Consider the following 144,179-nt stretch of genomic DNA (forward strand, 5'->3'; position numbering starts at 1 on the left):
CATATCCCTTCCCCTCTTGGAGGAGGCCTGCTCTATGTCTGAGCTTATTTTCATCTCACTAAAAAAAACTCTTTATGTTTTTTCTAAGTGTGTCTCTTGACAAATCTTTGTTTCATAAAGACAGGAGTTGAGGAAAATCTCCATCTGGTAACAATATAAGGAAGAAGAGCTAACAATATTTGGTGTCTAAATGTCCCATAATACACAACTTTTAGTTGGCTAAGATTCGAAAAGGGAAGTAGAGGGGATGAAGGTATCAAGTTACAAAACCAAGAAAACTATAAATTAAATTGATTTATAGCACCTTATTAATATTATTGGTCTTGTAGCTACTGTGCAACTGCAGAAATTCTAAAGCATGGATATAAAACAACACTATTCTTAAAATAGCATAAACTGCCTTGCTTAATAGTTTTTCCACAAAGTAGTTAGTTTCCTATACATACTGAACAAATACCCAAAAGGCATGCGTGAATGGTCTTCCCCACCATTGCTAGCTAGAATTATAACTATCCTGTCCTTACTTAGGTGCCATGAGATCTAATAGCAATTGACAGCAAAGTTTAAGCAGAGTAGTGAGATATTAATCTTGTTATACAAGTTAACTCTGTGTTGCTGTAGATTCTACACTGCAAAAGATATTAAGTGGAAAATGAATGGAGCTGCTAAGCAAGATAAGCCAAACCCCAAAACCCAAAGGCCTGGAATGTTTTCTCTGGTAAGCAGATGTTAATCCATAATGGAAGGAGTAGGGAAGAATCAAGGAACTTTGGATTGTGCAGAGGGGAGTTCAGGGAGGGGAGGGGTTGCCTTGATGGGAAGGACAGTGAAATGAGACGGACATTATTAACATTATTATCCTATATACATGTATGATTATGCTATCAGTGTGATTCTGCACCATGTTCAGCCAGAGGAAGTAGAAATTGTGCTCCATTTGTGTACAATGTGTCAAAATGCATTCTACTGTCATTTATAAGTAACTAAAACAAATTAAAAATTAAATTTAAAAAAAGAAAAAGAGAGGCTGGGGTTGTGGCTCAGTGGTAGAGCACTTGCTTGGCATGTGTGAGGCACTGGTTTCAATTCTCAACACCATATGTAAATAAGTAAAGGTTCATCAACAACTAATAAAAATATTTTAAAAAGAAAAGAAAAAAAGAGATATCAAGTGGAGTAGAGAGACTTTTAGGAAAGATATGAGTCATAAGAGATTATAACAGTCAGATTTGTCCAGAGCCTCAACTGAAGTGAGAAAGGAATGGGGAAGCTCAATTTGAGATATTTTTCTGATTTGGTGATATTTTTAAAATTTTGGCATTTTTTGAATATAGGAACACAGAGGGTTAGCAGACTGCTATAATAATGAAGGTAAGAAAGAATGTGTGAAGGGAAAGCAAGAGATGGGCGAGCGAGAAATTAAAGATAATGAAAGACAGAGACCAGGCAGAGATACAAATAAAGATACAAATAAAGCTGACAAATAAAGGCCATCTCTCTATAGGAGAGAGAGGCCCCAAGATGTTCGGGTTTTCAGCTTTTGTGGAGTAGGGTTTTGGAGTTGGAGTTGTGGTGTTATGGGATAGGCTGGGGTACTTGCATCAGAGCTAGGCAGGTGGGGGTATAGCAAGGAATTTGCAATTTGCCTTAGGTGGATGATACAGTAGGGGCTTTCCAGAGCAAAGGGGTCCTGTCCTTTTGGGATTGGCTTAGGGTTATGGTACCATGGGGTAGGTCAATAATGGGGGTGGGGGTAGTTCGGTAAGCATAGGAAAAGGAAACATAAGATGCTGATTAACATTAAGATGGCTGCTTGAATGTTAAATCAATATCCTAAAATTGTTAGTGAATCTGAACAAAGTAATAATATTAGGAAGTGGGGGAAATGTTCAATCACACAGATATTAGGGAGGTAGAATTCTCAGGATATTGTGAATGACCAGATGTTTGGAGAGAGAAAAGAGAAAGGATGATCTTCAAGTTTTAAAAATTATCTACCACAGTGTAAAATTCACAAAGATGATCGATATAAAAACTCTACAACTTTTTCAACTTTCTTTTCTTAGTTATCTGTTGGAATTGTCACTAGGAGTATAGGAACACAGAGGGACTCTGATATAGAAGACCATTAAGTAGTGTTTGCCAGGGTATAAAATATGGAAATACATTTTATGCATGGTAATAAACTCATAAAATACCTTTCTTCATCTAGGAAGGAAAATAAAAGTATAAATGAATGACAGCTACTAGAATGGTAAAACTATGGTCCACACACCACATATGTACTGCTGCCTGGTTTGTTTGTTTGTTTCTTTTTTTTATGGCCTGTAACTAAGAATGTTTTTTACAGTTTCAAATAGTTAAAAGAACTTCAAAGAAGAATAATTTTAATGACACAAAAAATGAAATAAAATCCTAATGTTAGTGTTCATGAATAAAATTCTATTGTATAACAGCCATACTCACTTGTATATATCATCTATGGCTGCTTTGAGCCTACTATGGCAGAGTAGAGTAGTTGTGATAGGATATTTTACTAGGATAGTAGTGGTATTTTACTAGGCTAGCCCAGCGGTAGAGCACTTATGCAGCATGTGAGGTCCAAGATACTATCCTCCCCCCTGCCCCCCGCCCATTTAAAAAATTACTTGTTACTATATATTTACAAAATTAAAACATTTGCTGCCTGGCCATTTAAAGTTTATTACCTCCTGTACTGATATGAGACAGATCTTGTACTAGTGCTTTCACATCTTGTCTTCTAGATAATCCACAATAATAACATATTTTATTTATAAATATTCAAATTATTTATACACAGGTAATGAGTTCCTCTTAAAGGATTGTATCCTTTCCCCACTAAAATACTGCTATCAATTTCAATATGATTTTAGAATTAAATATAAATTGTCAGAATAAAAGATAATTTACAAATGCAACCTAGTCCCTACCAACCTTTCAGTCATATCTCTTCACTCTTTTCTCCACCCCTCCTCCACACAATTTCTCACTGTTCTCCATATGTTGACAAAAACTGAAAGTGACACGTTCAAGAAATATTTAGTGTTCACTGCATTTAGGTCCCTCATCCTCCTTTCCCTTCCTTGCTTTTAAGTCTACTTTCTTCATTACTGTCTACCATTAGGAAATATAAAAGGAATGAAGGGAAAGAGGGAGGGAAACAGCAAAACACAGTTTTCTTTTTTCTTTCATTCTTTCTTTCTTTCTTTCTTTTTTTTTTTTTTTGGTAGAGATGAACACCTCTTATCTCTGGTCTGGTCAGCCTGATTTGTCAAATCCTCGAGGGTTGGACCATTTTTTTTAACGCCATCCAATATCTATTAAAGGTTCAAGGAGTGGTCATTCTGTCATTGATTTTCCCCTCCCCACCCTCTTCATCTCCCTTGGGAAACGTGGAAAACGGAAAATCCTGCCACAGAAACTCCTCAGGGGCGCGCCAAGATCTGGGCTTGCGCATTTGGATTCGACCAGCGCTGCATCCCCCGCGGCAAGTCCGCGGGGTCTCCAAGCACAAACCAAGCGCGGGCTCTTCAATCTCCCGCGCGCGCGCCTGCGCGCGCTCCCTCCATGGCCCCCTACCCTGCAGCAAGGGTAGCGTGACGTAATGCAACCTCAGCATGTCAGCAGCAATATAAAGGAGAACAAGGCGACGCGCCTCCCAGTCGCAGAGTAGCTTGTGATTGGCTCAGGCTGCGGAACCTCGGAAACCTTAATGTAAGGACCTTACGGATCCACAGCTGTCGCCCCCCGCAGCAATCTACATCACGGTCCTAGTCCGACTGGCGGCGGCGGCGGCGGCGGCGTTGGCGGTGGCGGCAGCCGCAGGTAAGGAGACTACTGAGGAGAAACTAGAGGGACCCGGGTCCGCTGTGTTCAGTGCCTCTTGTGTGAGGGGAGGAGAAGCTCACACCCAGTATACAGTGTAGGGAGAAGGGAACAATGGAAGTGGCGTCTAGTCCCTAGGCTTTCCTCACCCTCAGGCGAACAGTCTTCTCAGCGGCAGGCAGGGGCTGGAGAATTTGAAGAAAGCAGGGGTCCCCCCCAACCCCACGACACACATATAAACACACAGCCAATCTCTTCTTACCCTAGGCCAGAGCCTCAGAGAACTAAAGCCGTCGTTGAGGCCGTCGGTGGTTTAAGGTGACGGGAAAATGGCGGAAAACAAAACGATGAAGTGAAGAATGCGGCGTCCCCTTGACATTTTTCTCTCAGCGACCCCCCACCATGTTCCTTTCAGTCGCCCCCCCCCCCAGTGTCGCTTCTGTCCCCTGCCCAGGCTGCTGGTGACCTTTGGAATGCGTGAGGGATAGCAGCATTTGAGAGGAAGTGGCACTCAATCGGGCATTTTAGGGAATAGGGAGTAGAGAGCCTTCACAGCCTGCGAGGGGGGTGCTGTGTGCGGCAACTGTCGCCTCCACTAAAACACCACCATTTTGGTTCCCAGCCGTCTCCCACGTAGCAGGGCAGAGGGAGCGGGAGGAGGCTGAGGAGCTGGGCAGCACGGCGTGGGTAGTGTCGGTGGCGACCGCTGCGCCAAGTGAGAAGAAGGAGGAGGGGAGGAAAAGATATTCTTGTCTCGTCGGTCTCTTCATTTCCAGTGCGAAGGTTCTCTCCTTCGGTTTAAGATCAAGACCGATGGGTAATATCCGAAAGGGCACGTGTATGCGTTCTGCTTGATATGATTGAAACTTGGCATGGTCGTGGGAAAGGGAGACTTATGCGGGAAGAGGGCTGCGTCCAAAGCTGCAATACTGCTACTTGCCAGGGTTCCTTTGTCTCCTATCTGCAAATACTACTTTCGCATTCTCTTGCTCTGACGCCTTATCATTTCTCTTCTGTGCTTCACCCTATTGACAACACTGAGAAGCTTGGTCCTGAATGAGCTATGTTTAGAGGAGACATATGGGAGTAAAATTCTATTTTCGTTCCTCATGCATTGATGGAAAGATATTTACTTGAAGCATACTTGGTGTTACCTCCATACTGTGAGAATTTTGAGATACACTCTAGAGAAGACTGAGAAATCTAGCTATCTACTAGTTATTGAATGCTTAACAAACTGCTGTTCTCTTGCTTCATTTATTATTGATCTAATTGAAACTTCCTATATGGGAAAAACGGTGCATTAATTTATTTAGTATTCATACAGTGTGATACTTCTCATAAGTAGTTGAATTATGTGTTGTGATTTTTACACTTCAATTGAGTACTAGGGTGGATATTTTTGTATGGATTTACAAGGATAAACCTTGCTCTTGGTTCTCTTTTTCAAAATAATGTGTTCCTAGTGGTTTTTAAAATACATTTTGGAGAAGATATTGGTTTAATCAAGTGTTTAATCAATTTAATCAAATTCTAAGTGTAATAACAATGCACATGTTGCAGTAGATAGTTATTTCTGTTGGCATCTCTTTGATTGCTTTTTAGATAAACACAGATTTAAGCATATGAGCTCTTCCCAACCTCATCCTGAAAGTTGAAGTGTAAAGAAAAACATTCCTAAGTTGTGTAAGGGTTTTGGTTTAAAATGTTTTAAAATATCTAATTTTAAATATATCTTTACAATAGGTAAAAAGAACATTTTCCCAAAGAAAATAACATAGTTCAGAAGGAAAAATAAAGAGAAATTGCTGCAGATTTTACTTTACAATGTGATAAGAAAATCTACAGTTTCTTCAAGGCAATCGTATAAAGGTGATTAACAAATTATTTAATATTTTATTTAACAATTAAACTAAAATTTAAGGCATTTATAATTGTTCTGTTAGTTACATATAAAGAGAGCAATTAATCAAATTAAAAACCAAATAGTACACTGTTTTAAGTGTTAAAAACAAGTCCTTATTGCATTTTAATTTATTTTATGAACGTACAGATAATTTACTCAGAACTCTCTTGGCCTCTTGACCTCATTTGCTTAGCAGAAAGGTTGAAAATGACTTGATGTTTGAAAAAGAATTTTAAAAAGCTAAGAATTTCTAAAATTAGGTAATTTTGTTCAGGTATAGACAAAGTAATTTTATCTGAATTCTTTGATAAATAGAAATGTCACTCATTGCTGTAGCATATTTATACATACATTGTATATAACTCAAATGTTGCTAAGGAGTTACCCAGAGAGGTTCTTCTACCTCTTTTGTATCTCTAGAGCCTTAACACAAAGGAAAAAAAAGACAATTTAGCAATCTCTGAGGATCTAAGAAAAGATTTTGTTTTACAGGACAACTTTGTAAAACTTTGATTTTCCGTAACCTCATCTTTTGTGAAGTATATCCCAAAGTAGTGAATACTTCTAAATGAAAATGTGATAAATTCCTTATGAAATTGATACTTTTTTGTTTGTTTTACTTAGGATCTTAGATTTGAAAGGGAAATTCACATAAGTAATTATAAGAAATAGGTTGAGTGATGGCATTTGGCTTTCTGTTTCTTACTATCTGATGTTCTTAAATATATGATAAATTATTTGAAATGAAATAAGTTGAGCCTTTGGTTTCAAAACCACCATGTGGCTAGCATTATTTTATTAATCATTACTGAAAAATATCAGTTGTATAATTACAAATGATATGCTGAAACACTTTGCTAAATGTTTGTATGTGATTGATCTTATGTTTACCATATTTAGGAAGCAGTCATGTTTCAGGAGTCCTCAAAACTGTGAGACAAGAGAATGTAGTAGAGTGAGGCCAGAAGTCCTTACTGGTTCAAAGAACTCCAGGGAAACTGGGATAAAACATTTACATTATAAGTAGAACCCCAGGAGCCAGAGGTGAATACAATCTGCAGAGCTCCGCTCCAGGGCTGATCTGGGTCTGGAAGAAATGGATGAGAGCTACTGGATGAAATTCACTAATACTAGACATCTGAGTCCTCTAGTAATGTATAAATATCCCAACTATTGTCCGTTTTCATCTTGTTCTTTTTCTTCTTTTATAACCTATATTTTAACCTTAATCTCAGTGCTGCAGTTTTGTTCTTTTGGTTGCTTCTATCACTTCTCTCTGCCTCATCACCTTTACTGTCCTAATTCTCCATAATCTTTGGTTTACTTCACTACCTACCCCTTCTTTTAATTATGGTCATCACGTAAACCATCTAATCAGGTTTTGAGGATTTTTGTTTGTTTTTGTTTGTTTTGTAATAAGCTTTGCACACCTGGTTGAGAAGCATATTTTCAATTGCCTTTTTTTTTGTCAGAACAACTGACTTGGACTAAATGTATTTAAACTATTTTTAAAACCATTTCTTTTACAGATATTTTTGAGTGAACTTTGCTAAGTATGGATTCAGGTGGTGGAAGTCTTGGATTGCATACATCAGACTCTAGAATGGCCCATACCATGATTATGCAGGATTTTGGTAAAGCATTTTCTTTGTTGTATTTTTATATTTTTAAAAAGTAAGAACATACTAAATACCAAAAAAGAAATTAAAGAAGGGAAGAATTAACAATGAAAAATTATTCTCTTACTAGGAAAATAAAATTATAGAGCTTATTAGCTTTAAATAAGCTATGTATCAGTGGTATATTTAAATCATTCTTGTAGTTTGTGGGAGGATTGAAGTAAGGAAACTTGGAATATAGAGATAATATGTTACTGGAAATGAAAAGCTTAGGTTGCACATTAGTAAGTACATAATTATGTCATATTATGAATATGTGTGTGTGTATGTGTGAATATAAAAATTCCCACATGTAGGAAATTTTAAATTGGTTTTCTAACATATTTTAAGTTTCATTGTTAATAAAGCTGGAAAAGGAAGCATTTTCTTCAATTCAAAGTAGTTAGATGCTTATAAAGTGATAGAGATAAAAATCATGGACTTGGTAATTATTTTTATTCTGATGCTTTTTCCTGAGAAAGTTGTTATTAATAGCATACATTTTTCTTTTTTTAAATATTTCTTAGTTGTAGATTGACACAATATCTTTATTTTATTTATTTATTTTTATGTGGTGCTGAGGATCAAACTCAGTACCTCACATGTGCCAGGCAAGCAACCTACCACTGAACCCCCACCTCAGCCCCACATTTTTCTTTTCTTTTTTTTTAGAGAGAGAGATGAGAGAGAGAGAGAATTTTAATATTTATTTTTTTAGTTTTTGGCGGACACAACATCTTTGTTTGTATGTGGTGCTGAGGATCGAACCCGGGCCGCATGCATGCCAGGCGAGCGCGCTACCGCTTGAGCCACATCCCCAGCCCCACATTTTTCTTTTTAAAGAAAAAAACTCCCTACTTTTGTGGTTAAGTGTTTTAGTAACCTCTAAAAAGTAGTCATTTTGATAGAGATGCTAAAACTCTATTGATAGTCAACAAAAAAATTGAATTCAGGCAGGGTTGGTCTGAATTACAGAGAAGATAGAAATATCTGAAATAAAAAAGCAGGAAAGTAATCATAAAAACTCAAGATCTGAGTAAAAGCAAAAAAGACAAATGGTAAATCAGGATAACAGGTAAACAGAAAACATGTGATAACAGAGTTTTTAAAACTGAAATTACTGATAGAGAACTGGAACCCATGATACTTCGCTTAATTAAGAAAATGATACTACTATTTTTGGAAAATGTCATTGAATATGTCATTTGGTTCCATATTGAAAAGCCCAGAGTAATAAGTGGATTCTGGACATGGAGGTTCTGTTTATTAGGTGTGTGAACTTGGCTAAATAACTGAATTCACTTTTAAGAGTGGGTTAGACTAAAGAACATTAAGATACTCTCTAGTTCTATGATTCTTTGACACTTCTGTAAGCCTGAGTAAACTTGGGTACATTAAGTTTGAATATGGTAAGGATTGGAATGCCTGTGTAGTTAATTGATGATATAGAAAGGAGTCATGAACTTATTCTCCTAAAAGATAAATGAATTGTGTTGAGTTAGAAATCATTTGGCATGGAAACATGTACAAAATAAATTCTACAAGAAATACAACATGGCTAAAAAATAAGAGATTATATGTGGCCTTATGAATTCTTGGCTCAAAAGGTGATAGTTTTCAGCACACTGGAAGACTTTAATTTCAATATAAGCAACTTTTGGTTGAAATGTCAACTCCACTTTTTTACTATTTAAAATGGATATTTTAAAAATGGAAGTTAATATAGTATTTTTCCTGTTTAATACAAAACATAACCTCATCTGTAACATTTGTTAAATTGCCATGACTCCCTTCACTCTTGAAGATGTTCCTTTTAGCAAGTAGAATGTGTTTCCTTCCAAAGAATGAAAATCATCTGATTGATGCTGGTGAATATTTACTTGGTGTTCCTCTTAATTTTCTATTCCATTGTTCATCCTCAGTGCCTTGAAATATAATTAATCCATTATTTCATTAATACTTTATTTTACTTTAGTTGCTGGGGAAGTAAAACATGCTATTTAATATTTTATACATGTTTTCCTTCTTTATTTTTATTGACATATGATTCATATACCATACTACTCACCTCTCAAGATTTGCAGTTCAGTGGTTTTTAGTATATTCAGAGAATTGTGCAACCATCACCTTGGAGTAATTTTAGAATATTGTGTTACCTAAAAAACAAATTAAAACCCCTCATACTCACCAGCAGTTATTCCCCATCTTCTCTCTCTTCACCACTACTAGGCATTCACTAATCTATGAATTTTCCTATTCTGAATATTTCATATAAATGAAATCATACAACATAGGGCCTTTTTGTCTGGCTTTCTTTTACTTAAAATAACTTCAAGTGTCATTCATGTTGTAACATGTTTTAGTACTTCATTCATTTGTATTCTCAAATTGTATTTCATAGTATAGGAAAACAACATTTTGTATATCCATTCATCTGTTGACAGAAATTTATGTTGTTGAAACACTTTTAGTTCATTAGAACAATGTTTTGTTAGACCTAAAGCTTTGCATCTTAGATGTGTGCCCTTGGAGGCATGTGGCAGTGTGCCAAGGCATACTTGAAACCACAGAGTGAACACATCTTTGTATCCCTTTCATTTGAACTGGGGTGAATACACATACAAAAATATATTTACACACAATCATAGTCACATAAATGTTATGGCCTAGAAAACAAAGTTTTCTTTTATGACCCCTTGTTACTTTAAGAGTAATAAAATGGAAAATTTCGAGAACTTAAGTTTTTAATTGGAAATTTCAAAGTATAATTTGAAGCCCCTTCTAAAATGAATTTAAAAGAGAAATTAAGCTTATTTATTGCAGAAAAAAGTATGAAGCTACTACTTTCTACTACTATTATACTCTGTTTGTGATTTAACTCTGTAATTGTATTTTTGGTTATTGGTTTTATGAAAGAATATGTTCTTTTAATTCCATTTTTTAATTCTTTTAATTCTTTTTTGATTCCATATTCATTAAATTTAGGTATAAAAATCAATGCCAACTAAATTGTTTTTACATTTTGTTATAATAATTATATAATAAATAATATAATATATAATTGTTTTATATTTTTTCTTAATTCCCAGTTAAATCAATAATAACTAATATTGGTAGAGCCCACTAATATATAGTTAGGGATGATATTGATCTAATATGAAAGCATACATATTTGCTTGAAAAATAGATTCTAAGCTCTTAGAAGGCAAGAACTCTTATGTTTTTGATATACAGTTGTGACCACAATTTCATACATAGGTGTATGTTATTTTATGAAATGGAAAGGTGTCAAATGAGTATACTCATAAAGAGAATTTTGTTAGGAAGAATTTTGGAAATTTTGATTCTATTATATATTTTTTTCTAAAGCAGCCCTCTGTGCTTTAGTTTACCAATCTGTTAAATTGTCTAAATTCTAACATTTTGTTTGGAATTAGACGTATTCACTTTGAATTTCTGTTAGGATCAAAACTTTGATATTTGCAACCCAGTGAATTTAGTGATATTTGTGAAACATTAAAATTGGCATATATAGGTAGAACTAGCCAAATAAATATACTACATGTCAAGAACTCTAAATTCTATAACGTTCTTGGTTGGGAGTATGGAATAACTACTATAGAGAAAATCTGAACCATTAATCTAGAATTGTTAGACCAATTTTTTGAAAGGTAGTTGAGGTTTAAAATTTTAGACATTGTGATATTTTTATGGTATGTCAGTTTAATAATTGTTTTAAGATTTTAAAAAATATTTACTTTTTAGTTGTAGTTGTCAATACCTTTATTTTTAAATTTATTTTTATGTGGTGGCTGAGGATATAACCCAGGGCCTCACATGTGCTAGGCAAGTGCTCTACCACTGAGCTACAACCCAGCCCCTGTTTTAACATTTTGATATTGCAAAATGTCTATATTGCTTTGGAAGTTAAAGAGAAAAATAGCCTTAGATAGTAGTATAAAACAGATCCAACAAGTAACAAATTTTATTCCATCATGCTGGTAAAACTCCAAATATTCACATTTATTTATTTTTTTAATATTTTTTTAGTTGCCAATGGATTTTTAATTTTGTTTATTCATATGTGGTGCTGAGGATCGAACCCAGGGCCTCACATATGCTAGGCAAGAGATCTACCACTGAGCCACAACCCCAGCCCCAGATATTCACATTTAAATTAAGTAACTTGAGTAAAATGGAAAATACTGTAAGTTAGATCTTTCTTGGTTATGGCATTCATTTCACACTTGTTTTTTCTTCTCATTTATATTTTCCTTACTAGTAAGGTAAATTCTTCATGTCAGTTAGTGCTATTACTGAGTGTTTTAAAATTTAAATTAGTTTTTAGGTGATAGGTCTTTTTTACTTTTTCCCTCAAACTATTCTTCAGTAGTGCCCAACTTGGTTAATCCTATACATTTCTTTTAAAACAGTTTCTACATTAAGTAAATAAGCTTTATCTTCCTAGTTAAGTAAAAAAAAAATAACTAGTCTGGAGTTACACAATAAGTTCAGTTACTACACTGAACCTTGGGCAAGCGTACTTAGCCTCTCTAAACTGTAGATTCTCCATATTTAATATGAGGATAATAATACCCACCTTATTCTCTTGTTCTGAGAATTAAATGAAAAAATATATAAACTATTATCTGGTTGCTTTGCTCATTGTCAATAATGAATATATCTAGTGTATAGCTTAATAAATGACTTTATTTAGGTATACAGTGAAATCTAACAGATAAACTGAAAAGAGGGAAGAGCAAAATTGAAGACATCTTTATCTGAGTAATATGCTAGAATCCTGTGATGGACTTATCAATTCTTGGTCTAAGATCCTTCAGATCATTTGGTTCAGGGTAAAAAAGCATATTTAGATTTAGTTTGGTTAAGATCTGATTTATTTTTACTTGTAAGTTCCCACTAGAAGCTTGATGAACTTAATCCCAGCCACTCCGAAGGCTGAGGCAGGAAAATCACAAGTTCAAAGCCAGCCTGAGCAATTTAGCAGTACCATGTCTCAAAAAATAAAAAGGGCTGGGGATGTAGCTAAGTGGTAAAGTGTCCTTGGGTTCAATCTAAAATAACAACAACAACAAGATTAAACAAAAGGCATTTATTATATCTCCTTAGAATCTACCCAGTGAAGTTAATCAGAACCCAGGTCAGCTTGAGCATTATTCTATGCTTCTTTGTATGTACTCTCAGGAACAAACTAATCTAGCAACGCTCTAAAATAAGTGACATTTCCTACATTTTAAATCTTTGGTTTGTAAAATGATTTTTATGAAATAGTAATTTTATTATCTATGTAAGAATTACAGTACTGTGAATTTTGTGTATATAATATTATTTTTTTCTTGCAAAAAGCCATCACATTTCCAGACCAAATGCTAAATTTGAAACTTCTCTCCCTCCCTGTATCTGAAACATGTAGTGGAATAATAAGTGAATAAAATTATTTGTTTTTTACAAACTCCCTTTGTCTACCAGATTTGCAGGATCATGGTGTGTTCTTCTGAGGTAATTTGGTGGTTTAGGTGAGAGTTTGAGAGTAGTGACATGTATTCAAGAGAATAAAAAGATGCTCCCAAGAACTCAACATTCCTTTCTTACTTTATTATTTGATGGGCTGAGTTATCCATGGTATCAACTGTTCTCCATTCTTGTTAACTAAATTCCATAGTGGATTGATTAAAAATAGTGAACATTGTACAGCAAATAGCATTCTCTCATAGTTTATACAAAGTGATCATTAGGTATTATAATCAGATATACATAATTTCATTATAACCAGATCAACAAACAATCTTGTGTACTGTACCACCTCTAAGGGGCAGAATGTAATGATTCCTCATGGGTAGAGTTTACATTTATACAATATTTACAAGGCAAGTGGAGTTGGTATTTACCCTGCTGCTCATGAAGAATATTTACGTTTTGATCCTGTTGTAGATTTACTATTATCAAGACAAAACTTAGTCTAAAATGCTTAGTTTTTTGATCCCCTAAATCAGGTGTTGAATAATGCCTCCCACTTCAGATATAGTTCAGGAACTATCATGTTTATAATACATATTTCGTAATGTTATTTGTTAACTTTTTTGAACATAGTAACATTTTTGTTCATGTCTTTTCATTTTCAGAAAACAAATATACACTCTCAGGAATTAGGGAAAAGTAGTACATATTATTTTTATTTTCCCTTTACTCATCTTTCTCCAATGTTGACATCTTATATAACCATAGTAGTATATCACAAGTAGAAAATTAACATTGGTACATTACTGTTAACTAGAACTTCAGACTTCATTCATTTTTCACCATTTTTACATGAATGTGTGTGTGTAGTATCTATGCAGTTTTAGTCCGTATATAGGATATTGTAAACACCACCATGGTGAATATGCAGAACTGTTCCATCACCATATATATACTATTCTTGTTCTATTCACACACATATACCACATTTGGCAACTATTAATCTGTTCTTCATCCCTAAAGTTTTATTAACTTGAGACAGTTATACCAATTATTCCAGTTATTTCATTTATACCTTATATATGGCAATTTTAATGATTTTTTAAAAAATTTAGTTGTAAATGAACACAATAACATTATTTATTTTTATGTGGTGCTGAAAATGGAGCCCAGTGCATCACATGTGCTAGGCAAGCACTGTACTGCAGAGCCACAACCCTAGCCCATGATGGCTTTTTTCACTCAGAATCATTTTCTGGAAAATCATTCAGGTTGTAGAATGTATTATAGTTTGCACCATTTTATTGTTGAGTAGCATTATGCAGAAAGGGTATGCCAGATTGGTTTAATCAGTCGTTTACCTGATGATTGGGTTATTTCCAGCTTTTTGTTACTATGAGTAATAGCTACTATAAGTTGTTAATTTTTATGTACAATTATTGAACAAGCATATGTTTTTTAAAATTTTCTGGGGAAAAATGCCCTAGAATGCAATTGTTGGTGTGTATGGTAAGTGCATGTTTACTTTTGTATGAAACTATACAACTATTTCCCAGAGTTGCTTTTACCATTTTACATTTCCACCAATAACATATGAGACATTGAGTTTCTCTACATCTTCACCAGCCTTTAGTTTTATCACTGTTTTTATCTGTTTCATTGAAGTATAATGGTGTGTCATTATGACTTTTATGTTTTACTTAAAAATAAGGTATTTTATTTTTAGATATTTATTTAGATTTTACTTTTTTTTACCTACTTCTACTCCAATTCCTAGTTAGTGATATTTTTATTATAATTAAATTGTCAGTGATTTTTTAAATGATATATTTAGCAAGGATATTAATAAGTAATATTTTATAGCATTTGATATATTAAATACAGTACTTTTAATTAATAAAATAACTTTACCTTTTTTTGGATAATTGTTTGTATTATAGTGGCTGGAATGGCTGGTACTGCACATATCGATGGAGACCATATTGTTGTTTCAGTTCCTGAAGCTGTATTAGTTTCTGATGTTGTCACAGATGATGGGATAACTCTTGATCATGGCCTTGCTGCTGAAGTTGTCCATGGGCCTGATATCATCACAGAGACTGATGTAGTAACAGAAGGTGTGATTGTTCCTGAAGCTGTACTTGAAGCTGATGTTGCCATTGAAGAAGATTTAGAGGAAGATGAAGGGGATCATATCTTGACTTCTGAACTAATTACAGAAACTGTTAGGGTACCTGAGCAAGTTTTTGTGGCTGACCTTGTTACTGGTCCTGATGGACACTTAGAACATGTGGTCCAAGATTGTGTTTCAGGAGTTGACTCTCCCACAATGGTATCAGAGGAGGTTCTTGTAACAAATTCAGATACAGAAACTGTGATTCAAGCAGCTGGTGGTGTTCCTGGTTCTACAGTTACTATAAAAACTGAAGATGATGATGATGATGATGATGAAGATGATGACGATGATGTCAAAAGTACTTCTGAAGACTACTTAATGATATCTTGTAAGTGAAACAAAGTCATCTTTCATTACTCAGGAGATTGATTTATATAACTTGGAAAGATTTTTCTGGGAAGGAGGATATTTTCAATAAAATTCATGGGGCAAACTTTTGAAAATTTAATTTTTTTCAAAGGTGTGTTCAGATTTTTTTTTAGTTTTTTTTAATGTTTTCAGTTTACTCAGTGAATTTTTATATCCAAAATAAAGTGCTATAGTGCATGTTTTAATATCAGAATAGGAACAGCTTGGGAAGGTACAGAAGGATACTGATACAAATTTTTAATGGTAAAAATGTATATTTCAAAATTGGAAGTAACTTTTTTTTCCACTATTGCTTTCTTTGTAACACAGCAAGCAGTGGACTTGTCAATGCGGTTTTGCATAGGAATTTATGCATATTATTTTAAGAACTGTTGTATATATTTTTTAAATACTTGAAAATTAAATCACTCAGATTGTGTTCTGTAGTTCTCTTTGTGTGTATTCCATTTGACTAAGTATGTGTGTGTATGATTTATGCAAAACTATTTAGCACATTTATTCAGACTTCTTTCTGAGATCCTTAAAACTTTCCATGTGAGGAAGGAGGATAGAAATATTTTGTTCTCATTTGAAGTGATAGGTTTGCCAGAAAAAAAATAGTGATAATAAAAATCTCATGATGTTATCTTTGAAGCTTGAAAAAACAGTGGATCTTTATAAAATTTGAAGAAATTATGCTACAAGTAGTAAAGATTAGATAAAGACTTTTTACTTTTCTGAGGAAGGTTTTTGTTCTATTTAAAAATGCCAAAAAGATTAACTGGGAAGAGAATTACCGTATACAATGTGTATCTATGAATATAGTAATTGCATGTTATATGTGTATCAGTGAATTCAAAACAAACTATATTTGTTTAATTTGTAATAAATATGATTTTAAAGTCTAGAATGTTAACATTCCTCTGTAAGCACTTTTGATGGTGAATATTTACATTGTTTTTAAGGGACTGATTTACATCATTAAAAATTGTGCAAATGTTATTATATATTCTTAAACAGATGTAGTTTACTATAGCAACTCCATATTTACATTTTAACATTATAATAACTATGGTTATCATTTATAAAAGAATATGGCAAAAGTTGGTAGTTTCTTATTCATTAAATTGGTCTTAAAGTGACATAAAATTTAGATATCATGTATTGTCAATAGTCATACCTTACATTATCTTCTGATTTGATTCTGCAAAAGTTTTTTTAAACATTTCTGAAATATGTTAGATTCAAATAGTTATCTTGACAATTACCACATATGTCAAATGCAAGGACTTCTGTGCTTCTAGTCTAATATAATTAGACTGAAAATTAAGGAGAACATTATATAGCTCTAATGCTACTGAAACAACTGCAGGATAATTTTAGAGGGAGTTTAGGCTGAGGATTAATTCTTTTTTTTTTTTTGAGAGATAGAGAGAGACTTATTTAGTATTTATTTTTTTAGTTTTTGGTGGACACAACATCTTTATTTTATTTTGATGTGGTGCTGAGGATCGAACCCAGCGCCCCGCGCATGCCAGGTGAGCGTGCTACCGCTTGAGCTACATCCCCAGCCCTGAGGATTAATTCTTAATCGGTAGAAAAGAAAAAAAAATATTTAAAATATTCATTTAAAACTAAATTCCTTTGTGTTGTAGAAAATGTATCTACAAACACACATACACTACATCACTCGTTATCCCTACATCCTACATCACTCATTATCCCTCCATTCTTATCCTTGATTTTTTTTTTATAATTCTTCCTCTACTTCACCATTTTCTTTTCTCTTAATCTTTTCCTTAATTTTTGATTACTTTTCACTACCACTCAGTTTCTGTTGGCTATGGTTATCTTTCAAAAATCAGAGATTAAATTACCTTCAAGTGTGGCTGGGATTGTGGCTCAGCGGTAGAGTGCTCACCTAGCACGGGCGAGACCCTTGTTCAATTCTCAGCACCAGGTTAAAAAAAAAAAGGCATTGTGTTAAAAAAAATTACCTTCAAGTACCTTAATCAAGAAGTCATTTTCTCTCTTTTTCTCTGAAATATAGATTTTCAAAATATCTTAAAGCTGAGGACTTAAGTTGGATCTTTGTCTTGTTCCAGAATCCCTCAGTATTCCTGTAAGGAAACCTAATCAATAGCTGTGTTTTAGCAGTAGGAAATTTATCTTCTCTTAATATCTTAGGTACATCTGAGTTTAATCTATGCTCAATCCAAACTTCACAAATTCTTTATCTTAGCAGATGGTTAGGATCTCCCACTTGTGCTAAGTAACTTTGAAATTAAGAGAATAACCATATCTTTCTAATAAGACATTTATGGGTGAATATTTTCTTCATGAAAGACTTCACTGGAACAGGGAGCCACTTTAATGCATTTCGATGGCTTTTTACTTAGAAGTGAATATAATTTTATATAAAACAAAAAGTTTGATCTCAAACTTCAGCAATTTCAGGGATAAAAGAAAAAAGTGATTTTAAAAGTAGAGAAAAGAAAAAAGTAATATTAAAAAGTAAAACCACTTTATTAAGATACTTAATTCACACACCATGCTATTCACCCATTTAATGTTTGTAAATTAATTGTTTTAGTATATTCAGAGTTGTAGAGCCATTGCCCAATCAATTTCCCAATGTTTTCATTACCCACAACTGAAGTTCTATACCCTTTAGAAGTTACTTGCCATGCCATTCACCCACAGGCAAACTGTAAATTCAATTTTTAGGTTTTTCTATTCAAAATATTTCATATGTGTGGGATCTCACAATGTGTGGCCTTTTATATCTGGCTTTTTTTCACTCTGCATAATGTTTTCAAGGCATTCATGTCATAGTATGTATGGGACTTCATTATTTTTTTATTACCAAGTAATATTCCATTGTATGGATATGCCGCATTTGGTTATCCATTCATCAGTTGATGGACATTTTGGATATTTCCATTTTTGGCTATTATGAATAATACTGCTATAAACATTTGCATATGAGATTTGTGTGACTATGTTTTCAGTTCTGTTGGATATCTATTTGAGAGTGGCACACGTTGGAAATTTAAATGTGACTATTTTTGTTTTTTCTCCATTGTGAAATATAGATCCTTTGCACATTGCTTAACCCCACCCCTGTAGTATATCAGTATGCATATCATATACAGATACAATTATATGTTCCATATAATTTTTGTAGAAGCAGCTTAAAAGTGGTAAAGTAAAAAGCTTACTTAGCTTTAAAAAACAGTGTTATATTACACAGTTTGCTAAAATACAATTTAATCAAATTGTGCCGATAGGTTATAGACAAACATTTAATATTACCAAACTTTGCAGTGTTGGCAAACAATGTGCTTTACTATTTTGTTTTATATTTAATGCTAGTAGAGTAGATTTCTGTGGTGTAAATACAATACCCCCTTATTGGTGATTTGAGAAATAACATTGTAGGACTTGAATATCATGTGCCTTACAATAAATAAAAATGTTAACCTTGAATTTTAGATATTTTAAGTTTTTTTTCCATGCTAGAAATTGAATCCAGGGGTTCTCTATAACAAGCTAAACCCCAACCTTTTTTTTTTTTTTTTTTTTTTTTTACTTTGAGACAAGGTCTGCTAATTGCAGAGCCTGGCCAATATCTTGAGATCCTCCTGCATTAGCCTCCAAGTATCTGGGATTACAGTCATAAATCACTGTCCCCTGCTGGTATTTTAAATTTTATCTTCATTAACATATTTTGTCCTACTGTCCCATATGTGGAACACATATAAAAACATAAATTAAGCAATAAATATAACACTTATGGTAACTTTGAAATAATTATTATGTTTTTAGAGTTCTATTATTTTGAGGAAAATTAATAGCCAAATGATTAGAGCACTTGAAAATATTTTAGAATTCATTGTGAAAATGGCATAAACTTTGTTTTAGAAGTTACTTGTACTAAATGTTCAACTCAACAAAATATTATGTGCATAATTGATATGTAATATAAGGAATGCATTCAAGAAAGTATTTTCTAGAACTAGGTTGTGATTTTTATTTTGAATAATGCACTGCATTTCAAATTATCAGATACTATATTTATCCAGTGTCCTATCAGTTGTCCGGTCTGTTTTCATTCTAATTAATAAATGATATATAAGCTCTAGAATATTTCCAACCTATTTTTATGCACTTATGTCATTTTTATTGAAATATTTGCAAAATTGAAAACTTGGAACTTAATGGTTTAATAAGAATCTTTGAGGATTTTTTTTTTAAATCAGTTCATTGCCTGGTAAGTCTATCAACATGTTACTTTTAGTGACAAATTGTAGAATAAATCTTGATTTACTTCAAACTGCACACCAACACCTTTAGTAGTTTTATCATCTATGGACTTAAAATAGAGAACAAATTCACTCAGTATATTTCAAAATTGTTCATTCTGAGGAATCTAAATAAGAAATGATAGATGCATTAAACTTAAATCATGAACTTTAAAAATAGAAATAGTAATCTGAGAGAATAGCAACAATAATTACAAAACTTAAAGCTAAAATTATCTTACACATTTTAAATTTTGCCAAAAATGTGTATTTAATTTCATGAGCTTTAATGTAGTGAATGGCAGCTTTAATTCAGATTTTCCAGAGAGAACTGTGGTCACTTTAAACTATTCATATATAATAGAGCAGTGTTTATAAATAACTATAAGTTAGTCCAACTTTAGAGATTCATGTTTTGGACACATTTTAAGATTTTAGTCCTCTCTTTTTAAGAAAGTACTTTTTTTCCTGAAAACTTAATTTGTCTATTTTAATTTTTCTTATAATATTGTTTTCTAGCATATTTTATGAGCTGTAAAACCAATAATATCTTGTACTTCATAATTTTTTCTTTCTTTTTAATTAGTTTTGTTGTCTCCTCAAAATTGCCAAAAATCTAGTAATATAATTAGTTGCTATGATAGAATAAAATATTTAGTACATTTGTTTTTATCATTTGGGTGCTTTCTTCCATAGAGAATGAAATATTCAAAATCCTAAGTGTGTGGAATCATGTGTATTTGGTCACAAAGTTAAAGTAGTTTTTGTAAAGAGAGTTTCTAAAATGTGATATTTTCCATTTTGAAAAGCAAAAATAATATTTTTAAAATTATATGAATCAAATTTGAAACTGAAGTAGGGAAAATGGAGAATTTGACCCATTTAGATCTTCCTGAAAAATTCTAAGAATACCAGGTTTATTGCTTTTTAGTGATAATTTATTGTTTCTCATAGTTCTGGAATTGTTATATATATTTAGAGCCTTCAGAATTTGATGTTTCATATGCAGTACTGTGATATGTGTATGCACATACATATATATGCATATATATCAGATTTTAAATTTAGCATACATTTTAGTTTTTATAGGAATAGTATCAAAATTAAAAATGGTAGGCATATAATAATTAGGGAAAACATATTGCTTGAATTCAATTACTTATGGCCATAGGAACAAATTATTAATATAATCTATTTATTGCATAGTTTATATATTCTATTCATATGAAAATAAATGTTATCCTTAAAAACTGTAGAGCAGAAAATAATATTTAGTATGTATACTTGAAATGTAAGTAGAAGTCTTAAATCTGTTGCTTTACCTTTGTATATTATTTATTTTATTCATATATACCGAATTATAAAGTTTTTAATAAGGAAAAGGAGGTGAAAGTACCCAATTTAGCTATTTCCTATGCATGTGGCTTTGAAAGCATACGTTGCTAAAATTAGACTTAACAAAAAAATTGTGGTTTGTATCCCATTGACTCAGTAGAAATTAGAGTATTTACTAAGAATTTATTGTTGTAAGGATTTATCAAAGCTTCTTTTATAAAATTTTTGATATGTTCTGTTTCTTCCCTTTTTTAAAAACCTAGAATTCATATGCTATTTTATTTTATAAACAACTGCTGTTTAATTTGGGAGTTGTTTATGGGCCTTATTTTATGACTTATATGTTTAATAAATTTTTATGTTACTGATTTTGGTGATAGAAGATTATTCAGTCTTTTCCACAAGCTATTTTAATTAAAGCTATATAGTTATGAAATATTTCCTTACATAAATTAATATCTGTGAATAGTTTTTTTTTAAATATAATTGTGATCATGTAGTGTATCCGATTTGTGTACTATTTTCCTGTGATAGAACACTTTGTGGCTGCATAATAGGTCATCAAATGAATATAGTAGATACATGGTTAAAATACATTATTTAATGTTGCGTTTAGGCTTAGCACACCCTAAATATCAGTAGTACTTTTTGACTGAAATAATTTCCTCTTTATATTTTACAGTGGATGATGTTGGGGAGAAATTAGAGCATATGGGAAACACACCATTAAAAATCGGCAGTGATGGTTCACAAGAAGATGTTAAAGAAGATGGGTTTGGTTCAGAAGTTATAAAAGTATATATATTTAAAGCAGAAGCTGAAGATGATGTTGAAATAGGTACAAAGACTAATTTTAGATTATTGCTATTATATGAATTAGATTTATTCTTACTTTTTATGTGGACTATTCTGAAATTGTCCTCAAAGGACAGATTTTAATAGTTTTCTTGGGTGGTGTATTTTAAAATAGTATATATGAATATAAAGCAAGAATACAAAATATGTTCTTAGAGTTTCAAACATGAGTATTATGAGCTGAAAATATCAAAATGAGTGATGAGAATTTAGAGTAAGAAATTAAAATGAGTATTTAATATCATGAATTCTATAGGCAGGATCTTTGGGATTTAATCTTAGTTCTGACATTTAGCTGAGCCACCTTGAGTTACATAACCTCCATCTGACTCTTGTTTCCTCATTAAAATGGCCATAATGATAGGAACTACCTAATTGGGCTATTGTAAGGAATAAATAGGCAAATATATGTAAAAAATAAATGATATTTGGAATATAAGTGTGATTTGTTAGTAATTGTTATTTCTCTGATAGCAGAAAATTAAAGTGTAATTTATGACAATTTTCTTCGCACTTTGAAGTTTATTTTGGAATTTAAAAAATGTATTTTTCTAAAGGTAAATAGTTCTTGTATATTCTCTTTATTAATTTAGGGAGTTATTCCCATGATACTTCTCTATTTGGATATGTGTTTTAATTTTTAAGGTGGAACAGAAATTGTCACAGAAAGTGAGTACACCAGTGGACATTCTGTAGCCGGAGTGCTTGACCAGAGCCGAATGCAGCGGGAGAAGATGGTTTACATGGCAGTTAAAGATTCTTCTCAGGAAGAAGATGATATCAGTAAGAAAAAAGGGCACTGTAGTAACACATAAGTAGGGATCATGGATTAAAAAAAAAAAAAAAACAAGCAATCTCAGAGATAGAAGCACTGTATAAGAACAAAATTTATTAAAATAAGCCTGACCCTTTGCTGAAAATGCATGTATACATGTATCGTTCACATCCACAAACATGAAATATAATATCTAAGTTAATATACTAGAAATACAGAGATAAGCAGTATACAGTTCCTGACTTAATGAAGCTCAAAAATATATAGAGTTGAATATCAATGTTATTGAATATGTTACATATACATTTTCTCATTTTATTCTCATAACTCATCTCTGAGGTAGATGGTGTTATCTTTATTTTATGCAAGGAAGAAAGACTGAGGGAAAATAATTTGCCCAAGACCATTCCAATAGTAAGTTTAGAAGGTAGGATTTGAACTCCTGTCTATTTAATTGTACTACCAGTGTTCTTTCCATATGGCCTTGAGCACTATTGGTTTGTCTCTGGATTTAGCAGGGGAAGGGCTAACTGGTTGTTCTCTTTCTGTCACTGAGAGGTTAGCTATGTAAGTATTCATCCAAGTTAATCTGCTAAGATCTTGATTTTTTAAATGATGTTGATGGTGTCTAAGAAGTTATTCCTTAAGATTTCTTGGGGCAAAGTACCACAGGATAAAAAAAAATCCTCAGGTTTCCTTTCCTGTCATGCTTTCTGAACACATTTTACTCTCTGCATACTTTATCCATACCTCAGTAAACAGCCCTTCTCTAAGGCTACTTCTGTCTCTTTGACATGTTAAGAAAAAAAAAAAAAACTATTGTTTTGTTCAGTAGGGCAAGATCCTTCATTTCACAGCATTACCCTGACAATGCTGGGTTTTTACCTAAGCTGCATTCTGATAGCTATTCCTTTCATTTCCTTCTCTAGAAGACATGAATTCTATCCTCTTACATGAATAGTATATCACAGCTGAAATATCAAAACAAATGAGTGGAGAAGATTTGTATAGAGATGAAAGAGTTCAATGAAATAATTTCCATATGGTTTCTGAATCCTTTATTATTGTATTATTAACAAAGGGGCACAGTAGGAGGTGGGAGACTAAGGTTGGCTGATACCAGAGTGCCAGGGGGATGTGGGAAACAAACCAGAGTCTCTTTTCTGGTAAATGGAGAGAAGAGAAACTTGGAGAAGGAAGGACACTTTTTCCTAAAGTTATTTTCACATCCTTCTATAGTAAATAGAAGATCCCAGTGTGTGAATCAAAGAAAAGCATAAATTCAAGTCAGCTTTCTATTTAACAGGTTACATGTAAACAGATGCTTTCACATAAAGTACATACAGTGGCTCTATATTTAAATATTTTTAACCACAATGTTTTTTTTTAAATGAGCCTCAATCATTTTCCTCTTCAGTACTCTCTTAAAACTCAGCTTCTTGAAGTGTGTCCACATGTCTTTGAGCAATAGCATTTAATAAATACATATGTATGCATTTACATATACATATATAACCATTTTTGTAGAAGTTTTCAATTATCAGTATTTTGATTATTTTTTATTACATGTAATATTGAACATAGTATATGAGATAGTGTAAATTACTTTCTAATGTTGATTCTATGGGAAACTTATTCTGAATTTGAAGTACTATCAGGTAAATTTATTGGATACAATTCTTTTGTAAATTTGTAATTCCCAATGGGCCATAAAATCAGTCAATATATTTCATGCACACATTTTATAAAATTAAAAAGCCATTTTCAGAAGACTTGGATCTGAGAGGAGAGTAAGAATTTTTATAAATTATTGTCTCCTAGTGGCATTAGCCTCCAAAAGTGCCTAATATAAACCTACACTAAATTTATAAAATTTTAGATTAACCAAACTGAAATCTTGAAAGTTGAAAGGTTTAAATTGTTTAGAATTTTTACCCATTTATTAAATATTTGGGGTTATAAACAAGGAATTATTTCTAAAATTTAGGTTGCGCTGAAATAGCAGATGAAGTTTACATGGAAGTCATTGTAGGGGAAGAGGAAGGAACTTCTCTCCCTGAGATTCAGCTTGAGGACTCTGATGTTAATAAAACAATTGTCCCTGTTGTCTGGGCTGCGGCATATGGTAGGACACTGGCATTTTTTCACCTGATAAGTACATAACATATGTATTTAATCAGCCGTTTGGCCATTAAATATGCTGTGCTAATGCCACTGTGAGTTGGCTAATATAATAAAGTGTTTTGTGTGGACTGATTCATCTCTAGTTACTTTTTGTAATGATTTTTTTTTTAGTTTTTTTAGGTGGACACAATATCTTTATTTTATTTTTATGTGGTGCTCGAATCCAGTGCCTCATGCATGCTAAGCGAGCACTCTACCACTGAGCCACAACCTCAGCCCCCTCTAGTTACTTTTTACATGTTTTTTCTATCACATATTTTGTACTATTTGAAGTGAACTTTGCTTAATACATTTTCAGTACCATCTATTTTAAATACTACCTGTATAAGTGCCATAAAACATTTTATTTTCCTAAAATAGGAGTACCCTTTGAAAAATTAATCTTTTCCCTTTTGGAAAAATTCATTTCAATTATTAACACCACAGATAAGATGTTGGGGTTCTGAAAAGCAACAAATTCAGGTGTGCTCTTTTAGAAGTATGTCATGGAAGGTAAATTTATCAAGTTATTTTCTTCCCCTTCTGTCTGTTTTATCTCATTCCTGTGTAATGTACAAGAAAGTCCAGGTATACTGTGTACTTTGAAAAATATCGGTGTTCAAATGCATTAATTTACCTAAACTTGGTTCACCCAAAGGTACATTCATTCTAGAGTCATTATTGAACATCTCCAGGGCTAGAAGTACTTTGAAGAAATAGTTACATAGTTTACATTTAAAAAGTAAAACTGTCCTAAGTATAAACAATTCCAAGAATGCTGACAGCAGCCTTTATTTTCAGTGTGCAAAATTACCTAATCCAAAAGAGTGGAAGAATTTAGTAAAATATTTTTTAATCCGAGGAATGATGGGCAAAGTAAGATTTTAATAGATTAAAATGTGATCTCTAGTAATTACTATAATCAGCATATTAGTTAGTAATTAGTCTTTTTCTTTTTCTTTTCTTTTTTTTTTTTTTTTAGGAGATGAAAGAAGAGTTTCCCGAAGGTATGAAGATTGTCAAGCATCAGGTGAGAGAACATTTTATATAAGATATAAGTTAAATATCTGGCTTTATATACTGCTTGGTAAGTAAAGAATAGTTTGAATCTGCAGAAACATTTGTTGGATTATTACTTGCCTGGTCATACCTAATATAGTTACATAGGAATTTGCTTCTTTGGGAAATTAATTTACATATGGATATAATGGGAGTTAATCAGTGAATGCATTTCATTCCCTCAAGATACAGAGTTTACCACACTGGTCATAAAAAGGCTGCTGTGGAAAAATTATAAAATACAAATTATTTGGGCAGAAAAGTAAAAGTGTTTTCATGATATCAGTCATTTGTTAATGTCTTTCTTGATTGGAACTGTTTTCTTAAGTTAGATGGCAAACAGAGAGAGCTAGAGAGATCAACTTATAAAGTTTTATAAAATCCATGTGTCAGCACAGTTTTTTTTCTTAGTTTTAATTCACTCTAAGTAGTATTTTGTGGTTCATTTTTTTTTCTTTCTCAAGGTGGCTTTTCCTCATGACAAACTATTTCATTGTTCTGTTTTTACCTTTGGGAAGAATTTGACTGACTAAAATGTAGATTTCACAGAAATTGATGAGATTTGTATATTGCAGTATACAAGCTAACCTGAGAGTTTTATAGATCTACAGTTTTAAATTAAATTGCATAGCACTACAATAGATTTGTGAGAACTGAAGTTGTATTAAGGATTTTATTCCCTATGCACTGATTCCACCGAAATTGTGGCAAATTGCCTGCCACAGTTATTTAAATCTCTAAAACCTACCTTAATACCTATCACATCAAGTATACAATTCTAAAGCACATATATAAGAGGTTTAATTTTTCATGCATTACATATAGTTACCATGATTATATTCCTTCATGGATATAAGTATATTTCTTGCTAAATCACTATGATTTTATTAGCTACCTTTGGTGGGAAATTGGTCTGATGACAAGATTTTTAACAGGGTCCTAAAATTCAGTTTCTTATGTTACATGTATCTCATCAGTTTCTTCTTTTAGGATGATTAAAGTGATATATTTTGACATTAATTTCATGTGATATCCTATTCAAAGTGTTTACATGTATACAACTGTGAGAGAGGAAAAAAAAGAGAATGAGAATGTGAAATTCACTACTGCAAAGGCAACTTGGTACCATGTCATTTGTAGAAATTAATCTAACAAAACCAAAAAAGTGTATGCTATGTGTTTTAACAGTGTATTGATTTTTTCCAGGAAATACTCTGGATTCAACATTAGAAAACAGAAGTAGTACAGCAGCACAGTACCTTCAAATTTGTGATAGCATTAATACAAACAAAGTACTTAAACAGAAATCCAAGAAGAGGAGAAAGGGAGAAACAAGGCAGTGGCAAACAGGTAAATACTCTGCTTTATGAATATCATAATAATTGGAGATGTGCAATTATTTTTTATAACCAAAGAAAAAAATCTGTTGCTTACAGGTAGTCATACTTCCCATGTACCTGTTTGTGTATTATATAGATAATTGTTTTTTACAGTGTGAGACTGATATGTAATAAAACTATGCTTGTCTGCTCCTTCTAAAGATAATTTTCAAGTTGATTTAATTAAAGTTTGTCAAATTCTGGTTTTCAAAATATATATATGATGATAACATTTTGACAGGTGAGTGGTCTATAGTAAAATGTGCCACTCATTTCTTTCCAGTGAACTACTTTACCATAAATTTCTTTTCATTTGCATTTTATCTTGTAGGATTTTATTCAACTAATAGAGTTTTCACATAGTGAATATTAGCTAGTTTTGTCACCTTTGTTGTAAAATCCTTTAAAACAGTCTGACTAAATGTCAAATTTCCTTTATTTTTTTTTTACCTAGCTGTTATAATAGGTCCTGATGGACAGCCCCTGACAGTATACCCTTGCCATATTTGCACAAAAAAGTTTAAATCCAGGGGATTCTTAAAAAGACACATGAAGAATCATCCTGATCATTTGATGAGAAAAAAATATCAGTGTACAGATTGTGACTTTACAACTAACAAGAAAGTAAGTTTCCATAACCACTTAGAAAGCCATAAGCTTATAAATAAAGTTGACAAAACACATGAATTTACAGAATACACGAGAAGATACAGAGAGGCTAGTCCACTGAGTTCAAATAAGCTTATTTTAAGAGACAAGGAGCCGAAGATGCACAAGTGCAAATACTGTGACTATGAAACTGCCGAACAAGGACTATTGAACAGACATTTGCTGGCTGTTCACAGCAAGAATTTTCCTCATGTTTGTGTTGAATGCGGGAAGGGTTTTCGCCATCCTTCTGAACTCAAGAAACATATGAGAACCCATACTGGTGAGAAGCCATATCAATGTCAGTATTGTGTCTTCAGGTGTGCAGATCAATCAAATCTGAAAACTCACATTAAGTCTAAACATGGAAACAATTTGCCATATAAATGTGAGCATTGTCCCCAAGCATTTGGTGATGAAAGGGAGCTTCAACGCCATCTGGATTTGTTTCAAGGACATAAGACACACCAGTGTCCTCATTGTGATCATAAGAGCACCAACTCAAGTGACCTTAAGCGGCACATCATATCTGTCCATACCAAGGATTTTCCTCACAAATGTGAGGTCTGTGATAAAGGTTTTCATCGTCCTTCTGAGCTCAAAAAGCATAGTGATATTCATAAGGGTAGGAAGATTCATCAGTGTAGGCACTGTGACTTTAAGACATCAGATCCATTCATTCTTAGTGGTCATATCCTTTCAGTTCATACTAAGGATCAGTCATTGAAATGTAAAAGGTGCAAGAGAGGGTTCAGACAGCAAAATGAGCTCAAAAAGCATATGAAGACCCATACTGGAAGGAAGATTTACCAATGTGAGTATTGTGAATACAGCACTACAGATGCATCTGGCTTTAAACGACATGTGATCTCAATTCATACAAAAGACTATCCACACAGGTGTGAATTCTGCAAGAAAGGATTTCGAAGACCATCAGAAAAAAATCAGCATATTATGAGGCACCACAAAGAGGCTCTTATATAATTATATCAATATAAAGAAAGAAGCTATTTACAAAATAAGATATGCCACTTTGGAGGAAAATCTGTTTTATCTGGTTTCAAAGCTTGATATTAAACCACAACTTTACATTCTTTGTATTAAAGATCTTAAAATATTTGAATTGACAGGGGAATCTCATAGCCCTTTGAAAATTACATAATGAATTTAGAATTGTTTTAGCAAAAACTTAAATGTCTATTTAATAGTATTATATGCATAATTAAATTACAAAGGGGAAAAGTAAAGACAAATGCCTTATTGGCTGATCATACTGAGACAAATATTTCTGAAAAGAGAATACATATTTGAGGAGTTTTAGCAATGCTTTGCTTTAGCAAGCAAGCCTCACTTTTATGCAATTTTAGAAATGGGGTAGGGAAATAAAATACAGTCATCCATCAGTCATTTAGTCATTGAGCCTTTTATATTGTACCTGGAAATTGAATTCCAGAAAAGGAAAAAGTTTTGTGTATTCATTCAAATAAATTTCACTGAAAAACAGGTTAGATTGATTCAGTACTATTAAAAGAATTTCAGAGCAGCTAATATTTTATCACAGGATAGGATGTTTAAAATACAGCATTCTGTGCTGAAATCTAGGGTAAAGTCTAAGGACTAAACTTCCCTTTTTTTCTGGTGTTCAAGTTTATTGTTCTGTATGGCATATATGACAAAAGTATATTTGAGTCAAATGTGGCTTTCTAAAATGGATGCAACTGTAGTGTTGCAAACAAAATCAGCACTATATTTCTTAATGATCTAAAGATTAAACTGAGAGAACACTTTTCTTAAATATAATGTTTAGAGGTTTTTTTAGGGCGTCTTAGCAAGTATGATTATTCTAGTCTTACTTGCTTTAATGTTTAAAGGTGCAATTTTATGCCATTATTGAAATTTTTGATTTAAAAAAACTATATACCATGTTATTAACATGCATTTTCAATATGAGGCAGTATTTGTGTGGTATTTAACAGAACAATATGCTGCCAATAGAGTTTGGAGGTGGATATTCAGTTTACAGTGTATAAATTTAAAATATGCATCCCTTTAACAACGCTTTGTGTTAGCATGCTGCAAATCAAAATGGCGCTTATATTAAAAGCTGGTTTAGGGAAATTTTAATGAAAACCCTGTTCATAAATGTAATGCATATGATGTGTACTTTTAAGTTTTAGTTGCTTCATGTTTACATTCAGCTCTTCAACATAATTAAAATGTAATTTTACTTCATGCTATATTGTGGCTTTGTGTTTCAAATAATGTTCACTTTTCTTTTTTTGTTTTTTTTTTTTTTTTTTGCACCAGATAAGAATCAGTTACTTGAGAATATTTTTGTTAATCTTTCTTAACTTCAGAATATTAAATTTGGAAAATCTAAAATTGTGTGTTATGTGGCTGTAAATGATGTACACGCTGTAAAATAAGATTGTCACTGTTATGTGGGATTATTATTTCTAAATGTTACTCATTGAAATGAGCATACAATAAAAAGCATTTATTGCACTTTTAGGTTTTTATGAGCTTATTTAAAATTGAGTTGTAATGTTCATTCCTTATTAAAAGCCTTTTAGCTTAATATTTATCTTAGGCAATTTGGACCTTTTAATCATTGAGTTTTGTGAATTAATAATAGTTTGAGCTAGTAATTTAAACAATTCTGGTGGCAGGTTTATTCCTGAAGAATGTATGTTATTTGTTAAAATCATAATGAAGTGCTATATAGTTGCCCATTTTAGAGTCTTGAGATTTAGTAGAAACTAAAGATTCTTAACCTGTTTACATGACATAGTTCTGAGATAAGAATATATCTATTTATATTCCTAATGTACATGGGAAAAAGAAAGTATTGATTCAAGTATTTGGGAATAATTTCTGAAAATGAGTACAAAATTACTTGCTGTGTTCTAACTATGCCAAAGTTAATAGAATGCTAATAATTCTAGATATATCACTCTTAGTTGTAACTGTCAATTGGATTATTATTCTTTAATAACCATTAACTGAAAGGAAGAAATCATTTACTTTTACATGTTACACCAGTGTTCTCAATTTTTATGTCTATTGATTCACCTAGGTAGCTTATTAAAATTCATATTGTAGTTTAATTGTGGGGCCTACAATTGTGAAATTCTAGAAAGCTCCTTTACGTTGCCACCAAATGAAAAATAAGGTATTAGAAAAGCATCCAATATAATTGATTACTATGGGTGAGTGGACAGAGGTATTCCTTACTGAGTACATGTCATTTGAGTAGCAAGAGGTAAGCTGTCACATGAAGATCTTATTGAAGAGCAAGGCAGAGATAAAAAAAATGCAAATCATGTGACAGCAAATTTGGTTAAATAATGATGAGTAAGAGGAAATGATAGGAGAAGGGACTTGTGAGGAGGTTGAAGTAGGAAGCCTTTTGGAGGTTTCAAGGAGGATGTAATAGATTTGATTTATATTTTGAATAATCACTCTGTAGGCTGTGTGAAAATATAGTGTTTCTGAAGGGAGCAGAGAGCCATGCTAAATTATTCCCATAGTTCATGGTTACAGTGGAGCTGGAGAAAGGTGGATTGGATTTAATTTTATTTATAAATCAGACCTAGAAAGCTTCAGCCCAAGAAAAATAAAACATACAAATTAAGTCAGTGTCACAAATTAAAGATTATATTAAATGTACAGGTTTTTACTGGCAAAAGGTTTTCCTATGTACCACGCAGATTCCATCTAAAAATATAGATCTTCAAATTAAAGTACCTTCACAAGAAAGAAAAGTGAAAATTACTGAAAAATCATTTTTCTAGAAGAGTTCATGGCATTATATATCGATGGGTTTATCCCATTGTCACATCTAAAGGGCCCAGGGCATGACAGAGAGGGTAGTTAGGAATAATTATTTAAGAAGGCCCTTTATATTCAGTTTCTTGTGTTTTATACAAGACAATTACCAGTTGGAACCTGGAACTGCCCTTAAAGACACAAATATGCAAACTTGTAGAAGAGTATAATTAGCCTCTATGTAGCCCTCTGCCAGTTCAATAATTATATAATTTCCTGACAAATCGTTTTTGATTTATATTTTCCTCCTTCTTCCAATTACCAATTGGTTGATTTGATGCCTTCTCCATTTGGTTTAATTTGGAGCAAATATTAAATATCTTTTAAATAATTTGTTGATATATAGCAGGCAGAGGAACAAAAGAATCTTCTTGTTCAGATCTTTGAGAACCAAAAAAAAAAAAAAAAGCTAGCTAGCTAGACTTAGAATCAAGTTCTTTAAAATCAGTAAGATTTCATTTACAAAAAATGAAGGACTAGATTGAAACCATAGACTATCATCAGAATTTTCCCAATTTCCTAACTTTGTATAACCCCACCTTACCCTTCAAAAAGAGGAAGCATGTGAATTTGGAACTCACTGAGAAGGGTATCTTAAAACCTTGGATCCTAGATAAGATCTGGATATTATGATCAGTAGGTTCAAGACTAGATAGTACAGTATCTCCTACTAAAAGTGTTTCACCTGCTTAACAGGTGAAAATTATTATGCCTTTCTCTTTGACCCATTACCCAAGTAACTATTGCAAAGAGAGCTCTCCACTTTTAAAACTGAACCAATTGACAATATGGACACTATCCCACTTAAACCCTAATATAAGTCTTAATCATTTCCTGTTTAATTCCCAAACCCTGTCATTCTAGATTCCAAAATCCCCCATTCTTAATAACATGACTAGCTCATCAGAAACTTTTAGAACATGACATTAAAAAGCTTATGTATGGGGTGGGTTTGTGGCTTAGTGGTAAATTGCTTTCCTAGCATGTGCCAGACACTGGGTTTGATCCTCAGAACCACATTAAATAAATAAATAAAATAAAAATATTGTGTCTATTTACAACTAAAAAAAATTTTTAAAAGCCTATGTATTTTCCCATTTTAAGAAGCTGGTGTGCTTTGTTGAATCTTGGCACATATAAACTAGGAACATTCAACATTGATTGTATTAGCAAACTAGCTATAAGATCAAAGTAAAATTTCCCCTTAACATAAAGTATCTCAGGAAGATATACTTCAATAAAAAAGTACTATTTTAATGTGGTGGGATGAGAAGCCAACAACATCTCATTGTCTACAAGGGATAGATACAAGTAGATTACTAAATCTATCATATAATGATGTTGGCTATCATAATTATGTCAGAGTAATTCTAGTTTTTCTTTGTGGACTAAAAGTGGTATCTCTTATTCTAGAGTAAATATTGCTAAATATTTTTATTAAGGAAGATGTGTTTAATATATTATTTATTTTTAGTTTTCCTGTTTACTCTTTATCTTCAGATGAACATTAAATACTTTGCATTTTTGATTACAAAAAATGTACAATGGAAATCCAATGAATTTAGTAATTACATGTGATGGGAAAGTTGTACTATTTGAGGAAATATTTTCAAAACATCATTTACTTTGAAAAGAAACATTTATCTTTGTAGATTGCAATAATGATAAAGAGGTGTGAGGATGGCTTAGGTAAGGATCTAAATTGTGTAGTGAGATACAATTTTTACAAAAGATTTTTTTGTTCATTTGGTACTGTCCACATTAAGAAAAAGTAATACGATTAAAACCTCATTATAAAGATGGGATGAATGCATTATGGAATTATGTTTGAAACAAGTACTTAGAAAATGCTATTTATATGGAAGAAAGTCTAATTTGAAACAGAAATCTGCATCAACTGGAGGTCAAATTATGTTGAAGTGCCATCATTACTAGTTCACATTAGGAAGTCATTTTGGTGTGTGTGTGTGTGTGTGTGTGTGTGTTAATTAGAGTGGTGCTTATTAGTTCCCACATAAGTATTCACATGAGAATAACTTCCTGACAAAAATATACAGCTAAGTTAAAAAGCCTTCCTACACATTTCCTACTTGAACTTTCACAAATACTTAACACATTTTAGATACAAACAAATTACTTTATATGTTATTGTACAGGTTCCATTTTATTTGATAAATCTAAAGTGAAAACATTCTGAAATAGATATTAGGTAAACAAACATTCCTCACCTGCCATCTTTGTAATTTTCATAAATAATTTGCTTAAAACCAGTGAGTAGAAAAGATATAACTACTCTTTCCATCGATAATAATCACAAATGAAAGATATATTTAATATATGTGCATATATTTATATATTTGAATATACATACATATATTTAAATATATAGAAGAACTCTCCATAGTATTAATTTTTCATTAGAGTTTTTTTAAAATAATTGAGTATAATAAGGACCTTAATATGATCCATATTCACTATTCATGGGTCAAGTGGGCCAAGAAACCGCTGACTTCTTAATTGCTTTCAAATTTTGAATACTGTTAGTTTTCAGTATTTTAGAAAAATCACACCTGTACTCATTTTCAAACAGCAATGGTGGCAGTTTTCTATCAGGCTTATAAAGTTTCTTCCCCTTATATCACTTATAGTGGGTGCCTAACTATATATCTTTATTATGGTTATATATATGAGCAGTTAGCAGAGGAGAAACTCCTCTGTTTCTACTACACCAAGCAAAAAATGTAAGACTAAGGTTATCTATTACAAAATATTGATAAAATAGGAATTGAATCAATTCAATGGAGCCTAACATTTTGGCAAAGCATTACATAATATAAATGAGTCTTTTTTACCTGCATAATAAGACCTATTTGTATATTTCTATAAAAGAATTTTGAAAACATTTTTCTCATTTATAGTTTCCATTAGCATATAGTGCATCATCTGTACTTATCGTAACAGTTTCTTAGTAATTATAAAGAATCACATGATTTTATATAGATATTTTCAGAGAGTTCAGTGCAAAAGTTCATTTACATGTAACTCAAATTATTTGTTGCCTTATTACAAACACAATGACTTTTAGTAACTCTTAACTTTAGCCAAACAAGTTGAAATTAAGACATTTCATTCTTACCTTGTAATGTATTTAAAAATTCTTTTGTTCACTTTGTAAGGAAGGTCATCAAGAGTACAATTAATTAAACAAACTTAAAGTACATTACTATAAAATATTTTCCCAAGAAGTATTCACCATCAAATATTTGCTGCTATATTATTCTATATGCTTTTGTATATATGCATTACTTCAATATAATATTTGTATACCACTATGAAAAACTACAACTTCTTTTGGACCACTAATACAATAGAGTATTACATATTTTAAGGAAGTGAGTGGGCCTCATTTGGGAAGGAAATGCTTTCAAAGAAAATTTTCAAGGCACAAAAGGATATGTATTAGGAACTGTGTAGCATAGTGTACAATTAAATGGATTTACTTATTTAAAAAGATATCATCCCACTTCCCTGCTAAATGAAATTAACTATCAACTTTGGTTTAGTTATGTTTCCAAGAGGTATAATAGTATGTAATAAAGCATCTCTTTTAGTCATAGGCTTCAAGTGAGAAAACCCAATGTACATTGTATGTATCATGCCCTATAGTCTTTTATTTTAAAAATTCAATTTTTTGCCTCTTGTTAAAAACAATGTTAACTCTTTTAACAAAATTGTATAATAAATATTGGAGAAAATATTCTAATGGAATAACTTATAAAATCTCTAACTCTACAAATTAGTTAACCACCTAAGATGTACCATATTTTTAAAAAATAGCTGGTTATGTTCTACAGTGTCTGCAATGGAAATTCAAACATACAAGTTCCCTCTTTTAGTTTGTATGCTGCTACATTGCAGCCACAAATAGAAAGGATTGATATTTCATAAATGGCTGGAGAAACTCATCTGTAGAATTAAGTCATTCCATTAGATTCATTGGTTAGTAGCATGGTTCAAAATTTTGATTGGCCTTTAGTGAAGGAAAAAGAAATTAAAAACTAATATAGACACAGAAAACTTCCTTTGAGATGTAATACTTTAAAGTTGTTTCCATTCATGGCTAGAAAAGAAAAAAAAAGTTATCTTACAGTGGGTCCATAATTAAAACATTATTATTATTGTATGCTTACAATTATGAAAATTATTTAAGTTGATATGTATAAAACCACTGGAAACACATTGTACAATTGTGGTTCTCTTTTATATGGTATTAATTGAAACAAAGACCTGTCTTTTGACTTTAGTGAACTTATAGTTTTCAAATGATTTTAATCAGGGAACAGGGAAGATTGAGTTGATTTCTTCCATAGTTCATATTTATAGTTTAGATATATGCTCAAAGGTTTCAGTTAATAAATATGGATCTATCGTCTGAACTTGAACTTCTTACCAGTCTCTAGAGCCTTTTCAGATATCGACTTTAATGTGTATTGCTTTATGTTTTAATGTAGAGGGATGAAATGGCTACTATGCTAAACTTTTTATTTGGCAAGTCCTCACACTGTTGTCACCTATGGGCACATGTGGTTATTAACAATTGTTTCCACTTTGAGCATGAAATTATGTGAGTGACAATTTTAAATCCTATTGTTGACATTTTTTGCTAATGATATATATGGTTCTTGGGTCATCAAGTATACTTTATCAGTTCATAATTAGCAATAAGTAATTCTCAACTAATTAATGCCTAAGTAAAATAACATTTCAAAGATTGGATTATTCAGGTATATTTATATGGGGTTATTAAATATTGGTTGTTTTCACTAATGATAGATAACCATATGTACAAGACTGATGACTTGATTATATAGTTAAAGGATGGTTTCAGAACTAAAAACTAAACTTTGAGTTACTCAAATAATTGAGCTTGGTCTGGGTTTGTAGCATGTGTGAGGCACTGGGTTCAATCCTCAGCACCAAGTAAAAATAAATAAAAAAAATAAAATAAAGACACTGTGTCCATCTGCAACTAAAATATTAAAAATATATTTGAGCCAGACACAGTGGTGCATGCCTGTAATCCCAGCAGCTCTGGAGGCTGAGACAGGAGGATTGTGAGTTCAAATCCAGCAAGGTGCTAAACAATTCAATGAGACTCTGTCTCTAAATAAAAAACAAAATAGGGCTGGGGATGTGGCTCAGTGGTTGAATGCCCCTGAGTTCAATCCCTAGTACCCCCCGAAAATTATATGTATATATACATTATTTGTTTAACCAAAAGATGTTTAACCAAAAGATGTTTGATGGTAAGGTTAGTTATTTGACAGATAATTTTATTAATAATACATCTGAAATATTTTGTTTTATTTTATTAATAATACATCTGAAATATAATTTTAATTTCTTCAAAAGGTTCTGCAGAATATGTATTTTTATGTTTATCTATTGCTTGTCACAGTGTATTTACTGACATATTGCAAACATGTAGAAAAGTACAACTAAATGAATTTTCCCAAACTGAACACACATATACCATCATCATACAACTCAAAAAACAGAACATTATTAGTAACTAGGTGTTCTCTTTATAGTCCTCTGCCTACTTCCCAATAATTATCACTTCCTGACTTTAATGACCTATGGATTAGCTCTTCCTGATTTTAGTACCTAAGCATTGGATAGCTGGGGAATTTTAACATAACAAGAATTTTTACAATGTTTTACAATGGATTATGTATAGTTTGAGAGCTGGCATTCTCAACCTTTTTCCTGTCCATTGTACCTACAGGATATCACACATTCCTATGCTCAGTGGATTATTATTAGAATTATTAGAGTGTAGGAGTATATAATTAGAGAAAAAAAAATGAAGAGTATTTTGTTGTATTAGCAGGGTTTCTCAACTTCATCTCTATGAATATTTTGGGTTGGATAATTCATTGTTGTGAGGAATGGTCCTGCACATTGTAGGGTTTAGAAGCACCTTTGGCCTTTGCAAACTTTATACCAATATATAGCCCTGCTTTAGCTGCCAAAATGTCTCTAAACATTGCTTAATGTGCCCTAGAGGGCAAAATTACCCCTGAATAGAACTACTGTGCTGGGAATATATATTTCCTCCTCTTTTTTTTTTTTTTTTTTGGTACTGGAGAGTGAATCCAGGGGCACTTAACCACTGAGCCAAATCCCCAACCCTTTTTTATGTTTTAATTAGATACAGGGTCTAGCTGAGTTGCTTAGAGCCTTCCTAAGTTGCTGAGGCTGGCCTTAAACTCATGATCCTCCTGCCTCAGCCTCCCAAGCTCCTGGGAGTACAGGCATGCACTACTATGCCTGACTATATTTCCTCTTTGATGATCACTAATTTAAAAGTCAACAAATCAATCAATAAAAGTTCTAGAGAAGTAGCTATCATTTATCATAAGAAGGTATTAATAATTAGCCCCTTAGCAATGAATTGAATGATTCGGAGGTTTGTGTTACCTAGTGATTTTGGATGATGTTTTAGAAAGTAGATATTAGACTACATGGCATTTAAATGACTGTTCAGCAGGCTCACTCTACACTGTAGGATGTAAAACTGGAACTGGAAGATCTTACAATCTAGTGATATATATATAATCTGTGTGTGTGTGTGTGTGTGTGTTATCTTTCAAAATTCTAATAAAATTCTAACAAAATTTACAGGAGTAAATACCATATTCAAATACACAAAACAGATTCTACTAAAACATGTCTTTACCCCATCCTTCACTCTCCTTCATAATTGTCTAGGATATTTGATATTTTGCCTCAAATGTAAAGGCTGTTAAGATATAGTCAAATTAGATATAGAAGCACTCATGTGAACTTACACAAGTCCATTTGTCTTCTGTTTTCTCAATCACAATAGTCTGTGTGTCACTACCTGGTGGTATGTATTCATAGTCATCATACAGGAGACCTAGGATTGGATATTGTGTCCTGTACCTATACACAGGAAAAAAGTTTACAGTGTATTAGAAAATAACTCATATTTAGTTGCTCCTAGTTTGATTCCCCTTAATAAACCACTTGGCTCTGAAGGACTTTTAAATGTTTCAAAGAAAGAATATAAATCACCTCTCAATAGGCAAAGATTTATTACAATTATTTTCCAAAAAACAAAGGGGAGAAACTTTTACCTCTGCCTGTCATGGATCATTGACAGCACAGGAAAATGATTCCAGACAAGGATACAAATGAAGTGTGTCCTATAAATGCCTAGCTCACTGCCTAGAGAGATTTACTTGGTTAAAGGATAGGGAAAACTAACCAAAACATACTTTAGAAATATCACCAAGCAGAGATGACAGAGAGTAGAGAACAGGTAGGTTAAGGCAGTCAATTTTTGTTGGCAGATTACCAGAAAATAGAAAGTTATACAGATGGGGAGAGAGGTCAGGAGAGGCTTCCCTATAATTTGTTTGGTGAAGGCCATTCAGTATATGTGTGTGAAGGCGTCATCAATGCCAGGGAAAGACCATTGAAAAGGAGCGGGCTGGAAATCCCTTGAACTTGCACAGGGATAGTCATTTTTGTGTTCCTCTAGCCAGAGAAGAAATAACTTATAATATATGGGACATCCCATAGACAACATAGAAAACTACTGTTTTGATAGGGATATGAATTAGCCTTAAGTGCAGATTGTTCTAACAGTTTAAAAACATGACTTGAAAGTATTAATCTGTTTCCAAGTAAATTTATCTCAGAATAAAACTTCCAAATATTTTAAGTAATACCAAAAAATCTAGAATGCAACAACATAAAACCTTAATATATGGCATCCCATAAAAAATCAGTAGTCAGCCAGGTGCGGGGGTTCATGCCTGTAATCCCAGCGGCTCAGGAGGCTGAGGTAGGAGGATTGTGAGTTCAACGCCAGCCTCAACAAAAGCAAGGCACTAAGCAACTCAATGAGACCCTGTCTGTAAATAAAATACAAAATAGGGTTGCGGGTGTGGCTCAGTGGTCAAGTGCCCCTGAGTTCAATTCCTGCTACCCCCCCAAAAATCAGTTGTCATACAATGAAACAGGAAGATATGACTAATAATGAAGAGAAAAATAAATTAGTAGAAACAAGCCAAGAAAAAATACTGACTAAAAATGAGTAGGAAAGATGCATCTATTAGAAATGCACAAAATATATTCAAGAAGTTAGAGGAATTTATGAACACAATGAGGAAAGTAATAGAGGATATTAAAAAGATCATATTGGAGTTGTAAAGATGAAAAATACATTGAATAGGGTTAAAAGCAGAGTGGACACTATGTAAGAAAAGACTAGTAAATTTGAAGGCATAGATAAATTGTCTAGAATAATACATGATGGAAAAAGACTGACATATACAACATGTAGAAAATGGTCATTGCCATTGTGTGTGTTTGTGTGCATTAAAGTTATGCAGAATGGCAGAAGATAAGAAGTAATTGAATAAATCACAACCAAATTATTTCCAAGTTTGATGAAAAATGAAATTACAGATCTAAGAAGTTGCTTAAACCTCAAGAAAAAGAAATATGAAGAAAACCACAGAGAGGCACATTTTTTAATTTATAAAAGCTAGTGATAAAGAATCTTAAAACAGCCAGAGAATAAAGAACACTACCCAGAGGAAAAAAATAATAATTTTAACATCAAACTTCTCATCAGTCACAATGAGAGTCAGAATACAAGGGAGTGACATCTTTTATGTACTTCATTTAAAAAAACCTATCAGCTTACTATTTTATACCCTATAAAAACATAGTAGTCCTCCCTTATAGTTTCAGTTATTCTCAGTCCAAATTATTAAATGGAAAATACTAGAAATAAATACTTTTTAAATTTCAAATTCTGCACTGACCTGATTAGGATAATGAAATATTTTATGCTGTCCTATACCACTTGGGATGCAAATCATCCATGTTTTTCAATATATCTATGATGAATATGTCTATAGCTTCTAATGAATTAGTAGCTTTCTCAATTATCAGATCAATCATCCTAAAAACTAGTGCTTGCATTCTTGTAATCATCTTACTTAATAATAATGTCCCCCATGCACAAGACTAGTGATGGTGGCAATGCATATATATCCAAGAGAAGATATAACATATTCCCTTCAAGGGAAAAGGTAAAAGCTCTCCATAAGAAAAAAAAAACAACTATGATGTTGTTGCCAAGATTTATGATAAAAACAAATAGGAAAAAAAGCATTAGTACATATAGGGTTCAGTACTATACCATGTTTCAGGTATCCACTGACAGTCTTGAAACATGTGCCTCTCAGATAAGGAACTATTACTGTATCTCTGGATAATGGGGGTAAGAAAAGACTATTTCAGATTTAAAAAGTCAAAAGAAGTCTTCACCAAAAGAGCAGCATAATAAAGGTTTAAGGAATGTATTCATTCAGACAAAGGGACAATCACAGAAATTTGGATCTAAGCAAAGGAATTAATAGCTCCAGAAAAGATAAATATGCAGGCAAACTTAAAACACTGCTTTTTACTCTTAATATGTCTTTAAAAGATAATTGGCTAGGGGCTGAGGTTGTGGCTTCGTGATAGAGCACTTGTCCAGCATGTGTGAAGCACTAGGTTCAATTCTCAGCACTGCATATAAATAAATAAAATGAAGGTCTGTTGACAAGTAAAAGAATATTTTTGAAAAAAGATAATTGACTTAAAAATAATCTATGCAGGGATTTTAATATATGTAAAAGAAAACATATAGGCCAAAATTAAAACATAATTATGTAAAGAAGTAATTTATCCAAAAGAAAGGAAAAGAGCAAAAGGGGAATAAATAAAACAATGAAACAAAACCAAAAACAAATAGTAAGACAGTAAATTTAAATCCAGCATTACATATAATCATATTAAGTATAGATGGTTTAAATACTCTAAGTTGAATCTCTGTAACATACAACTAAGAGTTCTCACTCATACAGTTGGTCAACCAACCAATTATTTTTATTTATTTACATGTTATGTAACATTATGAATATTAAAAAGGTGTGTTACAGGACTAAAGACAATAACAATGTCTTGTAAATATTAATCCTTCAATAGAATTATTAGCTAGTAAAAAACACCAAACTTTGTCTAGTGCTCAATTTTAATAACTTGTAATATATAATAACTAGTACAATAACTTGAAATGTATAATTACCAGTCATATTAAAACATCATACAAAAATACATTACTTTTTAGTAGTAATGGTAGTCCTTCCAGAACTGGAGGGTTGAGTATGTGATGAATATATTTCTTGTCTCAACTTTGATAGTTCCTTAAAAATGAAAAACAACATAATCCTTTTTTAAAAAGTAGAAACATGAGTAAGATGTATGCTTGATCATTAAACAAGTTTACTAGGATAATTACCACCCCTTTCCTTTTTAACCTCGAGGCAAAAATGTTCTAATCTCATTTGTTGATTATCATATAATATTGCTTAATGGTATTCAAAAAGTTATATACTTCTGTAGGAATCCACTAATGGAGGTAGGATATCTATATTTTGTGGAAAAGTTGAAATTAAATGGGCATAGTTCTTATAATAAGGATGTGGACGTTTTTGTCTTAAAAAGCCTGAAAAATATAGCCAAAGCATGAAAGTATCGATACTTCAATATGGAAACACATATAGGTTCCTAATAGTGAATGTTACTATAAACACCATTGTTCAATAACCACAATATGATATTAGCCACAATTTTGGTTGTTCCCTTTGTACCTATGGTATGCCAGATCCTGAGCTACATACTGAAGATACAGGGAGGAATATAACACAGTCACTTGATGAAGTAGCCCATAATTTAGTAAGAAGCTCACAGTCTTTGAGGGAGTTTCACTGCTAATGAAACATAAAATCAGTGTCTTAAAAATGTCCAATGTACAATACCAAGCACTTATTTTTGCTTCAGTTCTTTCACTTGAATTATATCTCCTGAAATATAACTCTGCTTTTTCCCATGCATTTCCACATAATAAAGCATGTCTTGGTAATGTATCCTTTTCTAATACCTGGGAAGTGTTTATCCTTTTGGACTGAGTTATATTATTATTCTTTCCTATCCCTTTCTTTCTTTACCTCTGACTGACGTTTTATAAGGGAATCCTTCTCTTCCAGCAAGCTGGTGAGTTCATGAAGCTTGAATTGGAAGTCACTACAACTTCCTTCTCTTCTTGAAACATCTTTTTGGTACTGGTTTAACTGGGACTAAAGATATAGAAAGAAGTAAATATTATTATAGCCCTTATTTATAAAGTGTATCACTGAGCTCCAGAATAGTTTTAGTTACACAGTCACACAGCTAGTCATGAATGAAAATACTAATAATTACAAACTTCCATAGAAATTTGTGAATATAAAAAAATGAAAGGAATTTTTCTTTTTTTCTTTCCTTTTTTTTTCTTTTGGTACTAGGGATTTAACCCAGGGGCACTTAACCGCTGAGCCACAACCCAAGCTCATATTTTTATATCTTTATTTAGAGACAGGGTCTTGCTGAGTTGCTTTGTCCCTTGCTAAGTTGCTGAGGCTGGCTTTGAACTCATGATCCTCCTGCCTTAGCCTCCCAAGATGATTGAAGTTACAGGCATGCATCACTGCCCTGGCTCATTTTCCACTTTATCACTTATGTGTACATAGGTGACTGTTTGGTTAAAGTTAGTAATGTTGAGAAGACAAGGAGAAAACCAGTGGAGGAAATCTAGTTATCAGTATACTTTTTAGAAAATTATGTTTTGTTTCATTTTGATTTTTGGTAAAGATCATAAGTGATATTTGAAAAGAAAAATCTTTCATCATTTTGTTCATTAAGAAATTTAAGTATATTTGAGAATATTTAGAAATCAATATATTATGAGATATATTAAGTCAATTCAACCTAGAATTAAAAGGTAAGTCACTATACATTTATTACAAATACTCTAATTTTATTATAATTATAGGCAAATAAAACTTAATATCATTTTTATCATTGTGCTGGACAAAGTCTTTGATATTTATCATCTCTCAATGTTCAGGGATGATTGTATAAATTCAGTTATGGCTTTGCTAGATAGTCTTGAATATTTCTCTTGCCTGCATAAGCAGATCATAGAGTGCTCCACCTATTCCCCCAAAACACATTAACAAATACCCAACACAATGAAATTAATATTTTCCTTTACTATGCTAGAATAGATGAAGCAGAATTAGAAAACAATTAAACAATGATATTTTATGCATGATGATGTAAACTTAAAAGGTTCTATGACATATTCATAAAACTTTACCTTCAGTTGATTTTTCCTTGTGAGCTTAAACTTGAAACTATCATTGTGATAGAAAATACATGTTGACCTGTGTATTATGAAATATAGGATCAACATACCCTTAGCTTGCAGATCTCTCTGTCTTTCTCTACTCGCAAGTTTTTAACCATCTCCATGTAATGGTTGCCAATCTCATCCATTTTAGCCTGCAGCATCGGGCCTGTGCAAGTCTCAGAAACCTACACAAGATGAAATAACTTTTCATAATTGGATTGTTGTGAAGGAAATACATATTATGTTTTAAAGATTACTATTACATGAAACCATATGATTAAATATGACATACAAATAATGATAGTGGTTTTCAGAAACTGTTTTAGAAAGCTCAAATATCACTTTGATAAGAACTATGGTTATCAGAAAGCAATCTACACACTTTCTCAAGATGAACAGGAAGGAAGGAAGGAAGGAAGTGTTGTGGTGTGAACTGAAAAACAAAATCAATAAGAGTGTAAGTTATAGGTTAGCAACAAATATAGATAATATATTTAAGGTTTTGATAAGTGAGACAAGATGATTATAAAGCAAGAACTGTCATAGATAGTCCTAAGACTCCATTTTGCTGCCTTCTATAGAAAATCTGTTACCAGAACTGTTTCTAAGAAAATGAAATGAAAGCTGTTTTCTTATAATATATTGATTTCTGTACTTTGTATCCCACAAAATGTACTCAACCCAGGATATGGTGGCCTTGGTGACCCAAGACTTTGAAGTAGATTCTCACCCTTGCTAACCACCTGCTCGAACTCAGGATATGGTTGTCTAACAAATGCTCAAACCCAAGACAGGATTGTTAAGTTGCTGTGCTACTTGCTGTCTTAGCTTCTATGATTGGCTTGCTTGGATGACACTAAGGAAAGTCCCTGAGCTGTGGTTTTCTGCCTTAAATTCCCAAGACAAGGGCTAGGAAATGGCTGTTCTCCCACGGAGCTTCAGTCTCTATGGCTGGGTGACAGTGCCTGGCCAGGTAAATAAAGCTCTCTTTGATTTGAATTTGGACTTAGAATGTTTTCTGAAGTGGCTCCTCATAACGGAAGGAAGGAAGGAAGGAAGGAAGGAAGGAAGGAAGGAAGGAAGGAAGGAAGGAAGGAAGGACAAGATAAATTTTACTATTGCCAATGCTAGAATTACACTGATATAACTAAGGCAATGTTCCAACTTTAAAACAAAAAATTAATACCTGCATTCTAAGGTTTTTATTCTCTTGCTCCAAATTACGTTTACAATATTCCAGTTCTTTTACTCTGTATTCCATGTCTGATAATGTATGTCGAAGAGAAAGATTATTTTCTTCCAATGCCTGACATTTTGAGCTTGAGTCTTGAAGTCCCTGCTATAAGGAAGATACAAGTACATAAGATAAATCTATTTGCAGTGAAATATTCTTTTAATCAGTTCATTCCATCAAATCAAGCAAATATTTCCCATCCTCATTTTATTATATTCTTTCCCTTAGATGATATGTTAAATCAGCCATGTAAAATATTAGTCTTGCTCCTATTCTCAATTACCTATTTTTAGTGAAAATGAGTCAAGGCTACATGAATTTTTGGTATCCCAAGTCAGTAATAAGATTTTTGGTACTCTTTGATAATATTTTATCTTGCCTTCTAGTAAGCATCAAAATGATGATGTACCTAATTATTTATGTGACAACTACCAACTGAGCAAGAATTTAGAACAGCCATGAGGGTGATTAGGAAGGAGTAAGCCTTAGAGACTCAAAATGGTCTCTTAGAAATTATCTTTACTCAGATATCAGGAGAAATCTTCTACAGTTCATTCATTCTCTTATTATTCATTGCACAAATACAAGGTAAGATCTACGAAAGCTTTTTTTCACATTAACACATTAGTAGATTAAATGAATGAGTGAACCTAGATTTTTAGTATTCATATAATTCTTGTCACTCAAAAATACAGATAATTTTGTACTATATATATTGTATGCCTAAAATATATAAGGTTGTTTTTTCTAAAACCACTCAATTCTCATATAAAAATTGTTTCATCATATATTAATTCTGTCTGAATTGTATCTCATAATTCTAATGTACTAGTCTTGTACATATAAAAAACTATCAATCTAGTTTATCACCAACAAAAATATAAACTTACTTGCTGCTGACGATTATTTGCTCTCACTGATGCCAAGAGTTCTTCATACTCTTTTATTTGAGTTTCTTTGAATGCCACATCCTTCTCAAGTCTTGTCTTGTCATTTTCCAGTGACTAGAACCATAAATTATTTATTATGATTCAGAATAACATAAGCTTGTCAACAACCACATAATACAAAGACTTGTCTACATTAGAAGATTTAAATAATCTCTTGTTTCATTTGTAGTTGCTTAATAAAGCAGAATTATTAAAAGTTAAGCAAAGTGTGGTATAAACAAGATTGAAACATTCAAAACCCATATTGAAAAGGATATTTTGATGGACTAACTCTAAGTGCAATGAAGCAGAACCTTCTGAATTATTCTAATGTTTTTATCCAAATTGCAAAGACTCCTTGTTAATCCCAGCAGGTGGTGAATTTTCAAATTAGAGACTAACTACATTCATTAGAATGAAGAAACAAAAGAAAAACCACTTCAAAGTCCTCAAGGAGTTATTCATTGTAAGGAAAGCATTCTGAATGTATCTAGTTGATGGCACCAAGAACACAGATTAAAATAGAAAATAAAACAGGTCAAATTCTTAGAGAAACAAGTTTTTAAACTGTTTAGTTTGAAGAGAAAATCAGAGTATGCTTTATTATTAAGAAACGGAGAAATTCCTATTAAATGAGTCAGATTATTCTAATACTGTGGGCTACTCCCTAGTTTTCACCATTAATTACCATTAGTAGTAAACTAAATAATAAATGCATATTCAACATTCTTTCAAACTGGACATTACATGTTATACCCTTTTTTCCTTTTCTAAAACTAACTATTTTGAGAAAACCTTAGCTATGTCCGGGTAAGCATAATATTGCTGTGTTGTACTGAATTTTAAAAAAGTGTACTGAATGTCTTCATTTCTATGGTAGGAAGTAAAGAATTAGAAGTGGCTTAGGAAAGAAAATTAAAAATAATTCTTACGGTCAAGTCATTTTGAAGATGTCCAAGCTCCTCACGTATATTGCTGAATGTGGACAGCACTAGCCTGAGTGACTTATCAGACATACCCCTCATCTGGAGGAAGAAAATAATTCATGGTTGATTTTTTATTAACATTCAAAAATAGGCAATATAAGTGAAAGTAATCTTATTTTTCTGTTCCTACCAGTAACCTTATTTATAATTTTATTTTGGACATGACTGTATTAGAATAGTGATACAAGATATATTTTTTTCAATAATGTACTTAAGCAGTCCCGGCAGTATTCCTTAAAAGATCATAGCCAGGTATTGTGAACAAGGGTTTTTTTTTTTTTTATGTCGTATATCACAAAGTATCACCTTTCTCACAAGGTAGAATTCTATCAATTTTTCTTTCTTTTTTAAAAAATTAGAAAACATAAGAGAATCAACCTTCAAGTAATGAAATTAAATTTCCTATGTGTGATTCCAAGAGCATATATTTTTCCTAAATTAAGAAGAATTTAATAATAATTAAGTTTGAATTTGAAGTGCAGGATCATTTTTAATTATAAAGAAGAAGAAGAAAAAAAGCCTTTCACTAAATTATTTTCATTTATTTAAAGAAAATATATATTTTTAAAAATAGAAAATTCTCCTTTATCTGGAAAGATAAAGGAGAAATACCTTTCCCTAGTCCTCTTACTAAGTACACTAGAAACCCTAGATATTATATATAAAACAAATATTTAAAAGCTCAGAATGGTGAAAAGAATGGTTAGTACATTTGTAACTGAGGGATGACACATTGAATTCTTGGATTTTATTTTGTTTTATATGTCATAGACTGGTGTTTGAAAAACAGGTAATCCAAATATACCAATGGATATGGGGAACAGATGTCCTAAGAAAAGCCTTTTTGCAATAGCCAAAGGTTCATGAAAGGACAGGAGGGCTAGGAAGACAGAAACTTTAAGTTGATAACCCTTGACTGCAGAAAAATACAACAGGAAAAAATTTTTAACACTACCCTCACCCAAACAAGAAAAGCTGAGAGTGAAACCTGGACTTCCTCCATCATCAGGCTCTAAAGAGGCATACCAACATAACTCATCAGGTTGGTATCAATAAAGGTAGGATAGAGAGATGAGTCTTTCATCTTAGATGGGGAAAAATGAAATTCCAAGCACTGTTGTATCAGTTGATATCATGAAGGGAGCTTAGGCTTTCATCCTATCATATCAAGAAAGGATGAGTAGAGAATCCTAGACATCTTCCTTTTCCATCTGGCTTTGACAGTGCCTTCACTTCCTCTGGGGTTTCAGTATCAGAGATATTCTAATAGAACAGAATATTTGAGTAATATCCAGTGTCATGGTACCAAAAGTGGACAGATTTCAACTGAAAATCTCTTACCATTTCAAGAACAAGGAATATCTCAATTCAATAAGATAAACAATCTATGCCTACATCAAGAGAACTGAAATGTTAGAAATGCCTGACAAGGTTTTTAGGCAAGCATTCTAAAATGCTTCAGCAGAAAACTACAAACAGACTGAAGCAAACAAATGTAACCATGTCTCAACAACAAACTAGAAAGTCTCAATAAAGAAATAAAAAAATATAAAGAATGAAAAAGGATCTGGGAATAGTAGGGCACATCTGTAATCTCAGCAATTTGGGAGACTGAGGCAGGATGACAATTTTAAAGCCAGCCTTAGCAACTTAGCAAGACCCTACACAATTTAGTGAGATGCTGCTTCAAAATAAAAAATTTTAAAAATGGACTGGGGCTATGTCTCAAGGGTTATGTGCCCCTGGATTCAATTCCCACTACAAAAAAAAAAAAAAAAAGATAAAAAAGGAAAATTTTAGAACTGAAAAGTTCAATAAGCAATGAAAACAAGCAAAAACAAAAAAAAGCCCTCAATGGATGGAATAAGAAGTAGAATGTGGAGGACAGAGAAAATAATGGGTAAATTAAAAGATAAAAGAAACTACATAAACTGAGTAGCAGAGAGAAAATAGAACAGTAACTGAATAGAGCCTAAGAAACTGGGGGAGTATAATACATATCTACTATTCATGTTACTAGTGTCCGCAATGAAAGAAGAAAAAGCATAGAGCTGAACAAATCTTCAAATAATACCTAATTTCCCCTAAATTAGTAAAACCAATTTATATATATATATTCCAGAACCTAAACAAATCCCAAACAGAATAAAACCAAAGAAATCCCTGCCAACACCAATCAAACTTCTTAAAACTTAAGACAAATAGTTTAAAAGCTGCACAAAAAAGCCTTAACTATTAGGAAAATTAATTAAAATAACAGTAGACTTTTCATCAGAAACCATGGAGGCCAGTAGGAATTGGCACACTATATTTGTAAATGCTAAAATTACAGAACTGTCAGCTGCAAATTCTGTATCCAATGAAATTATTTCACTTTAGAGATGAATAGAAAAATCACAGAATTTTCAAATGAAAAAAAATGAAAATAATTTGTCAGTAGGCAACCTACCCTGAAAAAAAAAAGCTAAAGGAATTTTTGTAAAGAGAAGAAAATAATAAAAAAGGGATTTTGACCGTTAATATAGGGGGAAAAAACCTTGAAAAGTAAAATAAATATAAATAGAACATGCTTTCCATTTGTTCAGTTTTCTAAATTATGTTTGGTAGTTGAAACAAAAAATTATAACAATAAATTTTTGATGTATAGAGGGACTATTTCAGACAATAATTTTATAAATGTGAAAAAGAAAGAAACATAAAGGAAGCAAAGTTTTCTTAGCACATATCTTGATCTCTGGTCCCTCATTTAATTATAGGGGAATTTATTGATCGGTTTCTCTAGTATTCCACAACTCAAGAAAAGCAAGGCACTGGCCTTTCAGCCTCTCAGTATCTGTGGTTGGGAAGACGATGGAATTGAGAAAAGGAAGGCAAATACACAGTGTAAGTCACATTTGTACTAAAACACTAAAGAGTGATTAAAGGCATTCTGTAGCAGAAAATATTATTTCTGGAATGATTACCTAAATGTTAATCATTCAATAATAGTTTCTGATGGTCTGACTGAACTATCATGTAACCCTAATTAAATACTTTTATCTTTTATGCTTTTTCTTTTTTATACCCATATCTAAAAAATAATCAACTCCTGTGGAATATGGTTTTATTTGGGATTTTCTTTTCTTAATTAAGGGAGGCATCCTAAGGTGTAGTTTATTAGTGCCTATCTCCAACTCCCACCCTGAACACATCTCACCTGCAGAATATAGCGAATTTGCTGTTTTGTAAACTCTGACAATCCTTTAGGAATCAATGATTCAATGTCTTCTGACTGTAAGAAAAGAGAAATTTATACATTGACCACAGTAGTTTTTTTAATCTTAGGGTCAGTAGTACACAGACCTTTGTGTAGTAAGGTACATTTTTAGGGACATTAAAAAGTAAATTCACTTTTTGATAAATAGTTTCCATAAACTGTATTTTTGTTCTTATCAATTCTTACTTTAAAAAATCAATTATAGGGCTGGGGATGTGGCTCAAGCGGTAGCGTGCTCGCCTGGCGTGCGTGTGGCGTGCGTGGCGTCCTCAGCACCACATACAAACAACGATGTTGTGTCTGCCGAGGACTAAAATAAATAAATATTTAAAAAATTCTCTCTCTCTCCTCTCTCCCTCTATCACTCTCTCTTTTTTAAAAAAAATCAATTATATAACTTAGGCATGGAAAGAACCCTGATTTCTAGGCATTTTTACCAAAAAGCTTTGGTCAACCAATAAAACATTCAATTTCTATTTTAAAAAGTAATTTAAGGATGGGGATGGAGCTCAATGGTAGAGTGCTTGCATAGGGAAAACAAGGCCCTGGGTTCAATTCTCACAACTGAGAAAAAAAATTAAAAACAAAATGGTCTAAGTACATGTATGAAGACATGAATGGTGTGAAAATACTTGGTGTACAGTGACTTGAAGAATTGTGCTCTATATATGTATTATGAAATGAATTGCATTCTGCCATCATGTATAACACATTAGAATAAATAAATAACTTTAAAAACAAAAATGGTCTGTTAAATTCCATTAAACATGTTATTTAGTATAGCTTTCTACAACTATAAGTTTTGTAGGGTGATATAACATTTTAGAAGCTGAATTTTTTAAAAATATTTTTGTAGTTGTAGATGGACACAATACTTTTATTTCATTTATTTATTTTTATGTGGTGCTGAGGATCAAACCCAGTGCCTCATACTTGCGAGGTAAGTGCTCCACCACTTTTTCACAATCCTAGACTCAAAGCTGAATTTTTAAATGATGAAACTTTGGAAAATAAAACTAAAGGTATTTCAGGGTTTATTGAGAAGTTACACAGAGCTACAGTGACTTTTGAGAGATTAAGGTGTTACCACAGCAACAGTGGGAAGCTTCAACTAATTTTAAGTGAGAAGTTGAAGTGCCTTTTTAAAGGCAATTTAGGATTTACTGAATTATTGTAATGAATTCAATATGCCAATGCATTGAAAATAAAAAAAAATAACACAAAAGAAGTGATTGGGCTTTTTATTGCACTGAAATCAGTTCTTTCTCTTATTTGATTATTTATTCCATTACAAGAAATTATTAACAAAATTGCATATGTAATAGAATTAATACTCAAATAATTTTTACTTTGAGTTGCTGGCCCATACAAGGTTTCCAAATATATTGAAATTAAATTTGCTATTTATTTAATTTTGTAGATTTCACTTTTCTAAAGGAGACAGTATAGGGTCAATGTAATTTTAAATGTTCTGATAAGCAAAGAAAAACCCTAACGTGACCGCTGACAGAACTTTTTTGTGAATTATGACTATTTTTATAGCCATTACAAAGGTATAAATGGCTACATCATTTGAAAGGAAAAATAATTATTTCTTTCAACACTTGTGTTTTCAGTCTAATTAAAGTTCTAAACTAAAAGAATATTAGTGCAAATATTGAAGCCTACTTTGTTATCTACGATGTTTTCTTTTTATCTATTTTTGTACTTACTTTATCTGTTGACTCGAAGTCCTGTTTGCTGCAAAAATAATATACCAAAGAGAATCTTTAGAAAATGCATTCACTGATAGATAATACATAAATGCTACTATTTCATTAGTTTATTTTTAATATATTGTAATAGTACTGATTCAATTTATAACCCAAATGAAAAATTTGAAACTGTCTAAAATGGCATTTTTAGTTTGACTAATAATTTCCCTTCAATTAGCTAATCTATTAAAAGCATCAACATCAGAATACAAAAAAAATAAATAAAATTTACAGAATTGGTTAGTACTCTATCCGTTAACACTAGTCCATTTGACACTAAATGTAGAAGTCTTCAGTGCTTGCCAATAAATACTATCTCAGTGAATAAAATAACCATAATAGGTTTTTTCTCTCTACCTCCACCTCCCTCTTCTTTTATTGCTCCTGATCAGTGATGATACAAGCTTCTCTCTGCAGTGTTTAAGTTCCTCATATCCTTTTTATCAAAATTAAATTTTGAAAGACAATACTAACTCATTCATTTTATATATATTTTATACAACAGTAATGAGCTTGAAAGTATTTGAATCTTTAAAACCTTCAACAAAGTGATCAAAATTTTGGTGGGATGATAGAATTTCTAGCATCAAAATGAGACTTTGGCCAGTGGATTTGAAAAACCCTTAGTAGGGCACAGTTAACTAGGCAAATGCTTCAGGAGAATTGTTAGTAGTTATACTAGACTGGTACTAGCTCCTTCGGGAATGGTGAAAACTGGAAATGATATAGTTCTAGTGTTGTCAGAGGCAACAGATAGACTTTTATTTTTATGTACTTGCTACCTCTGCACTTGATGGAAGAATTTGGCAAACATACATATGGTGAATATACTTCTCAAATAAAGGAACAGCAATGACAACAACAAAAAACAGTATATATGTTCTGACATGAAGACAGAATTTATTAAATACAATTTTATTATATTAATACCTGTATTTACCTTTTAAGTAATTGCTCATTTGTAACATACTGCTTACAGAGATAAGTAGGTTGCTCGCTCTGTAAAATCTCTTACATACATTTACAAAAATATACAAGCTAGTACAGAGAAAAAGACCTAAAGGTTCCATTTCCCAAGGTATGACAATATATGTGCAATTATCTGCACGTATGTATATGGTATTTCCTGTGTTGTCCAAAATAGAAATTGTGGGGAGGACGTAGCCAAAAAAAAATATCTATTTTTGAGTTGTTTCATTATACTAACTGCATGTATATATTTGAAGCTAAAGCAAGTCAAAATCATGAATCACAATTCAGTTTCAGGAGTCTTGAATTAATGTTAATGGGAATTATGATAATATGAATTTAAAAATAATAATTCTTTCTTCCTATTCCAATGACAATTTAGTATTCATGGTCCTAGTCACTCACTTCTATAAATAAGAAAACAAAACCAATGAACAAAACAAGGATCAATACATAGTATTTAATATTGGAAATTTAGAAAGTAATTAGAAAGCGTCCTTGAGACAACCTTCCTTAATTCTGAACTTGCAGACCATTCATTGCTGAACTCTATTTTGGAAAGAGAAAAAAAACTGGAAACAGAAGGAGGAGGGACACAAGGAGAAGGTGAGTTAAATTTGGGTTAATTAGTTATACATGATAGTGGAATGCACTTTAAAACATCATATATAATGGGGTATAATTTCTCATTGCAACTCTTTTTTTAGATGTTTTTATTTTAAAGACAGAGTCTTGCTTAGTTCCTTAGGTCCTTGCTAAATTGGTGAGGCTGGCATTCAAATTGTGATCCTCCTGCCTTGGCCTCCTGTGTCACTAGGATACAGGTACATGCCACCACTCTCAGCTTAAGTACCCTAATTCTAGATCCACAGTTCATATCCTAGGTTCATATTTCAGTTTTTATTACATACCAGATATTTAATATCCAGTAATTTGTCTAATCTCTATGTCTCAGTTTATTCAATTAAGTTTTATTCTAGTTAACTATATTCCAACTTTATTGTCTCATACTATTTATAAGTACAAAAAGTAATTAAGTAAGGGGAGTTAGATTATTTCATAATTAGTAAACACTCCAAGATAAATAAGGTCTTGTAAAATTTTGGTACCCAAGAGTTTCTGCTTGTCAGAGGTTATCAGTTTCTTTGTCTTCATTCCTCCTCCTCCTTCAATCTTTTGTTCCTCCCAACTTTTGTTTCTTTTTCATTAAATTCCTTCTTTCCAGAAGGTAAGATAGCATATAGTGAGTGCTGCTTTGTTTCTTTTTCAACCCAGTGTAATTCCAGCTACTATCCCTCAGTGCAGAAGGAGATATAATTCATAATGACATTTCTGTCTCCCTAATCTTCTCTTTGTTTCCACCTTCTCCTTGTGTCCCTCCTCCTGTATTCAATTTACTTCTCTTTCCAAGAGGATCACCTAGATCCAAATTAGGATCTAAGGAAGGGTTATCAGAAAAGCTAAGTCATAATTTATAGGTGAAAGATTACTCAAAAATTATTGAATCCATCTCAGGCCCTTAGTAGCTGCATGACCTTGGTTAAAAACTTACTGTCTTTGGGTTCTCATCTGAAATTTTATTGGGTTCAATAATATAAATAAAGCACTTTGTACAATGCCCCAGACATAATGGACACTCAATAAAATGATTGATTATAGAAACTTGGGGAAGATTTTTAAGGTAGTGAACTTGTGTGAAGTGATGAATTTATGAAATAGTTGTTTGCATAATAGGATAAAGGGATAATTGTTCAGGCAATGGGAGAAGGTATTAATCACGATAAAATGAAGAAGTAGCTAAAGATGAAATAATTCATTTATAATGGAACCAGTTCAAACAAATAGCTGTTTTTTTTTTCACTAAGAGTGATCAACTGTATGGTATGACAGTAAAGAATGCATTCATCTATTAAATAAATCATTTACTGAGCACCACAAGTTAAGGTTTAGATATTAGGTATTCCTAAAAGGTTATGAATAAGTCAACACAAGAATTGTAGGCAGGTGGGGAATAGATGGAGGAGGTAGGTGTATACTTTGTCCTGGATGAGTGATGCTCTCTGTTTCCTGATGGCTTTGTCCTGAACTACTTTCCCTCCTCCCCAACTTTCCTCCATGATGTTCTGCTTAAAATGGAGCAAAGGAGTCAATTGTCTATGAACTGAGATCTCTGAAACTAGGAGTCCCAAATAAAATTTTCCTCCTCTAAAATTGTACTTGTCAGTTCTTTTGGCAACAACAGTGAAAATGCTGACTAAAACAACATTAAACCAATTACTATGCTAAACAACAAGGACAATGAGGTAAATAAAACTGTTCTCATCAGGCTCTCTGAATTTTAGGGATAGTGAATGTTGGGTGTGGGCTGATGAAGGGAGTGGTAAACGAGACAACATATAAGGCAGAGTAAAATGGATCCAGAGTTACAATTTTTCTAAGTAGGAAGGCCACCTAAATAAGAAGGAAAAGATGAAGATAATGGTAAGGTTATAGTCACTATTCATGATAGATTAGGAAGAAGGGAGGCAAAAAATAGAAAATATATGGAAAAAAAGATTAAAAGAGGGGGCTGGGGATGTGGCTCAAGCGGTGGCGCGCTCGCCTTGCATGCGTGCGGCCTGGGTTCGATCCTCAGCACCACATACCAACAAGGATGTTGTGTCCGCCGAGAACTAAAAAATAAATATTAAAAAAAAATTCTCTCTCTCCTCTCTCACTCTCTCTAAAAAAAAAAAAAAAGATTAAAAGAGACTATATAGCAGGAAGAAAAATATTTTTGGCATGTACAAATAAATATTCATATGTATTTGTTAGTAAGAATGTATACAAAATGGCATATATGGTGTCATATGTGTTAATTTCATATAATGTGTACGATTATATATTGTAAAAATCATGTCTAAGAAGTAAAAGGATCTAGGTAATAAAAAGTCTGAATTGAAAAAAAAAGCTATTGCTTTTTTCTTATCTTCTGGATTATTCTGAATTTAAGGAGCTTTTATAGATTTTGCCTGACATTCGGTCATATACATGCTGTGATTAAAAAATAATAGGCAACTTTGGAGGTACAATCTATAGAATTCATATTATGACAATATGCTCTCATTTATACATGAATAGTTGATAAACTATTAATACATGTTTTAAATATATGTAATTACATATCATGATGTATAATACTTTATATATATTTATAAATAGGTATTTATAATTCACATTCATATGTAATATAGATAAAATGTAGAAAATTAGTATAATGTATACCATTTATATGTACTATATAATGTATTAAATATACATTGAGCACTGGCCTCCATTTATTCAGCACACATCATAGAAGATAAACAGTGGTGTGTTGGCAGTGGGACTATATCTTGTTTCATACATGTAATATCTTAAAACAAGTCATAGAATAACATTCATTTTATGTTAACATTTAAAATTATAAATATTTATGGGGTTCCACATAATGTTTCAATACATGTATACATTTCCTAACATTTAAATCAGGTTAAACTTATGCACCTTTTCTTCTTTTTAGTTGTCAATGGATCCTTATTTTATGTGATGCTGAGAATTGAACCTAGTGCCTCACACATGCTATGAAAGCACTCTACCAATGAGCCACCACCCCAGCCCAAAACTTACCTATCTTATCAAACATTTACCATTTCTTTATGGTGAACAAAAAAAAATAATTTTTTCTAGTTTTTTGAAAAGTACACTACATTATCATTATCTAATAGTCACCCTTCTGTGAAACAGCACAGCAGAACTTCTTATTTCTATTCATCTCTTACTTAGTACCAAATGATCAACCTTTCCCCATCCCACATCACTACTGTCCTCAACCTCTGGTAACCCCTATTATAATTTCCACTTCTATTGTGAGAAGTATTTCTTATATGAAATGGAGTCTCAGGGTAAAATTGAGTCTATTTGGTCATTGTCCATATAGCCTGGCCCATAACATTATGAGATCAACATATTTAGTTTCTACATATGAGTGAGACCATACAGTACTTGTGTTTCCATTCCTAGCTTATTTAACTTAATGATCTCCAATTCTATCCATATCATCAAAAATGATAGTATTTAGTTCTTTTATATAGCTAAATAATATTCCATTGTGTTCATGTACCACAATTTTTTAACTATTCATCAGTTGATAGAGACCTATGTTGCTTCTATTTCTTGACTATTTTGAGTAGTGCTACAATGAACATGGGAATGCAGATGTTTCTTCAACATACCAAATTCATTTTCTTTGGACATATACCTGTGAGTGGGATTGTTGGATCATATGTCAATTATGTTTTCAAATTCTGAAAGAATTTCCATGGTATTTTCCACCTTAGTTGTACTAATTTGCATTCCCACTACCCAGTATATAAATGTTCCCTTTTCTCCAGCACTTTTTATCTTTTTTTTCAACATATCATTTATATTTTTTAATTTTTTCCCCAAGAATTTGCTTTTGCTGTCAAAATATACTACAAAAGAAGACATTTGGTATTTGTTTTTTAGGGATTGGCTAGCTTCACTAAGCATAATCTGCTCTAGTGCCATCCATTTCCCTGCAAATTCTATGATTTTGTCATTTTTTATTGCTGCATAGTACTCCATTGTGTATAGATGCCACATTTTTTTAATCCATTCATCTATTGAAGGGCATCTGGGTTGGTTCCACAGTCTAGCTATTGTGAATTGTGCTGCTATGAACATCAATGTGGCAGTATCCCTGTAGCATGCTCTTTTAAGGTCTTCAGGGAATAGTCCGAGAAGGGCAATAGCAGGGTCAAATGGTGGTTCCATTCCCATCTTTCCCAGGAATCTCCAAACTGCTTTCCAAATTGGCCGCACCAATTTGCAGTCCCACCAGCAATGTACAAGTGTACCCTTTTCTCCACATCCTCGCCAGCACTTGTTGTTGTTTGACTTCATAGTGGCTGCCAATCTTACTGGAGTGAGATGGTATGCTCTTTTTTAAAAAGTCTATTAAAATACAATAATGTAGTAAAATATTTGATAGCTACAATTTCAAAGCAAAAAAATATGTTTACATTACCTTCCTCCAATTCTCTGCAAATGTTCTAATAAGCAATGATACAGATCTGTATTCTTACGGCTTAGGTCAGCAAGCAACTCTCCAAAATATTTGGGATCCAGTTTTTCAGGGCCATCATCCTGAATTATCACCTAAAACAAACATCAACAGCAATTATAAAAAAATTATGTTTTTCTAAATTCACACATATTGTGATATAAAATGTAAAAAGTAAAATGACCTATTAATGTTATCACATGAATTAAGCCCTAAATTTTCTTTATATCCGAGTTATCATTTTTTCCATAGGGAAGAAATTTAAAGAAAAATTAACACAGCAATAACATATTCAATCTCATTGCACTCAAGTCTACATGATCTAATGAATGTGAAACTTGAATAACAAATACTGAATATAGACTTAAATAAAACAGTAAAATAAATAAATAACCTCTGAATTCCTTATTATCACCACTTGGTTTTCTCATCTGCCTCCTGTGGGAAAAGAAAATGTGATATTTGACTTATGCTGACTATAGAATAATTATTTTCATTTACGCATACATATTTTCAGTGAAATCCAGCTTGGTTTACCAGTATATCATAAAGTTAGACTAAGAAAATTTATGTTATTCAATGTGTTTTATGTGTTTCTTGTTAGACTCTCTCCTTTTATTATTTGGAGTGAATATATAGTCAATCTGACATGGAAAAGAGTAGTTCCTGGTCAAGTGTTGAAAATTCATGGACCCAAGAGATAACTGAACTCCTAGACACAAATTATTATGCATAGAGTCCTAAATAAGACATAATTTATTGGTTTCATATCCATTACTGCCATCCTTTGGGTAAACCTGTAAAGTCAGTATCATCACACAGTAGGTTTAAATGTCATAGAATTTATAAATAGTGCATAAATTCTATGCACTATGATATATAAAAATACAAATAGTCCATAGATCTATATTTGAATATTTAATATAACCCATTTTTAAAAATTTTATTCAAGTTTTGTTTTATTTATTTATTTTTGGTACCAAGGATTGAACTCAGGGGCAGTAAACAACTGAGCCATATCCCCAGCCCTATTTTGTATTTTATTTAGAGACATTTATTTTGTATTTTATTTAGGGTCTCACTGAGTTGCTTAGTGCCTTGCCATTGCTGAGGCTGGCTTTGAACTTGCAATTCTCCTGTCTCAGCCTCCCGATCTATAATATAATACTTTTTAATGCTTACATGAACCTAGCAACTTAGTAACAATTTTTGTTTCCCAACAACCTCTCTGTTCCCATCATATCATGCTATTCCTGTCTTTGGATCTTTACTTGCATTGTTGATTGCTTAGAATATGCTCTATCCTTCTTGTGTGTGTTCAAATCTTACCTATCCTTTGAAACCCATCCCAAGATTATTAGCTCCTTGAAAATTGAGACTATGCCAATCAACAAGGCTAATTTAATTTTTGCTCTTTTGGGTTCAGTTTTCTTGAATATTTTTTTGTACATTTTTAAAATACTTTTTTTAGTTGTAGATGGACAAAATATCTTTATTTTTATTTGTTTTTTTTTAATGTGGTGCTAAGGATAGGACCCAGGGCCTCATGCATGCAAAGGAAGAGCTCTATCACTGAACTACAACCCCAGCCCAATGTTTTTGTACTTTTAAACACATACAAAGTCTTGTTCTCTCAGCACCCTCTCCCTTCCCCAAAATAAATTAAAAAAAAAACTTAGCAGTAAATAACAAGTCATGGTTTTTGGTATATCCTATAGTGTTTAGCACAATACTGACTAAACATTCTATAGCTACTTAGTAAGTACTTGTTGAATAGAAAGAATTTATCTGCCTGATTAGAAGTGACCCAGATTCTGAAAGGATTTTTTTACAGACTGCTCTTAATGCATCCAGTAAGAATGTTTAAAAAAATCAAAAAGAGTGTAGGCAAAACTTCTTCAAGAATATCATTGTGACTCCCAAACCTTCTTCTGAAGTGAAAATGGAAGAGCTACTTAGTTGCTGCAACTAAACTGAACTTGTAGAGTTAGAGGCTGACACTTCAGTTCTCCTTAGACTTCAAACTCTGAGCCATCAGATCCTCCATCATAGGCCCCTCTCAGGAAATGAAGGTCAAAACCAGCCAAGTCCCTATTTGAAGTAAGCTTAAATACTTAAATGTTTATTTTGTATTTTATGCATGCATTTCCCCTTATTGATCATGCATATTTTAATCAAACTGAGAGTAGCCTAAAAATATAGTCTCAATATGATTTTAAAAATCAAAATTAGCTAGATAAGAGGGTATCTTAGACTGTTTTCTTGGGTAACTTAAATACCTGAGGCTGGGTATTTTAGAAAGAAGACTTTATTAGATTTGCAGTTCTGTAGATTCAAGAGCATGGTACCAGTTATTAGTTCAGGTTTGGTGACAGCTTCATGGCAAATGGCATCAGAATATTGGTATTATGTAACAGAGTGATTACATGATGAAGCAGGAATCCAGAATAGGGGAAGGGGTCATACTTACTCTTTTCAGAACAACTCTTTCGGGAGAACTAATTCAAGGTCCCACAAGAATTACCTTAATTCCTTCTGAGGGTGATACCCCAACAACTTAACCAACTCCCATCAGCTTTGCCTCTGAAATATCTCACACAGCATCACCACACTGGGGATTAAAGCTTCCAACACACAAATTTTGGGGATAAAAAACACGTCCAAATCATGGCAGAGATCGAAGATCTAGGCATCATATGTCATCCCATTTATCTTGAGGATATTTTCTTTGCAGTAACTGGCCCCAATTCATCTCTCATCTCCCCATGTGTGTCCCTTCCAAGATGACAAATTTTCCAAGCAGAACGGGACATTTTTTTAGCCAAGAATATTCAAGTGCCAAGTGTCTCTTCTAGAATTTCCAAACAATTAATTGTATATGTTTAGTATTTGGCATAATGTTCTCTCAGCTGATAATATTTCTCCTAATGCTATGAAAATCATGTTTATCTTCCATTTGAATCATTGGAAAGAGTAATTTCATAGATGCAAATAATTCTTAAAATATTTGCTTTTGTGTATAAATATTCTCTTGTCATTGTGCTGCACATTGGTAGACTTTAGGTGCATAATTCTTTTGCACATGAATCATTAGTGCCATTAATAAAATTTTGCTTATGTAATTTCTGTGTGGTGGAATTTAAGCACTCAAAGAATCACAAAGGCCAAGACATGAAATTACTTAGATCAATATTTTATCTATGTTCAAAGCTAGATAGAGGTATTAGAAGCTTCTAAACAGAAACAATTTTATTACAAGAAAAGATAAATATAAGTAATATTTATTCAGTTCTTAACTATGTGTTCCAGGCACTGCACATGCACTTCACATACAGATTAAATAAGGTCATGCTTCTCACTACATACTTTGTTGCCACTACACTATATTGCTTTCCCAAGTGACCTCGATTATTTGTTTTCTTGGTTACTTTGGAATTGCACTATCCCTAAGTGTATTACTTTGGAGGTGAGTTGGGCTAGGACTTGAAACAGTAAGGAGTTTTCTTTTCTCAGAGGAAAACTATGCAAAATATGCCTGAAGTTCAGGCAATAAATTTTATTCAGCTAGAGAAAAGGTAAGAGGATTAAAGTTGAAGAATGAATTATTATATTAAAAGAAATGTCACAGTAGAGAAACCAGAAGAAAAAAATAACTCTTATGTGAATATATTTCTTGTCATTTTTTAGAATTTATGATTAATAATAATAATCAAGTAAAACTCAGTAGAAACCAAAACTCAGTTGAGTTCAAAATTTTGGAGTTGTGAGAACAGAGGAATTCAGATTCTCACCTAGTGTTAAGTGTTTAATAAGACTAGTACTCAAGAATAAAATGAAATTTCCTAATCACAAAGTGTGTTAGCCATTTTTTTGTGTTACTAAATCATAAATTCTTAGAATGTCTAAATGTTATTGGAATTGTTTGTGAGTGTGTTTTGGCATAGCTTTTATTTTTTAGTTTTTTTTAAAGCATATGGGCATAATACCTTTATTTTATTTATTTTTATATGGTGCTGAGGATCAAACCCTCACACTTCCTAGGCCAGCACTCTTACCACTGAGCTACAACACCAGCCCTGGCATAGCTTTTAGTGTTGGCTCAAAGTCATGTTATTATTGCTCTGAGAAAGCCATGATAAGCGATCTCCCAAGGAAACATGAATTCTTTGGGCCAGAAGAATTGTAATAGATGGAGATTTTCTCTTTGTTACAATATTGAGTTGATCGGATACTCAAGATATATACTCCATATTTACTCATCTACCTAAAGAAGGAGAGCTATCTCAAATGTTAATCTTTGATAATAATTTTAGCTGTTCACATATAAACAGGGGAGGAATATAGACTGCTCCAGATATTTTGTTCCAGATATCCAAAATGTGGTATTTCTTCAAAAAGTTATTAAAAGATTCATGAACACGTGACAATGAAATACTTTCAATCAGATCAATATTTGATTATAACAAATACCAAGCTGTCCTGTTCCTTTTCTCTGATTGCAGATGAGAAATTCTTGATAATAAAGACTCCAGAAACCTAAGGCAAAACAACCACATTTAGGTGTATAGTCAGATTAATGGTTACTTCAGAATTTCTGAAGAAAGTAAATACTTTTCAAAGAGAAAACATAGACCTCATCTCACTACTGCCTTGGAAATTCTTGTCCTAATTCTCTCTTGTGGTTTTATGTCATATTTGTGGTCTATGAGATTCCAGAAATAGTAGGTGAACTTTTCTGGTTGTCTCTATACTGTATCAATTTTCATACTTCAAGATGATTTTGACCAACTATATTTATAAAGTTCAGTCACAGTAATTTTAGAGCCCTGTAGATAGTAGTTACACAAGTGTTGCTAATTTCACCTGAACTATCTTTTCTTGCATGGTGCCCCTCAAGCTTAATGGTACACACCCTGTGAGGATGTTTCTCCAGGCTGGTTTGCAGTGAAGGAACAAATCATAATTCAGTATGATAGTGTATTGGCTTAATTAAATTTATTCCCACTAGGAACTGGCTTAAGTTGTAACTATTAAGTCACCATTCAGAAGGGCAGATTAGCAAATTATAAAGTGATTAAAATACCATGTTATATAAAAGCAATTAGGCATTAAATACCTAACATTCTAAAACTCATGAACATGTTAAATAATGAGATCTGTTGTGCTTAGATTCCACTGAGAAATAACTTGTGAATTGCTGCATGACAATGAAAATATATTTTTCAAAAGTAAAAACATATAAGTAATGTCTATATAACCAGTAAAGCTCATAAGGATATGATGATTTATAGATAAATAAGGTTACCATTTGATTAATATTGCTTTAATTTTGGACATTTAATAGCTATCAGACTGATTCAAATAAAACTTAATCCAGTGGGTACTAATCTCTGAGAAAATTAAATGTATTTTAGGTGCAACATCATTTGGTTGCACATATTTTGTACCACAAATAAGAAGCAATCTTAGAGAAAAAGTATAATAATTTTCGGTTCTGAAAATTCTTACTGCTATTTTAATCTGTGTACATATTGAATAAAGAAATTATGTATTGGGGCTGGGATTGTGGCTTAGTGGTACAGTGCTTGCCTAGCACATGTGAGGCCCTGGGTTCGATCCTCAGCACCACATAAAAACAGAAAGAATAAACAAATAAAGTTAAAAAAAGAAATTATGGATTATACAGTGCCTGTTACATATTAGATTTTCAATAAATATCAGTGAACTGAATTTACTGTACAATAATAACAAGTCTAAAATAAATACTTTTTTACTTGTGGTAGTTAAGTACTTAATCACCCAACATATATTTATATGTGGATGAACTTAGACAGCAAAGTATTACAATTGAAGAAAAATGAAAAATTGAAGTCATACTTCCTGGTTGTGGGTTAAGTAAATTGCTTAACATTTGTGAGCCTAGGTTTTTCAACTGTAAAATGTAGGTAATTTAGTACCTATTTTACAAAGTTATGGAAGGTATCAAATAAAATTAAATAGTGGGGGTGGGGAGCAGTCTACCTATAATCCCAGCAACATGGATGGCTGAGACAAGAGGATCACAAGTTTCAGGCCAACTTCAGCAACTTGGTGAGATCCTGTCTCAAAATTTAAAATAATAATAATAATACTATTTAAAAAGGGCTGGGAATGTAGCTCAATGATAAAGCAGCCCTGGGTTCAACCCCCCAGTATCAAAACAAATAAATAAATATATGGGGGTAAAATGCTTTGTGAATTGTTAAACAATCATGCAAATAATGATTTTATTTAATTTAAGGCATATGGATAATTTTCTATTAGAATTATGATAAAAAGAATATAAGAAAATTGTTTCTATTTAAACATTCTCACCTTCTTGGAAGTAGAGATACTGTCTTAGTATCTTTCTAAAATTTCATCACCTAGAATAGTGCCTGAATAAGGTAAGTGCTAATAAAATATATTGGATTAATACATTAAATATCTTTATCATCACAAAAATATAATAATGCTGATTCTGCATCAATTTATCTCATTAATCAAAATATATATTAGGGACAGCCCTTTTAACAGCCTAATGATGCAAGATAAGTAGTGAGGAAATTGTAATCAAGGATGAAATTGGGAATACATATTAATTAGAACTGATACAAAAGCACTGGTTGGAAGAGTTGCCTTAATAAAGCTCACTTAAGTGCCCTTTTGTAAAGCTTAATCAAGGTTTTTCTGACTTCCTTTTGGGGTGTGTGTGTGTGTGTGTGTGTGTGTATGTATGTATGTAAATTTGATATTATATTATAAAATATTGTGATTCCTCTATTCACACCAATTAAAAATCACATTGGTTGTGGGGCCAGGGCCAGTGGCAGAGAGCTTGCCTAGCATGGATAAGGCACTGGGTTCAATCCTCAGCACCACATAAAAATAAAAAATAAAATAAAGACATTCTGTCTATCCAGAACTACAAAAAAAAACCCACATTGGTGGTTTGCATAGTCATTTCATAAAGAGTATGGCTAAGTGAATAATAACATTTATAGCTAATTAGACAATTAAATGTATGATATTTTACTATAATACAAAATAAGTATTAATAATTTATAAAGCTTTTATTCTCATGGACAATGGAAACTTTATTTTTTTCTTTTTGTTTCAAGGGTTTCTTGGAAGCTCAGAGCCAAAGTTTTGATTCAGTTTTAATAATGATAAAACCCTGTGGCCTGAATTTCTGTGTACTTTTCCCTCTGGTGTTATCATTCCATTGTATTTACACTGTAATTGACACTTATGTCTTTTTCCATTCCACTGCATCTTATCGATTCTCATAAGCCATTCCAAATTTCTTCAAATGAGAAAGGATGTATAAATGCATAAATATATAAGCATATACATCAAATAAACTAATATGTATTTTTAAAATACATAACATCTTGGTAATACCTTTGTTGCTACCTTTTCCTCTTCTCTACTTCTCTATCATTTCTCTTTCTTATGATTCCTTAACATATAATTTATTCAAAGGGTGGAAACCCTTAGCTCATATAAGCCAGTCTAGTGAAGAAACTTACTGCACATATACGTTGGCACCTTTAATGCAACCTCTCATATATTTTAGCTTTCTCATTAAACTGAAGCTAAACTCTATACCCACAAACCAAATACAGGGTTTACAGGGTCTCAGGGGCATGAGTCATTCCTTCATTAAGCACATATTTTGCTGAGAACTTAGTAAGCACTGTCTTAAAGTACTGTCCCAAGTACTACTAGAAATACAATCAAATAAGCAATTGCCTCCACAAAGTCTTCATAACCTTTATAGTCTTTCAGAAGAGCTACATATACACCTAAATAGCATTAATGTAAGGAACATACTGATTAATAATGAGTCTAAATACAGGCACAAATCAAATGCTTAAAGAATTCTAAGAGACAACTTTCAGCAAATACTAAAATAATTTTAAGAAGGATATAACTTTCAGCCAGATAATGAAGATATGTATACAATCAGTAAAATATGACAACTGAATAGGTGTGGAGTGGCAAAATAGAGGGAAAATTTAAAATGATATTAGATTTTAAGTCTGATAATTAGAGAACTGGAGACACCATTAATAGAGATAAGAGACAGTAAAAATCTGGCATGGTCAGTTGCAGGTGACTGTGGGACAGTTAAGTAGAGATTCACATAGACAATTAAAATGACATATTGCAGTTGAGGAAGAAATTTCCAGTAGGTGTCCATGTAGAGCTGTGGCAGAAGTCAAGATTTTATATTGTCAAGATAGAGATGGAAAAGATAGGAAAGGTAGCAGAATACAACAGTTACTAATATGGCATTATGTAAAAATGTGGATGTGTAACCAATGTGATTCTGCAATCTGTATACGGGGTAAAAATGGGAGTTCATAACCCACTTGAATCTAATGTATGAAATATGATATGTCAAGAGCTTTGTAATGTTTTGAATAACCAATAAAAAAGAAAAAAAAAGAGATGGAAAAGAAAGAAGAAAGGGGCTACAATTGTGTCCTTAGGGAAGTTTTTCTTGTGACTGAGTAGAGAAGAGCCTGAGAAGATGTTATGGATGAGATATGAGGTACCCCCTAAAGCTCATGTGTGAGGCAACACAAGAATTCTCAGAGGTAACATTAGATTATGATTAGATTATGAGTGATATAACCTAATCAGTGGATTAATCCACTGATGTGGATTAACTGGGTGGTTATTGTAGGCAGGTAAGGTGTGGCTGGAAGAAGTAGGTCCTTGGGGATGTGCCTTTGGGGTTTGTATTTTGTCCCTGGTGAGCAGAGCGCTGCCTCCCCCCACCACTTTGACTCCTGGTTGCCATGTTCTGAGTTGCTTTCCCCTGTGACTCCCCCCCTTTCTTTTGAGGGGGATGGGTCCTGGGGATTGAACTCAGGGGTACTTGACCACTGAGCCACATCCCCAGCCCTACTTTGTATTTGATTTAGAGACAGGGTCTCACTGAGTTTCTTAGTGCCTCACTTTTGCTGAGGCTGGCTTTGAACTCGTGATCTTCCTGTCTCAGCCTCCCGGGCCACTGTGCCCAGCTGCCTATGATGTTCTGTCTCACCTGGGGCCCCAAGCTATTGAGTAAGCCAAAAGTGTACTGAACTCCTGAAACCATGAGTCAAAATAAACTTCCTCTATGTTGTTCTTGTCAGATATTTCAATCATAGTAATGCAAAGCTGACTAAAACAGAAGAGGACTTGGAAGCAACAATAAAGTATAATGGAAGAATATCTAGAATGGATAAGTAGTACCAAATGCAATAGAACTGGAAAAAGATGAGGACTGGTATGGAAAGCTGAATTTGGAAACTTGGAGGTCAATAAAAGAAATTTCAGAAACATAGCAAAGCTAGAATATATTCACAAAGTGTTAAGAAATGTGTGGGTAGTGAGGACATGGAATCAGTGAGCATGCCTTCCTCCTTTGTAAATTTTGTGGAGGTAAAAAACAAAAAAAGATGAGATCCTGTCAATAGAATGATAGGATTGCAAATGGAGTGAAATTGAAAACAAATATAATCTTAATTATTAAATCAAAAGAAACAAGATTTCTAAAGGTATAGAGAAATTTTTCAGTGAAGTGAGTGATTGAAATTCACACAGTGAACACAAATTGTGGTCCTTGGACCAGTAGAAATAAGATAATCAAGGAACTTAGAAATTGTCAGGCTCCAGCAATCTCTACCTAAATAGACCTTCCAACTGATTCTGGCACACATTAAAACTTGAATTGCACTTCCCATTTTCAGTAGAAGGCAAAGCCACCTAAAGGGAAAGAACAGTGATAGGACTTGTAGTAAAAGTAGGGAGGAACAGAAAAGGATTAGACATTAAATACTGGTAGCAAGTCAGTTCGAATTAGTAAAAAGAGTTGCCAATTAAGGAGAGAGGACAATATGACAGAAGTAATCTTTCCTAGATAAAATTGGCTTAATTTAGGGACTTTCTTCATCACACAAAAAAGTCAAAATCTCAGAACAGAGAAAGTAGATGGTAGTCTACCCAAAGTAAGAGATCTGTACAGCGAGGACAATAAAACAGAATGCAACAAAAAATTAATCAGCTTCAAGGAAAAGGATTCCTGAATTGGTTGACAATGATGTCCAGCTTGGCTTGGAACTGAGGGCTGGATATCTCAGTGAGAGCAAGGTTAAGAAGAAAGGAAAGCATAGAAGATGAGGTAATAAAGTGATGATAAGAGACAGAGACATTCAGTATTCCAGGTTAAATAGTTTTAAGTGACAATGTAAGTTCAAGGAATGACCAAAGTCTATGTGGATTGAATACAAAGAAATGAAGAAATTAAAGGATATGAAGAACTATGAGGACAGAGTGTGGGAAAGATTACTGATATGGATGGTATAATTCTCATAGATGATTCCAGGACAGGGTCAGTGGAAAGTGGATAAAAGATTGTAAGCCACTTGATGAAACTTTTGAAGGATGACGAGAGTGACCATAAAGTCAATAGATAGTTGTTATTGAGGCAAGAAGGATGGTGTATGTGTATTACTGAGTCTTAAGGAAAGTAAAAGGTTGATGAGAGATGGTTGATCAAAAAAATCAGAATATTTGACTGAGTATAAAATTATATTGATGGGCTGGGGATGTGGCTCAAGCGGTAGCAGGTTCGATCCTCAGCACCACATACAAACAAAGATGTTGTGTCCACTGAAAACTAAAAAATAAATATTAAAAATTCTCTCTCTCTCTCTTTAAAAAATAAAATAAAATAAAATTATATTGAGAAAAGTATTAGTAATTAATATCAATAGAAAAAATATAGTTATACTAATAAAAGAAGCAAAACAACACACACATAAATTTAGTAGTAAATACTATTTGTATTGCAATAATGACATAAATACTGAACACTAATTTAGCAAGCAAAAAGAAATATGGATATTTAACTGTGTTGGGATGGTGTAAGGGAGGAAAGCAGGTGTTGAAGGATTAACAAAATCTTTATGTACCAGAATTATCAACAGAAAATATAGAACATTTGATAAATCAAGAAATATTAGCATAAATATATGCATACTATTTATCTAGTGGAGGTAGGTGGTAGATTCCAGAAAACAAAGCTAAGAGTTGAAAATGGTTGGCCTCTGTATTTCTGATCTGGTTGGTGAAATGGGCTGGGACAGGGAATTTCTATTTTATGTTGTTGATGTCTATTTGAAATTTTAAGCTTACTGTGTTAATAAAATATAAGTTCTAAAAATAGTAAAAAGTAATAATTGTATAAAACAAAGGGGATAATGCCATGGAACAAAGGTGCATCATAGCAGGAAGTTGCAGGAGGTAACAGGAGAAAAATATGGTGCCCAAATAGATACAAATTAAATTTTTGATATGGATAGCAGGGTATCGAAGTTTGCACAAATTACTCTCAATTTCAAAATAAGAATGAAAGCAATAAATATGAAGAAGGACTTGAGCCACAGGTTAATCAGTGAAGATGTTGTTCACTGAACTAACCATGCATCAAATTCCGTCATTGGTGAATGACTTATGTAAAATAAACTTTGTAAAAATCTTCCTGAAAAGAAGACCTGCCAGAAAATGTATTTGACACTAAGACTTGTGTTATACTGGTGTTGACAACTAAGGTTTTAAATAATGGAAGAAAGACATTATTACATCCCAAGTTGGAGTTGTTTTTCCATTGGATACGTCACTATCTGAGTGGGCAGGATTGTTGCCTTTACAATCTTCCTGTGACTTTAAATGTTTCCTGGAAGCCATAAGCCAAGTTCAAGAGATTTTAATACACAATATAAATATTTATTTGGTCTTTCTTATAAACACCACCTTATGACAACTTTTAAAATGAATTCAGCTGAGCTTTTCCCTGTAACTAACATTTGTGAAATCATGCTTGGCAATGGCAGGAAAATGATCACATGATGTTATTAATTTCCCAAGGGACATGGATAGAGATATTTTGAATTTAAAACCAAAATAATTCTGAGGGAGGGCCATGAAAAATATACATATATTGTGAAGTCAGGCTTTTGGACACCTGATTTTGAAATATATTTCAAAGTCTTTTCCTTTGAGTCAAGCATTTTAAAATACTAAAAATAGTATTATAGCTCAGTGATGGAGCACCCATGTAGCATGCATAAGACTGGTCCCTAGCAAAACACACACACACACACACACACACACACACACACACACACACACACACAAATAGCATTATAATGGAACCAATGTATTATATTGATTTTTTTTTTAATTTTGAGACAGGGTTTCACTAAGTTACTGATGCTGATCTTCCTTCACCTAAATCTCTGGCTTCATCCCTCAGGCCTCATTTATAGATGGCAGGATTTATTTTCTGTTTCCAGAAGCCAGGAAGTGTGTTCTGAACATTTAAATGGCTCTATCTAGGAGAACCAAAGAGGAGAGCCAGAAGGGACCCTAGAAATCATACACCAGTCACAGAGGGAAGGTTTTGTGTCATGTGCTGACGTCTGCTGATTGGCAGCTGAGGTGAGTTCCATGCTGAGTGGTGGGGCTGACCACCCACAGCTGCCACGAGCTCAGCATCAGGTGGTCCAGCTGCTCAGTTCCTACCTGATCGAATCCAGGCTCCCATTTCAAAGGACAGTGAACTACATTTCTGTCCCCATGTCCACCATACTCTGTGTGTGGTGTCTCCCTTCTATGTGGCTTTGCACACAGCTTATGTCAGCTTTTATGCGTTCTGAGCCTGCTGAGAAGAGCGGGGCTTCATTTCTCTGTCTGGGCTCCCAGGGCAGGTAGTAGGTAAGTAAGGTCTTTCTTAGACTCAGCCATTGACTCAGGCTGTCTGGGACCCCCCTGGGGTTCCCCCACACTCAACCTAGTGTATTCGGGCTGAGGGAGGGTGTCTGATGTTTCTGGGTGCCCTCCTGCCCGCAGGGGTTGCTTGTGACTCACCAAGCATGGAAATCCACGGGGCTTCATGCCCTGCTTCTTGCCCTGAAAACCATCTCCAGCAAGCCAACCACAAGGTGTTATCATCTGAGAACCACTGAGATCACTCACCTCTGGGCCATTGCCCCAGCTGTTCCCTGTTCAACCAAATTAATTACAGGAGTCCATGCAGCTCAGCAGAATCAGATTTTATCAAATCAGATAATTAAACAGAAATCCTATGTCCTTTCCACTTTACCATGCTACTTCCAAAGCATAACTTTAGAAAAAAATTTTGAAATGGAACAAATTTTAGTTTTAAAAGATCCTAAATTATATCTGCTCTATTGTCCTTTAAAGAGACTCTTCTACCCATGAGTCACATCTATACAGACATGTAAACACCAAGGAGGCTAGAGTTACAGAACTCTTTCCCTATGCTCCTTCTTCCATTAATCCTGTAAATCTCACCTTTATCCTCATAAAACACTGAAAAATTGTATCTACACAAGAAGCCTTCAAACTTTAACAAAGCTACAGAGAAATACCAAACTATACTGTGAATAGTAAAATAGGAGTGATATAACTGGGCATGGTGGCACATGCCTATAATCCCAGTTACTCAGAAGACTGAGGCAAGTTTGAGGACAGTTTCAGCAACATAGCAAAATCCTGTCTCGAAATAGATAAAAAGGGCTGCAGTGTAGGTCAGTTGGTGGAGTTTCCCTGGGTTCAGTCATCAGTATTGTTAAAAAAGTGATATATTAGTTACTAAACACTGCCCATTTTCTAAGTACATAGTAAAATGTCTAATTAAATATATTTTTACATGTACTAAGGTAGTGATATATACCATTACTATTGCCATTGGATAAAAATTCTTTCCTTGTTTTTTTTGGGGGGGAATATCAAGGATTGAAATAAAGGGACACTCAACCACTGAGCCACACCCCCAGTCCTATTTTGTATTTTATTTAGCCACAGGGTCTCACTGAGTTGCTTAGTGCCTCACTTTTTTTGAGGCTGGCTGTGACCTCCTGATCTTCCTGATTCAGCCTTCTGAGTTGCTGGAATTACAGATATGTGCCACAGCACCCAACCTATACAAAATTTCTTTTTTTTTTTTTAAAGAGAGAGTGAAAGAGGAGAGAGAGAGAGAGAGAGAGAGAGAATTTTTTTTTAATATTTATTTTTTAGTTCTCGGCGGACACAACATCTTTGTTGGTATGTGGTGCTGAGGATCGAACCCGGGCCGCACGCATGCCAGGCGAGCGCGCTACCGCTTGAGCCACATCCCCAGCCCCCACAAAATTTCTTAATACATAAATATTGTTCTCATCTGTGATAATTATGTCTCATATAGTTTTTACTGTTATTATTCTATGTTAAATTTTATTCTATTCAAAAATATTTCTGCATGACATTTTTTCATGTTGTGGACTTTATAGTTTATGAAAAACTTTCAACATATATTTCATTTTAGTCTTTATATCAACCCTGTGAGATAGACATTATTACCCCAATTTTTGAATGAATATGCTAGAGAGGTTTAATGTTATGAAGATCACACAGCTTAAAAGGGACATAGCTAGAAATGGAACCCAAATCTTCTTGTCCTGAAGCTAGTCCACTTTCTTTTACATCACCAATATCTCCCTACTGACAGACACTTCTCATTCCAGTGCTCTATTAATGTTTACATTACTGTTCAAATACTCTCCACATAACTGACTCAAATTCCAGGGGTAACCATTGGGTTCTGGAATTAGTTAACTTATGTATGAATCCTGGATCCACTATATGCTAATTGTTTAAGCCTCCACAGATAACCTCTTCAGATCTCAATTTCATTATTTGAATGATAAGGAAAATAATATCACCTTCCTAATCTGATTGTTATAAAAGAAAAACAATCAATATGCTAGTCTATCTTGCACAAAACTGCTAAGGATTAACCTTCTAAAGCATACCTATCAGTATTTTCTTACACAATTACCTTCACTCACTGTTTTAGTTGGCTTTTTCATTTTTGCAACCAAAAGACTTAAAAAGAACAATTTAAGGAGGACAAAGTTTATTTTGGGGCTCATGGTTTCTGAAGTCTCAGTCCATAGACAGACAAATCCATTCCTCAGCTCTTGAGGTGAGGCAAAACACCATGGCAGAAAAGTGTGATGGAGGGAAGTGGCTCAAGATATGACAATCAGGAAATAAGAGAGAGCCTCCACTTGCCACATACAAAATATATACCCCAGAGGCATGCCCCTAGTGACCCACCTTCTGCAGCCACACCCTATCTGCCTTCAGTTAGCACTCAGTTAATTTCTATCGGGGAATTAATTCACTGATGGGGTTAAGGCTTTCAAAACCCAGTGATTTCACCTCTAAGCACTATCTTACATGAGCTTTGGCAGAACAACTCACATCCAAACCATAATACTTACTCTACATTGCCTATTAAAGAAAATCCAAAATTTGTAATTTAACACTTAAGGAACTTGTGATCTGGCCTTAACATGTCAACACTATAATGTACTATCTCCTTATCACATGTCTTCCATCACATACATATCAAAACACTAATTATTCCTGAAACATAAAATGTACTTCAGTAAATCCATAATTTATATGATTCCCTCTTCCTTGAATACTATCTTTGTGTAATACCACAATGCCACATGTGAAAATTATGCCCATTTTTCAAAGTTCTGGTAAATTACCACCCCCTCAATCTCTTCCTTGATCTCCCAGCTGAAATTCATTTCTTCTTCCTTCTCTCCTAAATGCATATTGGTTATTTTTAATGATAGACAACACTTTGCTTTGCATTATAATTTTTGTGCTTTCTACTTTCCCCTATTAGAGGAAACTAAGGCAAAACAAAATCAAGGATTAGTTTGAACTGTATGGCATTACTGAGATTTGACCAATATGACCTGTATAAATGACAATTTCAAGTTATTTAATCTAATAACACATTTATAGCCATTATTAATCCATATAATGTAAGAAATTAAATGATTTAGAGTTATTTTAGAGGGTAATATTTCCATGCAAGCATTCAGAGGAAAGACAATTTTAGAGTTTTGTTGGAAAAATATAGATTTTTAAATCATTTATACTTCTTTTTGTCCAACATGGCTAAAGTATACGTTTCAAAATTTCAGTCCTTAGAAATGATCTCACATATATTTTAAATAATCCAAATTCTTATATTGACAGGCTCCTTATTTATTCTTTTTCTTTTCTTTTTTCTTCTAGTAATAGTTGCCTATGAGAGGTTGATTTAAGATCTGAAAAAAACATTAATTATGTCTGATTCTCCATTGCTCCAGTTGTGATTATTAGTTTTACCAGATACAAGAAAGTCTGTTTTCTTTTAACACTTGTATAGCAAATATTAAAAGATTCCACTCTTCTAAACATAATTTACTCACTGAAGATGTCATCCCAAGAGATGTTTCAGCTACTTAGTTTCTATTTTGTTATAATATACAATGAAGTATTAACATATTTTTATTTGGATTACTATAATATAGTCTCAAATAGCATATATAGGAAGTAATTAGCTTATGAAATGTAACCATTATAATCATCTTATATAATCATTTCTAAATTGTTATTCATTTAAATACTACACGTCATGAAAATTATTTAATGTTGCATAATTACTGGGCTCATTTTAGAAGTAAGGATCAATTAGAAATCATGTATTTAGTAATAACTTAAGTCATAGATTTAATGTATTGAAGAACCTGAATTGTTCTGTCTTTTGAGAGATGGGATAATTGGTTTTTAAAAAGTTATAATATAAATAACAGTGGTAAAAATCAATGTTTTGATGAAAATTTAATGTGAGTACCTATACAGTGGTGTCAGAAGTATTTGAGGATGTTATTTCCATTTGAATAGGAATCAGATGATTGATCTTACCTGCTCATGTATCTGGTTTGATCCACCATGACACAGTTCATTTCCAATGCTTGTAGAAGTTGAATCACTTCCTGTGATGCTATGTATTTGTTGGTTAGAATGGGATTGTTGACAGTGTGAAGAGTGGATGATCTGAGGCTGTTGGACAATATGATGATGGCATTGAACCTGAGGATAGCATTCCTAAAACACAAACACATATAAAAAATAACTGATGAGAATAAATAACATTAATCAAGACTAAAAAAGCAACTGAAACCATGTTTTAAAACTCAGTGCATGTTTTCACAGTTTAATTTAAACCCTAGAGTTTGTAGTATTAATTGGTGATATATTATTTTTCAAATTCTTCCATTGGGAAAACTTGTATTAAATTCTATTTTTATTCAATCATGTATCTGTGACTGTAGAAATACTTACCTAGATAGGCCAGAGAATAACATGGTCTGATTAAATTAATATTCCAGTTACACTTATCACTAAAAGTATAATGAATATTAATATTAATTAATCTTTCTTTGATGATTCAACAGGCACTTCAGTATCTAATTACATAATAATACCATAACACTGAAGATGTAAATGGATATAAAATTAGAAAATAATGTAGTGATTTTCAATGTCAGGAAGCATATTAGAGTCACAGTAGGGGGGGCAAAGTGCTAATGCTTATGAAAATCAAGTATGAATTTTTGAAAAAAAAGATTGAAAATCAGTGGCTGGTGCTTCCAGTTCAGAAAACATGGATTTTTAACTCTAATTCTTCCACTTACTCTTTGATCTTAAAATATATCTATATCTATATATCTATATCTATATCTATCTATATCTATATATCCTTTATGAGTCCCAGTTTTCTAATTGGCCAAACTGGGTTCAGTATGGGTCCTCATGGATTGTTGTGAGGGGTAAATGCACTAATGCCTGTATATTACATAGTACAAGGTAGGTGAGTAATATACATTTATTACTATTATTATTACTATTATTATCATTTATGTCATCATCATCATTGACTTTATCATCTACCTCACTAATTTTGAAGGTATAAAATAAACCCCTGAGGTCTAGAAAATCAATTTGTTTTAATTATAATGACTGTAATTAATGGCAAAAATTGGGGTTGGAACTCAAGATTTCTAGCATAGAGTTCTTTCAGGTATTAATTGGCTGAACATATACTGAGCTCAAGATATTCTTGAATTTGTTATTTTTAAACTAAATATTTGCTACCTGATTGTTTATTTGCCATGGATATTTTCAGGTAAGTATGGAAAACAAACTAATATACCTAAGTATTTCAATTTTGAGGAATTCAGATATCTGCTATAGTGTGTTGTTATTATTCTACTTTGATAAGAGTCATCCAGAAGCTTGTTTTTAAATAAAAATATTCAATTTTGAGTCATAATACTACATTTATGTATAATCAACTTTGAACGTTTGAATTCAATGCTCTGTTTCTTTCAACTGTGGATAGTTCACCAATATTAAAATAGTAAAATACTTCATATTTTTATATGAAAAAATTCAACTTATGTTAAAATGAAAGAAGTGCAGAAGAATTAATATAGTATTCTGGTGTAACTTATAAAGAATGTTTTTACCTATATATTTATGAATATGCATAAATGCTTCTGTATGATTTGACCAATAAACTTTTAAGAATGGCAACTTCTGTTAAGAGAAATGAGGGACAAATTGATCCAAATAAACTTGTTTTTCATTGTATGCATTTTTAAACTTTTTATAGATTTTTATATACTTTTACATTCTGGAAATTCTTACCATGTATACAAATGACCTACACACACACACACTACATTCTGGAAGAAAAACAAAAGGATAAAGAAACACATTTTGCAAATACAAGTCACCTTGATAGACATATAGGTAAATGCCATATAGGTAAATGCTAAGCAATTTAAATGCTTAGAATTATTTCTTCTAGATGCTTTTTAAATATAACTTACATTTAAAGTATGCTAGCACTAAGATCTTAACAGTTTAGAGAATTAAGCATATGCTGTCAGCAACCTTTGTACAAATTTTGGGGGTTTGAATCTATTATCTATTATTTTTTGGTAAACAATACCATCATAATCTGGATTAGGATAAAAATCACATTGACCATCTGAGAAGACCATAACTCAGTGGGGATCTTGAACACTAATGAAATAGAATCTCTCCTGAAGAAATAACAACAATTTATACCCCCAAAAGCAAGTGAGGAAACACTTGGAAAGGACACATCAACAGAAGGTAATAAAGGAAAAAAAATTTATTAATTATCTTCCTTTGTTAATGTATCAGTTGACTCTTCAATATAACACTGACATTCCTATCATCTAGGGTGCTCTACACTTTGTCTGAGCCTATCTAGCCTCTGAACCATACATTGGTTCTACTGAACTCTTAGCAGATTTTTAACTTTTTTCACACATGCTAGGCAAGAGCTCTACTACAGAGCTGCACTCCCAATCTCATTTTAAATTCTTATATCTGACTATTAAAGTTATTGTTCTAAAGTAAGATGTTCATATATTAATGGAAATTTGAAGCATGTCATGAACTGAATTTTCTAAATACAAAATATCAAACATTACTAATTTATCATAGATTATTCAATATCTTTGATGGAGGAAAAGAATTATAGAGTACAAATTATATGAATTGAATAATTTTCTTTCAACTGACACTACTTTACCATCTCTTTGCTACAAAGACTTTTTTTTCTTAGACAGGTCTCATCTATGAGCTAGTCCTAATTGATAATAAACAGTTTCATGCAGACACTCGTTTTATCCATTTTGTCCTAGTATACACTTCATCACAAAGGAAACTTAACTAGAGCAAAGAAGTTATAGTTTGTTACAACTACAGGGTTCCTTTTACCTTGGACAGCTTCCCTGGCAGTTCCCAAACTCCCAGATTATTTAATTCATTAATAAGAAAAACTTGGCATAACCAAGTCAATACTCAAGTTAACAGTAAACAGTGGTGGTATTCTCATTTCTATTGTTTTTATTGGGGCATTATAATTCTACACAATGGTGGAACTCATGTTGACATGTTTGTACATGCACATAACGTAATTAATTTAATCCTATTTCCCCAGTACCTCTCCTGTCCCTCCCCTCCTCCCTACTTTTGGTCCCCTTCCTCTACTGATTTCCCTTCTATTATTTTTAAATAATGCATTATAATAATGTATATAAGTTGGATTCATTGTGGCATGGCAGTATTCCCTTAAAGGAGCTTTTCTTTAGTTATTTCACCTGCATAGTGTTAATATAATGTACAGGGGGGTCAATTTTAAACCTGTTTTTCTTTGAAACAAGAAGCTAGAAGCAGCATGAAATGATCCTACTCAACATTTTTACTATTAAAATGTATAAAACCTTATTGTTTTAGCAGCCCAGTTGGATAAATGGCAGGTTTTATAATTTGGTAGCTTGAAGACAATTCTGGCCCTTGGAAGAACAGGAATATTTGATGAAATTTTTCTACTTGATACCATAATTATCTGAACTATTCTGATACTCTTCCATATATATGTTCAGTATATTTCATATCAAACTCTTCATACTATATTCAGTTTTCTAAGCAAAATGAAATCTTAAAGATTTGAATGTTTAATATTCTGAGAGTTTACTCCATTTCATTTTTGCTGGGCATCAATTAAGTAAACTTTGTTATTTCCTACACATCCGATAGTGACTGCCCATGAAGTTCTTACAAAATAAAATGTGGCTGGGTGCAGTGGTGCATGTCTGTAAGCCCAGTGACTGAGGAGGCTGAGGCAGGAAGATCACAAGTTTGAGGCCAGCCGCAGCAATTTAGACCCTGTCTCAAAATAAAAATAAATAAATAAATAAAAGGGCTGGGGAGATAGTTCAGTGGTAAATTACCCCTGGGTTCAGATGCCCCAGTCAAAAAATGAAATTTTAATACATCAGTCAGTCTCATTTGTATATGAGAAAAAATGATTTTGTTATCCAAACTGATTTGATATTATTTAACTGCCTATCATGAATTGCTTGTTACCCCCTGCAAAAATATGTTGAAGTTCTAACCCCCAGTGATTTAGAATGTTTTCTTATTAAGAAACAGTGTCTTTATAGATGTAATAAAGTTAAAATGAGGTAATTAGGATAGGTCCTAATATAATATGACTATTATTCTTATAAATATGAGAAATTTGGACACAAACATGTACAGAGGGAAGACAATGGGAAGATGTATATGGAGGATGCCATAAAAAGACAGAGAATTGGAGTAATGCATCCACATACCATAGAATGCCTGAGGCTACCAGAAAATAGGAAGCAGGCATAGAAGAGTTCTTTCCCCAAGGGCTTCAGAGGGAATAGAGCTCTGCCCGGTGATTTTAGACCTCTGAATTTCACAACTGTGAGATAATAAATTTCTATTTTTTAAACCACCTAATTTGTGGTATTTGATTAGAATAGTCCTAGGAAACTGATACATTGTCCTAGTTCAAAACTGTCCAAGAAATAATACCAGGCTCTAATTGGACTGGACAAACTTTTATCCACTAAAAAGAGCAATGTGAAAACTATTGCTTACAACAACAACTGCATTTAAGGACTTGGTGCTGTATATGCCATGAGATTACTGCAGTTCTCTAGCAGTTGTGCACTCTGTACTTGGTCTCTCAGTTAATGAAAATTTAAAAATGTTATTTGAACCCTCAGTGTTCTTGATCTGTCATAGTATTCAGTGTATTACATATTTGTTCATACATATTATTCATTTGAAATTCATTATATGCTAAAATAATTAATACAAAATTATAATGCTTTAAATTATTGTTTTTGTGAGACTAGTTAAAAGAAAAACCACAAAACATTTATATATATATATATATATATATATATATATATATATATATATTTAAGATTCTACCATTAATTTTGTATGTGATTCATATATTTTGACTTCAGTTCCCTTTTACTAAAATGGGGATAATAATACTTCACATGATAAAATGAATGTGAGCTTATTTATTTATTTATTTATTTATTTATTTATTATTGGTGCTGGGGATTGAACCTAGGGCCTTGTACATGTGAGGCAAGTATTGTACCAATACTTGCCTGAATATGAGATTATTAAGGATTCCATGAAGAGCTGCAGATATAATGAAATATTACTACAACTCATGGTGGTTCTGTCTGGCATTTGATAATTGAATGTCATTTTAGCTCTATCTTTCAAATATTTATGAATATTTCAATATTCATTTAATAAAGTTTTACACTTATAAGACAAGTTTTAAAACAATCATTACTTACCTGATCTGTATTTAGCTTCTCCACTTTTCTTATTGTTTTTTCATAAATAACATTGTTTCCTGGGAAGAAATGGCCTCCTCTTAAGAATGGAGACAGTGGTTCCTAAAAAGACAGTAAAACCTATGTTTTTCTTTGAATGGTATCTTTTCCAAGGAAACTTAAAATATTTGGTTTGTCATAGGGTCTGAGGTAGTATCAGATTTAGGAGGAGAGTGGAATGACATCCAAATAAGGTTCTAATATATATATGAAAATAAAAGCAGTTTATTTATCAAAGAGAAAAATCTGAATTTTTCCTACTATCTTTTACTAGGTCTTTTGGGAGAGATTGGAATGAGGTGGGAAAGATTATTTTTTTCTTTCTTTTTTTTTCTATTACCAAGGCAAGCAAAATATAATTAGTTTCCTCTGAGGCAGATCACATGCTATCAGGTCAAGACCATTTAAATTGAGTTCACTGGTAGGTTTCTTTCTATGCAAAATTATTATCATAGAAATACAAAATAAACATAATTCAGCACTACTAGGACATAAAATAGGTAGAATTGTATTAAATATTTGTTTCCCAGAACTTGATTTGGGTGCCCTTGAAGTATACAATTCTTGTGATTATAATCAAGGTGAAGACTCTCAGTGCAACATATGTTTTGAATACTAAGAACTGAGAAGAAGCTTTAAGAGCCACTGTATCTCTGTATAATCAACTAAATTGCTGGAGGATTAGCCAAGTGCTTAGAAGATGTCAACCCATGGAATTAAGGCTAGTGACATGTCCAAGATCTGAAATAAACCAGAAAAGGACTAATAAGAATCAGACCAGGAGTGTAAGATGTAAGGTGTAGTACATTTTTTGCCATCTTTTGGTTTAATTCAAGTCTTTACATGAGAGCTGGGTTTATTTTGTTATTGAACAAAAATTGCATTCATTTATTTTGTAATATGGGAGAAAAGTGTAGAGTTGGGGATGGTCACATGTATTAACAATTAAACTTAAGGACATTTTAAAATCAACAACATTTAAAAATCAATAGCATTTTCATAGTCTACTATTGTAAATACTCTTAGACAAACTGAACTAAAACTTTGGTTGTTGAGAAATTAAGACACTCTTGACACAAAAGTTATACACTTCTGGTATTCAAGTTTGAATAAGGGTGCTTTAACTAAATGGTCCTTGGAAACTATGGTAAAACAAATACATAAGTGACTAAATTTGACTAGCTAATGAATTATTAAATCTAAAGATGCATTATATTAAAAAATATTCCCCTGGAAGCTATTTTCTGTATGTTTGTTTTTGTTAATGAACTTCTTTGGTAGTTATATTTAATCATGTAACATATTGCTCTGTATACATAATGTGTTTTGCTAACTGCTATGAGGCATACAAACATGAATCACACATATTACTAGGTGCATTTAATATTGATCAGAGTTCATAAAACTATGGCAGACAGTTTTTTTGTACTGTCCTCAGGATAAGCATGATATTTAGATTTTTTAAAGACTGTAAATAAAAAAAAGAAGATCCAAGGCCCTATATTGCTAATGAAACCTAAATTTTTTACCATCTGGCCTTTTACAGGAAACTTTTCCCAATCCCTGCTCTAGATAATACATGAAGACAAATACCTAAAGTAAGAGGTAGAAAGTGACAAGTGCCAAAAAAAGTATAGAGAAAGAACTTAGAGCAATAGGCTGATGGTGAAAACCTGAGTTCTATCTGGTAGTTCTCAGGTAGGATACTTGCATCAAGTGGAATTTTAAAGAAAATTGAGATGATCTTTGGGTATAAGCAAACTGAAGAAAATAATTATTCAAGTGAAGTATAAAAATCTAAATCAGCAAGTTTCAAAAAGGGTAAGTTATATATAGGGAATATACTTGTCAGATAGCTTGGTTCAGTAAACAGTAAGAAGTCTAAGTCCTTGTAAAAGGGTGTCTGAGATGAAAAAAAAAAGTCTACTTCAGGAAGATTAACCAGAGAAAATGAAGAGTGCAAGTAACTATACTGGTTAGGATATTATTCTTATATTCAAGGGTAGTAGTTTTCAAAGTTGACTCTGGGATGTTGAACCTGGAGGAGTCTACTACATAGCCAATGGTATAAAAAACAAACATTGAGACACTGAGTTTTATATGCTCCTATTAGAATTTGGATCTGGTTCATGTCTTTATTTCATGTAACACATAGTAAGCCCTTTAACATGTATGAAATTGTTGCAAAGAGCTGTGAGAAAGACTGTAACCAAAAATGTATGTGGGTCTATGGGTGTAGTTCAGTAGCAGAGTGCTTACCTAGCATGTGTGAGACCCTGGGCTCAATCCCCAGCATCACAAAACAACAAATATGTGGGTGGACACTTATATGTACACATCTAGCATATGACTGAAAACTCAGGTTTGGAACTAAGTAGGAATTTCAAGACTGTGGATTCAGATTTCAGAACCAACTGCTTAGACGTCTTAGCTAAAACTATGCAATTGCTGAAAAGATGAGTGAAGATGAAAGACAGAACTAGACACGCTGTAAAAGGTCTGAGAATCAGAAGAGAAATGTGTCATAGAAATCAAGATGAGAAATTTTCAGTAAGTAGAATGAAGTTGAATGTTTAAATGCTTTAGAGATGTCAACATGTAAGAACTACAAAACGGATTGCATTTGGACTATTATAAATTAATTGAGTTAGACTATTAAAATTAGTAGAAGCAGATCTAATGGAAAAAAGTTATGAAATCATAAAATCTGTATTTAATTTCTTCTTTTGTTATATATGCACTGTGGAACCTTAGGAAAGTCATTTAAACTTCTCTGAAGTTTGTTTACTTATCATAGAGACATTAATGCAGGATATCTCATATCAAGTAAAATAATATATTTAAGGTACCCTTTATCTGTAACTTTAATGTAAAAAGAGTATTGGTTTTTAACAATACTGTATAATCTATATTGTATTTAAAATAATTTCTGAGAACACTATTATAATTTTTCTAGATTATTGATTTCAAAAATAAATGAGAATTGGCTTATTGAGTACAAGGACTTATAAATCTTGAATACCCCATAGCAAAGGAACATATGATTGAGTGAGAACAGATGATATGAACTAAGAGAGGGAAAACAAATTTATCAAAACATAAAATTTTCTTTTGTCTGCAAAGCAAATTTCACCATAAATACTGAGCCTTTATTACTATTTTTAAGGAAGAAAGATGGTCAGTAGTTAACAGTACTGATTCTGTCTAAAATGCTTGTTGGTCTCATTATTTAAAAATGACTTACAAAAAAAAACCCAAAAAACAAAAAAAATAACTTACAAAAAAGTCTTCAAGTTGAGATAATTATTATTTTTCAAAAATATATAACAAAGTAAAACCACATATCAATATGAATAAATTATTTTAACAAAGAAAATCAGAAAAGTAACTTTAATGAGAAATTTAGATTTCTTAGCAAAGAAACTTCTAAACAGTTTTACTATTTGGGCAGCATCTTTTGTTCAATATGTACATTTGAATTGGTGCCAGATACACACTAAAGATTAACAGGTGCTTTCAAAATAGTTGATCTTATAATTTTAATTGTTATGTTTGGAACCTTTGGCAGTAGTTCTCACATCTAACAAGTATGTAATTCCCAACATCTACTCTTTAGTTCCCAGGCCACAAAGCTCTGACAAAGAAATTTCGTTATCTAATTTCAAGCTTTCCAAATTCAAGTTATCCAATTTCAAGTAAGCATTCCAACCTTGGTGATTATACTTATATACATCACATTTCTTATAACTATGGATATAAATCTAATTATTTTTCTCAAACCCCAATGTGCTTATATTCCCTCATTCTCCTTCTGTTTATGGAGAAACCTAAGATAATCTAATCCCATATGATCTCTCCATGTTCCTCCCCACTTCAGAAATCTCTATTCAGTTTCTACTCTAAGAAGAAAGTAATACTCTTTCCCCAGTGTCACTTCTCTTTATGTACCTGGAATCCTATCGTCTCTTGACACCTCCAGTATTTTACCCATTTATCTCTATACTATGTTGCATCTTTAGCTTTCCTTATCACCGGTTATTTCCCAGTATCTACAACTCTCCCAGGGTCTGCAAAATTCTGTTTTCTCCTTTAGCTCCCATCCCATCTTTCCTTTCTCTCACCAATATCCATTTCAGTAGAGTAATCATTCACTCATTTTCTCAACTTCCTCTTGATACACTCACCCATTAACATTGCATTTGGATTTTGCCACCACACATACTAAAACTGGTCTCTCAATCATCACTATTAACTTCTTAATGAAGTCTCTATTCTCAAAATGAGATGGTTGCTCATTTCCTTTTGCTATTTGCTTCATTTATTTGTTCACATCCTTCTCTGACAACACCTCTTCCTATGAAATCATCCCTTTTTGGTCCCCTTAAAGTAGGCATTTCTTGATTATCTTACCTTAACATTCTCCATTATGTCCCAGGTATCTCACTAATTCCTATAGCTTTTATTTTATTTTTTTTAAAGCAGGGATTGAACTCAGGGTAACTTGACTACCAAGGAACATCCCAGCCCTTTTTATTAGTAGTATTTTTTAAAAAAATTTGGAACAGGGTCTCACTAAGTTACTTAGGGACATACTAAATTGCTGAGGTTAGTTTTGAACATGCAACCCTCCTGCCTCCCACTTTGGATATGCTGGGATTATAAGTATGTGCCACCATGCCCAACTATCCCTATAGCTTTGATGATAACTTTAATAGGACTCCCATGTCTCTACCACAAATGTGACTTTCTCTGCATCATTTTCACTTTTGGGCATCTTCCATGTACCTCAAATGTCACTGGTTCAAACAACACTCATAATCTTATTTGCCAAAACTTCTTCATCTTCTCTACCCGTCTTAATGCTTTTAGTTGGGCTGCCATATTTATAGTGCCTTAAGATGAAAAGCTAAGGGTCATATGTGACTTTTCTTCTTTCAACCTCCATGTCTAGTATATTAAATTTGGTTAAAACTATCACCAGAACAGCTTTCAGAAAAGAGAGGGGTAAATTTGAGAATATCTGAGCAAATCACACTTATTAAAACAACTTTAGCTACATTTTTAATAAAAGGATGTTTAAAACAATGTTACTCATATTAATACCTTAAATACCACAACAAATCCTTCAATAATTCCCCCATCATATGTGTTATCTCCAATATCTGAAATTCAATAATATTTTATCATCCCACCAAGTATTTTCCACAGCTATCTGTGGTCATGTATTTTTTCCCTTCCCGAAAGGAACTATAAGTTTCTTTGATTTAGAAAACATGTCTTATTTCCTTGTTTCTGTTTGAAGGCTGCATAGTTTCCTCCCCATAGCAAAATCTCCACAATTGAAAAATTAACAGAACTGATAAATATCAATAGAATTCTATAAATGAATGGAAAAAAAGTATTTTCTTTTCATTTCTTGTTCAAATAATAAATGAAAATGCATAAGCCCTTTGACTAAAATGGTATCAAATGAAGAATAAGGACATTTTAAAACAACCAAAATGAAAAACAAAGATAGAAGGAAATCATAATGAAAGAATTGGATTGAGATCAGTTTAATTACAGGGAGGAGAAATAAAGATTAGACAAGCTGGGAGGTGAGAGGATGAAGTTGCCATTTAGGAGGCTCAGCTTATTATAAATATTGTAATTAAACTAGAATCTTCTCCTGAGGGGATTTAAAAGAGCAAACAAAAAAGAAAAGTATTTGGAAATAAAATGGGAAATATATCTAGACAGGATTTTCAAGCTGCTTTGCTAGACCAATTAGATTATTTTTGTTTACAAAGCATGGGGCTTGAAATTTGTTTTATTCTTCAATAAAGGAGAGACTTAAAAGCTTTAAAATCACTATTTTTCTTTAGTCCTCTGCTGGTTCTTCTTGAGAAATTGTTTATAGTTGAACCACAGCTCAAAATTATGAGTTCCTACAGAGGAAACCCAGGGTTTCTAATACATTATGTACTTGCATACATCTAATTTCTCTGCCTTTGTAACCAACTACATGACAGGTAAAAAGAAATATAAGTAAGAATCTGGTAACCAATTTACCTCCATCATCAACTGTCTTAAGTTGCAATATTTTTTTCTCCCAGATCTGTATTGTTCAATTTCATTTCCAACTCTGCCACTTTGCAACTGAATGTTTTTACACCAGTTTAGAACTTAAGTTTTAAGATGGTGGGAACCTTGTTAGGGCAATTTCTGGCACATAGTGGGTAACTGATAAATATTTACTGAATGGATTAATGAATCTCTCTATGCTTCCGTTTCTTTGCTTTTGTAGGATTAAATGGAATGCAATATGTAAATTGCCTAGCATGTGGTATATAGCCAATGAATATTAATTTTTCCTTTTATCTCATTAACCAAAGAATAAAAATTCATCCAATGTCACATAAATTTTGCTGGCAAAGTGGATTGGAATCCAAATTATTTGATGTTTAAAATTTCTATATATAATCTAGGCAATCACAGGTTTTTACATTATGGGAAAGAAGTGCTATCTAGAACTAACTTTTTTGAAGCCAGATCAATTGGGCCATGCATCCAAAAATGCACATCTCCCAGTTTGCATGTAAAAGAAAGAAAATGAAAGAAGGGAAGGAATATGGAAAAAGTATAAAGTAATTGGCCAAATGAGAAAGAGAGATGCACTGTCCTCTCTCAGGTCATCCCCAATTCCTCCTATCTGCCTTCTACTTTTCAGATTTGTTCCTTAAATATTTGATTCTGCAAAAGAAGAAGCAGTCAATTGCTTTAGTTATAATCATATCCTCTTTCAAGGTTTATAAGGATTCAAGAAAACTCAAGAAAATGTCTAAAACAACCAAATTCTACTCAGAGTTTGTGTGCACATAGATTCACACAGACACATGCAGAACCAGTGGCCTCCCTGGAGAAGGAAACATGAGAAAATAATTTTAGAATAAATAAATAAGGAACTGTTGGGTTAGATACTAGTAGAAAACAAGCACAACCACCTCACTTACCTAAATTAGTAGCAAGCATAGCACCCTAATTTAATGCTTTGCCTTCCATAGCAGATGATAATCATTTGTTTTATCTTGTAGTGGAGGAGAAAATTGTTTCCCATAATAGTGGAGAAATAAATTAGAGAGCAAAGAAAAAAATCTGTATTCCTATCTGGATTACACTGTTTCCAAATGTGAAATGGTGTCCGTATAACCTCATGGAAATTCCTTTTGCCCATAATGTTGTGTGTGTGTGTGGGGGGGGGTATGAATGTATATATCAAGGAAAGCTTATTACTGTGAACAAAAATACTCTTCTTAATTTTCTCCTCAAAATGGGACACAGAATAATGACCTACTTTGTGAAATACAAGATTGTGTATCTTAGTAAGAACCACAATGTAATTTTCAAAACATCTCATTGCTAGGCACATACTTCACACACTGTAGACAGCAAAACATGAAGACAGTTTTGAACTTTCGACTTTTCATTTTCTTCTTTCTAGTCCATATCTCAAATGCAATCTAAATAGACTAAAAACTCTAATCCCTGGAGTAAGAGTTGATAGAGATTTTATGGGAAGCCTATGAAAGAACGTTGTCCCTTTTCTCTTTGGTTCAAAGAGAAGTGCAAGAGTGAAGCTATAGAAATAGAAACCACTTATAACCCAAGAATTTTCAGGCTGCTTTGAACTGTTGCATTTCTGAGTCAGAATGTATGCGTGCCTGGTTGTCTGAAAGATGACATTTTTTATACTAATGATTAAAAATTCACTTAATTGATGAAAAATTCCAGTGATTTGATTTTAAAGACCAGGTAACTAACTCACCCTTCTAATTTACCTATCAATTTCTAAAGGATTATATGTTGGAGAAAGATTTTATGTGACATCTTACCTGTTCAGGATTTTGCACTATATATCTCCTAATAGTTGTCTGTGGATATGTTGTGACTTTCACTGCTGGTGAATGAAGTTCCTGTGAAGAAAAAAAATATATATACATATATATACATATATATATATATGTGTGTGTGTGTGTGTGTGTGTGTGTGTGTATGGAACAATGTTTAGAGTGAAAGTTTTAGAGCCATTTGCATGAATCATGATATGAGGATCTATAGTTAATATCAATCTTGGGAACATTCATGAAAACATGTGTTGTGTGCTCAGCACTGTGCTAATTTCTTGGTGTCTCACAGTAATACATGAATTATATTTGTAGAAAATTTCAAAATATTTGTTTCCCTATGTTACACATGATTAGAAGAAAATATAGCTTAATATTTATTTAATAAGTATTTGGTTTGAAAAGGACATCTAATATTTAAAAAAATAGAAGGATAAAGAATGAAAAAATTATGTGTATGAGTGTGTGTGTGTCTGTATATATGTACACATTTAAATCTTTAGTGTATTGGAAGGAGAGGGCCATAAACATTAAAAGGGAGAGAAAACACTACAACAAAATAATTTGTAAAAGTTATATTGGTAAGAGTCAATATCATTAATATAAAGAGACTTCTTATATATCAATGAGAAAAAAATCTTGACACTATAGAGAAATGAATAAACGACATGTACAATTCATAAAAGAAAATGAAATGGTTAATAAATTTAACAAAACATGTTCAAGAAAATTAGGAATCAAAGTTAACAAAAGAATACCACATACTTACTGAAATTTTTAAAGATAATAATGCTGATAAAGGTGCAGTAGAATGAGCACAATCTTAAGGAAAGAGGAAAATTCAGTAATAATCTATAGGCTAAATTATGTAGCTATTAAATAATTGAGTAATGCAAATTTACATGAAAAGCTCATAATATTATATAAGTTTAAGTGAAAAAATAAGGATACCAAATAGTATATATAATATGATCTTAATTTTGTGTCTGAACTGAGGAAAATACCACAAAATATTAAAAGTACTATATCTGGGCCAGGGAATAAATAATGAGTGACTTGTATTATTCCTTCTTATATTATTTTGTAATTATAAACTTTTCTCCAATAACATATTTTTATTATTAGAACATCAATGTAGAGAAATTAAATATATAACTGTTAATGTGATTATTTGACTGGGTTTGGAGATGGGGAACTGTGACTTAAGTGAACTTAGTTTTTGAAGCAATTCTACCATAGTGTTAGATTTGGGTGTAATTCACGTTTGTGAAATACTGTCACAAACTTGGCATTGAGCAAATGTTTGCTGAATAAATACATGAGTTTAAATGACTTAACTCTAGTCTAAGCCAAATTGGGAAGTGGTAGGAAAATTTTTCTTTGTTAATCTTACTAATTCTGCATAATGTCCCACTTTTATTATTATACTCAAGGTCTAGAGACTACTTTTGTTTGTTTATTTTTTATTTCATTGTGTCCTCACTATCCAAGTTCACACTCTGGCACTTAATCTGGGTGAGATTGTTTTAAAAACAGCATCTTCTTTCCCTAGTATCTTCTAAATCCCCTATTCCCTATCACTTAAGTACAAACTTTAGGTATTTTATGTTTTGATTTCCTAGAATATACTTTTGGATGTATGTTTACAAGCTAATTAAACACATATTTGCTAACATAATATTTAATTATCATTATAGGTATCTTTCAGACAAATATTGCCTAGATTCAAGAATAATTATAAAAGTGGGATTATTAGACCCTAAATGCTAAGAAAAATAGACATCTGTCTCTTTCAAATCATACACCCATGAGAAAAACTAGTTCTGACCCTACAAGTTATTCTTTCTGACTATAAACGTAAAATATTATCAGTCTCAAAGTCCATTCATCAATCAAATTTCAAGGGACGTTTTTTTGTGCTAAAGTCAAGTACCATTAAATACTCACTCGAGATTTTTGGTTAAAATTAAACTGCACTCAAACTAAAGGCAATTAGATTGAATAAGCAATGAAATTGAAGAATCTGATTCATAGCACTTATTTTACATTCCTTTAGTTGGCTGAGCTGATTCTTATATATTTAATCTTCTTTTTCTTTTTTGGTTCCTGACATTTTGTGAGTGTATAAAGTCTAATGCAGGCCTAAAGATTGTTTACAAATTTGATCAACACTTACATAAAAAGAATTAAAACAAATCAAATCTCATCCATAATTTCTTTTACCTGTTCAGTATTTTGTGTTATATGTAGAGTACTTGGGGCACAAGAAGATATTTTCAGAGTTGGAGAGTGGAGTTCCTGTTGAGAGAAACAAAAGGTTCAATAATTATTACTGAACAGTATCCTTTAAAATTATAGTTTTAATTTTAGTGGGGTGGGTACTCGGGACTGAACTCAGGGGCACTCGACCACCAAGCCACATCCCCAGCGCTATTTTGTATTTTATTTAGAGACAGGATCTTGCTGAGTTGCTTAGTGCCTCACTTTTGCTGAGGCTGGCTTTGAACTTGCCGATCTTCCTGCCTCAGCCTCCTGAGCCACTGGGATTACAAGTATGTGCCACCGTTCCTGGCTTATCTCCTTTATTTTTCTAATAATATTATTAGCCAGAAATAAGAACATTAAATAGGGCTTTCTTTGATTATGTCCATCTTTCCAAAGAGCACATTACTGAATTACTTATGATAACATAGTTTCTGGGTCATTTTCATAGTAATACATTCTCTTTATACTAGTAAATATTTTTTTATTCTTTTGGGTGCTGATATATACCCAATGTTATCATATGCCTGCAATTAATATCCTATTTTGTCTCAGCAACTCAGATATCATATTTTACCAATGTCCTTTGAATGCTACACTGTCTTATAGTATATTGTCCCTGTGTCCTATTTATAAGGCAACCTGTATTTTTGCTCTTAATGAACCTAAAGGATATGTAAGCTCTGGATTGGTTTATAACCAATTTTAATACACCTATGTCAATTTCATTGAAATACTCACACAATTGAAAATTTGGGACTTAATGGGCTAAGGAATGCAAAATTTTATCAAATAATACTATAAAATTAATAATAGTTAATTTATTAATTTCATTAATAAATTTATTGATTTGATTAATTAATAATAATTTATTAATTTAATTAATAATAGTTGATACTATAAAAATTGCCAACCAATATAGAAAAATACCTTTGAAAACTTGACTAAGACTGCTGCCCTTAGATTACTTCAAGCTCCCACTTAATTATGCTTTGTCTGCTCTGATTCTAGTTTAATTCCAAAGAGTAGGCTCTAATATAAAAATGATCCATAAAAATGAAAAAATATACATGATTTTTATAAGTAAAATGATCACTCTATTGATTATACTATCATTATTTATATTATTCCCAAATCAGCAATCCTGCATAGCTTTATTAGTGTGCACACAGTTGATCACATTATTCTATCACCCCATATTTGTAATTTAAAATTAATTGATATAACTCCAAGATAATTTGGAACTAGGGAAATGTTAAAATTCACCATCATGGGAAACATGGATAGATTCATACACAAGCAAAGCTATAATAAGTGTAATATATTCTTAAAACAGGGCCATACATTTACTCAAACTTCCAAATATTCTGCATACTTTGTTTTTTGTTGTTGTTCAACTTATAGCATTTTCATTTTCCCTGTCCCCCTACATCAACAGCAATATTGCAGGTTCATTGTTTCTAGGCAGCATCTCAGTATGTTCCCAGATTTCCTGCTGGTCGCCAAGGAGAATTGCTCAGACACAGGGAATTAAATAATGATTGTAGGCCAAACAGGTACATGCTCTTCTGTTTAGGAAAATTGTTAAAAATGCAACCATTTGCAGGTGAGTTTGGACCACAGATCCAAGAGTAGCAGGTTCAAGGAGACAGAAAGGAAAGGGATGTTTTTTGATTACGTAATACATGCGTACATTCTTTTTGTTTTGTTTTGTTTGGTACTGAGATTGAACTCAGGGGCACTTAACCACTGAGCCACATCCCCAGCCCTTTTTATAGTTCATTTAGAGACACTATCTCACTGAGTATTTTAGGGCCTCACTAAGTTGCTGAGGCTGGCTTTGAACTCATGATGGCCCTGCCTCACCCTCCCAAGCTGCTTGGATTCTGGCGTGCATCACCATGCCTGGATGGTACAATCTTAATATAAAATTTTATACAGATAAATGTAAAAGAACTTCCCTTAATTATCCTCCCTTTAGTCAGATCAATTATCCAGAAATAACCATTATTGTGTATTTTACATAAATATCTATTATAATTAGTAATATTTATCAATTTTATTATTCTACAATTTAAATTAACAATAGCTCTTATATAACAGGTTTATGTTTTAATGCATTATTTTAAGTTAATAGTGCTCTATAATGTTTGTTTGATAGCTTATTTATATATTTTCCTACTGATCAATATTTAAATTATCTCCAGATTTTCACTATTCTGCAGTGAGTATCCATGTGCAATGTGAGTGTTTCTCTAGAATCCCACAAAATAAATGGTATTCCTGAAGCATGGAGGATGTGCATTATTCATTTTAACAGATACTACCTAACTGAATTCCTAAATGGCTAAGTGAATTATATATCTATCAGCAATGTATGAAAGTACTTACAACTGCTGGTTACTTTTTAAAATTGTTTTAGCCTGTTTAGGCTAGGGCTAATACTATTATCATTCTAAGAAGTCAGTTTGTACATATAGCTGAACCTGGTAGGTGTTCTATAAGTGGCAATTATCTCCTCTTCCATTAGACCAGTTAGAACCTGATAGCATTAGCAAATTGAAACATACTAAACCTTACTAGCCAAGTAGACTAGGTTTTGTAATAAAAAGTATTAACCCAAATAGGCAGGTGCAAACATACACACACACACACACACACACACACACACACACGCTATCTCAACACATATGTTTATAGTAATATATGCAGGGTTAGTTCATTCAGATGCTGAGACAGTAGACATTTAAAGGGCAAATTGTATTTCAGCAAAGATTAGTCTGACCCTAAAACAAAGGAACACCTTAATTTTCTTACATTTGGAATGTTGGCACATTAATTCCACAGATTGTAGTATACTTGTTTGTTTCTAACTTTATTGAACTATCATTATTGAAATTGATTATTTAAACAAATGTGGCTTTTCTCATATAACCCTAATGGAAATATTACAGGACAAATGTAATAACTTCAAAAAGTAAAACATTAAGCTTAATATGAATCACAAACATTAAGACATATAGTATTGGCTAGCATTAAGATCTTTAAGTTCCTATTTCTGACATTAAATTATAGGAATATGGATTTTTTCAGATCAAAAAGGGGAACCCATCTAAATCTAAGATTTATTAATTCCAGAAAGACTTGCTAAAGAAAATCCATTTTCCCTGGAAGACCACAGAATTAGGTAAAATTATCTAAATGAAAGCCCCAAATGATGAGAAAAAGCACATTCAGTAGCATTGACTTGTAGGTAGGATTGAAGGAAGTCATCCTGCAATAGCCATTGCCTGTTCCACTGGAAATGGTAAAAAATGTTTATGAATGAATGAATGAAGAGAATGTCTCAGTTTTACGGGTACTTTAAGAATAATAATACAAACTTTCCTCATGATAACCTATATCAGATTTTAATTTACAGTGCCATGCATCTTTATATAGCTCACTTAAATCCTTCATGTTAAAATCATTAAATTCAATGAACAATGAAATTTTTGTTCTTATCCTCTATCTGTACTACAACCCTATATTTCTAATAGCCAAATAATTTAAGGCAGGGATGAGGTGGTGTGGCTATTATGTAGTAGAAGAATTCTTGGACATTTTGTCAGGAGCCTGGGGTAAAATTTTACTTCTAGTTATATTACAAGCTATTTATGTGACATTAGACAACTGTGTCATCACCATAAACTTGAGTTTCATCATGTGAGAAATGGGATGTGGGTGTAGGTAAGTGTGAATTAGAAGATCTTTAATTTCCTATTTTTGACATTTTGTGAATATAGGAGGTCATTCCTAGCTTTTTTGAGAGAGAGAGAGAGAGAGAGAGAGAGAGAGAGAGAGAGAGAGAGAGAGAATTTTTTTAATATTTATTTTTTAGTTTTTGGTGGACACAACATCTTTATTTTATTTGTATGTGGTGCTGAGGATCGAACTCAGCACCCTGCGCATGCCAGGTGAGCGCGCTACCGCTTGAGCCACATCCCCAGCCCTCCTAGCTCATTTTTTTTTCATAAAAACAAAATTATTTTAAATCCTATATACTTCTTGGTCTTGTTTGCAACTGATGATGATGGCAACCAACAATTATTAGGAATTTTCAATTCCAAACATATTACATAGATTGTTTTATTCAATACTCAAAACAACCCTATAAGGAATGTGCCATTACAACCCCATTATGTACATGAGTAATGTTAGACAAAGATAGGTTAATTATCTAGATGAAGTTTACATAGCTAATCCTTCATGTTGTAATTCAACCTCAGGTAAAATGACTCCAAAACTCATGTTCTTAATCACTATATTTTGCTACATATAATGTTCATCTCATTATATTTTCTGTTTTTCAAGTTGTACCACCTGATTCTAAGGGTTAAATTCAACTAGTCCTTATAATAGGAAGCTAGATAATTGTCTTTTTAAATTTTTTGCTGTCAAAAGCAACTTTTGGATATCTGAAATTAAGAAACCCACCTAAAAATGACTGTATTAGGGAAGAGCATTGAATAAATAATTTAAGCTTCTAAAAATTCAGCAGGCATTTACAGAATGCATTATATATTTAGAGTGTAGTTATAGACCTCTAAATGCAACAAAACATTGAATTTTTATTTAATACTTATAAAGTCCTAACCCTTCAATTTTGTAGGAAGACCTTCCCTATTTTTTCCTGATAAAATATAAACCATATTATTGAGTCATTTATTCCTGTGGGACAGACCTGCTAAATAAGAAACATATTTTTGGCAACTATCCTTATGTAGTGTTCTGGTGAAAAAGCATTTTGTTTATAATTATGTGGAATTAGGCCTGATATAAAAACTAGGCCTGTTTCTCCTGAGCTTCCTCTGATAATGATTATCAACTTTGTGAAAATTGTAACAGCACAATTCCTCCTCTTCCCCATTTACTTTTTATGAAGTATACATGGAATTACCAATTTTAAGATCAGAGTGGATCAAAATCAGTCTGCTTTTTGAGATATTTTTTTACTACATTAGTTGAGATAGTTGTTCATAACTTAGTACATTCTAAATCAGAACTGGGAAATTCTGGTTTCTCTGGGGAATTCACTATTCACGAAAATGCACTTTATTTCCAACTGTTAACATAGCTATGTTTTTCATAATTAAATCCATCGAACTATAAAAGGCCTGAATTTCTCAGTCATTACCATAGTGAGGTTGCTTTTGAGTAGCACATTTTTTGATTAGCTTTCTCATGCTGTGATCGAAATACCTGACAAGAACAAGTTAGAGGAGGAAATTTGGGCCTCATGGTTTCACAGGTCTCAGTTCACATACAGTGAACTCCACTGCTCTAGGCCCAAGGGTGAGGCAGCATTTCATGGAGGAAGAGTCCAGTAGAGGAAAGATGTTGAACTTATTGCAGCAAGGAAGCAGAAAGAAAGGAGAAAGAGAGAAGGAGGGAGGGAGGGAGGGAGGGGGGGAGAGAGAGAGAGAGAGAGAGAGAGAAGAAGAAGAAGAAGGAGGAGGAGGAGGAGGAGGAGGAGGAGGAGGAGGAGGAGGAGGAAGGGGAAGGGGGAGGGGGAGGTCATAGGAAGAATAACCCTCTGGGTATGCCCCCAGTGATGTACAGCCTTCAGCCACACTCCCCCTGTCTACTGGTACCACCCAATCTGTTAATTCAAACTAGGATGGACTGATTATGTTCAATCGACATATCCAAACACTTCACTTCTGAATATTCCAGAACTAACACAAGAACTTCTGGGGACACCTTATATCCAAGCCATAGCAACACAGCCATAGAGAAAGAAGGAATATCAGAATCTGGAGAGGTTTTAATCTTAAAACTTAAGGTATATTCTGAATTTCAGGATTATTTCTTGAAAATCAGAATGAAAACTATTTTTGATCTCCAATATATTTTTGATGTTTTTTTTTTCTAAAATAGGAAAAATACAGTAAAGGTAATCATAAAATGATTTGCTGAAATGAAAAACTATTCACCCATTTAACCTTAAAACACGTAGTATCTGAGGTTAATTAAGGAAGACAGCTAATGTAGTGGAAATATGATTTCTACACTTAACATAATAATTTACTAGCTATTCTAACTTGAACAAATAATTTTGAGCTATTTGAGACTTGGCTTCTTTATTTGTATAATAGACAACTAATGCATATTATCTTTCAAAATGCTTGAAATAAAACCTTTCCTTAGAAATTTCTAAATGTGTTTTGGTATGTGGATGAGTATTGCATGGTAGCAGTAGTTTTTATGAGGCAATCTCTGGACACATACCTGATATGTTTAACAGGGTCATTGAATAAAATGTGATAAATAAAAGCACAAGACTTAGAATTTCAGCAGCAAGTGAGGTGGAGGAGGTATCTCTATTAGCAAACTAACAGCTTCAAGATAATTTGATTAAAGGAAATAGCACAATAAGAACCCAGGGAAATGATGTGATGATGAACCAGAATAGCTACCCTTTTAACAACATTTCCCATAATAAGTAATGATAAATATGTGTCCATAGGAAAAAAAATATACAAACCAAATATAAACAAGTCAAATCCAGATGCTTAATGGGGCCCAAGAACTAGAATAGAAAACTAATTGACTCATTAAATAGCTTCCTTATGTTTATTTTATGTGTTGTTCACTTTTTTAAAGAGGCAATTTGTATCTTCCATTTTCAGTTCAAAGAGAGGGCATGGAAGAGTGAAAGCCACAAATAGTCCCAGTTAAGTCACATGTCTTTACTAAAGTCACTGCTGGAAGCCATGTTCAGACACTTTTGGAAGCCATAATCAAAGAAAGGGAGGGAAAACAGAGATGGGGTAGGCAAATGGATAGAGAGAGGGAAAAAAAGGAAAACTTATATATAATTTTCAGTTCTGTTCTATATAACAAAACATTTATTTGTATTTGTCTTTGAGTTTTGATTTTTTTTAAAAAATAATCTCAACCCTCAGGAAGTATAGTCCAGGCTGGTGGGAAAGAAAGTCCAGAGAATTATACTAGTCAGTATAATGGGTACCTATGTCATTTGATAGTTAAATAATGCAAAGTTATATTGGTATTACAAGGAGAACATATCTAGGAAGGAGGTGGGAGTGGAGTACTATTTTGATAATGGGGAGAAAACATTGTAAGACAACTTTTCCGATAGACTTTAGGGATGGGTGGGTTTCTACAGAGATGTGAGGCAAGGTGAATATTGCTAGAGCCAGGGATGGAATTAACAAAGGTAGGAGTGGGGAGGGTGGCAAAATATGCAATTTATTCAAGAAAAAAGTAGTTTAGTATTCTGGAGCACATTGCAGAAAGAGATAGGTAATGGGACTATCCTAAAGAGGTATTTTAACATCATTAAGATAAACAGTTTGGACCCACATTTGGATTGTAAATTACAAATCAAATGACACTTTACTGCTGAGATTATCACTTTCACAATTATGTGCAACCCAATTTTATTTTTTATAATGATTCTATCAAAATTATCCCAAAGCTGAGGCTGGGGTTGTGGCTCAGTGGTATAGCGCTTGCCTAGTATGTGTGAGGCACTGGGTTTGACACTGGCACCACATAAAAAAATAAAACCAAATAAAATAAAGGTATTGTGTCCATTCAAAACTAAAAATAAATATTTCAAAAATTATCCCAAAGCATTTGGACTCTTTAAATCACTAATAATTACAAGTTAGTGCTATATTATTTTGTATTTTGTTATAAAATAATCTGTAAATTTTTTGAGAAATATTAAAAAGGAGTTCTGAAAAATCAAAATTCTGCATTCTTGGTAAATAACATATTTTAAGTGGAATGTTCACTTACATTATTTATGTTCATTTATATTATTTACTTATAATCCTTTGGCTTATTTCTGAGGGATTATAGGTGGTTCATAATTGGAGAACATACAAGAAAATGATCATGAGATATAACAAAGAATCAGATATCAGAGATTTTATAATATAAACAAGAACCAAATGCATAGACCAGAAATATTCAACATAGTGTAGTGGTAATAGGCATAGACCTAGACTGGACTGCTGGATTTAAATCCCATTTCTTCCACATTATTAGCTGTATGAATTAGAGAAAGTCACATAATATCTCTGTGCCTCATTTATGTCATATATAAAATGGGAATAATGTTGTAATTTACTTATTAAAGTTCAAAATTAATTTAGTGGGGTAAGGTAGGTTGTAGGCAGTTCCAGAGACTACATAAAATCCAGATCACATACCAAAAAGAAATAAAGAAAGCTGGACATAGTTGGTCATGTTTATGTCCCAGCTACTCAGGAGGTAGAACAGGAAGATTGCTTGTGTCCAGGACTGTGATGCCAGCCTGGACAACATAGTGAGAACATGTCTTAGAAAAAAGAAGGAAGATGCGTTCTGATTAAAGGGAGCTAATTTTCATCTTCTCTTCCTAGCCACCTGCTCTTTGAAAAAAAAAAATAGTGGTTTCTGTGAAGAAAAATATAAACAGAATATATACATGCATACATATTTAAGTCCTTCATTCAGTTCTTTTTAGTTTTTGAGTTTAGCTAGGCAAACTTGTAGTTGCAGTAACCCGGGAGGCTGAAGCAAAAGAATTGCAAGTTCAAGCCCAGCCTCGGCAACTTAGCGATATTCTGTCTCAAAATAAAAAATAAAAAAAAAGGGCTGGGAATGGGGCTCAGTGGAGAAGCACTCCTTTGTTCAATCCCTGGTGCCCCCACAAATTAATGAGCTTAATTCTTGTACTAAAAAAAAGTCACTCCAAACTTATCCTTTGAGAGGTTGTAACTTCATTTTATGCATATTACAGTTGATTATATAAACTGGAAAAGTACCTTGACCACATATTTGTACTACCATGAATTTCTTTAAATGAAGTGATCTTAGAGGTATTTCTATATTTATATAAGAGTGGCTTAAATGTATAGTCTCATTGTCCAGTACAACTCTCTACAATGGTAAAAAAATGTTCTGTACCTGCCCTGTTCAATACAGTAGCCACTTGACCCATGTAGCTGGTGAATACTTAAAATATGCTAGTGTGACTGAGGAACTGAATGTTTAATCTTATTTTATTTTAATTAATTTAAATATGAATGTACATAGCCACATATGACTAGGGAGCACCACACTGGAAGTGAAACTGTAGAGGAAATCTTAAGTAAGTGACAGACTGAAAGCAAGCTTTAATGTTTTGTGTCACTTTAGATTTAATCAGAGAAAAAGAAAACAACAAATTTAAAGTCTCCATCTCAAATGCTGAGGTTCAAGTTCAAAGAGAGCATGAAAACTTCCAAATTAATCTTTCTAAAGGATATTTGGTCCAGTAAACATTTCAAATCCCTTCCTGCTGTTCCTGTCTTTTGATCATGTACCAAACGTTTGCGAAAATTGCTTTAATGCTTTTCCTCCTTGGTCTTTCTTAGCTAGTGGAGCCCTAATAAGCCTTTCAAGCATGTGGATTTGCCTAAACTTTCCAATGTCAAAGGAACTCTTATTTTATAGTCTGTTCATTTAGTTTATTTTCTTGCCTGAGTAGCAAGGGACGTTTTTGGCAATATTTGTAGAAATCAAATATAAAATAAAGGAAAGAAAATTATTGAGTGCTACTCTCATGACATTTTACTAAACACCTTTCATGCTATCTCATTCACTATTCACTACAATCAATTGTGAAGGATCCCTGCTTTACAATGAAAAAACTGAGGTCCTTACAGATAAAGTGATTTATCCAAGGTAATATAGTACTTGAATACACACACACACACACACACACACACACACACAGCACACACACACATATGGCATATTTTGTTCTATAAATATTTGGAAGCTTGTTGAAATAAACATGTAATCTTTTTATGCTGCTGAATTTGAATTTTAAAACTTAGGCACTAGTTGTAGTGTCTAAGGATGTACATTATAAAATATAATGTACCAAGAAGGAAACCATGGAGACTTATAATGTTTCTGTCATTTCTAATAACTATAAGAATCACTGAGAGTAATAATAGTTAGGAAATGTCTAGGCTGAACAATTTCAAAAGAGGCAATACTTTAAAAAACTACTTGACATTTATGCTGACAGAATTTGCTAAGGTAAACTACCATTTCAATAAATCCCCTGAATTGTATGGGATATGCTTTTAGAAATTTTCAGATAGCGGTAACATGGTTAAACACCTGCTTAAGTTTATTGCTAAACTTTGTGCAAAGAGGAACATGTAAATTATAATGATCTCGCTTTAGATGAAACAAATGTTTCCTTCATTTAGGATAAAAATCTGTGATTCTGTTGATATGTAAATAAAGCAATAGAATGTACTAGTAATATAACTACTTTCTCCCCTTTCCTGCAATACAAATCTCTAGTTTAAGAACTTGTTACTGGATGTTTCTCTCTCCCTTTCCACCCCTCTTCTCTAAATGAAAGTAGATACAGTCTCTTTGCAGCTCATGCTTTTTGTCTTTAAATACCATAAGTATATATGCTCCATTGGAAGTTTAAGAAAAAAAGTGCCTCTACTGGGATAGCTTCTGGTGTGAAGAAAAATATATTGTCCCTAATATATTTGTTTACTACTGACTGAAAATAGCCCCAGCAATTTATTAGACCTCCCTTAAAGAAGAGACAATTGCCATGGGCATTTTGACCCAGCAATTAGTTGCACTCAATTTCTACAGTTTTGTTTAGTGTAAGCACTAAAGAGATGACCAGAACTGAAAACACCAGCCCCTTTATCCAATGACCTCATTCTTTTTTCAGGCAGCCTACTTCCCTGAACAATCATTCACTATAGTGACCACACCTTTGAACAACAATTTATCAAAGCAACACACCCTTCCCCACAGAATAGGAAAACTTTCTGATAGTATTTAGAAATTCTAACACAATATGGGAGTAATATATTATATTTGCAACTTGAAACAAAGGTAAGCCCCTACTGAATAAATATTGAGAACAGAGGCCATTCATAAATATACCTTTTCCCTAGGTAGCTCTCTAGAGTTAGATTTGGTTGCAAGTTTCAAATTCAAAAGAATAGCAAATTTTACAAAACATGGATTAAAATACCAGTATTCTATTGAGTAATATATTCAATGGCCACAATAAAAAAATAAGCTTTTAAAGTTAAATACAGATATTCATATGAACTACCTACAGACTAGGCTCTGTACATTTATCCTCAAAGTGGACTTTCCTTGGACAAGCAGATAGTATTTGTCCAGAAAATCACTGTTTTATAATATATAGGCATTTAATAAGCATGTGTTCAGCAAATTACTAGTATTTAAAATTAGTTTATTTTGATCTATTTTTCTTTCTCTAAGGAGAGTTCCTCTGTATTCATAGAAAATATCTTGAACTTCAATGAAAATTTAAATTAGTAGAAAAAGAATTGGAAATCCAATTAGTAATTCACATCGATGCTGCTCTTAAAAATTTAAGGCAGTATTTCAGTTTGAGTTAAGGATGATAGGTTAATATTTTAAGTTTCAAAGGTTGAGTTCTAAGGGGTTTTGTTTGTTTTATTTTAAGCAGCTTCTAGAACACTATTCAATTATTTATAATATTACACTGAATTCTAAAATGTATCCATGACCTTGATTATACCTGGGTTTGATTATACTTATTCATATGAATAGACATAATTTTAATTCTACTATGAATTCAGACAACTTGTTAGCAACTGATTTCTACATTTGATAATAACTGAGAAAATCATAAAATATACCTGACTGATCACAGGCAAGAAACAAAGCAACATTATATATCCAGAGAAATTTTAATTTGACATCCATAACACCATGTTAGTGCACAAGACTGCAATAGGGGAAACCCACATTATAAAAGAAAAAAAAAACAGAAATAAAAAATACTAAAGTGCTGCAAAAAGCATTTGGTCAAATCTAAAAAGCCTACTACATGAGTTAAAATTAAGTTCCAGGGAGCAAATCAGAATGGCATTGATTTAAGTTACAGAAAGGAACATATTTTACTACTGGTGATATTTATTTTAAAATTCCATGAGTTCTTTGAATGTCATTCAAACACCAAAATGCTTGAAAATAAAGTAAAACTTTAATTTAATCCATGATGACCAGCAACTGAATGTAATATTCATTTCCCTAGCTGCCAAGGTCACACACTTTGGCATCAGAATAATTGCTATTTACCAGCTCATCTGAAACATGGCATATTAATCAGATACTTTGTTAAAACATAACAACAAATAAATAAAAGGTTTTTGAGTAATATGTATTGCTTACTTGTGCTTGGTATGTGTAAAAAAGCTGCCATCACATTTTTCCCATTTCATCAGCATGATGGTAATTTCAGATCACACATATGTACTATTTTACATAATATCACAATGCAATCCCTCCAATAAACAAGAAAAGAAAAAATAAGGGTTTCATGTTCATATTTTCTTACAGTGGATTTGACATCCAACTCAGTTTGGTATTTTATAGTCAAATTTTCCTGCATATTGTCTCACCAAGGAAATAAGGCTTATTTTTCTTTTCGTTTACCACATAACTTGAATTTCACCTCCCATATCCACACCCAGACCTTTTCTTTCTTTTTAGTTATAAATAACTTCAGACTTCATAGTGCCCTCCACTCCAATGTCTTCCCTTGGTTTTTATGGCCATACTATCTATCCCTAATTTTCTTTATATAGTTTTCAATGGGGAACTGTATTTCAAGATGGAGATAGTCTGGAAAGATCACTTTGGTAAATATAAGGTAAAAGAAGGAAAAACTAGTAAAAAGTTTGTCCAGCATGATCCTGGTATTATTACACAATAAAGTTGAACAAAGGAACACACAGTAAACTATGATCCTAAAACTTGTTCTGTGGTCAATATTTGTAATTTGCCAAAATTCAGCCTTTAAGTATGTATACATCTACTTTTCTTTTACTACCAACTTCACATGAAAAGAGTCTAAATGGGTTAAACTATAACAAATAGGATAATTTTAGTATTCATACGAAAACAGTAATCATTGTTTTCAATGTTCATTGATTTGTATTGGCATCTTAATAATGATTATCTGAATGTACATTTGCATTATTATTATCATTTCTATGAGCTGGTATTTTAGCTCTTATATTTTCCTTTCCTTTGAGCTCAATATAGTTAGAGTTTTTTGCTACAAGGAAATTACTGACAGTAAATCCTAGATTTTTAAATTTTTTCCCTGAAATTAAGCTAAGTGTTGTAAAATTAAAGCATTTGGTGTTTGGGATTATCTATATCTTTGAAAAAAATATTTAAAATAATTTTTTAGGCACTTTAGATACATTGCTTCATACCTACTTAAATTATGTTTTGGATAAATAACTCAAAATATTGTCAATTAGTATAATACTGTAACATGGGCCAATATCCCAATGGTTGGATTTTGAGTCTGTCACAGTGCAAATGGATCTTGAAAACAGAATTTCAGATTGGCTAGGAGCTCCAAGAAAGTTTAAATACTTGTAAAATTAATGTAAATAAAGTCAGAGAATAAAAATAAACACACAGCTGTAGTCTTGCAGTATTACTTTACATTTAGTGGCAAGATTATTAGCACAGGTATTGGTGATTAAAAAAAAACTTAGAGGGGCTGGGGTTGTGGCTCAGTGGTAGATTGATTGCCTAGCATGTGCGAGGCCCTGGGTTAGATCCTCAGCACCACATAAAAATAAATAAATAAAATAAAGGTATTGTGACCATCTACAACTAAAAAATAAATATTAAGAAAAAACCTTAGAAACAAATTTGTTTCATTTTAAATGGTATATTAGAGTTGTGTCTTTTTCAGCTTTATACAACAATTGGTTACCTCTTGCATTCTTTAATACTGTACCTCCTCTTTCTATACTTGTTCTACCAATATTCCATCAATTATTCACCTAGTCTGTACAAAAATCAATGTGCTGTTTTCAGAAGATGAAACTCATATGATAATTCAAACAGACATTTGCACTTGTCACTTACCCTGAAGCAGCAAACTATTAGCTGAACACAAATAATTACTTGTCACTTCCTACATGCCATTATCTTTGCACCACTCCAATTGCTACAAGAAAAAAACCTAACTAGTATAAAATATATTCCATGCTTTTACAATTATATCAAAATGGATTCTCCTTTATGTATAACTAAAAATAATTAAAATTGTTTGCTTCTGATATGAAATAAATCAATGGGAACCTGTTCTAAAAAATGAGTGTATTCAAGATGAAGTTTTCTTTGCAGTAGAGGCAAATTTTACCTCATTCATCTCAGTTCTTTCAATCAACTCCAACAGAAAACCAATGCTGAAGTTAGATTATGAAAACAATTGGAACTGGTAAGTGAACAAGTACAGGCACTAGTAAATGAAAAAAAAAAAAAAAGGCCAACCGATAGAATTTGGGAGATTGTCCAATGTATATATAACCAAAATCTGCTAAGAGACTTCCTGTAGAATAGAGGCAAATAAACAGAAAGAAAGGAGAGAAATGAGGTTCAAGATTTCCTTCTCCACTAATGGCATAGCTGTCTTTTGTGGTACCTGAGAATGGTCGCTCCAAACCAAGTTTTGGTAGGAAGAGGAAGTTTTGAGAGGGGAGAGCACTTCCCGTGGGCTGATGGGGTCCAAGGCCTGCACCACTCTGTTCATGGGCCCGCTGTAGGTCCTCACTCGCTCATAGACTACATTTTTTTCTGGAGGCTGCTGGGCTTGGCTTGACTGATGGTAGCAGTGGTAATGCTGGGGCTGGCACTGCAGCACCTCTAGGGGTTGCTGGGTCCCACAGCTGCTGCTGCTGGTCTCGCTCCAATAGCTTGAGCTCATCATCTTCTCGGTGGTCAGAAAGGAACTCCCCAGATGCTCTCCCTAAGAATAAATAATGACAATTTTAAAAAGTGCAGGAAGGCACATATGCAGAAGCCATTTGTCAACCACCTCTGCCCACAGAGGTGCAAAGGAGAGATGAGTTACCTGAGCAGCAGCAGGAGCAGGTCTGGCAGCTGCAGAGGAGGCAGCAAAGTACTTGAGCTCAAATGAAAAGTGGAGCCACCCTGTGAGATTGCTCCAGGAAATGGTACTGACACACCCCTGAAGGGCGGATTCATCTGGCAGGTTTGCGTGCCAGGAGAGGCCCTGCCTTGCCATGGAGATAGTTATAAAACTTCCCAGTAGGTAAAGGAGTCTGTAGAGATAAGAAATGTAGAATTTCAGAACTGAAACCAGAGCTTGCAAATCCATGGAATTGGAAATTCTCAAACAAAGACATACCAATGCCAATATTGCTGGAGGAAAAAAAAAGTAACAAACACCAAAAGAAAGTGGCTTTCCCATGGTTCATAAGCTTAACAAAGTGGTGACAAGCCTAAGTACTATCAGTCCAGAATCTCAGACCAAAATAAAAGGCATTAGCCTATGGACACACTAATTTTCAGGAACAAAACCGCATTCTTCAAAAAATCCAGGTGATAACTGCAGTCAAGGGAGATTGCTATGGGGTCTCCTTCTAGCAACTCTAATTTATGAACCTGTTTATCTTGTTCCAGTCATGGTGTGCCTTTCTCACATACATTGCAAGAGGTTTTTCCAAATGATTGAATTACTATCCAGAAATGGGGACAAGGGTAGTGTAGGAATGGTCAAGACATTGAATTTTTTGGCATTTATACTTATTGTTTAGCATTTTAACAAAGGAATTTACCCTCACTTTATTTTTGCCCTAGGAAACATTGAGCTTGATTGCCTCTTTAATATCCAGTTGTTAAGGGAGCTATAAGTCCTAAGAAGTTCCTTACCTGAAAAAAATGAAATTTAAAAGTGTTTAGCACAAATATTTATTATGACTTGAAAGTCAAATCATAATGCCTACTTACACAGCAGATTTTGCCTTGATGGATATTTCAGCATCACTGAATTTCAAAATATTCACTGAGGGTGGCTTCAGAAAAGCAGTATCTTCCTTATGTGTATATGAACTACAGGATCTAGCATACCACTACTACCCTGGAGAGTAAGACAATGTCCTTCAGTTGGCTAGCCAACTTTTTCTTTGCTGAGTGAAAAAATGGTAATGATTTACCAATCATTCACTATTGATCAGGTCCTGCTCAAGGAGCTTTACATGAATTACCTCACCTTCATAATAATTTTATAAGGATTATGAATGAGAAACTGAGGCACAGATACCAAAAGGCTGAAAAAATTCCCAAAATTAATAATCAGTAAATGGAAGATCTGGGATTTGAACATAGGGAAATTCACTTTAGAGTCTAAACTCTTATGTGCTATATTGTACTGCTTAATAAATTTAAAAATTGTTCTGTGCTTGGCTATCTAATAAATCTTCTTAGGGGGAACTTCAGAAATATTAGCTTTAAGTGACTTTAAAAGGAATCTTTGAATTTCAATTGAAGGGAAGGAGTATGCATAAAGCTGAAAATCAACCTTAAAAGTATTTTAAAAATTACTACGTATTTACATTTATATTTGTGTACTGTGTGCAGAGCTTTCAAATCTAATCCTTGATTTTTGATACTCTTCCACAAGAATCAATGGAAATTTAATTAGGAGCATGTGGTCCCACAAATGACCCATTATAATATCAGATATGTAACTCACTAATGTCATTAGCAGCATTGTTCTGAATAAATTTTATGTGTGAACAGGGAATGTGTGCTAAGTGGGGTCATCTAGTTAGCTCTGATTGTTGAAATTTAAATTTCACATGCACACAGTGCTGTTAAACAAAGAAATTTTAATTTTTATCTGCTGTCAACCAAAAGTGACCTATTAAATAAAGACATCAGGGTGAGGAATAAAAAAAAATTCCTTCATCCATAAAATGGTGACCATATCTGCCCTCCACATTTATTAGATATATGGTATTTTCAGGCAGTTGGGTTACAATTAACTGTGAAATGGATACCTTCACTCAATCCTTGAGACTCCTTCATCACTGTACCCCATCCCTGGGTATAAGGAAGAGAAAGCTTCAAACTCAGGGATAAAGAAATGAGATTAGGCACTGTCTGGTAGACAAACCTCATCTAACTACAAAGCAGATGTTGACTATCCTTGTTCACCTCAGAGAGCTTAATTGTTGTGAAAAAAGTTTCTACTCCTTTTCTGAGAATTCACTGTCGTTTTCATGACCTGTATCTCCAATGTTTTATTTCTCCTTTATGAGGTTGATGTTAATGCTAACTTATTTTTATTAATAACTATAAATGTATTTGTCCATCTAATAATAATACTTACCCTGTTTATGTTTGAAAATCCAAGGGATCTACAATATTCTGCAAGCTTCATGATAAGACTATTTTTCTAACAGTGGTGGATTGAACATTAAGAGTTGATTCCTTAATCTTAGCTTCAGACTAGTTCAGAGAATCCTAATTATATATATAACAGTTTTTCATTTCACTCAGTAATATAGATATCCCATATTTAGTACTAAAACAAGTAACTTTTAAAAATATCTTTATTTTTATTTGTTTATTTTTATGTGGTGCAGGAATGAACCTAGGGCAACACGCGTGCAAGGCAAGCGCTCTACCACTGAGCTACAACCCCAGCCCTAAAACAACTAACTTATGCTGATGGATTTGGGGGATGGAGTGGATAACCCCTTAGGAGCTAATTCAATCTAACATTTAAAGATACTTTCATTGTTTCCAATTACAAAAAAAGCAATTCACTCTTTAAAAAATTATACAATACATAAATAAAGTGGAAAATAAAACAATTTTAATGATGGGAGTAAAGGGTAGAGTAAGAATCAGGAATGTCTTATGCATAACACTTAATATTAATCCAAGTACATTTTACATTTAAATTTACATATTTATAGGGTTTCATTTTGACTGAGCTATCTTAAAGAGCATCTGAAAAAGTCCTGACTTTATGTCCTGAGGAAACTGGAAAAAACAAACTCAATTTTTCCGAAACTTACAACACAGAACACTTCTGTAATCACAGATATGTGGTTTCTCCCACCCATCTAACAATCACTTATTCAGTAGGCATCAGCTGGGAGTCCTCTAATTTAATTCAATTCTGTTCTCTACCTGGAGAACTCATAGACTGGAGGCTCATTCCCACAAGATTGCCCCCACTTCAGATGCCAATCAAAATCTCCAGGTTGGGTTTTATCTGTGTTTCTTGATGACCAGTTATAAATCAAGTTTTCCTCAACCCCCTCTCCAGGTTCAATTAATTTGCTAGAGCAGCTCACAGAACTCAGGGAAATACTTACTACATTACTGGTTTATCATAAAGGATACATACAAATACCGACAGAAGAGATGCATAGGGCCAGGCATGCAGGAAGGAGTGTGGGGCTTCCATCTCCTCTCTCCAAGGGTACTTCCCTCCAGCAGTCTCCATGTGTTCCACTACCCAAAAGCTACTTCAACCTAGTCTTTGGGGAATTTTATTGAAGCTTCATTATGTAGGCATGACTCATTACATCATTGGCTGCTAGTGATAACTTAATTTTTAGCTCTTCTCCCCTGTAGTTTGGAGGTGAGGCTGAAATTCCCAACCCCCTAATTATGTTTTGATCTTTTCAGTAACCAACCCCCCATTTTGAAGCTACCTAGGGGCTGCCAGCCATCACTCAACTCATTAGCAGGCAAAAACACAAAACACTTAGGAGTCTGTGTTAGAAAAGGGGAGAAAGAACAAATATATGTTTAAGAGTACTGCACCTACCTCATAAAATTGTTATTAGGATCAAAAGTGAAGAAAAGTCTTGCAAACTGTAACAAACTATCCAGGTATAAGATTTTAAAATAAATTATTCATGGATAGTGTTGTGTAACTTTGTGAAATCATAGGCTTTGAAAAGCAAATTCAATATCCCAGGAAGCTATGGATCTGATTTTTTTGTAAAGCTTAACTACCTGAAGCCATTAAGGTAAAACAGATTAGTGATTAGTTAATCAAAATTGATGTGGAGAACTATCTTAAAATATTAAACAACAAAAATAGTTATAAAGTTATCACCAAATACATTTTATTTTCAACTTATTTTTATGTTTATAACTAATCTTTGTGCCCCACCTCTTATTTTATGGGGATAACAATAAAATCTACCTCTAGCTAAGGCTTATAGCTTGGGGCTAATGATAAAATGGCAAAAACAAAATAGAGAATTAAGGTAAAATAACTGAAGTCTTTTAACATCTGCCTTTTCTATGATAAAAAGAATGCTCTATTTGGAAGGGGTCAACAAGTGTTTGTCAGAAGGAGTTGAAGCCCAAGGTAGGTGAGAGGATTGTATGAAATCACCTTTGTCTTATTAAATGAGTCCAACTAATTTGATCTTGTAGAACTCCATTCCATCCTCATGACAGAACTTAATGTTAAGCTTGTTTAACTGCTGTTGAGAAATTTTATACTGGGCAATATTTCAGGATATCAGATATGGAAAAAATATTTATCTTTATATGAACAAAAATGAATGGCATAGTTTACAAAAATGGGCAGTTCAGTATGACATCAATTCAAGTCAAAATTCTACATAAAGTTATCAGGTGTCAGAATAGAGATAGGTATTCTGCTGAAGGCAGCAGAATACAACAGACACTAGTAGGACAGTATGTAAAAAAGTGGATGTGTAACCGATGTGAATCTGCAATATGTACACGGGGTAAAAATGGGAGTTCATAATCTGCTTATCTGCTTGAATCAAATGTATGAAATATGATATGTCAAGAGCTTTGTAATGTTTTGAACAACTAATAATAAAAAAATTAAAAATAAATTTAAAAAAGAATAGAGATAGGTGACTTCTTAAAAAGACCTTTGATATCATATCACTTTGTTATTGTCTCTGATTCTATGTTCTCAAGAAATTTTTGCCTATGGCATATTTTCACCCACTTATCCCAGTATTCCAAGAAATATACTACATAAAAATCAGACCTGGGTTCTGGGTAGAATAAATAAATCCACAGTACGATTTGTATGCAGCAGAACAGGCACCACATTTCTGACTGTGGAAGAGTGAAAGATTCTTAGGAATGCCTGTCCTCTCCTGTGGAATAGACTACTTCAGAGCAGTATTTCTCAAAGTTTGTTCTGAATGACATTAATTCTATAGGGTGCTATGCCTAGAAAGGGTTTGCTCACCAAGTGAGTTTAAGAAATAATTAGTTAAATTTGAAAAGTAGTTTTACTGACATGATTCTTACAATGTACACAGTGATCTTCTAAATAGATCAACAGTATATATTATGTTTTGTTTTCTTGTTGATGAAATGTATTCTATGAGGAATTCATCTTCAATAAATTGTGTGAAATGTTTTGTGTTCTGATTTTTTATGACTTTTTCTTCTGTATGCTTTAGACTGGACTCATAGAGTAGGTGAGAATTTATGCCTAGTTTGTAATTCTATATATATCATGAAAGCATATCAAACACCATTTGATCAGCTGTATCACTATAGCAGTATTACTCAAAATGAAGTCTTTGAACCAGAAGCATCTCCCTCTCTTGTGAAATTTTTAGAAATGCAAATTCTCTGTTTCCATGCCAGTGCTACTGAGTCAGAAACTCTGGGGGTGAGGCCCAACAATCTGTCTTAACAAGCCCTCCAAGTTTGAAGAAATCTCTACAGTAATACATTGAAGGCAGGCTTGGACAAAGGAAGAAGATAGTAATGGCAGAGAGATAAGGCTTCTTACTGGCTAAGAAATTGTTAGCAGCTCAGGTCTAGGTGATTAGAAGTCTACAAGGTAGTAAAAAAGAGCTATGCCCTTGGGTAGAGCGAGGGGGGCAATTATATAACTAATTGTATATATATATATATATATATATATATATATATATATATATACATACATACATGTATATATGGTTAGGGTGACAGTGAATCACACTGTAGTACATTAACTATACTATCTAAGGTATCTAAGGTATTCTAGAATTAAAAATAAAAGAGGAGAATATTGGAGTATCCTAGAAGTATATGTAGTATAGTGTTGATGAGCATAAATTTGTAGTCAGACCTAGATTTAAATTCTGGATCTAGCACATATTGGTTGACAAACTGTGTTGATTTTCTAAGCTCCCTGTGAAATGGACCTAGCTCCTAACAAAGAATGTGGTGTATAGATTAGACGAAATGAATGTGAATTATTTAGCAGTGTCTGGTACCTATTAGCTAGACAATGAATGGCAGCTCTTTTAACACCCTCTATATCTGGCTTGTGATAAAGAAAGAAAGAGCCTGCTGTGCTGTTGCAGATAGAAATCTGCCTAGAGTAGAAAGTATCATATAAGGTAGGCCTGGCTTGTGAAAGGAAAAAACAACAATGGTGAGGAAATGCCAGATGGCCTAGTCACAGAGAAGGCTTAAACAACTTATCAAAAAGGAGAGAGTAGAATGAAGCTTGAGTGCAAGACAAATCTTTTATAATTTGAAATTTTTAAGAATGAAAGACCCTAGTTGAAGGTAAAATCCTGTGATATCTGTTCTAGTTATTTGCGTTGTAGTATAGAAAAATTATAAGTAGTAATTTTCATGTAATAAAGTGGTTACATACACACATTACCCAAAGCAAAAAGAAGAAAGGAAATAATAAGTATAATAACTAAACTAAATGAGATTGAAGACTCAAAAATAGAGAAAATCAATACAAATTAATGATGGTTATTTGAAAAAAAAATGAAGTTGATACCTTTTTGGCAAGAGAGACAAAGAAAGAGAGAAAATAGAAATAACAAAAATCATGAATAAAAGGGGATATCAGTATTGACTCCACAGACATTAAAAGGATAAAACCCAATTTGAGTCAAATGTATGAAAGATGATATATCATGAGGTATGTAATGTTTTAAATAATCAATAAAAAAAGAAGTATCCCTAAAATTATTTAAATGAAATGCACTAATTTCTTGAAAACTACATATCACTATAAGTCACTCATGATGATATAATAAGACTATATAATAGAGTTTGAATTCATAGTTATATGCTTCCATAAATAAAAATCCTGAATTCAACCAAACATTCATGGAAAAAATAATACATTTCCTTCCTTTCCTTCTCTTTCTTTTATTTTTCTTTTCGTTGTTGTTGTTGTTGTTGTTTTTTTGTTTGTTTGTTTTTGTTTTTGTTTTTGTTTTTGTTTTGGTGTGTGTGGTTCTGGGATTGAACCCAGGGCCTCACTCATGCTAGGAAAGTGTACTAAGCTCCATACCCAACTCCTTTATTTTCTATGTAATGTCTTCTAGGAAATAGGAGGGAATATTCCTAATGCATTTTTTGAGATCAATATTACCCTAATAGTTGAACCAGATAAAGATAATACAAGAAAACTATAGAACAACAACCCTAATGAAGATAAATTTAAAAACCTTCAATGGAATATTAAAAAATCAAATCCAACAACAACAAAAAGAATAATATATTATGACCAAGAAAGGGTTATGTCAGGAATACAATAATGATTCACCATTCAAAAATCAATCAATATAATTCACTGCATTAACAAACTGAAAATCAAAAAGCATATAGTCATTTCAATAACTGCCAATAAGAATTTAACAAAATTATACCTCCATGTCTAACTAAAAAAATTCAGTCAACTCAGAAAAGATAGGAGCTTCTGCAATCTGGTAAAGGATATCTACAAAAGTCCTACAGTGGTTAGGTGAGTTGGCACATGCCTGTAATCCCAGAAGCTCTGGAAGCTGAGACAGGAGGATTGAGAGTTCAAAGCCAGCCTCAGCAACAGCGAGGTGCTAAGCAACTCAGTGAGACCCTGTCTCTAATAAAATACAAAATTGAACTGGGGATTTGGCTCAGTGGTTGAGTGCCTCTGAGTTCAATCCCTTGTATCCCCCCCCCAAATTCCTACAGTGGATATCATATTTCATGGTAAAAGATTGAACGCTTTCCTTCTGCAATCGGAAACTAGCAAAATATCTGCTCTTACCAACCCTATTCAATATCAAACATGAAGTCCTAGACAATGAATAAAATGGAAGAAGATAAAATAAAAGGAGTTTAACTGCTCCTGTTCACAAATAATATCTTTTTCTGTTGTAGAAAATCCCCAGGAATCTAGGGGCTGGAGTTGTGGCTCAGTGGTAGAGCACTTGCCTGGCATATGTGAGGCACTGTGTTTGATTCTCAGCACCACATATAAATAAATGAATAAATTTAAAAAAAGAAAATCCCCAGGAATCTATGAAAATATTATTTGAAATAGTAATTGAATTTGGAATATTGTGGGATACAAGATTAACTTACAAAAATCAATAGTATTTATATACATCACTGTGATATGCAGATATATTTTATCAAAGTTTCTGGTTTATAACTTTCCCCCTAAGGTAGGTCATAGAAACTCTGACATCCCTACTCTACCTTAATGTCTTGGATCTGTCGATTAAAAAAAAAATTCTCCAATCTATCTTTGACAGTAGGTAATAAGACCCTCCAAGTTTCAGAGTGGTTCTGCCTGGAGGCCCATGCCCTGGAGGGAAGAATGTTACACAGAGTTTAAGAAGAATCTGAATAGACAGGACTTGCTAGGTTTCCCCACCCGGTCTCTTTACAATTATGCCTATGCAATGAAGTCTCCATAAAAAAACTCCAAAGGACAGGGTTCAGAGAGCTTCCTGATAGCCAAACACATGGACACTCCAGAAGGATGGCACACCCAGAGAGGGCATGGAAGTGCTATGGCACTTCTGCCAGACCTCACCCTATGAGTCTCTTTATCTCTATCCTTTGTAATAGCCTTTATAAATAACTAGTAAACATATTTTTTCACTGAGTTATATGAGGTTCTCCAGCAAATTAACTGAATTAAAGAGGTTGTGTTGTAGGAATCCTGATTTATGGCTGGTCTGTTAGAAACAGAGATAAAAGTTGATTGGGTTGGTTCCATAGTTTAGCAATTGTAAATTGTGCTTCTATAAAAAATAAAGTGGCTGCATCACTGTAGTATGCTGCTTTTAAGTCCTTTGGGTATAAATTGAGGACTGGTATAACTGGGTCAAATGGTGGTTCCATTCCAAGTTTTTTAAAGAATCTCCATACTGCTTTCCAGATTGATTGCACCAATTTGCAGCCCCGCCAGCAATGTATGAGTGTACCTTTACCCCACATCCTTGCCAACACTTATTGTTTTTCATATTCTTGATAACTGTCATTCTGACTGGAGTGAGCTGAAATCTTAGAGTAGTTTTAATTTGCATTTCTCTAATTACTAGATAATTTAAACATTTTTTCATATATTTGTTGATTTGATTGTATATTTTCTTCTGAGAAGTGTCTGTTCAGCTCCTTAGCACATTTATTGATTTTTTTTTTGGTGTTAAGTTTTTTGATGACCTTCAACAGATGAATGGATAAAGAAGTTGTGGTACATATACACAATGGAATATTATTCAGCATTAAAAGAGAATAAAATTATGGCATTTTCAGGTAAATGGATGGAGTTGGAGACCATCATGCTAAGCAAAATAAGCCAATCCCAAAAAAACAAGGGCCGAGTGTTTCCTCTGATAAATGGATGCTAAGCCATAATGGGGGGTAGCATGGGATGGAGTGGAGGAAATTTGGATGGGGCAAAGGGAAGGGAGGAGGGGGCAAGAAGGTAGGAAAGGTGGTAGAATAAGATGGACAACATTACCCTAGGTACATATAGGATTGCACGAATGGTGTGACTCTACTTCATGTACAACCAGAGAAGTGAAAAATTCTGTTCCATTTGTGTATAATGAATTGAAGAGCTTTCTACTGTCATGTATAACTGATTAGAACTAATTAAAAAAAAGAAAAAATGTTAATTGGGGCTTGTGACTGACATCAAAAGTAGGGAGGGGAAAGTCTTGGGAACTGAGTCTTCAATCTGTGAGAACTGACATTGTCTCTAGGTAGTATCAAAATTAAATTGAATTAGAGGATTACCCAGGTGTTGAAAACCATAGATAGGATTTCTTGCTTGCTTGCTGCTGGGGAGAGATTTCCTATACCTTTTGGAATCACAGAAAGCATCTATGTTAGTTGTGGTATGAAATGAGAGAAAAATCAAGATGCTTCATTTTTACTGACATTTAACTTCCAATGAATAATTGGAAATAGAAATAAATCAAATAATGCTATTTATTATACCCTCCCTTAATCAAATATTACAATATATATCAAACAAAATATGTGCAGGTTATTTATGTTGGCAAACTATAAAATACTAATAAAAGAAATTTATAAATTCAAGTAAATGGAGAGACAGCCCATGTTTGTGGATTGGAAAATAAATTATACTAAAAGTGCCAAATCTCTTCAAGTTGGCCTATAAGTAAAATGCAATTCCAGCACAAGTCCCAACATGATTCTTTGTAGATATATGCATATGGATTCTAAAATTTATATGAAAAAATAATGAAAGTAGAATTGACAAATTATTTTTTTTAATTTTTTTGTAGTTGTAGATGGATAGAATGCCTTTCTTTTATTTGTTTTTATGTGGTGCTAAGGATTGAACCCAATGCCTCACACATGCTAGGCAAGTACTCTGCCACTAAGTTATAGTCCCAGCCTGACAAATTAATTTTGAAAAAGAAAAGAACAAAGGTGAAGGACAAGAGAAGTTAGGGGGTAGCTCATTGCTCAGTGGCAAAGTGTGTGCTTAGCATGTGTGAATCCCCTGGTTCAACCCCCAACATCCCCCTGTTTCATAAAAGGTGGAATACAATCACTATTAAATATAAAAATGTCTAATATAATGCTACAATAATCAAGATATTGTGATTTTGGTGAAAACATAAATCAAAGGATTCAGAAGAGAAAGTTCTGATGTAGATGGAAAAAAATAAGGTCAATTTTTTTTTTCCTTTTAATCATGCTGGGAATCAAATGGGCTTTGTGCTCTCTAGGCAAATACTCCAACACTGAGCTCTACTCCAAGCCCAAATTTTATGTTCTTTATTATGCTCTTTTATTTATTTTTTATTTTTAAAATATATTTATTTATTTTTATGTGGTGCTGAGGATCGAACCTAGTACCTCACAAGTGCTAGGTGAGCACTCTATCAATGAGCCACAACCCTAGCCCCATGCTCTTTTATTTAATGTAATGTTATTTATAGGTGTGTTTTCTTTTTTCTGTTTGTTTTCCACGAATATGTAGATTTTTGTTCATTCTTTTAACTTTGATTTCTAGCTCACTTGTATTATGGTCACAGAACATGATCTAAATGACTTCAATTTTTAAACATTGTAGATATTTTCTTTGACTTCACATAAAATCAATTTTAAAAATTCTATGTGTCCTTAAAAGAATTCATATGCTGCCTTTTTTTCGGGACATTATTATTTATATTATTTATAAAGTGTACTAGTCACTTTTCCTAATTGTGTTGTTCAAATTATCTTAATCTGTGCTAAATTCTTACTCAGATCTGTTGAGAGAGATGTATTAAAAATCTTGCACAATGATGTTGTGTTTTCTCATTTTACTTTTTTTTTTTTTGTATGTTTGTTTTGGTACCAGGGATTGAACTCAGGGGCACTTGACCACTGAGCCATATCCCCATCCCCTTACTTTGTGTTAAATCAATATTTGCCTTATATTTTTAAACAACACTAAGTGCATATAAATTTTAAAATTGTCTATCTTGCTGGTGATTCAAACTTTCGTTATCATGTAGTTACCTCTGGGTCTCTATTTATGCTATTTGTCTAAAAATCTATTATGACTCATGCTAGCATTTCTTCAGCTTACTTCTTTTTCCTTGTATTCTTTTTCTTTCTTTCTTTCTTTTTTAATGCTGAGGCTCAAACCTAGGGCCTTGCTCATACTAAGGACATGCTTTACCACTGAGCTGCACCTCCTAATTCTCAGCTTTATTTGCTTAGTATTTGCATTAAATTTAAAGAAAAACTTTTACTTTTAGCCTTTCTCCATCATCATATTTGTTTTTTGTAAACATTTTGTAAGTAGCATATTCTTGGATTTTAAAAAATTAGGCAATTATTTGTTTTCCAGAATCCAGATCTACTACTGAGCTACATCCCCATCCCCACCTCACCCCCCTTTTTTAGGCAAGGTCTCATTAAGTTGCTGAGGCTGCCCTCTAATTTGCAATCATCTTGATGCATCCATCTCTATCTACTTTATAACTGGAATTTCTAGTTAAATTTAGATTTAATGATATTTAATACGATTATTGCCCTATTTTGTATTTAAATCTACATCTTATTGTATTCTTCTCACATGTGTAAGCTATTTTGCATTTTTTCTCATTTCATCTCCTTACTTGTATTGAGCTTATTTTTTATTTCATTTTCCACTCTACTAGCTTGTTTTCTCTACTACTGTGTTTCTATTCATTTTGTCATTATTCTTGAAATTGCAATATGTGCAGGCAACTCATCAAAATCTAAAATTAATTGATACTTTTACCATCTTCACAGACACTAAGAGACTTGAAATTTCATTTCTGTCTTCCGAAGTATACATTACTATTGTTACATGTTTATATTTTTTATCATTCCTTTACTCAATTAGGCATTATTACTGCTTTATACAACATTCATTTACATTAACTTCAAATTAACTACTTGATTTACTTTTCTTCTTGCATCAAATATCACCTCCTTTAGATTTTGGTTTAGTATTAGCTGACAATGACTTGTTTTGGTCTAAAAATGTGTTGTGTTATGGCAGATTATATTTTCCAAAGATGGCTACAATGTTATCTTCCATGCCATATTATGTCATTAAAACGTGCCCTTGGCATTTGTCTCATAAAGAGATGGGGATACATCTCTTCTGCCTTTACATTTAACAGGATTTGTCTGAACAAAGGAGTATGGTAGAAGTGATCATGGGGCTAACACATAAAGTCTTTGGAGCTTTATTATGTTGTGTGGAATTTTCGCTGAAACCTTCAGCCATTAGGAAAGCTGTCTGTCTGCCTGGGTACACCTATACTCTAAGGAAGCACAAACTGACAGGCCCACAAGGAAAAACCACAGGCAGAAATCCTGATACTCTATTAAAAGAAATGTATAGCCATCACTGACCTACTCTCACTCTATGTTGTTCCAGCCCCAGCCACTCTGACAGACAGCAGCCTGAGAGATCTGGATATAAAACTATATTGCCAATTCTTTCTACAGAAATTGTGCAGATAATAAAATTATTGTTATTTTAGTCTCCTAAATTTGGGGGTAATTTTTGACACATCAATAGGTAATTTTTAAAAAATCCCTTCATTTTTTTAACCTTATTGTTTTGTGCATTATAATTGTACATAATATTGGGATTCATTTTGACATAATTATGTAATCATGGAATATAATTAAATCCAATTCAGTTTCCAGTTCCCTTTACTTTACTGGTCAAAGTTTATTCACTGGAAATAAAATTTTAAGTTGCCAGTAATTTTCTTTGAGCACACTAAAAATGAAATGGACTCTCCCCTTGTATTGTGTTGTTGTAAATCAGTTGCCATTCTGTTGCTCTTTTTATGATTCAGTCTTTTTTTCTGACTTTAGTTTTTTCTTCCTGTTAAGTTTTCTACACTTTCACTATGCTATATCTAAGTATATTGTTTTTAATTTATGTATTTCTTCAGTGCTGAAGGTCTTGTGCATCCTAGGCAACTGCTCTGAACTGCATTCACAGATTTTGGTATTTTTTTTTTAATTTCCTGCATCAGATTTATTGGTTTTGAAAAATGCTAAGTCACCACCTTTCTAATATTGCTTCTGCTCTATTCTCTGTACCTCTTCTTGGGGAAAACAGAGAAGATGTTGATTAAAACTTCTCACAATTTACACCATATTATTTAGTTTTCACTTGAATTATTTGTTGTTCTTTTTTACACATTTTAGTTCTGTTTTTTAATTGGTTCTTTTTTAGTTATACATTAGCATTAGAATTTATTTTGACATAATTATAAAAGCATGGAATATAATTTGTTCTAATTCATTCTTCAATACTTCCCCTTTCCATCCACTCCTCTCTCCTCCTGTCCCCGTCCTTCTACTCTACTGATATTTCTGCTATTTACTTACAGTATTTTAAAATTAGTATCTTGTGGATATACATGGTGGTGAGATTCACTGTGTTATATTCAAATATGTATACAGGAAAGTTAGGTCAGATTCATTCCACTGTTTTTCACTTATCCCATCCCTCCTCCTGCCCCCTCAATCAGTTTCATCTAACTCACCAATCTTTCTTATATTTTGATGAAATTCCCTCATCTTTCTTTCTCTTTCCCTCCTTATTTTGGACTAGCTTCTGAATATCAGAGAAAACATTCAACCTTTGAATTTTGGGTCTGTTTTATTTCACATAGCATGATAGTCTCCAGTCCCATCCATTTACCAGAAAATGTTGTAATTTCAATCTTCTTTATGGCTGAGTAGTTGTGTAAATATAGCACATTTTCATTATTCATTCATCTGTTGAACAGCACCTAGGTTAGTTAAAGCTTAGCTATTTTAAATTGTGCTGCTATAAATATTGATGCAGAAAATGTATTGGGGTAAACTCAGTTGAATTAAACTTGACTGGTGACTTTTGACCTTCCTGTACTTGGGTATTTGTATCTTTCTCTAAGTTTGGAAATTTTTGTTATTATTTCCATAAATAAACTTTCTAACTCTTTCACATTCTCAAGTTTTTCTTGAACCCCAATAACTCCAATATTTGCTTCTTTAATACTGTCCCCAAGCTTTATTTATTAGTTTTTATTCTTTTTTCTCTTTTCTCCTCCATCTCTTTATCTTCAAGTAGCCTGTCTTTGAGCTCACTAATCTCTTCTGTTTGATTTATTCTGCATTTGATGACTTCTATTACATTTTTAATTCTGCAAGAGTATATTTTTTCAGCTAAAAATTTATGTTTGATATTTTAAATTGATTCCCTCTCTTCATTAAATTTCTCTGTTAGAGTCTTTAAATGTTTATATTTTCTTCAAGCTCATTGAGTTTTCTTAAAACACTCATTTTAAATTCTCTGAGAGTTTTCCCATACTGTAATTTCCTGGTCAGTTTTTTGACACATTATTATGTGTAATAGGGGAGGTCATGGTTTCCTGAAAGCTCCTGATGCTGGTTGGCATGCAACATAACCTGGAACAAGAAAAGAACAGCTCTTTATTTCAGTCTTTCTAACATGGTTTTGTTTTTGCCTTTCTTTCCAGAATTCTAAACAGCTTGCTTATTTTCTCTGGGCCTGTAGTCACTTCCACTATTTTAACACTAAATGGAATCCAGGTCTAGATTTTTCAGGATTCTGCTGTGGGGGTGTTGTCATTGCATTAGTATTAGATGGCAATCTCAGATGGTATACTCAGTTGATACACTTCTCAGAAAGAAACAGATGAGTACCTAGAGAAATAATCTATCCCCACAAGCCTCTCCCCGGGACCAAAATAAGCTTAGATGCCTCTTCCATAGTTACTATTCTGTGGTCAGGCACTGTAGGATTCTACGTAGCTCTGAGCAGAGTTGCCATGTATGGATCAAAACCCAGGCTCATATGTCACACTCATACCAAGCTGTGTCATACCCTGAGCTCACAGCTCACCAATACCAGCATAACACTGGATTAGGACTGAGACAGACACAACTGTGGGATCCCTGTTGCTAAGGTGGACTTTTGGTCCAGGATAACTGCAACCAACTCTAGGTGATGCTAGATGGAACATAATTTCAAAAGACTTGGGTTTCAAAAGCTCTTCCACACACTTTGAAAACAGGCATGTCTAGGGTAAGGGCACTTAGGATCTTCCAAGTGTTAGATTTCACCGGGCCTGCACTATAATTCCAGGGCAAAGTCTTGTTCTTACTACCCAGTTCTACCCTAGAAAATGGGGTCTTGTACCAGATTATGCTGCCTGAGGTTGTGGTACTATTGGTGAAAGCAGACCTTTGGCTACCTGAACTGATGCTAACATGAATCATGCCTAAGTCTCACAGATTCAAGGACCTGCACAATGTCAGGGGCACACCTAGGCCTAACTTCACTTTCTAGTAGGTACTTGATTTCACAGTGCTAAGCCTGACTAGGCTTTGAAACAAAGGCCTGTACTAGCTTTTGTTTCTGGTCCCCAGTGGGAGGAGTCCTGTTGTCTGCTCTGCCTGTAATCCTAGTTAGTTGGGAGGCTGACACAAAAGGATCACAAGTTTAAGGCCATCTTGAGCAACTTAGTGAGACCCTGAATCAAAAATAAATTTATAAAGGCTGGGATGTATCTCCGTGGCAGGGCACTTGCCTAGCATATGTGAGGTCCTGGGTTCAAATCCCACTACCACACACACAGAAAAAAATGAAAGAAAGAAAAAAGAAGAAGAAACAGAAAACACAATATGACCATTAGAGGATTTGATTATGAATAAAAAAAATTCTTGTCATGAAGATATTGCGGACAGAATGGCTTCACAAGCAAATTCTAGCAAATATTCAAGGAAGAAAGAATTAAAATAATATATGAAAGTTTTTTTGTCCCAGTCACATGTTTTAAGAAGGCAGTTGTAAGCATGATAAAATCTGACAAGAATAGTATGACAGGGGCTGGGGTTGTGGCTCAGTGGTAGAGCACTCGCCTAGCACATGTGAGGGCCTGGGTTTGATCCTCAACACCACGCAAAAATAAATAAATAAAATAAAGGTATAAAAAAGAATAGCATGACAAAGAAAATTACAGAGAAAATCCATTATTGAACCTAGATAGAAAATCCTAAATGAAAAATAAGAAAACTAAATTAAATATTAATAATAAGGTAATAATTCATCATGACCAACTCTACTTTATCCCAAAAATCCAAAATTGATTTAACATTTCAAAAGTAAGCCATATAATTCATGCAATGATCAATTAAAACAGGATTTGACAAACAGTTCAAACAGCTAGAATTGGCAAATTCTAGCCCACTAATAATTTTCACTGTGTGTGTGTACATATACACATTGCTGTGGATCAAACCCAGGACCTTGTACATGATAAGTATATACTCTACCAGTGAGCTATATACCAGGTACATTTTTACAATTTTATTGGAACCTAGCCATGCCTTTTTTTAGAAAAATAATTATCATTTATGATCCTCTTTGTAGTAGGATGCTAGAGAAATTATTACAGTGACCTTTAGGCCCTCAAGGCTAAACATACACACACATAAACATACACAGCCCTTTACAGGAAAAAAACAATTATTGGATAAAAATTATATAATGATCTTGGAATTCCACTTTTTAACTTTACATATAAGGAGCTTGGAAGTTGCTCCTCTGTTTGAACAGCAAGTAAAAACTTGAACAAACTGAAAAATTAGAAATTCTTCTTAGATTCCTAAGAGAAGTAAGGATATAAGGTAAACCACTGCTCTAAAACTAGACAGACAGGTAGATAGAAAAAAATCACAATTTGCCAGAGCAGAAATCCATGAGCAGAAATTTCCATGGAAGTCAGCACCGGGGTAGGAAAACTGAACTGTGATTGATGAATTGCTGTAGGTTCAGGGTGTACAAGTCTGATAGTTAAAAGCTCCAAGGGGACCCAATCATATGGGGCACTCACAATTCTATGTTTTACCAACTGAAGCTCTACCAATTTTTCACAGTGAATATCAGGGGAAAATCTTCTCACACTTCTGGCAGTGGAAGGAGAAAAGGAACTATTTGAAATATTCCAGGGAATTCAGTTCTTCTTAATAGGTTCTGTTCTCAGGAGAAACTATTGGTCCAGAGCCTCACCAGCCATAGTTATATAAAAGCTTAACTGTTCTGGGGGAAGGTAGATACTCAACTCCAGTTATCTCTAGTCTTTCATTTGAGGAAGAGAAATAGCAAATTCTGGTGCTCTCTGGTATTCTACGAGGAAGAAGGGAAATAGCAAATTCCAGCCTCCTTAACCATCTTGTTCTATCTAAGGGGGAGTGAGACTGAGAAGCACTGTAAAAATTATGGTCCAAAGAAAAACTTAAAAACACTGAAACTTGACCATAGAACTGTATAATTTTTCCTCATCATGCACATGTTACCACATTATTAAAGACCAATTGATAGAAGTCCTTTCTACCCATTAAATAGTGTGTTTGATTATCATGACAAAATTATAAGGCATATTGGTTGGGGGCTCAGACACTGGAAACAAATTCTAGATCCCAGCATGTGGAAGAAGATGCAAAACACAGGATAGTAGACACACTTTATTCAGAGGTGGTAACACTCTCCAACTTCTAGCTTTATCTTCCACCCCAACCAATTCCAACTTTGTCCCCCAAGTCATTTCCATAGGCCTTTTTATATGCAACCAAACAAAAAAGGCACAATGCCAACAGGTTACATAAGTGGGTACATGCTCATAAGCAAATGTTTTTAACCTTGCATACATACACTGAATCAGAGTGCTTATGACCTTGACTATACACTAACCATAACATAGCCGATTCATGACCTTAGCTACATATTCTAAACATACCATTGCTCTCCAGAAGCCTCCTTAAGGGAATCTAAACTAAATATTGCCATCTTGAGCCTGCTGTACAAACCACTCCTTAGGGATTCCTTGGGGTACAATCTGTGCATATGAAGTCTTCAGCAATCATCCCTTAGTGAGGAGGCCAGAGCCCTGCAAATCTGTAGGCTACAATTACAATACAAGCTGAAAAAACACACAATCAAGAAACAAGTCCCATCACTTAAGATTACTAAAAACTATTTCCAGTTCTATACCATATTGAGGTAGCAGAAAAAGTCTTTTCAAGTCACATCCAGTTATCTAAGGACATAGTCTGAATTTGCTAGGGCATTTCAGCTGCAGAACTTACAGGCACTTTAGTGCATACCCAGCAGTCAGAGGTGTTTGCTACTCTGGCATAGGTTTATACCCAGTTCAAAATGGTGTTGGCAAGAACACACCTATAGATGGAAGGACAAATCAGTTACAGGCACTAGCCCATGTAACTCATGTCCATTTGTGAGAATGCATGCCAGCTTTGAATCCCAGGAAAGCACATGGCCACCTGTCGTGGTTTCCCTGGGTGGTGATACCATACCCATACAGGTTTTTCCTGAACTTCAGCAGGCTCAGTGTGCACCAGCACCAGGGAACTCATAATAGGCCAAAGGGCAATTCCCTTTAAAATCCGTGTCCCATCCATGATACCTAGCCAAGTGACACATTCAAGGGAGAGACATTAATTAGGTACCCATGGCATTACAAGGACATCACACTCCTACACTCCAAACCTCTTCCCCATGGGCTAACAGGGTTTCCCAACAAAGTTGGAGGGCCTTTATTATCCAGGGCCATGTCCAATCCAGAGTTTACCCCTATTTAATCCAGCGGGAATGACAAAAGAATATTTCATTGTTTCTCAAAGCCAGGCTTAAGTACAACATCCTCTGTTATCACCTGGACCTGTATTGGTGCTGCTGTGCAATGCAGCAGCGCTTCTGTAGGAGTTAATTCCCCTCACTGGGTATGCTCAGTCAGAGCTGTCACAACTGCCCACAGTCTCTGTACTCACCCCTTCATAGAAGGTGGGTTGACTGCAGTCCTAAGTTCTTGCTTAAGTAGGCCATCATATCTCTATTATTCCTTCAGCTTGTGGGTGATATGGAACATAAACCTTCTATTGAATCTATAGCTGAATTGTCCATTGTTGCACATCCTGACTTGTAAAATGAGTACCTTGGTCATGCTCTATTGTGATACACTGGCTGTACAAGGTTGTCAACACTGTCAGGGTGTGAATCATAGTATGCTGCTTCACTTGACCACTGGGCAATATAGTTGTAGTTGTATCAACTATCATCAAGGCAAACATGGCCCTTTTTGACCTCAAAAATGGGCCAATGTAGTCAACCTGCCATTGTGTCAAAGAGATGTGTCCACATATTACCTATCCATCAGTGGCTCCAGAGCATCAAGGGTATGGATGTTCCTGAGTATAAAGCACACAGGCCTCACAGGCCTCTACCAGGGAATTCCACATTAAAGCAGACCTCATTGTTTGACTACATTCCACATAGTTTTTATATCTGCATGCTGTAGGCGGTGATGCAGCCAAGTTGCCAGGCCAATGGGAGGCACCTGCTCTAACCACAGCACCCTAACTAAAACTTCTGCTTAATCATCCTTTGGAATAGTCAGAGAGCATGGCCAGTAACATGCCCTATAGTTGCCTGTTCCTGGTGATCTAGCTCCCAGAGGTCCTGCCACAGAACTTGCCCCTAATACACAGCACAAGTATAAGTACTAAGTATGGGGATGCTTCATTTACTACCACCACCCCATCGGTGTATAGTTAGGTTCACTGGTGACTTTGTCTTCTACCATTATCAAACAAAAGAGCGTCTGGTTCTCCACAGCCATTGCCATCCACACAGAGAGTTGTCCATGACTGGAGTCATCAGTGTACCAAACATTGCACAGTATAGGTGACTTACCTCTGAGGTATGGGCTTGTTTCTTGTTCACTTACAGAAGTAATAGGTCCCAGGACCTCCTAAAGTCTCTTATCTCTGCCAGCTCCTAATACACTTAGGCTCTCTTTTTTTATTGGCTTCGAGTACATCTAAGCTCTCTCTTGGTCAGTGCTAGCTCCTGGCACACTAGGGCTAATTTTTTCCCTGCCATTTCCTAGCACATCTAAGTCACAAGGTTGTGCAGGATCAATAACAAGTATGACATGGGGTGTCTTGGCCCTGTTGGCTCCTGAAACCCCTAAATCTCACAGGCAGAACAACAAAGTGGCCAGGGGTTCTCTTGGCCTCTGTCCAAATTATTTTTCCAAGTCCATCAACTCTGCTTTATAGGTACACCATAGTGAACTTGGTTACCTGGGCCATCCCTGCCTGTAGCTGCCCATTGGAGCCATCAGTTGCTGCTGTTTCATTTTCTGTTTCATTATGTTAATCTTCCTTCTCCTCCTGGAACTCCATCAACACTATGAGGGAATTTGAGGGTATTTTCAAGGTGCAGAGGTCCTCCTCCAACAACCATACTCTGTTTTCTAAGATCTCTTCCTTATCTTGCAACTCCCTCATCTTAGCAATCTGGTAAAGCTGCATCAGTTTTTGCATTCAAAATTGTAAGAAAATTTTATCTTATGGCACCAACAGCCATGTGTGTGACTCCTCAGTCCATTTTTCCTTTTATCTGCACTGCCACTGCCATCATTGTTCTTGGCTGCAGGTTGATGTGGGGGTTCCACTGCTCAGTTCACAGTTCGTTTTTTTTTTTTTTTTTTAAGAGAGAGAGAGTGAGAGAGAGAAAGAATTTTCTAATATTTGTTTTTTAGTTTTTGGCGGACACAACGTCTTTGCTTGTATGTGGTGCTGAGGATTGAACCTGGGCCGCACGCATGCCAGGCCAGCGCGCTACTGCTTGAGCCACATCCCCAGCCCTCACAGTTCGTTTTACCAGGTCCATGTTCACTGCACGGCAGTAAGAAGTTTTCTTTATGCTTCTAAGGAATCCAATCACTGTATCCCAACTCTACACAGGAGTTCTATTAATAGAACCTTGGAAACTGAGTGCTGCAGGCTGCTTGGTGGCCACAGGTTCCTCCTGTCCTCCAGGGTTGATGCAATTCTCACCTGTGGAATATACTCTGAACTATGCCAATTGTCCAGCTGGGGCTCAGATCCAGGAAACAGATTCAGGATCCCAGCATGTGGAAGAAGGTGTAAGACATTATTAAGAGAGCAGATATGCTTTATTCAGATGTGGCAACAGTCTCTAGCCTCTAACGTCAGCTTCAGCCCCCAGCCAATTCCATTTTTGCCAGTCTTTTCCATAGGCCTTTTTATATGCAGCCAAAGAAGGCACTGCCAACAGGTTACATAAGTGGGCACATGTTCACAAGCAAATGTTTATAACCTTGCATACATACACTGAATCAGAGTGCTTATGACCTTGACTACACACTAACCATAACATAACTGATTCATGACCTTGTCTACATGTTTAAAACAACATAGCCCTACAGAAGCCTAAATGAGGGAATCTAACTATAGCCATTTTAGGCCAGCCCCAACAGCATACTAAATGACAGAAGAACAGAGCAAAGGGGGAGGAACTTATGTAGGATAAAATTGATCAAATTGTGCTATGTGCATGCATGAATATATCACAATGAATTCTACTTTGATGTATAACTATAATGAACCAATTGAAAACATTAAATAAATAGAATGAAGAAAAGTAAAACAGAGGGACACCTTCAGGAAATGGGTTGAGGGGAAGGGAATGGGAAATTCTGGTGACTGAAATGGAGCAAATTATGTTATATGCAGTTGTGAATATGTCAAAATGAACCTCATTATATCTATCTATATCTATATCTATCTATCTATCTATATATCTATATCTATATCTATATCTATATATATATATATATATATATATATATATATTGCACTGATAAAAACATAAGAAAAAACACAGAGCAAGCATCAGAACCAGACTCAGAAGTGACAGTCATATTGAAATTATCAGGTCATGAATTTAAAATAACTATGGGTAATAAGCTAAGGAGTCTAATAGATAAAGTAGACATTATGCAAAAACAGATGGTGGGATTTAAATAGTGAGAAAGAAATTCCATGAAAAAGAAAGAAATGCTAAAAATAATAAACACTGTAACAGGAATGAAGAATGCCTTTGAGCCAGGCACCATGGTGCATGCCTGAAATCCCAGTGCCTCAGGAGGCTGAGGCTGGAGGATTATGAGTTCAAAGTCAGCCTCAGCAACTTAGCAAGGCCCTAAGCAACACAGTGAGACCCTATCTTTAAATAAAATATCAAAAAGGGCTGGGGATGTGGCTCAGTGGTTAAGTGCCCCTGAGTTCAATCCCCATAATAAATAAATAAATAAATAAATAAATAAATAAATAAATAAATAAATAGAATGCCTTTGATAGGCTCATTGATAGACCGGACACAACTGAGGAAAGAATCCCAATAGAGACCCTGTCTCTAAACAATCCCAATAGAGACCCTGTCTCTAAACAAAATACAAAATAGGGCTGAGGATGTGGCTCAGTGGTAGAGTGCCCCTGAGTTCAATATCAATACCTGGTACCCTCCCAAAAAGGGGAGCCTGGGCTGGGGATGTGGCTCAGTGGTTAAGCACCCCTGGATTCAATCCCTAGTACCAAAAACAAAACAAAATAAAACAAAAAAACATGCAATAGTTGAATTATGGAATCAGCCTAAGTATCTGTTAATGGATGAATGGATAAAGAAAATGTGAAATACAGAGATAGATACATAGACGATGGAGTCTTATTCAGCCATAAAAATGAATGAAATTATGTCATTTGCAAGAAAATGGATGGAAATGAAGATCATCACGTTATGTAAATAAGCCAGACTCAGACAGACAAATGCCATGTTTTCTCTCATCTATGGAAGCTACAGGAGGCAGGGAAATCCTAATAAATGTGGAAAGAATACCATTAGTGCAGAGGAAGGAATTAGGGGGAGAGAATGAGAGGAAGCAGAGTTTTGGGGGAATGAAATAGATTAAATTATATCATATACATGTTCAAATATGCCAAAATAAAACCTACTATTCTGTATGCTCAATATATATCAATAAAAAGACTTTAGAAAGTAAAGAGAGGGGGGCCTGGGAGTGTAGCTCTGTGGTACAGCACATTTCTACCACACATAATGCCATGGGTTCGATCTCCAGCATTACAAAAAAATTAAAAATAAAAATTTCAAGAACAAAAGAGGGAAAATTTATGGGCTGGGGGTATAGCTCAATTGGTAGAGTACTTGCCTTGCATGCACAAGGCCCTGAGTTCAATCCCTAGCATGAGAGAGAGAGAGAGAGAGAGAGAGAGAGAGAGAGAGAGAGAGAGAATTGAGTCATATAAAATGCTAAATTAAAATCATGAAAGGGAAAAGTGGAAGACAAAAACAGAAACAGAAGCAAAAAAATAGAAAACAGGAACAATATGGTAAATATTAATCTAATTTTATCAACAATCACTTTGAACATCTATGGTATAGATTTACCAGCTAAAAGAGAGTGATTGTTAAAATAAATAAAAAATTATATGTTGTCTACAAGAAATTCATTTTAAAAATAAAGATACAGGGGCAGGGGTTGTGGCTCAGCAGTAGAGCATTTGCCTAGCATGTGTGAGGCCCTGGGTTCGATTCTCAGCACCACATAAAAATAAATAAATAAAATATTGTGTCCAACTACAACTAATAAATAATTAAATATTTAAAATACAAATAAAAATAAATATTGATTAAAATCAAATGAATCAAGAAAGATACACCATGCTAATACTAATCAAAAGAAAGTAGACAGAGTTATATTAATTTCAGACAGAGCAGATTTCAGGGCAAGGGAATTCACTAGAGATAAAGAATGGACATTATTATCCTAAGTACATGTATGAAGACACAAAGGATGTGACTCTACTTTGTGTACAAGTAGAGATGTGAAAAATTGTGCTCTATATGTGTAATATGAATTGTAATGCATTTTGTTGTCATATATAATAAATTAGAATAAAAAATAAAGAAAAATAAATAAATAAATTTTAAAAGAGAATAGAATTGCATAATGATTATGGAATCAATCTTCCAAGAAGACATCACAATACTCAATCGATATATATGTACCTAACAACAGAAAGTCAAAATATTTCAGACCAAAACTGAGGAAGTGGATGGAGATATAGATAAATCCACTATTATAAGTGAAGACTTCAATAGCCCCCTCTTGGAATGGACAGATCCAGCAGGCAGAAAATCAGTAAGAACATAGTTGAACTCATCAACATCATCAAGCATCTGGATATAATGGCATCCATTTTTATTCAAGGACATCTTAAGAAGAATCTGCTTCATGGGGAGGGGTGTACCATTGGGTAGACCACTTATTTAGCATGTGTAAGACCCTGGGTTTGATTGCCAGCACACACACACACACAAAAGTTGCTGGCATATATAGAGGGCTTTGTTGCTGCATTATAACATGTTGGAATGGATGACGTGGTGGAAGAGTAAAGAGAGAGATCAAGAGGGGCCTACAACTTGCACTTTAATGATGGCTAATGGTTTACTCAAGGAGAAATAGAGCTATGATTAGGACACATGCAGGACTTTGAAGGTTCTGATATCACTCTGTTTCTTGACTTAACTTGAGTGATGGTCATATGAGTGTTTCTTTTTGTAATTATTTGTTACAGTAAGTGTATATAATTGTTATACTTTTCATGTATGTTCAATTTTATAATAAATGATAATCTAGAGAATTAAGAAATAAAGACTGATCCAAACAAGTCTAAATTACTTGCAATTGTTCAAAAATATATATAACTACAAGATCGATATAAATATCCAACCAGTATGTATTGGTATATCCATATGATGAACTTTTATATAATAATTAATTTACTATAGAAATGTATTTAATGGAAAATATTCATTAAATAATAAGTGAAAAACAATTTATATAAATTGTGATCTCATTTTGATTTTGGTAAAAAAATGCATACATAGAAGACTAGGACAAAATAGCATATTATTTCCAAGTAATAGGTATACAAGAAATTTTTATTTCCATTGTGTTTTTCTGTTTACCATAATTCCTAAAATAAGCATATATTTACTCTACAGTAACAAATATTACTTTAAAATAATATCTATTTTTATTTGTTAATTTTAGTAGCATTTTATATTTACTGTAAAACATTTAGAAACCTGAAGCAAGCACAGCAAATAAACATTTTATAATACCAACATTCCCTAGAGATAGCTTTTTATATTGTATGCTAAAACAATTTTAACTGCAAACCTGGAAACCTGACCTAAACTGGCATAAAGTACATTTATTATCTCATTTAAAAAATCCAGAAGTGTGGAGTGATTCCATTTGGGAAGTCTCTGTAATCTGTTCCCTACTACATCAATTTCATCCTAAAATGATTTCCTTTCATCTTGATATCATGGTTGCCAGTGGGAAAAGTGTTATAATTTTCCTCCTTTACATATCAGCCATAGTCACCATGATGTTCAACGGACCTCCTGATACCTTCTATATAATTTTTGTGGCTTTAACCACTATCTCCCTCAACACCCCTAACTCTGGTAACTATAATTCTAATTATATGCTTCTGTGAGATCAACTGTTTAAATTTTATATATAAATGAGGTCTTGTAGAATCATTTTTCTGAGCCCCGTTTATTCTACTTAAAATAATGCCCTCTAGGTTCATCTATGTTGCTATAAATGACAGAATTTCCTTCTTAGTAATGGCTAAGTAGTACTGCATTGTGTACAGATATGCTTTGGATCATCAATGTCCCACAATAACCTGTATGTTGAAGGTTTGGTACCCAAAGTGGCATTATTGGAAGGTAGTGAAAACTTTAGGAATTGGAGCCTGTGGGAGATCTTTAAGTCATGTTTTCAAAAGCGATTGTGGGACCATTTTCTTTCTCTTTTCCTCTTTTTTTTCTCTCTCTATCCCCAACCAGGGTTCAAGATATGTTTTGCTACTACTCATACTCTTGCTATGATGTGCCACTACCCATGACTTCACAATAGGGAAAACAAATGAGGCTACCTGATCTTAGAATTTTAACCTCTAAAGCTGTTAGATAATAAACATTTCTTTATTTAATAAGTAGCCTCTGTAAAGTACTTCATTATAATGAGAGAAAAATGACTAACAAATGCATATGTACCACATTTTTCTAATTCATCTCTTGATGGTTATATAGCTTGATATAATATCTTGACTATTGTGAATGATGCTGAAATTTAAAATGGCTCCAATTCCTAAATTAAGTTATCTCTGTAAAATACTGATTTCATATCTTTTGGACATATATACAAAAGTGGGATTGCTGTGTCATATGGTAGTTTTTTCTTCGATGTTTCCAGGAAATTCCATAAGAATTTTCATAATGGCTGTAGTAATTCACATTACCATCATCAATATGAAAGTGTTCTCTTTTTTAAATATATTTTTTAGTTGTAGTGGACACAATACATTTATTTTATGTGGTGCTGGGGATCGAACCCAGTGCCTCAAACATGCTAGGCAAGCGCTCTACTACTGAGCCACAACCCTGGCCCGAAAGTGTTCTCTTTTATCCACATCATCACCATTTGCTCTTTTTTATACTTTTTAATGATAATCATCCAAAATAGTTGTGAAATAATATTTTATTGTGGTTTTAAATTGCATTTCCATGATGATTGGTGGTGTCAACATTTTTTTCATATAGCTGTTGGGAAATTGTATGTCATTTCTTAAATGTCTATTCAGGTCCGTTGCTCATTTTTAATTGGGGTATTTGTTTTCTTACTATTATTGACTTGTTTGAGTTCCTCATAGACTGTTGATATTAACTCCTTATCAGATGTATGGTTTGAAAATATATTCTCCCAGTCTATAGGTTGTCTTTTTACTGTGTTGGTTATTTATACAGTTGTGGAAAAGCTTATTAAATTGATGTAAATCCACTTATGTATTTTTGTTTTTCTTGCTGTGCTTCAGAGGCCATACCCCCAAAAAGTATTGCCTAGATTGATGTCACAGAGCTTTTCCACTGCATTAATTTAGCATTATGGGTTTTTGTTTGTTTTTTTGAGACAGGGTCTTTCTGTGCGGTCCAATCTGGCTTTGAACTCACAATTCCCTGCCTTAGTCTCCTGTATAGCTGGAATTACAGGTGCACATTACCCCTCTCAGTCTTTATGAGATTATTTCAACATGGAACAACTTTCTCCTGCTGAAGAATGTGAAGATCCTGGCTGCATGAGATGTGGCTGTTCAGTCAGTGAGGTGAGAGTTGTGAAGTCTCTCTGCAGCTTTCTCAGCTGAGATTAATGTTAATGAAGAATGCACAGATCCTCAGTAGCTGAAGCTGTGGATGTCTGCAGCAGCAGCAATGGTGGTTGGTGTCTTTTTTTTAATATTTATTTTTTTAGTTGTAGTGGGACACAATACTTTTATTTTATTTATTTTATGTGGTGCTGGGGATTGAACCTAGAGCCTCTCATGTGCTAGGTGAACACTCTACCACTGAATCACAACCCCAGCCCGGTTGTTGGTGTCTTTGATATTGGTAAGTATTAAAGTCTTCCTAATCTATTTTTCATACTCCAGGGAATTTGTGGCTAAGAGGGTCCTTCTTGGCACTTGGCTGATTTTCAGGCCCACTGATAGTGGCAGTGGCACTGATGTCTGATGAATGGCACCCACAGAGCTGTCACAAAACTGAGGTCTGAAACATGGGCCCATCTAGAGGAATTATGGCTCTGTGTTCTGGGTTCCTAAAAGCACTGGTGATCTGAGGCACAAGCAACCCCATTGTCATGGTGATTACAGTATGTGAGGCAGGATGCTTGTGAAGCAACTGAGAAACTGAGAATGGGAGCTTAGGTGTGTGCAGAGTTACAGTTGATATGGGATCAGGTGGTGTCTAGGTTTCTATGACATCTGAGCTGGTGTTGGGAGTGTAGGAATGTTTGTGGAGACCTTGGTTCCAGGTTGTAGAGAGTGACTTGTTTGCTTTGTGTCTGAGATTGGTGGGCCCAGTGCAGGCACAAAGCCCTGTTCTGGAGTGTGGCCACTGTAGCTTGGTGGTTTGGGGCCCATGTGCAGGATTGGAAAGGTGGTGTTTCCTTTCCTGAAGCAGCACTGCAGCAGCTGTTTCATGGGGGCAGGGGTGTGGGTGCAGTGTAGTTTCCCTCTCTGGCATTCCCTGGCTAGAATGTTTGTTGGTTGCCTCATTAGAAAAAAAAAAAATGCAGTGACCTCTGTAGAGTGGACTGCAGGAGATCACATTGGTTCCTATCACATTGCTGATAAAGAGAGCCTCTGCCTTTTTCCTTTGTTTCTGTTCATTTTCTGGTATCTGAGGTATGCCCTTTTCACCAAAAATCCTTTCTCTGTAGATGTTCCCCATTGTTTTGTTCTGTCGTGTTGCCATGGATTTTTTAATGGACCAATTAGCTCTCTAAAAGTTCTTTTGGTTTGTTGATAATTGTCCGGGTTCTATTATTTTTTGGAGGGTAAGGGATTATCTCCTACTCTACCATCTTAGTGACATCCTTCCAGCTCAATCTGCCATGATCCTCTTTTGAAAGTAATACTAGAGAAATGTTTGATATTTCCTTAAGAATACAATTTTTGTCTTGGTCCCAGGAACAACCATACAAAAGACCAAGCTGGAGCCCTGGGGGCTCCTAGCAACGTGTAGAAGGGGGAGTTCCATGGAAACTGAAAAGCATGCCTGCCTCATCCTCATCTTTGCCCTTCACCTTTCCCTTTGCATCCTATGCAACCACAACATCACTGCACCTTAGTCCTCTGCAGCTGCCCAGGTTTCCCATGGACATGATCTTCCTGGGAGGTATATGTTTTTAAAGTAACAATGGATGCAGAATGTGATGATGCAGGTAAGGAAACTTTTTTTTTTTTTTTTTGGTACTGGGGACTGAACCTAAGTGCACTTTACCACTGAACTACTTCAGTCCTTTTTAACTAACTTATTTATTATATTTATTTAATTAATTACATTTGGTCCAGGGATTGAACCCAGGGTTGCTTTACTACTGAGTGACAACACCAGCTTTTTTTATTTTTTTGATTTTAATTTGAGATAGGGCTTCACTAAGTTGCTTAGGGCCTCATTAAATTGCTGAGACTGGACTTGAACTTGCAGTCCTCTTGCCCCAGCCTTCCAAGATGCTGGAATTACAGGCATGCACCACTATGCCTGGCAAGTAAGAAATCTAACTCATCATTTAAATCGGTAAGAATCTCTAACCAAACACTTTATAAAACCTGCTGCACAATGAATTAAAAACAAAAATAAAACTGTACCAACAGTAATTGAAGATATATAATCTTTTATTCGCTTATACCAGTCCCTTTGGATTTTATTTCAAATGTTGCTGTAATATAAAAAGGAAGTTTACAAGACATGGCACTGCTGCTTTTACAAAAGGTCCTTCTATTTATTTTCCCAGTCAGTCTCTTGTCTCCTTAAGAAGAATTGTCACAATGTGTACTATCTCAAGTTGTTTTATTGTTGTCATTGTTATTTTTCCCATTTGAACCAATATGTTTTATTTGTGAATAGTCTTTCACATTTTTGTGTGCTGAATATGGACACCAAAGAATCTGTAAAGGTTACATTTTTCAATTGAATGTGAACAAATAAATTTTGAAAGCTAGCTCTCCTTTTTAAAAAAGATTTCAGTCTTATTCTACTTCTGTATCACCCTTTGTACCTAGCACAATACTGGTGATCAGAGTAATTCAATATGAGTTCTGGGAAGGAAACTAAACATCTCATTCAATACTGCCATGTTAAAAAAATTCTCAAAAGTTTGATGCTCAGCAAACATAATTCAATGAGCTATTGGTGAATTATTTAAACTATTTACTATCCCCTATATTAAGAAGGAAGTAGTGATTGGATTTCTTGATGTCCCTATATGATATAGCTTTATCTCCTGTTGGCCCACTTTTCTTCCTTTATTCCTTCTTTTCTCTTTTAGCATTTATTTATTACACTACAAGAGCAATATATATTGTCAGAAAATTCCAACAGTAGAACAGTGCTTACAGTAAAAACTGAAATTTCCTCATCATTTCCAAACTCATTTCCCAAAAGTGAACAAGATTGGCAGTTTTCTGAGTATTCTTTTTATATCTAATAAAAATCTTTTTATATTAGATGTTTTATATCTACCTATTTATCTTTACATAAGCATACAAATATTCTCCCAAATTCTTTCTACTCCAATTTCTCATATGCAAATTTTATATAAATGTATTGAAAATTTTCACTCTTCCTGGAAATAGTCAAGCACACCTGTAATCCTAGAGATTTAGAAGACTGAAGCAGGATGATTGCAAGTTTGAGGCCAGCCTCAGAAACTTAGTGAGGCCCTGTATCAGAATTTTAAAAAGAGCTTGAGATATCACTCAGTGTTAGAGAGCCCCTGGGTCCAATCACTAGTGCCTCCCAAATTCTCACTCTCATAAAAGACTGCATATTATTCCAATATATGAAAGTGCTATATATTAGTCTTCACATTGTTGAACATATACAACCTGTGTAATTTTTCCCTGTTTTAAGCAGTTTTGCAAAATGCTTGTTAATTACTACATTTTAAATCTCTTATCATACTAAAATCTAACTTAAAAAGAAATTATATAATTGAAAGCTCATGAAACATGTAACAGAGAGATACATAAGTAAAAACTAATAAGCCTGAAATACTGACTGTGCATGTCCTGTTAAGGTTCATAAACAAGGTTTTGTTTAAAAATAAAAATAAAGAATAGAAATAAAATTTATTTAAAGAATGAAAAGCAAAATTTAGTATGGTAAGATCATTGAAAACAGGTTTTACTAAGCACAAAAAAATTTAGTATGGTAAGATCATTGAAAACAGGTTTTACTGAGCACCAGTTTTAAAGGGCAACTGCCTAATAAAAATTGTAATTAGTGTACAGAGTATTCAAATTGCATGGAAACTATAAGCTGTCTGCAGTTGGTGGATACAAGTAAGAATAAATAATTATAATACTCTAATATAAATGATAGAGGAGAAGATGATAACACAGAAAAAATCACCAAGATATGTAAGGAAAATAGATTGATTATGTTCTTCTACTTTTATAACAACAGGTGATATTTATCAAATGGCAATGTGCCCAGCATTATTACAAAGAAAATGTAATGTTAGGTATAAACAAACTACAGATATTCTCTCTTAAAAGCTCCTTTTCAAAAACAACAACCATCACAATGGGAGATTGTCTTGATAATCTATATTGTTTGGAGGTTCTTTGAAGGTAACTCTAATTACATGTCTAGTTCCTGGGATGTGCCTATAAGTCAGTTCTTTTTCCTTTGAATGAATGGGGATTTACCAAGTACACAACAACAGAGAAGATCAATGTAAATCATAAGCAATCTTAAATGCCTACATATGATCCTCCCTAGTACCAGTGGAGGAAGAAGAGGGAGATTCCATAGTTGATAGAGAAGAATGGCAGTGTTGGTTTTATAACCTGAGAGTTTCCAAGGTGATTGTGTATTTTTGTATCCAGTTATGGGGGGAATAGAACCTGCACTTGTAATACAGTAGCAGCCATACTGGATTCAAGGTCCATTGCCTCAGTTTGGCCTGGGGAGACAAATATTGGGACTTCATTTTTAAGAGGTGAATGTGTAAAGTCTTGACGCAGACTTCTTATGAATGTGGCAAGACAATAAAAGTCCTTGGATACTAGCCAACTAACCTTTTATATCATGTAAGTAGAAGCCAACCAAAAACTTCTTTTGAGAGAGAGAGAGAGAGAGAGAAAGAGAGAGAAAATTTTTTAATATTTATTTTTTAGTTTTCAGTGGACACAATATCTTTATTTTATTTTTATGTGGTGCTGAGGATCAAACCGAGCGCCCCGCACATGGCAGGCGAGCACATTACTGCTTGAGCCACATTCCCAGCCCATAAACTTATATTTCAAATTTATCAGTGTATTAAAAACAAGTCATTTTAGTAAGATTTATATCTAAGAACTATAATATATTTGATTAATTTCTGGAAAAGTCTGATGATTGAATAAATAAAATGACATTGTGAAATACTATTTACTTCAGGAGCTATAGGGTCCACAAAGGAAATTGTCTTCTTGATACCTTAGTAAGACATATATTTCATGACTGTTACTTGCTTATCTCATATAAAACTCATTAGGAGAGACAGGTAGATATTTAGTTCTCTTATGTTGCTTCATGGTTAAAGGAAGTGTTTATTTTATTATATCTTATAGGCATAATAATTGGAGATATGGTCCAAGAGAAAGGAAAGACAATTGACCATTTGTTTAAGAAACTTCTCTGTGTCAAACTAGACCCCCTTTTTTTAACCAGGAAAATCCTGTTTCCACTTTTCTGAAATACCATGAATCCTTGTTCTTGGATAATCTTGCATGAATTCTTTTTTTAGTTAATTTTTTATTTATATGTGGCAGTTTAATGCATTACAATTCATATTACACATATAGAGCACAGATTTTTCATATCTCTGGTTGTATACAAAGTATATTCACACCAATTCATGTCTTCATACATGTACTTTGAATAATGATGCCCATCACATTCCACCATCATTTCTAACCCCATGACCCCTCTCTTCCCCTCCCATCCCTCTGCCGTATCTAGAGTTTGTTTATTCCTCCCATGTTCTCCCTCCCTACCCCACTATGAATTAGAACCCACATATTAGAGAAAACATTCACCATTTGGGTTTTTGAGATTCACTTATTTCACTTAGCATGATATTCTCCAACTGCATCCACTTACCTGCAAATGCCAGGATTTTATTTTCTTTTATTGCTGAGTAATATTCCATTGTGTATAAAACATGTGATATATACACACTGCATTAATTCTTATAATAACCTTAAACTGGTCTCTTCACTACTGAATTCTTAATTCATGTATTTTTCTTTCAACTCTTATTCTGCCCAACTATTCATTGTACCAGAACCAGATTAATCTTCTGAGAACTCTTTCTGTGGCTAGCCTTTTGCTTCAAACTATTTAGTATCTTACCCTACTTCTGCATAATTATGTCTGAATTATTTAGTCTTACTTTCAAGTATCTCATACTTGAAATCTATCTCCATCTTTACTCCATATTCTTCCTCCAGCTCAACACCCCCACAACATATACACTAAATATTCTACCCCATGGATCCCTTATTGTCGCTATTGAATCTTATAAAGAAACCTCAACATTTATTTCTAACAGGATTATAACTACAGGGTCTGTGGTTGTGGCTCAGAGGTAGAGCACTTGCCTTGCACATGTGAGGCACTGGGTTCAATCCTCAGCACCACATAAAAAAATAAGCAAATAATTTCATTCCCTATTACCTTTCTTGCCTTTCCCATGATCTCCTTCCTCTACCCTATTGGTCTTCTTTCTATTTTCATTAATATTTTCTGAATTTTCCCCTTTTTCTTTGTATCTTCTACATATAAACAAAAATATTGGGCTGGGGATGTGGCTCAAGCAGTAGCGCGCTCACCTGGCATGCCTGCGGCCCGGGTTCGATCCTCAGCACCACATACCAACAAAGATGTTGTGTCCGCCGAAAACCAAAAAATAAATATTAAAAATTCTCTCTCTCTCTCTCTCTCTCTCTCTCTCTCTCTCTCTCTCTCTCTCTCTCTCTCTCTCACTCTCTCTTTAAAAAAAGGGGAAGGAAAAAAAAATTTAAAAAAATAAAAAATAAATAAATAAACAAAAATATTACCCTTGATTTTCTGAGTCTGGCTCAGTTGCTTAACCTGATGCTCTACAATTCCATCCATTTTCCTGAAAATTGCATGTTTTCTTCTTTATGGCTGAATAAAATTCCATTACACAAACACATACACACACACATACACACACGTGTGTGTGTGTGTGTGTGTATGTGTGTGTGTATGCTGGTCCCATGGCCTTTATACCACCTAAATGCTGATGGTACCCAACTTAATATTTCTAGCCTGTCTTTTTTTTCTGAGTTCCATATGCATGTACCTTCTTGGAATCTTCACTAATAAAAGTACCTCAAACTGGACACAAGCAAAACAAAATTCTGATTTTCCTGTGAAAAACCCTTACCTGCTCCAGTCTCTTCCCCCTCAGATAATGATATTACCTTCATTATTAGTTGCTTAGAGAATAGTGTTCACTCCTTCATCATTTCACTCTTTCCTTCATAGTCTATCTATAAGTAAGTCTGAACAAGTTGCTTACAAATATGTCTTGAATGAATTCATTCCCTTTTATCTATCTCCAACTCTATTATCTTTGTCCAAGTACTATCATTTTTCTTCTAGTCTGCCATAAAAATCTCTGAGTTTTCCTCTATATTATGTTTTGAATTGTGTTCCAACCCAGAAGATTACATAAAGACATAGATTTGTTCATGTACAAGTCAAGGAAAAAGACCTTAGAATAAATTATCTTAATTGATGCTTTGATCTCAAACTCTTAGCCTCCAGAATTGGAAGAAAATAAATTTCTGTTGTTTAAGACACCCAGTCTAAGGAACTTGATTATGGTAATTCTAGCAAAGAAATACACTATTTTTTGCTATGTAACAAAATACCACAAACTTAGCTGCTTAAAACAGTATCTGTTTTTTAGCTCTCGCGTTTGTAGGTCAGAAGTTTGGCAAGATATGACAGGGTTCTGCTCAGGGTATCACAAAGAATGAAACCCATATGCATACAAGACTGCATACAAGTCTGAAGGTTTTAAGGAGAATCTACTTCCAAACTTATTACTGATCCTGGCAGAATTTAGTTCCTTAAAGTTCTATGACTGAGGTCATCATTTCCTTTTTGGCTATTAGCTAGGTAGCTCTTAGGTCCCAGAGGCAACTTTTATTTCTTGCCTTGTGCTTTCTCCAATCTTCATAATGCTGCATAATCTGTCCTGCCCCAATACTTTAAATCTCTTTTTCCTTTACTTTTAAAGGGCTCGCCTGATTAGGTCAGCCCCACCTAGACATTCTCCCTGCTTCAAGGTCATCTAAAAATCCCCTTCTCAATATTACCTAGATTAGTGTTTGATTGAGTAAGATAAGGTACATTTACAGTAGAAGACAACAATATTTAGAGACCATCTTAGAAGTCTATCTAGCATAATTTTCTTCTCATTGGATCCATTCCAGTACATGATTTCCCTAAGATTTTTTAAAAATATAATTTAGATATCACTCCCTTGCTTAAAACACCCCAAAAATTCCTATTGCAGAGAATAAAATTGACATGTTCATTCTTTACCCTGACTATAGATGAGGCATGGCTTTCTCTATTAATATATTTACAAAAATGAGGTACCTTGATCTGCACTTGACTTTAGGACTAATTTTTTAATATTCCATTGTCACACCTAGATCTCCCAGACTGAATCTCATTTTAATCTATAATTTCTATGTTTTAACTACTAAATTAATATTGATAACTCCAAACTCACTTCTGAGTTCTCATATGCAACTCTCAGCTTGGCATTTTTACTTTGATGTTTCATGGACACCTCAGATTAAAAACATTCATAACAGTCCTCTACTTCCCAATCAAAGAACTTACATTTCTCCATCCCTGTAAATGATTTTATATTCAATGCAATTGCTTAGGGTACAAACTTCAATCAGTCACTCTTCCCCTTTCTTCATAGCCCACATAAAATTTATCACCAAATCTTGTCAGTGGCAATATCTACAAAATATATCCTGAAACAATCTTTCTCTTCATCTTTGCTTCTACTTCTTCCAAGGCAACATTATTTCTTGTGCAACATCCCTTTTTTTTTCTTTTTCTTTTTTTTATTGATTGTTCAAAACATTACAGAGCTCATGACATATCATCTTTCATACATTTGACTCAATTGGGTTTTGAACTCCCATTTTTACTCCAAATACAGATTGCAGAATCACAACTGTTACATACTCACATTTTTACATAATAGCATATTAGTGTCTGTTGTATTCTGCTACCATTCCTATCCCCTACTATCCCCCCTCCCCTCCCCTCCCCTCCCATCTTCCCTCTCTACCTCCTCTGCTGTTGTTCAATTCTCTCCCCTTTTTCCCCTCCCCCTTGCCCCTCACAACCTCTTATAATTTTGTGTATCATTGAAGGTCTCCTACCATTTCCATATGCTTTCCCTTCTCTCTCCCTTTCTCTCCCCCCATTCGTCTTTGTTTACTGTTAGTCTTTTCCTCATGCTCTTCCTTCCTGTTCTGTTCTTAGTTGCTCTCTTTATATCAAAGAAGACATTTAACTGATTTCCCTGCTTCTACTCTTGCCCCTTTTAAAGCCTAATCCCCATAGAGTAGTCAAAGAGCTTTTTCAAAAATTGTAAATCAGATCATTCCAAACTGATTTTAAAGTATCCAGTGGCTTCACAATATACTGGTAATAAAACCCAAAGCACTTACTACACATCCCCAATCCTTGCATAGTGAGTTTCCCTGTCTGCTTCTGTGATGTTCTAGCCACATTGGCCAAACTTGTTCTCACCTCATAGTATTTTCATTAGTTGTTCCTTTAGCCTAGATATTCTCATGTCTGTCTCAGTTTCACCAATTTAGGTCTCATTTCAACTGTTTCCTCTATCTTCATATTTAAAGTATAGTCCCACCCCCAGCCCCATTACTATCCTTAATAACTCTATGAAATTACCCTGGTGTTATTTATTTGATTTGATGACTATGTGAAATTATCTTATTTTCCTGTATAGTGCCTTTCTTCTTCCACAGCATATATAAATCCCATGAGAAGAACTTTGGCATCTGATTCACTAAATTCTCTGCAGCAACAATTTGTGGTACAGATTATTCATTCAACAAACACTTATTGACTTCCCAAGGAAAGAAAGAATAACTGTACTGAATTTACTCTCTAGTATTTCTTTTTTTTCCTTTTTATTTTTAATTTGTTTTAATTAGTTACACATGACAGTACAATATAACTTGGATCATGTCCTTCTCCAAAGCCAGTTAGTCATTTTACGCTGATTCTTTCCCAGTCTCCTACCTTGTATCAGTCTTAGCTCCCACCAGTCTTTGCACCTTTCCTGACATGTCAGAATTCCTGACATGCCTAACAGTACTGATACTTTTATGGTATAGATTTTCATGGGTTTTGATAAATAGTTGTATCTAACCCAAATCAAAAATGCACTTAATTTTAATAGAACCATGTATCAGACCAATACAACAAAAGTTCTTGTTCCCTGTTCTCAAAGAGAACTTTTAGTGAAAGGGCCATTTTGCTTCAGTGTGAGATAGATAGATATAGATATAGATATAGATATAGATATAGATATAGATATAGATATAGATATAGATATATACCCAGAAAGCCAGGACTACAAAAGAAAAATCACAGTGAGATTATTGTCATAATAGAACCATAAGTTTCTAGTTATTAGAATCTATTGCAGACACAGCCTTCTCAGGAGAATTACTAGTAACCATGTTGTTTACCATCTTTATGTTACATAAAAGGAACAATACAGAACAGTTCTAGGTTTGGTTAAAAATCATAATCAGTGTCAATTAAGAGAAATAAACCTGGGCTCTTACCTGCCCCCAAAGAAAGATTTCCATTAGTTGTTCTATTCAACTACCTATAATTTAACAATCAACCACCTAATGATGGAAAAAAAACACTAAATTCAAGGTAATAATCCTAATCATGCACTAAAATACAATTTTTTCTTCTTTTGAAATATTTTTTCACAAGAAATAGTGCATTATAATTATATATAATTGTGGGGTTCAATTTGATATAATCATGCCTGCTTAGAATATAATTTGCTTTATTTCAGTTCCCAGTGCTTTCTCTTTCCCTCCCTTTCTCCCTTCCCCCTATGTGCCTTCCTTTAGTCTACTGGTCTTATTTCTATTTATTTATTTTTTAAATTGTTGCATTATAGGTATACATAAGAGTACAAT

General features: G+C 33.5%; 2 protein-coding genes across 2 annotated transcripts; one reads left to right on the forward strand and one right to left on the reverse strand.

Moving 5' to 3' along the window:
* Nucleotides 1–3,780: 3,780 nt before the first annotated feature.
* ZNF711 (zinc finger protein 711) lies at nt 3,781–30,332 on the forward strand. The gene is made up of 10 exons (XM_081276532.1): nt 3,781–3,846; nt 4,114–4,164; nt 5,593–5,718; nt 7,282–7,386; nt 14,829–15,392; nt 21,734–21,889; nt 22,552–22,689; nt 25,827–25,874; nt 27,110–27,253; nt 27,737–30,332. Exons 4-10 carry the CDS (start codon nt 7,308–7,310, stop codon nt 28,912–28,914), a joined length of 2,307 nt encoding a protein of 768 aa, XP_081132658.1. The 5' UTR covers nt 3,781–3,846; nt 4,114–4,164; nt 5,593–5,718; nt 7,282–7,307; the 3' UTR covers nt 28,915–30,332.
* A 5,419-nt stretch (nt 30,333–35,751) lies between these two features.
* Nucleotides 35,752–105,510, reverse strand: POF1B (POF1B actin binding protein). Its single transcript, XM_081276419.1, has 16 exons — nt 105,205–105,510; nt 90,627–90,701; nt 88,392–88,472; nt 80,482–80,583; nt 75,164–75,346; nt 58,274–58,404; nt 52,195–52,222; nt 50,423–50,497; nt 47,173–47,265; nt 46,202–46,315; nt 45,264–45,416; nt 44,143–44,262; nt 42,855–42,983; nt 41,968–42,050; nt 38,613–38,727; nt 35,752–35,878 (listed from the first exon to the last, which is right to left on the reverse strand). The coding sequence occupies exons 1-16, from the start codon at nt 105,487–105,489 to the stop codon at nt 35,873–35,875; spliced, it is 1,773 nt and encodes a 590-aa protein (XP_081132545.1). The 5' UTR covers nt 105,490–105,510; the 3' UTR covers nt 35,752–35,872.
* Between the last annotated feature and the right edge of the window lie 38,669 nt (nt 105,511–144,179).

The sequence above is a fragment of the Spermophilus citellus genome (assembly GCF_964194105.1).
Source record: "Spermophilus citellus genome assembly, chromosome: X".
Lineage (NCBI taxonomy): Eukaryota > Metazoa > Chordata > Mammalia > Rodentia > Sciuridae > Spermophilus > Spermophilus citellus.

Bases quoted from the DNA above. Each gene is read 5' to 3' on its own strand.
- ZNF711 (XM_081276532.1), top strand. From the start codon at position 7,308: ATGGATTCAGGTGGTGGAAGTCTTGGATTGCATACATCAGACTCTAGA. The intron at 15,393-21,733 runs GTAAGTGAAACA...TATATTTTACAG, and splicing joins AGACTACTTAATGATATCTT to TGGATGATGTTGGGGAGAAA. The intron at 25,875-27,109 runs GTGAGAGAACAT...GATTTTTTCCAG, and splicing joins TGAAGATTGTCAAGCATCAG to GAAATACTCTGGATTCAACA.
- POF1B (XM_081276419.1), bottom strand. From the start codon at position 105,489: ATGATGAGCTCAAGCTATTGGAGCGAGACCAGCAGCAGCAGCTGTGGG. The intron at 52,223-58,273 runs GTAATGTAAACA...TTATTTTTGCAG, and splicing joins TTGCAGAGAATTGGAGGAAG to CAAACAGGACTTCGAGTCAA. The intron at 42,051-42,854 runs GTAAAGAAAGAA...TTCATTTTTAAG, and splicing joins TTATAAAACGTCAGTCAGAG to GAACTATCAAAGTTGAGACA.